At 49.5% G+C, this 139,332-nt stretch overlaps 7 protein-coding genes across 7 annotated transcripts in view; 6 read left to right on the top strand and 1 right to left on the bottom strand.

Annotated features, from left to right (window-relative positions):
• Positions 1-231, bottom strand: part of KRT18 (keratin 18) — a 4,019-nt gene extending 3,788 nt beyond the window's left edge. Inside the window, exon 1 of the mRNA XM_019724498.3 lies at positions 1-231. This exon is cut by the window's left edge and continues 508 nt beyond it. The gene's annotated coding sequence lies outside the window, so the exon portion shown is untranslated.
• Positions 232-26,302: 26,071 nt separating this feature from the next.
• Positions 26,303-33,068, top strand: KRT8 (keratin 8). The gene is made up of 9 exons (XM_019724499.3): positions 26,303-26,757; positions 28,792-29,000; positions 29,640-29,700; positions 30,160-30,255; positions 30,825-30,989; positions 31,297-31,422; positions 32,002-32,222; positions 32,349-32,407; positions 32,651-33,068. Exons 1-9 carry the CDS (start codon positions 26,413-26,415, stop codon positions 32,851-32,853), a joined length of 1,485 nt encoding a protein of 494 aa, XP_019580058.1. The 5' UTR covers positions 26,303-26,412; the 3' UTR covers positions 32,854-33,068.
• A 30,976-nt stretch (positions 33,069-64,044) lies between these two features.
• KRT78 (keratin 78) lies at positions 64,045-72,049 on the top strand. Its single transcript, XM_019724372.3, has 9 exons — positions 64,045-64,866; positions 65,273-65,487; positions 66,511-66,571; positions 67,030-67,125; positions 68,038-68,202; positions 68,560-68,685; positions 71,013-71,233; positions 71,508-71,542; positions 71,629-72,049. The coding sequence occupies exons 1-9, from the start codon at positions 64,501-64,503 to the stop codon at positions 71,880-71,882; spliced, it is 1,539 nt and encodes a 512-aa protein (XP_019579931.3). The 5' UTR covers positions 64,045-64,500; the 3' UTR covers positions 71,883-72,049.
• A 4,932-nt stretch (positions 72,050-76,981) lies between these two features.
• Positions 76,982-89,365, top strand: KRT79 (keratin 79). Its single transcript, XM_019724374.3, has 9 exons — positions 76,982-77,492; positions 79,431-79,651; positions 80,773-80,833; positions 80,936-81,031; positions 86,301-86,465; positions 86,683-86,808; positions 87,469-87,689; positions 88,362-88,396; positions 88,668-89,365. The coding sequence occupies exons 1-9, from the start codon at positions 77,016-77,018 to the stop codon at positions 88,865-88,867; spliced, it is 1,602 nt and encodes a 533-aa protein (XP_019579933.3). The 5' UTR covers positions 76,982-77,015; the 3' UTR covers positions 88,868-89,365.
• Positions 89,366-95,074: 5,709 nt separating this feature from the next.
• On the top strand, positions 95,075-102,011 carry KRT4 (keratin 4). The gene is made up of 9 exons (XM_019724375.3): positions 95,075-95,638; positions 97,502-97,716; positions 98,653-98,713; positions 99,072-99,167; positions 99,733-99,897; positions 100,174-100,299; positions 100,728-100,948; positions 101,205-101,239; positions 101,349-102,011. The coding sequence occupies exons 1-9, from the start codon at positions 95,150-95,152 to the stop codon at positions 101,534-101,536; spliced, it is 1,596 nt and encodes a 531-aa protein (XP_019579934.3). The 5' UTR covers positions 95,075-95,149; the 3' UTR covers positions 101,537-102,011.
• Positions 102,012-113,864: 11,853 nt separating this feature from the next.
• Positions 113,865-119,778, top strand: KRT3 (keratin 3). Its single transcript, XM_019724376.3, has 9 exons — positions 113,865-114,491; positions 115,544-115,764; positions 116,317-116,377; positions 116,742-116,837; positions 117,132-117,296; positions 117,731-117,856; positions 118,179-118,399; positions 118,756-118,790; positions 119,263-119,778. The coding sequence occupies exons 1-9, from the start codon at positions 113,865-113,867 to the stop codon at positions 119,526-119,528; spliced, it is 1,818 nt and encodes a 605-aa protein (XP_019579935.3). The 3' UTR covers positions 119,529-119,778.
• Positions 119,779-133,632: 13,854 nt separating this feature from the next.
• Positions 133,633-139,332, top strand: part of LOC109443663 (keratin, type II cytoskeletal 3-like) — a 7,329-nt gene continuing 1,629 nt past the window's right edge. The window contains exons 1-6 of the mRNA XM_088797672.1: positions 133,633-134,241; positions 135,318-135,538; positions 136,890-136,950; positions 137,616-137,711; positions 138,313-138,459; positions 138,569-138,694. Coding sequence (XP_088653798.1) covers positions 133,633-134,241; positions 135,318-135,538; positions 136,890-136,950; positions 137,616-137,711; positions 138,313-138,459; positions 138,569-138,694 — 1,260 coding nt within the window. The remainder of the gene's footprint in view (positions 134,242-135,317; positions 135,539-136,889; positions 136,951-137,615; positions 137,712-138,312; positions 138,460-138,568; positions 138,695-139,332) is intronic.

The following is a 139,332-nucleotide window of genomic DNA, read 5'->3' as shown; positions in this document are numbered from 1 at the left end:
GGGGGTGGGTGGGGACCGGCCGGGGCAGGCTCCACCCCCATCCCGGAGTCGCTACGCAAGCTTGGGCCACAGGTGGACTGTTGACGGGACACCACGCCCTCGGTTCCAGACCCTTCCCCATCTTCCCCCGCCCCTCGACCTCCCCCCGCCCCTCGACCTCCTCCCCCCTAGAAAGGGGGTGACGAACCAGGAGGGACAAGGGCGGCAAGTGTTGTGGGCCCTGGTGGGTGTGCTGTCAGGGCAGGAAATGACGTTTTTATATCTTTCCCCAGGTAGGGGAGGTGCTAGCCAGTTGAGAATTTGGGGGCCTTGGGGGATGAGGAGTGGGTTTGTGAGTGAGTCTGGGTAGCTGTCTTCGGCCTGCTGCCCACGTTCCCACCTGTAGAAGGGATCTTGGTGGAGGGGGGATCCTGAAGCCCCAGAAGTCCCCAGGAAGAAAATGTGGGCTGGAGAAGAGGAAGAGACTCAATCCTGAGCCTCAAATCTGCTGGTTTAGGTACTCGACCCCACTACACCTGGTTCCCAAACATGCCCACCTGCTCATGTTCAGTAACACACCTGCCGGTCATGTAGATGTGTGTGTCTGTCAAACACATTCACTCACCAAGTGTGTTCAGACTCCTGAAGACACACTCACTCCCCGAACCCCCTCAGCTCACTCCCATAGAGGCCTGGCCTCAGTGGCATGAATACTTTGTGATTTGAAGAGGGGACCCATCCTCACCTCTACACACGCGTGAATCAGCCTTGCCTACACCCTTGGGTAAACAAATATTACCTGGAACTCACAGTTCCACAAATAGTTTTTGGGCACCTACTGTGTGTCAGGCTCTGTTCTAGTTGCTGGGAGAACAGCAGTGAGTTACAGAGACCAAACTCCCTCATGGAGATTGTAATGTGTCCCACATGGTATGGGGCCTAAGAGGACAGACACACACACACCTAGAAAACAGTCTAGCTGAGACTCAGCCCTGGTGGCCAGCCCCCCTTACTAGGACTTTTCTGCAGGCTCCTTCCTTCTCTTGCTTCTCCTCAAAAGGCTCTCTAAATCCCAAGCCTGTCTCCAGGGGTCTGTCTCCTCCAGGGAGCACAGGTCAGGATATGGGTGAAAAGGATGGCGGTAGGGAAGTTGCCACTGCTCCCTGCACCCCTGAAGCTGAATGAACTGGCGGAATCCCGAGGTACTGGGTCTTCAAGTCTGTCACCACCAGCAGCTAGTTTTTCCAGCAGGGCCTGGCATTACATACTTGTCTATGCTCTTTGCTCTGCAGTGGACCTATCGATTTTTATCGAGCTGCCAGCTAAAGTGAAGAGGTGGGAACAGGCAGGAGAGAAGGCCTGGGAAGGGAAGGGAAGGGGGCCAGGGAGTAGCCAGGCCAGTGGACGAGCCAGGAGGGAAGCACATCTCAGATATGGGGGGCTTGGTTCTGGATTGTCCCAGGCCTGCTACCTTTTAGTAGAGAAAACCCCATTGTACTCAATAGGAGCTGGCCAGGGGCAGGTCAGGGTGGGAATTGGCCAGGGGAGGGTCAGGCCCTGCTAAAGACCAAAAGGCAAATGGGATGCAAAATAGCCTACAAATGAATACCCGCCTATTTTGCATGAAAGGTTTCTGGGAAATTAGAGGTGCCAGCCAGTCAAAGGGGTTTCTCCTGGCTGTCACCTTCACAGTCCTCCCCTGGGTTCCAAAATCGTCAGGTTGTGCAAAATTACACAATAAGTTATATAGGTTAAACATGCGATGAAACTTTGCTATTTTGGTTAGGCTTGCAGTCAGCCAGTTTGGGTACTTGCTAACTGTGTGACCTTGGGGAAGTCACTTAACTAACTCTGAACTTCAATTTCTTTACTTCTAAAGGAGGAATAATAAAGCCTGTCCAGTCTATCTCCTTGGGTGGGATGTAAATATTAATTATCACTCACTCATTTACTAAACAAATACGAATTACCTATCGCAAAAGAAGTCTCCAAGAGGGCAGAGTTGGGAGGTCAACTTAATTGCAAAGATGGCTCAATGATGTAAGGTCTCTCTCTGTCACTCAAGACCCCTGTGGGACTTTGAGTTCCCCCGGGGATCAAGCCTAGAGTCCAGGATTCTCATCCAAGTTCTTTCCCAGATCCTTTTCTGATCCCTCTCCCACTCCAACTGGTCAAGACCTTTTCGAGTCTGTGGAGGTACAGTGCAGGGGCAGGAGGGGAGAGCTGCCAGTTGAGCCTTATCTCCCATAGCTGATGTCAGTGGCCACATTCCTGACCTCTTGCAGCATCGGGGCAAATACCAACCTCAGGTTTCTAGCACCAGTCTGCCCTTTTCCACCACTTCCAGATTCCTCTGTGGTTCAGGGCCTTTTCACTCTGTCTGAGAGCCTCTGGGACAGCTGGGGAGGGGGTGTGAGGAAGGAGTTTTGGTCCCCAGATTCTCAGCCCTGTGGTACTCAGATGGGGGATGGGGTGGAAGGTAGGGTGGAAGGGAAAGGGGTGATTGGGAAGCTGGTCTTGGGAGAAGGTGGAGCAGGAGGGGCCCTGGTGAGAAGTTCCCGAAACAAAGGACTTAGCGTAAAGAGACCCAGTAGAGGGGAGTCCTGAAGGAGGGGAAATGTTTCCCTACACCCACCCTGCCCCACATTCCGGTGTCCTGCTGAGGGAGAGCAGGGGAATCTGAGAGGCAGGTTTAACTCCTGGGTAAACTCAGAGATGACCCCGATAAGGGCGGGTCAGCTCATTCCTCTCCCCTCCCCACATTCTCCCTGGGAGGGCTGAAGCCAAAGGCCCTGGTGAGATTAGGGGATTAGGCAGGATCCTGAAGGTTTTGCTTTTATCATTTGGGCTGGAAATTTCTTGCTCAACCCTGAGGAGGGAGAATAGTTTAGAATAGCAACTGAAGCCTGGGCATATGGGCGGGTAGGGGAGGGTCTAGAGCCCAAAAAGGCAGGGGCTGATTCCCAGCCACTGTTCCACAGGTGCGAGTGTGTGTTGGAGAGAGTGACAGGTCCCTGTGTTGGGAAAGGTTGGAGGCAGCCAAGTGGGTGACAGGATGGCCTTGGAGGCTCCCCCCAGCTCCCTTCATTGGAGGGCCCAGCACATGCCAATGGGCCTCCCAAAAGGGGACCCCAAGGGCTATTGGAATTGATTTAAACAATGAATGAAAAACGTTTGCTGGGAGAGGCTGGGGGACCAGCAAGTGTGATTAGGTGGGCTGTGGAGGCAGGTGGAGTGATGCGGGTTGCGGCTGGGTTGGGTGCAGGACCCAGTCTGACTCTCTCAAGACTTGGGGAATTCCTCTGCAGGTGTTCCTGCCACATTTGTTGGCCCTGGCTCAGCCTGTCCAGTGTGGAGTGGCGCAGGGGTTCCAAGAGTTTGGGCCAGGCCCTTTCCCCAAGGGCTGGGATAGTCAAAGAATGCTCAGGATTGCTTTTATTTTGTTGCTTCAGTTGGGTTTGCACTCAAGGGGTCATTCCCCTGGGATAAAGGAAGGAAAGGTCAGCGCTGAGGAGCACGTGGCTGCTCTCACTGCTGAAGCTCAGATAGGATTCCCTGGAATCTGGCTCTTCAATGAGCTCCTTCTACTTACTGCTGCCCCCCATGCCCCCCGGCAAAGCCAGCTCTCACTCACCAGGCACCAGAGGCTGCCTCTCCTAATCTTATGACCTCTTCCCCTTCTGACTCTGATCCTCCTGGTCTCCCCTCAGGTACAACCCCAATACCTCAATGCCATCCCCCAGCCTATTAATCTCTTTCCAGTTTACAGAGTGGGTGGGGTACAGGGATGAGCATGGCATTTGGTGTCATGAGACCTGGGTTCGAGGTCCCATTGCTGGCTGGGTGATCTTGGGCAAATTTACTCGCCTTGGTCTCCTCGGCTCTAGAATAGGATAATAGTTATACCTACTCTGAGAGTTTTCATGAAGATCAAATGAGACAGTCCGTTTAGAAGAGCTTTGACAAGTGAGAAGCCAGTTGACTTCCTCTCTTGTCTGGTTCACCCCCACGTACTCCTTTTCTTCCCAGCCCCATTACTTTGCCCTCACTACCCTCTAGCCTTCTGTTCCTGCTCATTACTCTTTGTCTCCTTTCAATCTTGGCACAGGGTAGGGGCAGCTAAAACTGAGTCTATGGGAAAGGGGGTGAAATGGAAAAGTAGAGTGGCTGAGAACCTATCTCAAAATCATCCTACCCATGACCATGTCTCTATCAGTCTGTCTCCCTTTGGCTTTGGACCTGGCAAATCTACTAGCAGTGTCTGTGGGAGATATCCTGTGAGCAGCCACAAGGAGAGGCATGGGGTAGGGGATGCAGCTCGCGGGCAGAGTCCAGCCCGTAGGGCCTTTGCACAAACTGGAAAAAGGCGGCCTCCTTCTTGGCTCCTTCGCCTGGTGCCCTTGTGCACTGACTAACCTGCACAGACAGATGTGGTGGCCCTGCCTGGAACTGCCCATCTAGAGGATTTGGGGGAAACCTGAGGTGGATGCGATGGCCTAAGGACAAGAATCAGACAAAAGAAGTGGGCAGAGTCTGCATAGAGGTGCCCAAGGAAGAAACAGGGAAACAATAGAAGAAAGAGGAGGAGGCCCAGGCTCCCAGGGAGAGACCAGGAGAGAGTGGGATCATGAGGAGAAGGAGTGGCCAGCAGGGGCAGTCCACTGGGCTGATACACAGAGAGATCACCGAGGCTGAGGACACAGAGAACGTTCCAGGACAGTGATGAACACCAATGCCGGTCGTGGCAGCAAAGGAGTGAGTGGGTGGGCAAAGTGGAGGCAGAGCGTAGCCTTTTCTTTCAAGAAGTTTGTCAGGAAAGGGAAGGAAAAAATAGAACGATATCTTGTTGTAAGGAGCAAGGTGGATGGAAGGTTTCCTTAGGACGGTACAGTTAGCAAGGCTGGTCAACAACTAGACAAGCAATAAAAATAGAGTGTGGTTGGTGTTATGCCAGGGCAAGTCCAGGGAACAATGGGGGGACATTGCAGCAACCACTAACCCAGCCTAAGATCCTGGGGGAAGTGACACTTAAGCTGAAACCTGAAAGATGATAGTGCTAGTAGGTGGCAGACCTGAGATTTGACATATATATGCTCCTGCCTGTCTACCAATGGGAAGAGCCTGCGGCACACATGCTGAGATACACGGTCTACCCACGAACCACGAAAGAATATACACATGATTTTGAAGTCCCAGCAGAAGTTACACAGCATGGCTCAATGATGAGACCCTCCACGAAAGAAACCATCTGTGTTCTGGGGCGTCTCTCACTGAGAGATGAGAGGGCGGGAGTGCTGGAAACTCAGAAGCAAAGGAATCCAGGCTTAAAACATTGCTGAAAAGACAGCTTCTTGGGGGTGCATTGAGTAAGGAAACAAAGGCAACCAGAAGACCTCAGTAAAGGAAGAGTCCAAGATGGGGAATTGACACGATGGATGACAGACAGCAGCTGTATAAAGAGCATGCGATGTGGCATGTCAGAGAGGGGATTATCAGAGTTTGGGGTGAGAGCAGAGTTTGGGGTGTCATTTGTGGCTGAAGCTGCTGAAAATCATGGAGTTAAGCATTCAAGGAGAAGGAAAAACGAGACAAGAGCATAGATTTTGGAGTCAGACAGATCTGCGTTTGTACCCTAGCTCTGCTGTTTGCCTGCTGAGTGACCTTGGCCAAGTCAGGTGCCCAAGTTAGTGAACTTTCCTGAATTGCAGTTTCCTTATCTGTTGTTCCAGGAATTAAATGTGCATGATAGGGCCTGGAGCATAGCATGTGATTTTCAAAGGTGCTCCCCTGTCCCTTTCGGGAAGAATCATCAGCATGGAAGTTCAAGCCTCTGGTTCAGTTCCACAGTAAGCTGAAAATTCAAAGTTAAATAAAAAATGATAATCACATAGATGATTATTAGAGGGTACAGGTAATTGGGCAAACAAAATAAAGTGCATAGGTGCTATGAAAAGCACTAAAGTACTATTAAAGGACGGAATGATTCGTTCATTCACTATTTGTAAGGCATCTACCATACGCCAGACGTGTTCTAGGGTCAGGAGACACATCAAAGAAAAACCAGATAAAGTGGCTTGCTCTCATGGAGTTTGCATTCTAGGTGTTAAAGGATTGGGGTCATGGAGACCCTCACGGAGGAGGAAATATTTGGGCAGAGCCTCAAAAAATGAATGACAATTTGCTAGTGAGATAAGGCGTCCAAGGAGAAGTCTTTCCAGATAGAACAACAGCAGTGTGACCTGTTACAGCATCCAACAGAGTCCCCTCTGAGTTTCAGACCTGTATCTCCTGCTGGTCACAAGACATTATCCCCAATGGGAGGATTCAAAGAAATCACAAACTTATCAGATCCGTGGCTGAACGTATGATCTTCTACATCTGTTCTTTCCCCCCTGCTTTTTAAAAATTCAGATTTTATAGTAAAATTTGCATACAGTAACATTCACCCTTTTTAGGTATACAGTTCAATAGGTTTTGACAATGGATACATTAAAGAACTGCTACCACAAATCAATATCTAGAACATTTTAATCACCTCAAAAGTCCCATTGTGTTCCTTTATGGTCAATCTCCCTCACCCACCCCCAGCTCTGGTAACCATTGATCTGTCCCTATAGTTTTTCCTTTTTCAGAATGTCATGTAAACTGAATCATACGATATGCAGCCTTTTGCCTTTGGTTTCTTTCACTTAGCGTAATGCTTTTGTGATTCATCCATGTTATTGAATGTATCAGTGGTTTGTTTCTTCTTGTTGCTGTAAAGTATTCCATTGCATGGAAGTACCACAATTTGTTTATCCATTTATTAGTACATGGATATTTGAGTTGTTTCCAGTTTTTAGTTACTATGGATGAAGCTGTTATAAACATTTGTGTACAGGTCTTTATGTGGATACATGTTTTCATTTCTCTTGGATAAAATACCCAGGAAAGGGATGCTGGGTTATATAGGTGTATATTTAACTTATTTAACTTTATAAGAAACCACCAAACTGTTTTCTAAAGTAACTGTACCACTTTGCATTCCCACCCTTAATGTATGTGGTTGTCTTTCCATTCTCTTAATAGAGTCTTTTGAAGAAAGGTTATTAATTCTGAAGGAGTCCAATTAATCAAGTTTTTGTTTAGTGGATCATGCTTTGGTGCTGAATTTAATAAATCTTTGTCTATCTTAAAGTCACAAAGATTTTTTTCTATTTTCTTCTAGAAGTGTTGTGGTTTTAAGTTTTATATTTTGGCTTATGATTCATTTCAGTTAATGTGTTTGGCAAATGTATTCTCCCCATCTGTGGCTTATCTTCATATTTTCTTAACAATGTCATTAAAAGAGGTGAAGTTTTAATTTTGATAAAATTCCATTATCGGGCGGCCAGTTTGCTCAGTGGTTAGAGCGCAGCGCTCATAACAGTAAAGTTGCTGGTTTGATTCTCACATTGGCCAGTGAGAAACAATGGCTTGAGCTTGGAGCTGAGCCACTGGTGGGTGGCCGGTTTTCTCAGTGGTTAGAGCGCAGTGCTTATAACACCAAGGTCACTGGTTAGATTCCCACAAGGGCCAGTGAGCTGCGCCCTCCACAACTAGATTGAGAACGACTTGACTTGGAGCTGAGCTGCACCCCACCACAACTAGATTGAAAAAACAACTTGACATGGAGCTGTTGGGTCCTGGAAAAACATACTGTCTCCCAATTAAAAAAAAAAAGTACCCCCCCAAAAAAAAAATTCCATTATCAATTTTTTTCTTTTAAGTCTTGTGTTTTTTGTGTTTAATCTAAGAAATCTTTACATAACCCAGGATTACTAAGAGTTTTTTTCTTGTGTTTTCTTCTAGAAGATGTATAGTTTTAGGTTTTACATTTTGAGTTGATTCTTGTCTATCATGTAAAGTATGGGCTGAGGTTAATTTTTTTTTTTTCACGAGGATGTCCAAATGTTGCAGCACTATTTATTGAAAAGACTATTTTTTTTCTCCAATGATCTACCTTGCCACCACTGTGTCAGTCTATTTCTGGACTCTGTTTTGTTCTATTAATGTACGTCTACCCTTATGCTGATACCTCACTGTCTTGATTACTGTAGCTTTATGAGACCAGATAGTGTGAGTACAACTTTTTTATTTTTCAAGATTGTTTTGGATATTTTAGGCCCTTTGCTTTTTTATATAAATTTTTAGAATCAGGGGCGGCCCGGTGGCTCAGGCGGTTAGAGCTCCATGCTTCTGGCTCCAAAGGCTGCCGGTTTGATTCCCACATGGGCCAGTGGGCTCTCAACCACAGGTTGCTGGTTCAACTCCTCGACTCCCGCAAGGGATGGTGGGCTGCACCCCCTGCAACTAAGATTGAACCCTTCACCTTGAGGTGAGCTGCCCCTGAGCTCCCAGATGGCTCAGTTGGTTGGAGTGCGTCCTGTCGGCCACAAGGTTGCCGGTTCGACTCCCGCAAGGGATGGTGGGCTGTGCCCCCTGCAACTAGAAAACAGCAACTGGACCTGGAGCTGAGCTGCGCCCTCCACAACTAAGATTGAAAGGACAACAACTTGACTTGGAAAAAAGGCCTGGAAGTACACATTGTTCCCGAATAAAGTCCTGTTTCCCTTCCCCAATAAAATCTTAAAAAAATAATAAAAAATAAAAAAATAAATAAATTTTTAGAATCAGACTTTCAATTTCTAAGGAAAAACTTGCTGGGATTTTAATTGAGACTTCATTCAATTTGTAGTTCAATTCAGAGAGAGAATTAGCATCTTAACAACATTGAGTATTTCAATCCATAGCTTGTTAAATCTCTTTATTCACATAGATCTTCTTTAATTTCTCTCATTAATGTTTTGTGGTTTTCAGCACACCAATCTTGCACATATTTTGTTTAATTGGAAGGTATGTTTTAAATCTGATTGTAAATGATATTGTGTATTCGATTTCAATTTCTGATTCTTCATTGCTAGTATATAGAAATATAATTGATTTTTGTATATTGATAATTGTCTTGCAACCTTGCTAAACCCTCTTATTAGTTATAGTAGCTGTTTTGTAGATTCTTTGGGATTTTGTACATAGAATATCATTTTATTTGTGAATAATGACAGCTTTATTTCTTCTTTTCTAATCTGTATGCATTTTATTTCATTTTGTTGACTTATTGCACTGGCTAACACCACCAGTACAATATTGAACAGAAGTGGTGATAGCAAGTATCTTTGCTTTGTTCATGATCTTGTGGGGAAAGCATTCATTATTTCACTATTAAAAATGATGTTAGCCATAGGTTTTTTTTGTAGATGTTCTTCATCAAGTTGAAGAAATTCCCTTCTGTTTATAGTTTGCTGTGGGTTCTTAATCATGAATGGATGTTGAATTTTGTCAAATGGCTTTTCTGCATCAGTTGAAACGAACGATGAGTGACCGGCGGCCGCCGTGAGCTGCTGGGAGCGGCCGACCAATGACCGGAGACCGACTGCCTCAGCTGGGAGGAGCACAAGGCTCATAATACCAGCATGGGCCAGGGAGCTGTGTCCTACACAACTAGACTGAGAAACAACGGCTTGAACTGGAGTGTCGGGGGGAGGAGAAGAAAGAGGGGGGAAAAAGAAATGAACGTGATTTTTCTTTTTAGTCTATTAGTAAAATAAATTACATTGATTAATTTCAGATATTGAACCAACCTTGTATTCCTGGGAGAAAACCTATTTGATTATGATGTATTGTTCTTGTTTATTGCTAGATTTGATTTGTTAATGTTTTGGTAGGATTTTGCATTAATATTCATGGAGGATATTGGTCTATAGTTTTCTTGTGTTGTTTTTGTCTTGCATTGGTATCAGGGTAATGCTGACCTTATAAAATGAGCTAGGAAATGTTCCTTCCTCTTCTATTTTCTGGAAGAATTTATGTAGAATTGATATTATTTATTCCTTAAGTGTTTGGTAGAATTCACCAACAAAACAATCTGGGTCTAGAATTTTGTTTGTTGAAAGGTTTTTAACTAAGGACTCAATTTCTTTATCAGATATAGAACTATTTAGACTATCTAATTATTTTTGTATGAGCTCTGGTAACTTGTATGTTTTAAAGAATTTGTCCATTTAATCTAAGTTGTCTAACTTATAGGCAGCAAGTTGTTCATAATATTCCCTTATTATCCTTTTAATATCTAATATCTAATATGTGTATCTCTATCTCTATCTCTATCTATCTATCATCTATAAAATACATAGTCTTTCTAGAAACAGGGAGTGGTCAGTGGTGTCCATTGCAATATTCAGGAAGGTCAGATACTCAAAAAAAAGACCACCAAATTTGGCTGTTAGTTGATCATTGGTGGATTTAATCATTTCTGTGGATGGTAGCTGGGGTAAGGTAGGTAGGAAGAAGTGAGAAATGAATATGGCTTCTTCTTTTGGGAAGCTTGGCTGTGGAGGCAGAAGAGAGTCAGGGGTTAAGGATGATTTCCTTCCCTCCTTCCCTTCCCTTCCCTTCTTTTCTTTTCTTTCTCCTTCCTTCCCTTCCTTCCTTCCTTCCTTCCTTCCTTCCTTCCTTCCTTCCTTCCTTCCTTCCTTCCTCTCTCTCTCTCTCTCTCTCTCTCTCTCTCTCTCTCTCTCTCTCTTTCTTTCTTTCTTTCTTGGCAGAAGGGACTTGTACATGGATATAGGTAGAGGGCAAAAATCCATCCTGAAATGAGGGTGGGAGTAGCAGGACCAGAGAGAGAAGCTATTTGATGGAGCAAGGTTCTGAGGGGTAAAGTTTACAGAGCGGATGCAAGGCCTGCCCCTGAGCACAAGGAGTGCCACCTCCACCTCCAAGAAGGAAGTAAGGGTGGGAATGGATATAGATAACAGATGAGGGAGGCGTTGTTAAAGATGGTGGTGGCAGCCATGGGGGCCCCTTCGGGCACCAAGAGTTTATGATTCTAGTGACACCAGCTGAGGAGACTCCCTTTCCTGCTCTGAAGACTTCACTGTCTTTTCCTTAGCCTGGGACACCCTGCTCCTATGTTCTGCCTTGTCCTCCTCCAGGAAGCCTTCCCTGACTGACACCCTCACACTGGCTCTTTCTAGCAGCTGGCTCAGTTCCTCATTCCTTTTTTGCCCCAGGACAGAGGCCAAGAGCTCCCCCTGGTTCAATGTCTGTCGGTGTGTCTCTGGTCTCTGGAGAGAAAGCTCACAGAAGGGAGTGGGTTGGGGATGGAAATATATGTGTAGTAAAATGGATGGCTTCTTTCTCAGGACTGCCCCTCTAGCTCTCAGGATGGGCTCTGCCCACAAGGTGGTGCTTGGTCAGAGAAGGCCTGATTGGCATGGGCTGGGCAACCAGCCCAGTTAGCAGGCTGACAGCAGGGCCCTCACTCTGGCCTGGGACCTTTGCTCCCTGCCCTGATGGCCCTGGCCTCCGTTGCCATGGTTGCCCCTTAGTTTGGTATAAACAGAGCTTTTCCTCCTCCTCCTCCTCCTGGCCAGCTTACTGACACCCAAGTGTCTCCTCAGGCATGGGCTGGAATTTCAAGTGTCCAGGTGCCTCCCCCCGACCGCCCCCGCCCCAGGGGAGGCACAGGGATGATGCTGAGTCATCCTTGAATTTAGGACCCTTTCCACCCACTCACTGTTCTCTGAGTCATCCTTGAATTTAGGACCCTTTCCACCCCCTCACTGTTCTCTGGGTGACTTTACTGTTCCCTCTTGTCCCACCGATGTCCTGCTGGAATCGGGGAGGGAAGGATCAGAGAGCTCGGATTCACGGGGTCTATCCATTGGGGTGGTGAGGTGTAGAGAGGAGCCTTCCTGTCCTGGGTTACCTTCTTTGGGCTTGTCTCTGGTCAGTGGATGCCTTCCTGAGGCTATCCAATCCCTGGTATCAGTGAGAACAATCACAGCTTCTTTTCTCCTTTGTCATCTGGATTCTTGAGGCCCAAGGTGAAGGAGAAGAATAGATAAGAAAAAAGGGATGTGGGGGAGAAGAAGTAGGGATCAGAAGGCGGAAGAGGACTCAACTGGATAACATAGAATCGTAGAACCATTCATTCATTCATTCTGTGAATCAAACACCTTCCTGTCCTGGGTGCTGAGAGAAACAGAAACATGTGTAAGACATGACCCTGCTTTTGAGGGAGGTGACTTGGTGCCGGTGGAAGGTCCCTTGACTTGGTATCTGGGGACTCTGGTTTGAGTCCAACTACTGCTTGCTGGACAAGTTACTTCTCTCAGCCGTGGGTTCCTCATCTGTAAGTAAGGATAATGACACTGAATTCTCAAGGTCATTGTGAGGATCAAGAGAGACAAATGTGGTAGACTGACTCATTAATCGATGTTCAGTGCATGTAATATGCCCAAGGATCAGGTTTACAATCAGGGAGGGGTGCTCAGCCAAATGTAACCCAGCCCAGGTGTGTCACAAAGACCCATTTTGGGGTCTCTGTGGGTGCGGCCACTTCCAGCAGTGCGAGGGAGGTGGCTGTGTGGGGAGGTGCCTGCGTGTGATTTCCATTCAGTAAATGTTTGCAGAATGAATGGGGTGAGCTGGAGCCAGGGCCTGCAGGAGGGGTAAGGTTTCAGCAGCAGGTGCAGGTGACAGGGAGGTGCTGTGGGAAGGAAGGGCACAGCCCTGGGGCTAGGGCAGGGAGGCAGCTAGTGCCAGGTGGGAAGGTTCAGTTCTTCTGCCAGATGAGTTTGACCTTTATTCTGATGTCAGCGGGAAGCTCTGAGCTGGGGAGTGACAGGATCAAAGTGGTGTCTATAGAAGATCAGTCTGGCTGGGCACCAGGAGAAGACATCTCGGAGCAAAGCAAGTGGGGGACACAGAGAGACACAAGGACAGTGGGGCAGAGGGAGAGTGTGGACGTGTCTAGAAGCCTCAGAGCAGGCAATGATGTCATCTCCCCCTCTACTTTGCAAAGGGGCTGTTCACACCAGCACGCCTCCAGGGGCCTTGTCTCACCAGCCTGCAAGAAGCGGAAAAGGAACATGGAAGGGAGGTGGAGAATTTCTCAGGGACACAGAGAGCAAGGGAACATTGTCTCCTTTCTCCTCCTCTCTCTATGGGACCGAGGGCCTAGCTCAGAGTAATGGGGTGGGAGGGAGAAAGGAAGACAGGATTGGAGCTAAGGACTGAGTCCCTGGGTTTTCTGGGTCCTGCTCCTGTTTTCTAAGAGATAGGGTGAGTCAACTGTGGTTTTTAAAGCTAGAGAAGTAGTTAATGGTGGCAGAGAGAGTGAGAACACATTAGGCCCCAGGAAGAGCTGTGCATAACCCTAGAGCCCAGTGACAGAGGGTGTTACCCATCTCTGGGACTTATCTTTCCCAGGAGATAAATTTCTGGTCTGGGACTGACTGGTAAGAAGCTGAGACCTTTAGCCTTTGTTGGCACCGGTCAGCCTGACCCATCTCTTTTCCCCCTTTGCTCCTTCTCATTTCCGGATGGACCACACACCCTGGAGTGACTCAGGTATGCTGCCTAGGCCCACAAACCCCACCCCCGACCCCCAGCCTTGACTCAGCCTGAAATGCTGGGAATGCAGAAATAGTTATCTTAGCTCTCTAGAGGTGGGGAGATAAGGTTTATGGCCCTGGACTGGTCATTCTCTGTGAGGTGGTCTGTTGTGTACACATACCTTCAATTGCATTCCTCCCAGGCCAGATCCTACCTTACTCACTCTTCCAGGAATCGCAGACTATCTGAGAGCACCATTTTCAGAAACCTGCTCGGCAACTCCTCCCGTGAAGGTTGTCTCCTAACCATTCGGACCTTGCCCTGCTCCTGCCCCACTGAGGCCTGTTGCTCACACTCTCCTCTGTTTCTTGGCTTCTGGGCAGGACTGACTGGGTCTAGGTCTGAGTGAGAAAACCCCCAGCACAGCTCCCTTTTCATCCTCTTCTTCCTCAATCACTCATTTCCACTCTTTCTCCTCCTCTGATAAGTCAGTCCTTCCTTCGGTCTATCATCTTGCTCCTTTTCAATGCTTAGCAAAGGAGAAGATGCTGTTACATTTATTGTCTGTTTCTGCAGTTGGACGGACTAAGGCAGACTCCAGAGTGCAGTCGAGCGTGTGTTTCATCACAGGAGCCCTTAAACTGGGCTGGGGAAGAAAGATAGCCGGAAGGCTAAATTCTTGGAGAGGAGTTTGTAGTTTTCTCCCGTCACAGTAGGAATCCTATACCTGGGCTTTACAGGGGGAAATGAAAATCTTACAAACATAATCATCACATAATGTATTTTACATATGAGAGAACAAGAGCTGAGAACCCAAATCAAGTATGATTTCAAATTTGGTGTGTTCCCTACTACATTGTTACCAGTTTGGGAAATCAAAGTTCAAAAAACCAAATTGAGTTAACTGTAATTAATAATCAAACACAATCTCAAGGAATTTTAGGACTAAATGCCACTGCTTCTTCACTATACAGATGAGTCAACTGTAGCTTAGAGACGGTAAGAGACTTGTCCAGTGTCTCACAGCAAGTAAGACACTGAACTGGGACTAGAACACAGGTTATTTGATTCCCAAATTTATGTTTTCCTGCTATTTCATGTGGTTCCAAGAATTGTTTAAAACAATTCTCACAATGCAAATTAATTTTAATTTCACTTCCTTTCATCACAGGTCCTAGAGCACTTTGGAGGCAGTAGAGGAATTTACAGAAGTGAAAGGAGATGAGAGTGTGCCAGCTCACAGAAAGAGTAGGAAGGGTGGAGAGCCGGGAGGTCAGCTACTGAGCCAGCCAGCACTCAGCTGTCCTGGGAATCCGAGGCCCCCCCACATCAGTGGGGCAACTCCTGCTGGTCTTCTGGAAGGCATCTTCGGTTTTGGAGGTGTTGACTGATCAGAGTCAAAGCTTTCATGCTGGCCTGGAGAGTCTGCGTTTCTCTCTCCGGCATCTCTCACCCTGTTTCTGGCTAGATCCAGGGGCCTGGGAAACCTAAGGAGCTAGAAGAACTGGGTTGAATTCTGATCCTGGCACTTACGTACTATGTGACATTAGGAAATGTATTGAAAGTTTCTGAGCTTTATATCCTAATCTGTAAATGAGGCTATTTGTACTTTCTTTATAGGCTTAATTGTGAGGATTAAATGGGGTTATAAAAAGTCTATGGTATGGGAACTGCCTGTCATATGGTACTATCTTGGAGGAATAAGGATAGAGGGAGGTAGGGGGAGGCTGGTTGGCTCAATGGTTAGAGCACAGTGCTCACAGCACCAACGTCGCTTGTTCGATTCCCACATGGGACAGTGAGCTGCGCCCTCCACAACTAGATTGAAAAAACAACAACGACTTGACTTGCAGCTGATGGGTCCTGGAAAAACACACTGTTCCCCAATATTCCCCAATAAAAATTAAAAAACAAAACAAAAAAGATTAAAAAACAAAGGATAGCGGGAGGTGTAAGGAGCGGGGTGAGGCATAGCTTTGAAGGCAGACAGGATCAAGTTCTGCCTCTTCCATTTGCTGTTAAAGCACAAGCTGTTCTTAACCTTAAAGCTTTTTCCTCACCTCTAAGATAGAGATAATGTTTTATCTCCATCATAGTTTCTGTCATAGTTTCTGAAAGGATTAATAGTTGTCATTACAACCTTAAGGGAACTCCGAGGCCATTAGGGGTGCCTGGACACATGCCTAACCCTGGGAGACCAGGTCAGAGCTGGGGATGCCCTATCAGCGTCCAGGCTGGAAGCTTGAAGTTGAGAAGCCTGGGACGGCTTCCTGAAGAACGTGTTTGGAATAGAGCCAGGCTGGAGGGAAAGAGAGAGAGGAGGAGGGTGCCTGGTCTGGTGAACTGCATACGTGAAGAAAGAGTTTGTGTAGCGCTGGCAACCAAGCAGGGTCAGGCCATGGGTGGGGAGGGCCAGTTGGGGGTGGAGGGTTAATGTGGCTGGAGCTGGGAGCCATGGGAACCATGGGCCCATGGGTCTAGGAGGAGGACTGGGGTATTTGACTTCTACAGCTAGACACTTCTGAGCCAGTGTTGGTCTGGGAGGGAAACGGCCCTCTCCCTGGTAGGCTTTTCCCTCTGCCTCCTATGGTCTGGAGGCTTCTACTGCTGCTCAAGCTTCTCTTAGTTTCCTGAGATGAAGACCTGGGAAACCTGGGGAGACAAGGAAGGAGAAGGGTTGGCACGGCCTCGGGGAATAGATGGCTTCATCCTGGAATTCTGTTGGCAGCGTATAAACACACACTGAACTGTGTTGCCATGGGAGCTTGCCTGACACTCCCCTAAGGCTAAACTGGCCTGGGCTGGCTCAAGCCCAGCCCATTCCCACCTTCCAGGTGAGCAGACTTGCCATAAGAACTATGTCCTAAAAAAAATAAAAAAAGATAAAAGAACTATGTCCTGCTTTGGGGTTATCCTAGCCCTTAGAGACCAGGGAATCTGGAGGGAGGTTGGTAATTGGGTGGCAGGGCTTTCCTTGACCTGAGCTGCTCTCTCTCTCTCTTCCTCTCCCTCTCATTTTCTCTGTTATACACACACACACACACACACACACGCCCAGGGTGAGTCAGTCGTTTGTAAATTCATTTCTCATATATTGGTGGAGTGGAGTGCTTTCTAATGCTGTAGATATGGTAGTTAACAAGACGGTCAAGGTCCTTGCCTTCATGGAGCTTTCCTTTTGGTGGGGAGAGGTCCCCTAAGTCTGTCTGAATCACTAAGGTCAGAGAAGTAATTCAGATGTTCGACAAATACTAATTGAATGAATGTTAATTATATATATTTTGGATTGCAAAATAAAATAAGAAAACCATTTTTGGATCATTTCTTCTGCGTTATCCTATTTACTGCCTCCCTTGATGAAGATAACTGGACACTGACTATAAGAGAGCATTACTGGACGAGCATGATCAGACTTCAGACTTCCCCCAGACTTGAGGTCAAGGCTTGACGGACTTTTAGTTTCTTCATCTGTAAAACGGGGGTAATGTTACCTTCCTCAGGGATTATTTTAGGATTACAAATAGTATATGTAAGAGATCTGACACTTTGACACAGTAGGAACCCAATAAGTGAGAGACGTCATCATTATCACCATCATTTCCTCCTCCTCCACCACCACCACCACCACCACCACCACCACCACCACCACGGTCATCAGGGAAAGGAACCTTGGGCTGAAAGTTGAGGAAGAGAAGGGGGTGTCAGTAGGGCTTAGTTTGCATGGCTAGCTCCCTAGGAATTGGATTTGCAAGCTTCTGTTTTGCATGGTGGCAGATTTTTGCATGTTATCCTTTATTACTATCCTATAGAATCCTCCTTAGAGTCCCAATTGCCACCTCCCTCTAATTACCCCCAATCTTTCTGAGCCAGTGCTCTCTCCCACCTGGGCACCTGCAGAGGATACAAAGATGCATGAGACACTGTCCCATCCTGCAAGGGGATCACCAGGACTTAATTTCCCACAAAGCAAATGTGTCAAAGAGGGTGCAAACACAAGTACAACAGGGGCTGGCCTTGAAGATGGTAGAGGGATGGGGGAAGCTGAAAAGGGGGGAGGTTTTAGGAAAGGCAGGGGGAGAGGCAGGAACGGGTTGTGAGATTCGAGCTAACATTGACTGAAAACCTACAAGTCAGGTACTATCTCCTTATCTAACGTTTATATCGGTCCTCGTAGGTAGTTACTATCTGCATTTTCAGCTGAGGGAGATGAACCTCAGATAGATTAAGTAATTTGCCCAGTTAGGAAGTGGCTCCAAAATTCCTTTGACTGCATTCTGCGGTAGCCCCTTGTCTAGTCTGTTGCCCTCAATTTTTGCCCCTACCATCTAACCTACAGATCTCAGTTACTTAATCTTCCTAAAACACTGCTTTCACCATGTCACTCTCCTGTCCCACACTTTCCTTGGCCCCTGGGTCCTACGTAATAAACTCTGTCTAGCCTTAGGCTTCTCATTCCTGTTTATTGACTCACTGCATTTCCAGATCTTTCCAACCATATCGTACTTTTTTTTTCAAAGCTCAACTTGATCAAGATTGGACCCATTTTAAACAGCTCTTCCCTTTTTTTCTGAAGTCTTAAAGCATGTCTGAATCACTCGTTTATCTGGAATCCATATTTAATTGATACAGAAGGTGGACTTTGGTTAGGCGGTATTTACATTTGTACAAGGGCTCAGTGTGTACACCGATCTCTTTATACTCCTGCAGCCCTCGAGATTTCCACATCTTCCTTTGTGTACATTCAGGTCAGTGTAGGTAGTGAACATCTGTTGCATTTATCTGTCCAACACCTCTTCCTCCTCTTTTGATAAATCACCTCTTTTTGCCCTCTTCTATAACATTTGGGTGGGGCTGACCACCCCTCTCTAGGGCCCAGGCACATGATTCCGTATGGTCAAAATTATAGTACTGCTAATCCTCTGGCCACAGTGATTGGCTCCGGAATGAGCACGTGACCTAAATCAGCCCAGTGAGAGTCCGCCTCAGAGCTGGCGGGAAGGATTGGGAAAGAGGCACTTGCTGTAACCTGGAGACTGTCTGTCCAAGAAGGCAGCTAACACAGGAAAACAGAGTCAGGAAAAGTGGAGAAAGATGGTCCTGATGCCATCACTGAGCCCCTCATCTGGCTATGTCAAAAGCCCAAGGGACCCTGGGACTTCCCAACTGTGTGAGCAAAGAAGTGATCTTTTACGCTTCAGCCTGTTTCAGTTGGGTCTCAGTCACTTGCAATCAAGAGTCCCAAGAAATAATGTGTATCTGTGTGTGTGGGTTTGAATGTTATGCGTGTGTGTGCAGGGATGCATGTGTGATCTTCATTGAAGAGTGGCGTGTACATGGCTGTGATGGGTGGGCAGGGTGAGGGGTGGCATGTACTCATGTGAGGGGCATGTAAGGGGTTATTTGTTTGGCAGAGGACTTGACTCCTGTGTGTCCTGCGGGCAGGGCCTAAGCTTTGTATTTATATTGATCACAAAACACCTGCTTGTCATCATTAACTTTTATCCTTCAAAGAAAACCCTCACTGTTTTCTGATTGAAATAACATTTCTTAGAATACTTGAGTGCTGTGAAGAATCATAAAACTTTCATTGCTGTTTTATGAGAGTCAGAGGCTGTTTGGACTAATCGCTAATATCAGAGGAGGAAACTGAGACTCAGACAGGTGTGACTTGTTGGGGTCCAGCCAAATTTCAGCCAGATTGGGTCATTACTTCCTTCTACTCCAGCAGGTAAAAGAGGTGGGCAGAACTGGCCTTGGGGCAGCTCACTTTTGAAATGAACCCACCCCCTCAGTTCTGCCTCTCCATGGGCGGTGGTTAATTTTATGGTAGGTGATTAATTTCAGGCTAGGTATTTATGGCTGGGGGTTTATGGCTTCCAGCTCTGATAGGTGCTCTTGATTCCTGAGCCTTCTCTCCAAGGTGGGCTAGGCGTTATCTGTTTGTATCCCATACCTTCTTGTTCCTTTCTCAGCTCCTCACGTCACCAAAACAGCCTGGTCTCCCCAAGCCAGAGCTTCCCAGCCAAGTTGACTGATTGCTTTGGCTGTGCCAAGAGTGGCCTATAACTGTGGCCAATATATTGGGCCCATCAGTCCTCTGAGTGTCTGAGAGAGGCCTGGGGCAGCCATAGCCTCTGGCCTGGCCACATTTGATCCCAAGAAGACCTTTTCATTTATCCCAGCCTGCCGTACACAAACGATCATTTCATGTAGGCCACGACCCATGACAGTGGAAAAGGTTGGGAATGTCCTAAGCAGTGGCCATATCCTCAGGTGAGGTGGGAAGAGGTATGGAGACCAGGAAGACACCTCTCAGAGAACTATGCCTTGCCCATGGCTTTTCACAACCGCTCTCCCTTATGTTGTTTGACTTCCTCTTCTGTACCACGCATGGAAGAGTCACTGCTCCTGTGTATCAGGAAAACAAGAAAGGGGCCCTTTTCGTCACCCAGGGGCTGAGGTGGGCATCTGGACGAGTGTGTGAGAGTGGGCCCTAACCTGCGGCTCCTTGGCAAGCATAGGGTATCAAGGCATTCAAAGGTTCTTGGCCAATCCCATACATTAGAGGTTTTTAAGGGGGTGCCTGGCGGATGTTTGTCAGACCACAAAGGGCTTCTCTTCATAAGCAGAGGCCTAAATTTCTCTGAGGAACTGTGGCTGAGGGGAGGGGGCTGAAAAATGGAGACTCAGAAGTTTTCATCCCAAACAAGACCAACCTCAGGAAATGCCAGGGAGCCCACCTCAGCTTTCCTCACCATACTCCCAGTTCTCACGCCTCCTTGAGGGATCCTTCGAGCCAATGCTGACCCTCTGCTCCGCTGCCCATCGAAGTGTGCTGTTCTCAGTTCCCTTCTCCCAGGCTCTGCCACTGCTAATGCCAGTTTGCTGATCTGAGGACAGTCTTTGGGCTGGCAAACCACTGTACCACTTTTCCTGCTCCCCGTCCTCGTGCTGGAACTATGATATAGTTAGGAGTACGGAGGAAGCGCCAGCTGCTGTGTGACCGTGGGCATGGTACTTGACCTCATCTGATCAAATTGGTGATCAAGGCACCTGCTTTCCAGGGTTCTTATGAAGACGAAATGAATTAATATTTGTAAGGCATTTTTGTACCATGTAAGTATAATTATTACAATATCAGAATAGGTGGCATCCTGTGTCGGTCTCCTCCAACATACACTGATGGGCCATGGAGGACTCGGCTCCCTCAGAGCCTTCCCAGCCTGTGCCCAGTCCACAGTCAGCCACCCGTATGCTGAATTAATGACTAAGGACTCCTAATGGCCAGTTTTCAACTGGGACCTTGAAGATACACCTTGCCTGGGCCAAAGGACGTTCCTACTTGTACCTAATTGGTAGGAAAGGAACCGAAGAGCTATCGCCTCAAACTTTTCAAGCTACTGTCTGATAAGCAAATGGGTAGATGAGCGAATGAATAAAAACAGGAGGAAATAAAGGCCTTGGGCCCATGCCCCCGCTTCTACCTTGGTCCTCAGGTTGCCCAGCAGGAAATTCAGAACAATAGACCTCTGGACAACAGCTCCATTGCCAAGCAGCCTAGGCTCGGAGCTGCAGGGTGTGGGTGGGGGTGGCTGCAGGGGCTGCAGCTGATCCCTAAGTCCTTCCCATCCCTTCCTTCCTCCTGCTCTCCTGTCTGGTTACCTGAACACACCTTTAGGAAAGTGTTTTTCCTGCAGTGGAGCTGGGATGGGGTGGGCTGGGCTGTGTGACGCCTTCCTGAGGGCTCCTCCAGGGACCCATCATCCCCTGGGAAGCCTTCTCTGGTGATGCCCTGCCTTCCCCTGCCCTCCTCCACACTGCTGTCATCGCGGTTAGGAGTGGGACCTGGTTGGGTCCCCTCTCAGTCTCTGTCCCTGTACGTGGCCAGTGCGGTGGCGTACCAGGCTCTAGGGACTGGCTACTCCGTTTTCCTCCCTGAGGGACAGATATACGGTCCTTTCTAAGTGGGTATTCTGCAGTGCTCTGGGCTTGGGGACAGGAGAGTGTGTTCTTGGAGGTCTTGGTGGTATAACCAGTGCTAAAGCCTGGTGCTCAACCCCAGCTGCACGGAGGAAGCTTTAAAAAAAAAAATGCAGGTGAGTGTGGCCCTGGTAATTCTGATGTGTGTACTTCAGACAGAACCAGAGTCAAGGGGAAGGACTCCAACGGCTGAGACATAGCTGGATCCTTCCACCTGGCCTGACTGCCCTTCAGCGGATGGCCTCTTCCAGTTTGGTATCAGTGGAGATAAGGGCATGACGATGTGAAGGGAGGAGCGAGGCCTCATCATCTCCAGGCTGTTGGGCTTGTAGGGGTTCAGAACGAGTCTCCCCAGAACATGCCACCCTGGCATACAGATTCTTTTGAGCTGACCATAATTAAAGCCCAACAAATTCAAGAAGAGCTTTTTAACCTCCCCCTCACCTGCCCAAAGGAATTCAGACAGAAAAACCTGTTCCAGGAAGGGAGCATCGTCTTAAATAATATGAACTGGATGTGGCAGACAGGGAGGAAGCTAGCAGTCTGTTTGTTAGACAGTCATGGGTTCCATTGTTTCTGGGTGGCCTAGCAAACATTTGTTTACTGAGATTGCGCTTTCTCTTCTCCCTGTGAATTGCCCATTTCCCCTTTGAAGTCCCAGACCCCTATCTCCCTCTCCCCAGTCCAGAATAGCATGTATACCTCATTTTGCCCTACTGTCTCTGGAATTTCCATACTTACGTGAATTTCCCATGTGCAAGTATTAACACTTGATTTTTTCTCCCCCGTTAACCTGCCTTATGTCATTTTAATTATTCCACCAGCCAGAAGAACCAAGAGGGGAAGGGGGGAGTTTCCCCTCCCCCACAGGCGTAAGTCTCCTTTCCTCTGCAATAAGGCTTACCTTGCCATTCTTCTCACCATACTTGTTCTAAGTAACTTCTAATCGCATCTCTATCAAAATTCAAATTTCTATTCTGAGAACATTTGTGGATGCCTGATCTTCTATGTGTACAGTTCTGTGCCGGTGGGATGTGGCTCAGAGGCCCTCAGAGTAGGGAGGATTTGGACGTCATAGTTCAAACTGCTCCCTGACCTAGGAATCCTGCTACAGTGAACCCAGGGGACAGCTGGTGAGGCGCCTCGGTCTCAAGACTCCTAGGGACAGGAGCTTGCTGCCGGGCTAGGCCATCCCTTTTCATTCCGCTGGCTTTAATCATCAGAGCCACGGTTAATTATGAAGAAAAACAGTCACCACTTACTGAGTATTGACTATGAACAATTTTGACCTTGAGGCATACAGCACAAAAATCAACAATCAAATCAATTTTATTATTCATGATGTGGCTTACTGATGGGTGTTCCCACCATCTGTGGCTTCCTACTTAAACTAGTTGTTCTTGCGGGTTGCTGGGAGCTAAACTCAGTTATTACTATACCAACGATAAGATTTTAAATTGCCCATCTTTTAAAGTGATTCCAGTGCTTTGGGGACACACTCTGGTTATTAACCTGGAGACAGGGAACTTCTTAACTACAGAATCTAAGCAAAATCTCCCCTTCTATCCTCTGATGTCTATGCTGGTTTACAAAGGCCCCACTTTGTATACGTGTCTAATTTATGCTTTTGTGGTATCCCTTTTTTTTTTTTGGTAAAAACTTTATTGAGCTATAATTCACATATCATACAATTGAACTATTTAATGTGCACAACACAATGTATTTAGTGTTTTCACAGACTTGTGCAATCATCACCACAATCAAATTTAGAACACTTTCATCACCTCCAAAGAAACACTCTATTCTTTAGCCATCACCTCCATTCCTACCAGCCTGGGCAGACAAGAATCTCTTTTCTGTCTCTACGGATTTGCTTATTCTGGACATTTCGTATAAATGGAATTAAGCAATACGTGGCCTTCTGTGACTGGCTTGCTTCCCTTTGCTTAATGTTTTCAAGGTTCTTCCATGTAATAGCATGTATCAGTACTTCATTCCTTTTTATTGTGAGTAATACACTGTTGTATGGATATGTCACATTTTGTTTATTCATTCATCAAATGGTGGACATTTGGGTTATTTCTGTTTTGGCTATTATGAATAGTGCTGCTGTGAATATGGTCTCTTCGTGTCATCAGTCCTGAGCACTGAGAAGAACTTGTTCAGACCATCTTTTCTAATGATTGCAAGTGATGTAATGATAACAGCTCCTCTGCCCACCCACTTCTGCCCCCAGCCTTGACACAGCTGCCCAGGGCTCAGGTTCTCCTGCGTCATTCTGCACCATTGCCATCGAGTGTGGGAGATGGCTGAGCGTCTCCTCCTTCTCCGCTCTGTTCTCCAGGAAAGGCAGTTTGGGGCAGTGTCTTCTGGGTGAGGGAGTCACCAAAAACACTTTTCCTTTTGTTAGGCAGGCAGCAGCAGTATGCAGACAACACTGGCCAGAGACAGCCTTACAAGGAGTTAGTTGTACCTGCAAGCTGCCCCAGTCCAGTTTTCTCTTCCCTCACTGCTTGGTCCTAGTTCTGGGGCCTTTCCCCTCTGCCTCCACCCGAACCTCAGGCAGGGATGTTGGAGAGGGCAGCGCTGGCCTCTTCTCTTGCACAGAGGCTGGGCTTGGGACACAGGGGAGGGGTTGGCTGGGGTCTCTGGGCAATAAGAAGCTGACAGATGAGATGCAGACACTCTGGTCCTGGGTTGTTCTGGGCTGCCTCAGCAAACAGGGGCTCCCCTTGAGTGAGACCTGGGCCAGCCATACAGCCTGACAACCATAGGGTCCCTTGTAGCCCCCTTTGTTCTCACTTTAAACACAAGGCACTCCTGGAATCAGGGAACCAGGTGGGCGGTGGCTGAACGGCTCAGATGTCTGGGGGGCCCTGGGTTGCTGTTTTGTGCTCAGGACTTCAGGTACTGCCCCTCCTCTCCGAATCTGCCCAGGTCCACCCAACAACAGTGTGGGGGAGGGGAAGAAGGGGGGAGCTGGTTGTCCTCTCTCACCATGGCTGCCATACCAGTCTGACCGGCCCCTCCCTCTCTCCTTCCGCCTTCTCTGTCCCAGGTTTGGCACCAGGCCCATACCCCGCCCTTTGGTGTCTAGAAGGAGAAGTCTCTCTGCCCTTCCAGGTGTGGGTGTTTGTTGGGGAGGGGGTGGCATGCATTCAAATCACTCTTTGGAAAATTAAGCATTGTTTAAAGGGGCTGGGAGAGGGCCTGATGTAAACAGGTACTAACTGGATTTCCCCTTGCCTGGTTTAACACATCAGGAGGCCAGAGCCTTGGGGAGGGTGAGGAAGAGAAAGAAAAGAGGGGAGGGAGAAAGGGATGTGATTATTGTGACCCCTCTGGGAATCTCTGGATTTGTCTTTTTGGATGGGACTTCAAAGTGTGTCTTTGTCTTGGGTGTGTGTGTGTGGTGTGTGTGTGTGTGTGTGTGTGTGTGTGTGTGTTAGTCTGAGGGGCGCTTGTCTCTTTGTCTGCCTTTTTGGATTTATGTCTGTCCCCCAAGGAGAGGGCTTTTGGGTCTCTCTGTCCCTCTGTCGGGGTCTATGTCCACTTCCTTCGGTGGGCCCTGGTGCCTCTCTTGGAGAAGGACGGGGAGGAATCTGTATAACTGTGTTCCTGGTAGGTGGGAAGTGGGCAGTTGTAGTCACCCCCTTCCCTAGGTTTGGGGCTGTGGGCTGCCTTTTCCTCTCCCCCAGGGGATCTGGGTGTTGGTCTCTCTAGTCAGAGCCATCCAGTCCCCATTTCATGCCTGGCAGGATCTTTCAGAGAATCCACCCTCATCATCAGGTGACTGCAGCTGGAATCCCTGCCTCGGGGACCCAAACCTCTTGCTTTCTACCCACAACTTGCTCCACCCAGCCCCACCTAGGCCTGGGGTGTCTTGTTTAGTTCCCCATTTGCCAACCAGCAGGTGTGTGCTGTGCCCCAACCTGCTCTCCTGACTCATTTTGATAATGGGTTCAGGGAGACAGGTGCAGGGACTGTGCCTCCACCTCCTCGGGCCAGTTGGGGGCCTGGGAAGAGAGGGAGGGCCCAGATGGCTGCAGACTGATTCACTATCAGTACCCCTCCCCCCTGCTCCCTCCCACCCCACCCCATCCCACCTCTTTTCCCAATTTACCCATTGGGAGCTTTGGGAACGACTCTCCCAAGGAGCAGTGAGAACAGTGAACGCCCCAACTCTCCTGAGTCTCCCCTACTCCTCCACCTCTTTAGCTCTTGTTCTTCATCCTCTGTGCCCTTCAGCAAGGCCTACAATATTCCTGGGAATCCTGAGATCTTGCGAGGAGAGAGGGCACTGGGTTGTAGTCATGAAAAGTGGTGTGTTGGATCTCACTTTATCTTGTACCTAACAGACTTAGAGGGAAGACAGACTCTGTGTGCATGTGTGTTGTCATTCATTCGTTCCACAAATATTTACCCAGCCCCTCTTGACACGGAACCAGGCGCTGAGGGTACAACAGTAACTGAGGAGAGACTAGGCAAATGGTTGACTTCAGGTTCAAATTTAGAACCCAGGTTTCCTGTCCTCCAGCTTGGGCAGACCTTCATAATCACTCAAAGTGGAGAAAAGAACATGGGGTGGTGTCCCCGCAGCTTAGAGGAGACCCGGATGCCAGGGATCTTTTCCTGCTGTGCTTCCCACAGGAGGGAAAGAGACAAGACCCAGGAGTCAGGATTGCGGTGGCTCTTTGTTAAGAGACCTTGGGCAAGGCCACTGGATTCCTGCCAGTTTCACATTCACAGGATTGCTCTTTCTTGGGCTTCTGGGGTGGTGCTCTAATGGGCTCCAGGGTGGGAGCAGCTCTCTGCTGCCCCCACCTGAGTCCGGCCTGTAGGTGGCAGGTACTGGGTTAGGCCCGGCCCCCTCAGGGCCTAGCCACTCAGGTACCAGGCCCACTCCCCTCCCCTTTGGGCTGGGCTCTCTTTTATAAAGGGCCATGCTGTCCCCCACTTAGAAGCAACTTTTTGGCTCCTTCTCGAGTCTGTCTGGTTCCGTCTCCTCGTCGCCTCGCTTCCACTCCAGCCTCCACCATGTCCACAATGTCCACAAGGGTGACCCAGAAGACCTACAAGGGGACCATCTCTGCCCCCCGGGCCTTCAGCAGCCGCTCGTACTCGAGTACACCCAGCTCCCGCATGAGCTCCTCGTCCTTTTTCCGGGCGGGCAGCGGCTACCGGTCTGGTCTGGGCATCATGAATCTGGCCGGAGGTTACGGCGGGGCTGGGAATATGGGGACCATCACAGCTGTCCAAGTGAACCAGAGCCTGTTGAACCCCCTGAAGTTGGAGGTGGACCCCAACATCCAGGCGGTGCGCAACCAGGAGAAGGAGCAGATCAAGACCCTCAACAACAAGTTTGCCTCCTTCATCGACAAGGTGAGCGGGCTCCCCCTGCGTGGCTGGCTGTGCCTGGGGCCCAACGAGGGTCCACACCCTTTCTCTTGGTCACCCCGTCCGTGGGCACGTCTCTAGCCCCCCACTGGCGTCCTGCTGGGCCCCACCCACCCTGGCAACACTCCTTTCCTACCTATGACTCACTCCTCCCATGCACTTTTGTTTTGGCTGAGGCAGGAATGGGGAGAGGGTCTGGGCGGCTTCTGACTTTAAATCTTGGGGCTTCCTACCCCCTTCACCCATCTCACCCGGACCCGAGTTCCAACTGTGGATAAAACTTTCAGCCTGGAAGAGTACAGCTGTGGGGTGGGAGGGGAGCCCGTCCTCCAGGTTCACCCTTCCCCGCTAGCACTGCCCCAGCAGCTTCTCGAAGGTGTCCCTGGGCTTTTTTTTTTTTTTTTTTTTTAATGGGGGTTTGATAGGATTCTGGGAGTTGGAAGTGGTGTCTTGATTCACACGGACAAATATTGATTGAAGCCTCCGGCGTCCCAAGGCCTGAGTGTGCGGGGCACCTATACACCTAGATGAGTCATACTTGGCCCCTGCCCTGGAGCCTGCGGTGGGCGGGGCTGGGGAGCGGCAGAGACCCGCCCCCACCGTGGGGTGAGGGGCTGAGATCTGCCGTCTGGGCGACGCACTGGTCTACTTGGGGAGCTCGTAGCGCCTGGGTTTGGGGGGATGGTTCTGTGTCCGGAAGGGGTGGAGTGGGCGTGGGGAGGACGCCAGGGGCTGGCTTCAGGAAAGCCCATCCAGGATTCAAAGCCTGCGGGCGCTGGACACCCCGCCCACTTTTCACGTCCTGTTAAACCTCAGAGTTTATGGCTTCAGATAACGTGTCTGTTGGCCTACGCCCCTCATCCCATTCGGCCCTTGTCCCCTCTGTCTCTTCCCTCCCCATCTCTGCCCCGACGTCCTGGCTCCAGTTTCCCGGCGAAGAAGCCAGGCAGCTTTTTGCAGCCTAGGGGGTTGTGCTCCCTTAGCGGGGGTGGACCAGGGTTCTCAGCCTGCTGGAAGATTGGGTCCCTCCCTGCTGACTGGCTCCTAGGAGGCATTGTGGGAACGAAAGGCGGGAAATCCTGGGGCAGATTAATGCCTTAGGGATTGGAGTCCCTTAGGAAGCCCGCACTCCACTGTTCTTTGGGAAGGGCTTCTTACTTAGTTCCTTGGCACCCTTGGCTCTTGGCACCCTTGTGTTTGCTTCTTGACTTCGTTCTGTTAGCTCTGGAGTCCTCCCCGTGAGTGGCAGTTAAACAGGCCCTGAGTCCGAATCCCTACTTCCGAGTGCCCTGCCCTTTCCTGTAATGGGCTTCCTTGCTGAATCTGATTTCCTCATCCATAAAATGGGCATAATAATTCCTAAGTCAGAAGTTTTGCCTATTCAAGCATGTAATGTAGGTAAAGAGCTTCCTTGGCCACGAGTGACTTCTGCACAGAGATGGGGTTCCTGAAAGGACTTGCCTGAGTTCCTCTAGGCCATTGCAGGGTTTGAGGAGCCCCATGCTCTGAGCGGGGAAGCAGCTCAAGGTTATGCAGCCCAGGTTAGCAGCAGTGTTTGGCTAAAACCTAGGTCTATGTTCTCCAGTCCCTAGGGCGCATTCAGACATATAAACTGTATGAGCTCCTCAAAGTCACTCCAAATAATGATGATAATAGTATTTGCTATGAACAATCTACATGTTCTTTTTCAGTCTTCTATAAAGTGTTGATCAACACTTGGCTCTTCTTACTGATCTGTAATATATAATCTAAATCAAGAAGACCTATTTGTTCTGCAAACACAGCTTCAACATGACTCTCCTGTCTCCTTCCAGTCATACACCCTTGCATCAGAAGGTGTCTGAATTAGACGGACATGGCTCCCCCCACTCACCGTGCTGTCTCTCTCAGGTCATAGCTAAACAGGTCCCTGGGTTCTGGACACCCGCTGTTTGGGGAGTGGAAAACACTGCTTGCTTCCCCGCAGACTCTGAGCCCTGGCCTGATGTGGACCTTTTTGCTCCCTTCTCCCTCATGCAGGTGCGGAGCTTGGAGCAGCAGAACAAGATTCTGGAGACCAAATGGAGCCTCCTGCAGCAGCAGAAGACGACCCGCAGCAACATGGACAACATGTTTGAGAGCTACATCAACAACCTTCGGCGGCAGCTGGACACATTGGGCCAGGAGAAACTGAGGCTGGAGTCGGAGTTTGGCAACATGCAGGGGCTGGTGGAAGACTTGAAGAATAAGTGAGCTGCCCTCCTCCCCACCACCACCTACCCAACTGAAGTCATCTCGTCCTGTCCCACCCCAAGGGACCAGAGGCCTAAGACCCCATGGCCCACTGTTTGTTGGGCAATGCAATTGTATTTAATCAGGGCGACCCTATGACCAGGTTTTCTCAGGACGGGGTCTAGTTTATGCCCATGGTCCTGACATAATTATTAGTAGCACCCATCCCCTTTCAATCTCAGAATTGTTCGGATTTGGACAACAAATTATACGTTAATGTTTATGTAGTAAACCTCAGATGGGAGAGATGGGTAACCAACAGGCCTCTTGTATACTTACAACCCTGGCCCCTTTTTCTTCTTTACTCTTGATTTCCAGCACAACCCAGAAAGTTGACTGAGGTTTCATGTCAGAACCTGTTGCTAACCCTCCTAATATCCCTACTATGTCAAATCCAATGTGTATTCATGGATTTAGAGAGATTTCCTGCGCCAGGCCTCCCCCCTGGCTGATGGGCAGAAGGACCAGGCAGCCTAGCCCTCTCATATCTTGCATTTCCATGAACTGAATTTTCTAGATATCCTTGCCCTCCCTCAAAAGTCTCAGGGCAACCTCCCCTTTGTCTTCACCCTTTGATTCTGTCTTTTCCTTTCCAGGTACGAGGATGAGATCAACAAGCGCACAGAGATGGAGAATGAATTTGTCCTCATCAAGAAGGTGAGGGAGTCCTCTACCCCCACCAGACACTGGAGGCAGGGGCTTAGAGACTCAGACTAAGAGGATTTCTGGGTTCTGTCCCTAAATGTTTCTAAGTAATCGGCCATCATTTGGGTGCCTCCTCGATATGCAGCATAGAAAGGTAGGCAAGGACAGAGAGGTAAGGAGGTGTGTTTGGACAGAACTCTGGACATCGATGTTGGGACATGGTTAAGAAAATGAAGCAGTAGATTGGAGGTCTGGCCATAGAGGAGGAGGAGTGCTGCAGGACGCTGAGTAAAGGTGTTTGGGCTGCGGATGCAGGTGCGATGGGGCAGAGGCCTGGCTGGTGGATCAGGCCATAAAGTGAGGCGGGCAAGGCAATAGTTAGAAGGTTCGATGTCCAGGCCATTGGGTACCTCTGGGTTGGGGTCCAGGGTGGGCACTCAGCTCAATCTCCCCCCCCCCCCCCCCCCCCAGGATGTGGATGAAGCTTACATGAACAAGGTAGAGCTGGAGTCCCGCCTGGAAGGGCTGACGGATGAGATCAACTTCTACAGGCAGTTGTACGCAGAGGTACGTTCTTGTTCCTTCAACCACATCAGAGGCTCCTCCTGGCCCCCATGTACCAACAGACAAGCCCACCCCTGAATAATTATAGCTACTGATGTTAACCCAACAGTCTTTCTGTATGTTCTGTCCCCCCGCATGAGAGAGGTTTGATGATCCCATTTCACAGAGGAGAACATGTGCTCAGAGAACTGAAATAGTCCAATGTCATCATACACAGAGTGGCAACTTGGGCCTGCTCTGTCCCAGTACTTTTGTTCTGAGTCTTTGGGCCATGTGTGGGCTCAGTATTGGTAGCTGAGAGCATGGAAGGGCCCTGCCCCTCTGGGTTTTCACCCAAAGTTAGGTTTGCTTTGATTCTGGCCTCATTTCATCTTTACGTCTCTCTAGGTTCCAGGTCTTTGACCCATCTTCCTACTTCAGGAACTTTGTCCTCTCCCTAGTCCTCATGCCCACCTGGTCTTCTGCGCTGTTGTCGCCCCCGCCCCCGGCTTGCCCCCTAAGGAAGGCCCTCTGCAAAAGGGGGCTCCTTGTGTGCAGGGATAAGGCCTCACCACCTCTCCCCTCCCCCATAGGAGATCCGTGAGCTGCAGGCCCAGATCTCCGACACGTCCGTGGTCCTGTCCATGGACAACAACCGCTCCCTGGACCTGGACGGCATCATCGCTGAGGTCAAGGCCCAGTACGAGGAGATCGCCAACCGCAGCCGGGCCGAGGCTGAGACCATGTACCAGATCAAGGTGAAGAGCAGGGTCACTAGGCTGGCCCTACCCTCCGGACAATTCTGTGGCCTAATTCATGAGCAGGGAGCAGGATTTCAAATGCCACTCTGCCTGCTATGAGCTGGGCCTGCTGGATGGGTGCCGGGGATATTAAGATATCCCTGTGCCTTAGGGTCTGTAAGAAGGCGTTGAATGTGTGGGGTGGGGGTTGGGCAGGAGGTGACCTAGGCTCTGGTGACCTGGCTGACAGGGCACTCTCTTGGATGGAGGGTACCTTGGGTTCCAGGGGTCCTTTCAAACCTCACTCCTCATCTCACCTTTGCAGTACGAAGAACTGCAGACGTTGGCTGGGAAGCACGGGGATGACCTGCGTCGCACGAAGACGGAGATTTCTGAGATGAACCGGAACATCAGCCGAATCCAGGCTGAGATCGAGGCCCTCAAAGGCCAGGTATGGGCTGGACTGGGGGTGGGAGAGGATCCTCAGACCTCCCAGTGAGAGAAGAGACTACAGGAAGGGGGAGGGGTCAGGGGATGGGGGTAGGAATCCTAGATAAGAGTTCAGGTGTTGGAAGGGCATTTGTAGTTCAGCTTCTCAGACTGCTCCTGGGAGGCTGAGGGGTGTGGAGGAAGCCCCTGGGGCCATGACAGGGGTCAAAGGGGACTTGGCAGGTAGGTGGGAGGCCGGATGGGTCCCCCAAGCCTGCTTTGTTTTATGTACTGCATATCAGAGTAAGATTGGTGCTTTAAGGAAGTCTAGAGTGCAGAGATCTAGTCCAGTTAGGGCAGGGATAATACCTTATAGTGTCCCAGGTGAGACGTTTATGTGGGGAAGTGCCTGGAAGCTGCTCACATTTTCCCATTCTGCTTCCAGAACTCACTGGTAGCATTTTCTTTGAGCTGGGTGGAGTTGGTTAGTCTAGGTCAGGGAGTGGGTCCCTAAAGGAGGAGGAAGGGAGGGTGGGTGCTGGGGCAGGAGGCAACCACACTCTGCTCTATTTGCTTACCTGTACCCCCCACCCCCCGACAGAGGGCTTCCCTGGAGGCTGCCATCACTGATGCTGAGCAGCGTGGGGAGCTGGCCCTCAAGGATGCTCAGGCCAAGGTCTCCGAGTTGGAGGCCGCTCTGAGAGCCGCCAAGCAGGACATGGCCCGGCAGCTGCGTGAGTACCAGGAGCTCATGAACGTCAAGCTGGCCCTGGACGTGGAGATCGCCACCTACAGGAAGCTGCTGGAGGGCGAGGAGAGCCGGTGAGTGTGGGGGGTCTTGGCCCTGGTGCTGTCTCCCTGGGACCTGGGGTGGGGAGGAGTGGGTCCTGTTGTCCTATGACAAGACCAGGAGTTGGTCCTGACATCTCATATGTCCTTCGGGTACAGGCTGGAGTCTGGGATGCAAAACATGAGTATCCATACCAAGATCAGCAGTGGCTTCTCAGGTGAGTGCCCCGGCTCTGGGGAGCAGGGCAGGAGGGCAGGACCTTTTTACATAACCCCTATCCATTTTCCTCTTGAACAGCTGAGGAAGCTGAGGCCCGATTAACTGTCTAGTCCAAGGTCACATAGCTAACATCAAAGCTCTGTCCCACCTTGGGAGTGTTGAGGGACTAGAGGGGGAAGAGGCATTGGAGCCTGATGGATGTAAGGCTCCTATGCTCATGTGGCTGCCTCTCCCTGACCAGGTGCGCTGAGCCCAGCCTATGGAAACGTCACAAGCCCTGGCTTCAACTATGGCGTAAACTTCCAGCCCAACTTCAGCTCTGGCAGGGACTCTGGCTACTCCAGCCGCTCCAGCACCAGCTCCTCCAGGACCGTGGTTGTGAAGAAGATCGAGACTCGAGACGGCAAGCTGGTGTCTGAGTCCTCTGATGTCCTGCCCAAGTAAAAGGCTAGGCTACCGGGGTCCTTCCTGGCCTCCGACCCTGTGGGAAAGGAGCTGAGCAAGGGGACTTTAGGCACGGGAGACACCCCAGTCCTCAGCCCACCCTTGGGGGAGGAGTCTACTGCTTGGGGGACCGCCTCTGCCCCACACCCCCAACTGAAAACCAAGTCAAGTGTTTTTTCCAAAATAAAATCTCAGCTGGCTGTATGCCAACCCTACTTGTGTGTGTGGCCCTTGTCCATGGAGTGGTCCCTGGAATCAGAAGCTGGTAGGGCCTGGAGGGGGGCGGGCACTGGGAGGAAAGTCTGGCCTCCCCTCCAGACGGTTCCCAGAGAGACTTCTTTGCTGAAAGCTGGTTGAGGCCTTCGTCATGTACGTGCTCTCACATATCCCATTTCATTTGATCTGCATAGCAAACCTGGGAAGTAGGCAGAGCAGGTTTCAGATGGTATTATCAGGAGAGAGTTTAGTTTCCCTTCCCAGGACCACAGGAGGTCGACATCAGGATACTTGCAGATAAGGAAAGTCAGACCCAGAGAGACCAAGGAGTTGGCCTAACTAGAAAGTGGCAGGTACAGGATTTGAACCAGGGCTGTCCAGTTCTCAAGGCTGTGCTCCTCTTCAGCCAGGCACATGGTGTTTCCTTGGTGGCCAGAGATGTCTCTTTACCATTTTCATTCCTTTGCAGCTGGGATCCTGGGAATCCTGGCTTTCCAAACATTTCTTCAGAGGCCCAGAGTCCATTCTTAACACCCACAATTTCTAGAAGCCGACATAGTGTAGGACTTGGCATTGATAAGTGGACTCTTATTGTTCTACTCGGTCACACCCACCCTGCATTGCTCCTCACCACTCCCTCTCTGCGCTTTTACATGCAGTGTTTGTATCATATTTATGGCTGAGTATACAAAGGGCATGTGCATTCGGTTTGCATGTCAAGGGTGTGCTTGTGTGTATGGGTGTGGGTTTTGTAAGTGTGTAAATGGGTTTGCCTGTCTTTGTTGAAACACAGTCGCCAAGGTGTAGGGCAGGCACAGGTTTTGGACACAGCTGGGTGGAGCAGTGTGTCTGTCCGTGGCACTTGGCTCCACTGCCAACACCAGAGTTGTAGGCATACACTCTGGCCCCTTAGCGCAGGACAAAGTGGACAGGCCCTTACTTAGCATGGCTGAGATGGGGTCATCTTCAGACTTCAGAAAACACTACGGGAGGATAAAGAAGCACATGCAGAGGGTGTAGCAGCAGGAACAGCCTGGTGCAAGACACACAGGTTCTGATCCTGCTGCGGGGCCTCCAGGCCTCTTGACTTGCGTTGGCCCTTGACTTCCCAGACCCTGGGTCCCTGCCTGGGAGCTCATCCCACCTGCCTCCTCAGCTGCCCACCTCAGTGGAGCTGCTTCCAGACTGAGTCCAGGCATTCTGTCTCCCCCACTCCCTCCCTCTCAGCCCCAGGGCCAGGCCAGGGTTCTGGACTGTGTCACGATAAAGGACTTCACTTTTTGATGATAAAATGAACAGCACCATTATCTAGAACTGTGGCTGTAACTATTTTGGCAGCTCGTGGCAAGAAATTCATTTTTATCACAATCTGCAAACACACACATACATGAAAAATTTCATAAAACAATGCCAACTTTCTGCCCACTGTTCGTGTGTGACTGGCCCTCTCACCAAGTCCCTGGAGCCAGGAGGGTAGTGTCAGAGCCCAGGCCGGGGGCAGCACCCAGTGAGAGGGTCCTCTTGCTCACCAAGGCCCCAAGTCAGTATTTTCAATTGTGCCCCATGTGAACCTCTCTGTTATCAGGCCCTGCCTAGGGTCCCACTGACAGTCTCACCGAGTTTCCACACCCAAGGTGTTTGCTCAGGGAAAGGCAGGAAAGCTCCAGGGAGAATTCCCTTTCCCTTCCTCCTTCCTTTCCAGGTTATTGTGTATCTATTATGTGATCAAGGACACTCAGGGTTCAGGAGACACTGTCCCCCATTTACCTTTCAGTATTTAAATAAATGTAAGAGTTGGATATCCAGTTCTCATTAAGAAGAGGACACTGAGGAAGGATGGAAACTGCCATTTCTTAAATACCTACTTGATGGCAAATCTTGCGCTACAGTACATTCCAACCCTCCAATGATCCTGGGAGGTAGATATTAAAATCCCCATTTTGTGTAACCTTGAGTAAGGTTACATTGTAAGTGATAGAAATGGTGTCCTGGCACTTGGGCCAGTGCCTTTTTTTGTTTTTTTTAAGGAGGGCACAGCTCACAGTGGCCCATGCAGGGATCGAACCAGCAACCTTGGTGTTATCAGCACCATGTTCTAACAAACTGAGCTAACTGGCTATCCCGGCCAGTGCTTTTTTGACAATACTAGATTTTTATCATACATACGTATGTCATACATAGCTCAAAAGTTTAAATCTTTTCTTGTTTTTGAGTAGGAAATAAATATTCCTTATTTATTAATTAAATATTCCTAGAATTATATAGTTCTAGAGTACAAAAGGGACTTTTTCCTCACCAGCCACCCAGTTTCTCTCCAAGAGAGACTAATATTATCTGTTTCTTGTAATTCATTTCAAGCACAATTTATATAATTCCTTAAACACATACATGTATACCGTGTTTCCCCGAAAATAAGACCTAACTGGAAAATAAGCCCTAGCATGATTTTTCAGGATGACGTCCTCTGAACATAAGCCCTAATACGTCTTTTGGAGCAAAAATTAATATAAGGCCCGGTCTTACTTTTGGGGAAACATGGTACATATCTTTCACAAAGGATATTATATATGTGATGTTATATGTTTTGCTTTGACATTTATTCAACACCTGTTCCTTCCATATCATTATGTATGTTGCTGCCTCACCCTTTTTCACAGCTGTGTAATATTCCACTTAAGGATCTATCACAATTTAACCAGTCCTCAATTTGTGGGTCTTTTCAACCTTCTGCTATGACAACAATGTTGCAGTTAACCTTGGATACATGTCCTATGACACACAATGAGGATATCTGAATAATTCCTGGAATTGTTGACTCAAAGTGTATGTACATTTAGATTTTTGACAGACATTGAAAAAAAAAGCTTGCCTTCTCATGGGACTGAATTTTAGCTTTCTAAGAAAGCCACATGTGTGGAAGTCCCATGCTTGACCATTCCAGATGAACCAGGTGTTATTCCCCACCTCTCTCCCCTCCAGGAATAAAATGATGAGTCTTCCAAGCATTTGTGGGCCATACTTCATGTATTGTCTGTCATGCAGGATGGCATGCGGGGTCTCTGCTCCCACTCCCCACACAAGAACGCAGGATATGGTGAGGCCAAAAAGGAACACCCACGGAGCCATAGGTAGGGGAGTCACACCACTATATTCCCGCTGGTGGCATCCACCTCTCGCAATCTGCGCTTGCTAGCTCAGCCGCCATCTTCTTGCTAGCCCCCATTTTGCTGCTAGCGTAGCCACGGCAGTTATATTAGTGGCCAATGGCTCACTGGTTACAGCTGACGGCCAACTAGCCACAGCTGACGGCCATCCAATCACAGTTGATGGCCATTTACTAGCTGAGCCAGCACCTTTCTATGTGAGGCCTAGAGCCTGGAAACTGCTTTCTGGGGCTCTGTCCCCACATTGTCATTCCAAGGTTTTGCCCTACCCAAGATGATCTGGGTGAAAATGGTCCCTGATCACTGCAGCAGGGGGATTGTAAAGAGGGCGAAGGTTAAGTAAAGGCCAAACAAAAAAGAGTGTGAGGGGGTGGCAATGAAGCAGCACTGCTGGGAGCAGTACCCTGTGAGGAAGGGGAGCGAGTGACAGGGAGCAGCGTGGCTGAGAGGTCCCTGGGCAGCCACTGTGCTCCCTCTTTGCCTATCTTGGTGGGTATTAGTTACTTTGTCTCGTCAGCATCTCTTCTGCTGCCTGGAAACAGAAACTGCCCCCACGCTCCCACGCCCTCCACGGCTCCCTTCTTTTCGGGAACTTTCCTTCTTAGCCCTAACCCCGTGTTTCTGGTGGGCTTGCCAGTCACAGCACCTCTCTTCCAGGCCCCCAGAGGTGGTGGGAGCCAGCCTCGGCCAATCACAGGCCCTTTGTCCTTTTCTTTCTGTGGTATAGTAATAAAATGCAGTCAGTGCTTGATGGATTTCTACTTAGGTTTACACCTGTGAACATAACATAGACCATTTCTTGCATCTCAGAAGAGTTGCTTGGACCCCTTGTATATTTGTATTTAAAAATACAAATCAGATTCGGTTACTCTCCTACTTAAAACCCAGGATAAACCCCCAGTCCTGACTTGGCCCATGGCCTGGGCCTGCTCGGCTTCTGCCCACCTCTCAGGCCTCCTCCTGGCCACTGTCTCCTGTGCGCTCTCTGACTCATTGGTTCTGGCTTTTCAGTGCTTAGTTCATGTCATGTTTCCTTCTGCTCAGGGCCACTGCACATGCTGTTCTCTCAGCTTGAAACATGATACCTTTTCTGTGCACACGTAGGAGTTTGCTAGTCATGCAGCTCAAAGGCAGCTTCCCCAGCGAAGTCTTCCAGACACCACAGGCTGGGAGGTGGTGGGTATTTCCATAATAAGTTCTCAAAGTAGCCCGTGTTTTCTCTTCGTAGATTATAGTCATTTGTTCATCTGCAGTAGGGTTTTATTAATGTCAGCCTTACCTGACAGACTGTAAGCTCCATGGGGGCAGGGACCACACCACATCTGCCTGGTTCTTCACTGATTCTTCAGTAGACAGCAGAGCGTTGGGCACATAGCAGGTGGTCAATAAACATTTATTAAATAAAAGAATGAATGAGCCATTTCCATATTGATAGTCATCTATTTATTTTTAATTTGTTTTCTGTCATTTTAATCCTTGTAAGATTTTTCCTTTTGGGGAAGATAGATCAATTTGCTCAGGCCTAGTCTAGAAACAGCTGCTGTATTGGTCTTTCAAAAGGTTTCCCTGCAAAGTGGCTTTAGCCACACGTCAGCAACAGGGGGGAGGAAGGACTGGATATTTGGCACAGGGCAGTGAGAGGACTCAGTGGTGATTTAGTACGACAGTGACTACAGGTGGTTCCCCCTTTTCATCAGTAATTAGAACCCCACTTTTTAGTTGGGCACATGACTACCTGAAATAAAGACTACATTTTTCATTTGTCTACATTTTTTTTTTTGACCATCTTTGCAGTTAGCTGTGGCCATGTGACAAAGGGTTAGGAGCCGAAGTGGAGGCTGCAACTTTAGAGAAGTGTCCTTAAAGGGGAGAGAACATGAGCTGCTCACCTCCTTTCTGCTGGCAGGGGGTATGCATAACAGCTGCAGCTCAGCAGCTATCTTGGACCAGGAGGTGACCTGGGCAATGGAAACCACCCTTGGCGGAGCAAAGGAGAGATGGTGTTGTGCAGACCCCTGTGGGGTCTCTGCTCCCGCTCCCCACATAAGAACGCAGGACACGGTGTGGCCAAAAGGAACACCCACGGAGCCATAAGTAGGGGAGTCATACTAGTATATTCTCGCTGGCGGCACTATACTCTCACTGGAGGCTAGATCCACACTGTCCGCAACCAGCCATCCTAACTGCAATCCGCGCTTGCCAGCCCAGCCACCATCTTCTTGCTAGCCCCCATTTTTTCTCTCTTTCTGCTAGCCTAGCCACAGCAGTTATATTAGTGGCCAATGGCTCACTGGTTACAGCTGACGGCCAACTAGCCACAGCTGATGGCCATGCAATCACAGTTGATGGCCATTTACTACCTGAGCCAGCACCTGTCTATGTGAGGCCGAGAGCCTGGAAACTGCTTTCTGGGGCTCTGTCCCCACAGATGGGACCTGGGTCCATGCCATCATTGGATGTCATACTAGCCTTGGACAGATTACAGTTGAGCCTTAAACAATACAGGTTTGAACTGCGCAGGTCCTCTTATACACGGATTTTTTCAATAAATGTACAGTTGGCCCTCCATATCCCCATGGATTCAACCAACCTCAGATCAAAAACAGTATATTTGATGCACGGTTGGGAGTCCACAGATGCGGAGGTCAACTGTTTGCATTGTTCTATGTCATTTTATGTAAAGGACTTGAGCATCTGTGGATTTTGGTATCTGTGGGGGGCCCTGGAATCCATCATCAATCACCCTGGGATACCAAGGGATGACTTACGTTTCTGGGGAGTCAAAACTTATACATGGATTTTCGACTGTGTGAGGTTCAGCACCCCTACATGCTGTTCAGGGGTCAACTGTATGTCCATATGTCTGGAAATTGAGAGAAGAATAAGGTTCTATCTGGACTGAGCTACCGTTAGTTTGGGTTTTGTTGTTACTCCCAGCTGAAGCCAAGCCTGATACAGTGAGCATATCAGTCTGACTCAGCTGCCAGAGGAGCCTGGAGGATGAGAAAGCGCTGACTGGGGTAAGCAAATTGGCTTCCAGCCCCGCCCTGCATGAGTCCTTGATTTGTTCTGAGATGTCTGGGAGATCCCTCCCCTCTCTGGGCCTCAGTTCCCTCTTCTTGAACAAAGATGGGTTGGACTCCATGCTTGCTAAGATATCTCCTTGCCATTTTATCTTCTGGATATTTTCGTGACTCATGAAGGCCCAGAATGCCTATCTGAGGAATTTGTACTTGATCTCAGAATCAGTCACTGGAGTTTTTTTTTTTTTTCTGGTGGAGGGCAAGGAAGTGAATGGATGGGGGCAGTGCTTTAGGAAGATGAATCTGCCATCTCCTGACAGAGACACATGACTAAAATGGGAAGAGTGCTGGGGGAGGGTCAGAAGGCCTGGGAGGACACTGGCTCTGCCACTCACGGGGTCTGTGAGCTTGCATAGTGCCATGGGGACAATTAACACCGTCCCAGGGTGGTTGTGAGGATGGACCAGAGTAATATATGCTAATGTGCTCTGTGAACTATGAATGCAGACCCTTGTTCTTGCCCTGAGGAGCCCTTTCAGGATAAGTTTGTCTCCATCTCCCATTCAGTGTCTCTCACCCACCCCAGTGCACCACACACTCTCCCCAAAGGCCAGGGAGCCTTAAGAAGCATCAAAGGCTGGAAAGAAGGCAGAGTGGCCTGAAGGCAGCTGCCTGCTCCCTGCCCACCTCCCCACCGCCTCCCCACCTCTGTTATTTTTTCTTCCTTACTTCTGTACTGGGCTTCGTAGGTTTCCAAATGCTTACGAAGGCTTCACCTAGTTTGATTCTCACATGTTCACTGTGAAGAAGGTTCAGTTCTCATTTTATAGGTGAGGGGTGAAGTCCTGGGAAAGGAAATCATTTGCTCAGGGTTGCCTGGCTATTTGGTGACAGAGCTTGGATCAGAACAAGGGGCTCTAAACCTGGAGCTTGTCCCAGAGTATTTTACCTGCCCAGACCCTTTAATTTAGGGGAAAAATGTGGGGTTAGAAGGAAGGACCAACGAGTGGACCATCCTAGTAGGTGGGCACCCTGAGGGGTGGGGGAAGAGGAAGGCAGTGCTTCATCATCTGAGGCCCATGGCTCACTTTACCTAGGCTTCAAGCGCCCCCTGGAGGGCATTGCAGGGAGTGCCCAGCCAACTGCCATTTCCATTGCACCCTGCTCCTGACTTCTGGATGTTTCCTCCTGATGTAACCTTTCCTTCCAGCTGCAGGTTTACCTTCAGGGCTTATAGGAACAATGAGAATATAGGCAACTGGGAGGTTTATTTTTGTTTTTTTTGTTTTTGTTTAGGAGGTTAAAATTAAAATGCCCATAGGGGCCAGACAGCTAAGGTAAGGGAGGAAGTGGGTCTGGGGTAAGAAACTGGATAGACACACATGAAACTGTTTGCACATGAAAAATGTGGGAATATCCCTTCTGTCCACAAGAATTATGCTTTCCACTGTCTTTTTTGAAACTTTCCAGTCTTTCCTTCTCCCACTGAAGATTGAAAGATGGACACAGGGATGGTTTAATTTTCTTTTTATCTCTATCATAAGTTGGCCCAAGTATAGACATGGCATCTGACACTCGACTTCATTGTTACGACAATAAAAGGGAATGGCGGGGATGATGGCAAACTAGAATGACTTATAATACCTGGGCCAAAGACACCCTGCTATGGGTTCTTGGTTTAGCAGGCCCTGCTCTGTGACCTTCTGACTGAACCCTGCATCCCGGTGAGGAGTCTGAGGGGTCAAAGGATTGTGCCCACCCAGACAGAGCCCATGTTTCCCCATCCCTGTCAAGATGGCCCTGAGCTCACTTTCCTCAACTCCTTGGGCTCTTTCCCAGGGCACTGCCTCCTGCACACAGTAGATCTGACTGTGGCTGAGGGATAGCTGACTTGGGGTGAGGAAGTGTCTAGAGCTGTCCAATTAGGTAGCTGCTAGCCACACGTGGCTGCTGAGGAGTTGACATGTAGCTAGTCAGCATTGAGATGTACTGTAAATATAAAATACACGTCAGATCTTGAAGACAGTATGAGAAAAAAATGAACATAAAATATTAATTTTCAAAATTGATTACATGTTGAAATAATATTTTGGATATATTGGGTTAAAGAAATATACTGAACAGTTAATTCCACCTATTTCTTTTCACTTTATGAATGTGACTATTAGAAAATAAAAAAATCCATACATGGCTTGCATTTGTAGCTCACATGATATATTTTGCCTGGGCTGGTACGGATGCCCTAGAGAGCTGTTGGGGTGTCCATGGGCTGGCGAGTGAAGCCCCTCCAAGTGTGGGACGTGGGACGAGGTGTGGGAGGGAGCTGGGTCAGAAGAGCAGGGGGCTGTGGGCCTCCTTTTGCACCCTTTCCCTGCTCCCCAAATGTTGGGGCCAGGACTGGGTCAGCCTCTTTACTGTAGCCATGCGGGGACGTGGTCCCAGAGGGCCCAGAACTTTCAACAGAAATTGGAAATCTGAATTTTACATAAAATCTTCTGATTTTTAAATGTAGGCAGCTAGTTCAAATGTTTAGAAAACACACTGTCCTGGCCAAGACCACACAGGCCACAGAATACATATCTTTGGGCTCTGGTTCATGTAGGGTGATGGAGGTCAGATAGACAAGGCTTGACTTGGTTCCCACAACAGAGGAGCTCAAGCCAGTACAGGAGGGACTGAGGGGAAGCAGACAAAAGGGGCTGCAAACCTTCCACCACCAGCTCCTGCCTCCATTAGCTAGACTTTGGGAGTCCAGTATAGGAATTCGGGGAAAGTGCAGTGGTGGGGCCCCGAGGGACACAGAAAGCCCTGGATTTTCATCTTTCCCTGTTGCCTGATGCTCAGCTTGTCTGGACCTGGGTTACAGTGCCAGCGAAGGAGGTAGGATTTGAGCAAAGAGGAGGTACAGCAAGTGTCCACTGGGGCGCAGCAGAGGAGCAGGGAAAGAGCCGCTCCACATGCTCCTTAGAGTAATAGAGCGGGCCGCCTCCTGCATCGTTTTCCAGGAGCCAGACCTGGGGGGCCACTGGTTTGCAGGCCACCACAAGCCCACCGGGTGCTTTTGTGCAAATCAGAAGAAGCTCCTATCCTTCTGGGGGATACAGCCTTAGGCCAGGGTGTGGCGTGGTGAGTGGAGCTTGGGGTGGGTTTCAGTCCCCGTCCACCAATGCCGTACACACCAGCAACGAGGAGTCACTGCTGTGGTGCGGGGCTGAGGGCGCTGAGGAGTGGAGTGGGGCAGCCCTGTTCCTGCAGGTGTGTGTCCTCCACTAGATTGCCCTGGAGGTTTGAGTTCCAGGTAAGAGGCTGCAGGTGCTCCACTAGAGGGCACCACATTGCCAGGTGTCGGTTGCTGGCTCCTGCCTTTTTCGCAGGTGGCAGGCTCCAGGCTCCATCAGCTGAGCCCACTGAAGCCAGGGTGGGAGGGCAATGCTGACAAAGGGCTGGCAGGTGAAGCTGGGGAGAGGTGGGCAGGACCCAGGAGGATGTGCACAGCAGGCATGGGAGAGAAGGTTCCTGGCTCTGGAGGAGCGGACACAGCTGGCACTGTGTCAGCAGCACAGAGGCCAGGGAACCTGCTGTTTCGGAGGCTCAGAGAGGGAAGGCAGTGAGCGTCTGGGTAGAGCCGGGGTGAAAACCTGGGTGTCCTTGCTCCCAGTCAGTGCCCTGCCTCCATAGCACTCTTTTGGGTTGATTCAGGTCACGTCACACCCGACCCAAACCCCTTCCTTGGGGATTCAGAGGCCCTGAACTTGGCACTCAAGGCCTGCCTGACCTGACTGAAGACACAACCCCTCCCACCTCCTTGTAGCTCCCCGCTTCCACTCTAACAGCTGAACTCCTTGTTGGTTCCTAGGGGAAGCCACAGACCCTTACACCTCTGAGGCTTTGTGTGTGCTTTCCCCCTGCCTGCAACGCGCCTCTCCTGTGTGGCCCACCTGGGAGTCCTCCCCCACACCTCCACGTGGGGGGGGGCGGGGCGGGGCTGGACTCCACCCTGCCTCCCCTCTACTCCTCCACTTGGGCCTTTTCACTGTGCTGCTAGTCTCCCAGCAGACGCTGAGCTCAGTGAGGTCAAGTCTGCCTGGGATGCTTTCTGTATCCCTGTGCCTGTCACAGAGCTGGCGATCGTAAATTTCTATTGTTTAAATGAAAGCAAGGCCCGACTACATCTACCCCCGCCACCCAGCTGCAGCCTCACCATCACAGAGGGGAGACAGGCGTGTGCGTGTATATGAGTGCACGTTTGTGTGCCCATGTATGTGTGGTAAGCGCACACGCAGAGGGCCTCAGGCAGCAGAGACAAAGAATAATCCACCTGGGAGATTGTACGTGCACAAGCACAGACAGGCACAGGCAGGCTCGCACAGACTGTTCATAGCAACCCGCAAAGACACAGAGCTCTGTAAGCACTGGGGGATTTACTTATAAAAAATATTTTCCTTGAAGCATAACACACATACAGAGAAGTACTCATGTCATAAGTGTACAACTTGACAAATTTTCACAAACGGAACACGTCATGCCACCAGCACCCAGACCAAGAAAAAGCAGGGCCAACCCCTGAAGACCACAGTGGGTGCTTTTAAATGCCTGTCGCTTGACTCTCAAGCTGGGAGAGGGAGGGAGAGAGGGGCATGGGGTGGAGAGAGTGGAGAGAGGCTGGGGGTATTCACACCTCTGCCTGTCTCCCCCCAGGTCTAGGCCTCCCCAGTCTTGCTGTAGGACTCCACTGCTTTTTAACCCCAGGCCCTAGCCTCGATGCCTGTCACCATTTTGTAATTGTCCTTCCTCCTCCAGCACCCAGGCTACCCGGCCCTTGCAAGGCCCGCTTCCTTGGGCAGCAGGCCCAGGGCTAATCCTCTTCCCCAGTCCACCTCAGGTGCCGTGGGGTCCCTACAGTCCTGTGCTCACTTCAGCCGTTGGCCAATGTTGCTTGTCTTCCCCATGGCCGGGGAGCCGATCTGTGAGAGGGCATGGCTTCTGGGGTGCCATCTCCCAGCCCTCTGCCCCAGCCAAGCTTATCATAGCTCCAGAATACGGACAGAGCAGGGATACAATGAAGCCCACACCAGTTTCCTGGAACTGCAAACACCAGGTGGGTTTCAGAGACCTGCCCCTGAGAACCAGCACTGGCATGGCTGTGGGACAGGTATAAATGCCTAGGATACTGTGTGAGTCTGTGTGGGAGTGGATGCCTGAGGGGTCGTGTGTGCAGTGCTGCATGTTGTGGGACTGTGAGAAGGAGTGCTGGTCTGTGTGTGTGTGTGTTTGAAAGCCCATGTGCATGGACAGATGTCTGTGGGTTAGGAGACAACGTGGACGGAATTGTAGCTCTGGGTGTATTTACTCACTACAGTCAAGAAGTTACCTGTTACTATGGGGACTCCATAGTGGTAAGGAGTGGTCAATCTGAAGAAGGGACCAGCGGGTGGATGGGCTGTCCCTTGCCCGTGGGGTCTTGCCAGCAGGCCCCTCCTCCTGGACCCCAGCTCTGGGGATCAGGCACCATGCCCACTGCCTGCAGAAATGGGCTAGGTGGAGCCGAGGCTGGGTCCCAGATGCTGAGGTGGCAGGCCTAGGAGGAGTGGGTGGTGCCAGCAACATGCGGGAACGGCAGCCAGCAGCACAGGGCACCATGCCCTTTGCTGAGCTGGCAGCTGGCAGCTGGCAGCTGGGAGCAGGCAGGGCCCCACCCAAGCAGGTCAGGGCAGGTAGGGCAGGGCCTGTCTCAGGCCAGGGAGGGGATAGAGCTGATAGGGCAAGCCTGGGCCTTGTTTTGCCAAGAGGGAAGGCTGGGGGCAGTGGTCTTTGCTGGGGAGGATTTCTTTGGGATAGGGGAGGTGTGTCTGTACACACTTACTCTCATTATTGTATGTTCATTTAATTTGCATATGCATTTGTATTCCTCTTTTGTTGTGTGCATGTATCCTTGGGTCTGTGTGAGGCCCAAGGTGATTTTGTGTGTGGGACTGGCACCGGGCATGTTTCTGTGAGGGTCTTGCACGAATGTGTTTGTGGGAAGGCTGTGTGCCCAGATGACTGCTGTGTGTGTGCCCTTGCTGGAAAGGCCTGTGTGGCTTCTGTATGTCATGTTTGTGGAAGACATCTATGTGAGTCAGTGAAAGCTTTTTCCAAGGCCTTGTGTGTGTATGTGTGTATATGTGTATACCTCTGTGTGTCTGTGAGTAGTTCAGATCTTGGGCCCAGAGAGCAGAGTGGAAATGGTTGGTAGTGGCCTGTTCAGGGTGAGTGGGTGTGGGGAGGGAAGGGGTTTGGGCTTCCTGGGTTGGGGCTTGGTCAGGCCCTGGGACCAATTTCTTCCTGCAACAATTTCACACGTTCTTCCCACTCCCCATCATCCCTTTTTGGTGGTTTTGACAGTATGTGTGTAATGACCCACAAACCATTGTAAGTCTGTGTGTAACCACTGCACTGATGCCTTATATATGTACTTGTAGCAATCCTAAAAAACATGTGTGCAGCATGTGAATCATGCATGTGTGTGACACACACTCCTGTGTGCGCGTCTGTGTGCAACGACCCCTATAAACTGGGTATGTATATTTGTGGGTGGTGGCCCCACAATCACTGCGCATGTGTGTGTTTGTCCTACGAAGTGTGTGTGTCCAGTTGACAGTGTCCCTTCCCAGCCCTCTCACCACTGGGGCCCTGGCACCTATGTCCTATTGTCTTCTCCAAAGCCCACATGTGCTGACACTCAGCATCTTTCTGCTCCCCTCCTTGGTCCCCACCCACTCCTTCTCACAGCCATTAGGGACCCTCCCTGGGATGGGAGGCCCTGGGCAAAGCTGAGAACTAGGCCTCCCTGTGGAGTCGGTGGTTTCCCCAAGTTTGCATTAGTGTAATGGGGCCAGGTAGGAGTTCAGGGAGCAGTCACAGTCAGTGGAAAGAGCGTATCTTCCAGACAGACCTGGGTTCAAATCCAGGCTCTCACATACTGCACCTGTGTCACCCCTCCATGCCTTAGTGTCTCTTGAAGTTGCCCTGAGAAGCAATAGATGAGATGGACATGAAGCCCCTAACACGTGGCTCGGTGTGCAGTGGCCTCGGACAAATGTGGGTCCTTTCCTAAGGGATCACCTTGAGATCACTGTGAGATCTTGCAGGAAAGGTCCAGAAGGGTTGGAGGGGGCACCTTGAGTCTGACTACAGGGGAGCATCTGGTCTCTGACATTCAGGGGCCCTCAGTGTGGTAGGCAGAGCCAGAGCTGAGAACTCCCCAAATGTAGCCCCTGACAGGCTTGCCTGGGCCTCCTGAAGCCCTAGCTTTGTACCCATCTTAGACAGAGGCATAGAGGTGTCTAGGGTGTGTTTTCAAGGGATGGAGGTGGGGTACAGAGATGATCTTGAAGTGGTGGACACCCCAAATGGACCAACATGAAGACTCCAAAAACCCAGAGTCCATCAGCTGGACCCACAAAGATCCAGGAGAGGGAGACATAGAGACACCCCACTGAAGGATAGGTACACAGCTTCTCATTTCAGAGGGACAGAAGTCTCCCCCACCCCAAGGACAGATGCCAAACTGACCCCCCTCTACAGAGGGCTCAATTCTCTCAGAGGGATGCACACATTCTCCACTGTTGTCCCTCATCCCTGGGGAGGACGGAACAGGGCGGCAGACAGGCAGGGCCCCCCACCCCGTTGCTGAGTCAGGCTGTCTCGGCTTAGCGGGGCGGGCCTTGGGTGGAAGCAGCTGGGCACTTGTCCAGCTACAGGGTGGGGTGAAGGGTGAGTCACTGAGCTGGGCCCAGAGGAACCGCCCTGGGCTCCGGCAGCCGTGGGAGCGTAAGAGGCCCAGCGAATCAGCAGCTGCCACCCGGCCTACCGTTCAGGCTCCGCCCCCGCCGCGGGCCGTTGGCCTCCCAGTTCCCAGGGCCCCTCGCACAGCCGGAGAGACCCTTGGGTCCAGCACCCAGCACCCAGCACCCAATCAAATCCCATGGTTGGTGCCTCCGAAGGGAGGCTGTAGGAGACTAGGAGACGGGGCACGGGGCTCTCAGGGGTGAGAGCTCCCAGCCAAGGAGTCAATCTCCTCTCCCAGGGTCCACCTCCCTGCCCTCCCACCTGCTGGTTGGGAGGGGTGGCCCTGCCGGGGACAGGGGGGATTGCCTCTTTCTTGCTGCCCTCTGCTCTTCCCAAGTTGTCTCTCCTCAGCCCCACCTCCAAGAGACCAGACTGCCCTTGTTTCCCAGACTAAAGGAGTGTGCTGGCTTCCCACCGGCATTTCCTGTGATTGGATGGCAAACGTTCTCTGTCCAGAGTCAGACGCACCACAGGCTCTGTTTTGTGCTTCAGAAAATACAGTCACTATTCTCAGGAGGGTAATGGTTCCTAAGGCTCTGGTGACTCCAGCTACTGAGCCTGGCCTGGCCAGGGGCTGGGCCTTGGCAAAAACACACAGGCAGATAAGCACAGATTCACCTGAGCAGGTAGAGACTGTGCAGACACACAGACACAGACAAGCAAGCAGATGTTATGCCCAAATTCTCATGTCTATGAGAAGACACATACACACAGACATTTTTAGCATGAGAGGCAAGTGCCCCAGCTCTGTCCCTTACTAGTTGTCTGATTTGGTGTGGATTATCGACTCTCTGTTTATTTAAAATAGGGATAGCTGCAACACCTTCCTTATGGGGTTGTTGTGAGGATTAAAGGCAATAACAGCTGGAAAGTGGCTGTAATAACTCAATAAATGGTCACTACGATGATCGCCCAGACCTACGTGGATATATCCACACAAACACACTCATGAACACACACCAATGCACACAGACACCCACCAACCCTCAGACATCAATACATATGCAAGGAGCAGGTGTGTTTGCATATAGATACATAGACACAAACAGCATCCCCAAGGAAAACAGCAACCCCCACGACTACCACAAAAGCAAGTTTTACTGCCCAGGGTGTGATGGGAACAGCTGGCCCAGCTGGGCGGGGGGTGGAGGCCTCCGCGTCGGGCGGTGCCCGCTCTGCTCTGGCTCCCACTCAGCCCCAGGGAGAGGACGCTTTCATTCTTTCAACACGCCCCTCTCTGTTCCCCGAGAGCAGTCACCCCATCCTTTCTCCACCCTCTCCTAACAAGCTGAGCCCCAGAAGATTTGGGGCGCATGTAGTTGGTGGGGGGGACATGATGGCCTAGCTTTTTGGATAGGGCTTGGGGGTCAGCAGTGGTGGCCCATCCCCACCACTTCTCTGGGCTGGTGGATTCTGAAGGGTAGGAGTTGTGGGGATTTGGCTGCTGGGCCCTGGAAGCAGCCAGAGAGGGGCCACCTGCACCTGGGGATACCCCTCTGGGCTTGGACAGGTTTCAGGTAGCTTCCGTTTTATCTTATTTTTACTGTGGTAAGAACACCTAATATGAGATCTACCCTCTTAACACATTTTGTGTCCAGTATAATATGGCTAACTGGAGTGTTGTGAAGAAGCTCTCTAGAACTCCCTGGCAGAGCCGAGCTACCCTCTCCTGGGCCTTGTGCTCCCCAACCCCAGTTCTTTCCTGACCCCCACCCCTACCTAGAACTGGAGACATTTGAAAATGGTTCTCTCGTCTCAGAGAAAGCTCTGTGAGTGAGAGTCTTTTCCTGTGAAGCCATGGCCACACCACCAGCCTGGTCTTCCAGGCTTTCCTCTTCCAGCACTCTCCCATTGCCCTGGATTCCCTGCCCCCATTAACACATTAGGATACTGGATAATCCTAGTTCCAGAGGCCGTCAGAGCTAGAAGGGAACCCCATGGTTACCGAGTCAAGACCTGAGAGGGAGGCCCCATGTATGAGGCCACACAGTGATTCTGTAGAAGCAGCAGTGGGATGGAGCTTGGGGCTCCTACCTCATCCAGAAAAACCCTGAGTCTCAGTGCTTCCATCTACCCTTCTGCCATGTCCATTTTCACAGTGAGCAGGTCTGTGCTCCTCCCATGGCCCTGTGGTCCCAAGAGCTGTGGATGAAGCAAGGAGGAAACTCAGGCCCTGTCCTCTGGAACTCCAGCCTGAATGGGGGAGAACGGGGTCAGATCCAGAGAACAGAGAGACACATGCAACAGATGGGACCTGCATACACCAGACCAGAAGGACCTCACAGACTGGTTATTTTACCAGGCAGTTGCCGGGAGGAAGGTTTCGGGGGAGCCGAGGGACATGGACAAGTCCAAGTCTGAACCATGGGCCTGGGGGTCTTGAGGGAAGATGAAAGAGGCTTGCTCTGTTCCTTTCACGGAGTAAACTTGCTGCTTCTCACTCTGGGGACTAGATTCTAGCCATGAAGGACCAGGTGACTCTTTGCTTTGAATATTGGGTACAACTGGAATGGCCAGAGGGAGGCCTGAACGTCTTGCCCTGGCTTGGACCTGGGTGTAATATCCTATAGTGTAACCTCCAGGGCTGGGACACTGGACACTTTTAGCGACTGGTCTCCCCCGGGGGAGCCAGCAGCAAAGGGATGGTTCCACCAATGCCTTGCCGACCTCCACTCTCTTGCTCCAGAAAAAGTGAATCCAAGCTTCCCAGAGAACATCTTACCCTGCCAACAGGTCCTCAGAGGACTGGGAAAACTTCTCAGATGTCCGGGCTTTCAACAGACCCCTTCCTTCCCAGCTCTCAGATTTCCTGCCCCCTTCTGCCCCCAGGGTCTGGATGAGCCAGAAGGGTTGGGCTCCCAATTGGCAAGACCCAATTTTGCTGGCTGAGAGTTTTTCAGGGTGTTAATTAAAAGGAGCCACCCAGAGAAGATGACTTCACTTGTTCACACACACACCCTTCTGCCCTGCCCTCTCCTCTGCCCCCATTCACACGCCCAGCCAAAGCAGGGGCGGCGGGTGGAGGCAGCCCAACGGGAAAGCTTGAGTTGTGAGCATCTGTAGATGTCAACAAGCAAACTGCAGGCTCAGAGCATTTTTGACATTTTTTTCCTCCTAGTTAGATGTTGCCATCCCCTGTTGTTCCCCTCGCAGCTGAACTAGACCAGCAGAATTAACGGATGGGAAGGGAGCTAGGTGTCTCCCAGGGGCCCCCACATACCCCACTACTGTGGGGAAATCCTCCCCTGGTTTGACCTCAGTCCAGCCAGTTGTAGCCTATGGGGCGAGGCCCCAGCTGCAGAGACCTGAGTGGGCCCACTTTCACTACAGGCTGTGTGTGTTTCTTCTCATTTCTTCACAATTCTTTCTGTACCCTAAATGCTTCCAAAATTAAAACCTCGACTCCTTCTGTTGCACGGCTGCAGGTTGGTGTGAAGCTGGAGGTGGGCACTGGTGCAGAACTGGTGATCTCTGGAGGGCTGTTGCTGACAGCCCAGAGTTCCCAAATATTGCTGCATTGGTGTTCGCTACAACCCACATCACTCCCCAGGTCTTGGCTAATTGGGGGAGGGATGAGGGTTTCTGGATTGTCAGAATCTGGTGGGGGGCTGCTCCAAGGCTCCACTGTGCTGGGAGCAGCAAAAGGCGTCGGAGGCAAAGGGGCTGGGCATCTGTGCCCCACGTGGAGCGGGGAGGAGCCAGCGTTTGCCTGTCCTTCTCTGTCTCTATTCTGAGAACGTCCTGCAGGGGTCGCCCTAAGCCAGGCTTCCGGCCCGCGGCTGCAGTACTGTCCTCTACAGACGCCGCCGGTCTCATCTCAGACCCTCTGCCCCAAGCCGGGCTCGCTTCTTCCTCCGGGGTCCTCCAGCCCTCAGGAATCTAGGAAAGGCCACTAGGAAGGGACAGAGACAACGGGGGGCCCCAGAGGCTCTGAAGTTGACAGGAGTGACGTGTGGAGTCCAGACAGAGCACAGGCAAATGAATGCAAACGAACCTGGCTTGCCTGCCCTGGCCAGAGTGGGAGGGTGTTTGGGCCCAGGCCCCTCTTCCCGTGGTCCTGGGATGCCAAGACACCTTGTCTTTCTGTTTTCTACCCATCTGTGGGTATTAGGATCCCATCTTTGCTGCTCTCTCCCTCTGAGTAACTAACTGCCAGGCATGTGCTAAATACTTTAGATACTGAACTTAATTGTCCCAGTAACCCACTGGCAGGGAAAGTCATTCTCGTTTACATACGGCTCCCACGGGGTTGCGTTAATGTTTCCCAGTCGCTCCCTTTTTCCCTCACAAATCACCAGGTATCAGATGGGCTTGAACAGTATGTGACAGGGTCCCCCAGTCTCCCCTCCCCGCCCCGCCCCCCTGCCCCCCTCGCCCCCCATACCCCCCTCCGAAGAGTCCTCCTGAGAGGTCCCTGAGATGGGCCGAGGTCGGTGGTTTGGCACAAAAGGACGCCTGGGGGTCAAGCGTGCGGGAGGATTCTAGCGAAGTCATCTTGAGCGTGCGTTTGCCTCTTCGGAGCAGGCTCCCCCTGCCTGACTTGGGTCTCCTAGACCCAGTCCCACGGCTCATTTACTCTGTCCACTCCTCAGTAGTTTCAGTGGTCTGACTTCAGTGTGGCACTAGCCCACACGGGGGCTAGGGGTGGTGCCAGGTGAGGTTTGCCCTGCCCCTTCCAGCCTCAGCAAAGAACTCCTCCTCTCCCAGGGCACCCCTATTCCTCCCCCCTACATCCTCATTCGTTCACCCTGCCCTGCTAGCTCTCCCCCCTACCACTCCCTCCCTGGCTCCAGCTCATCTCCTTTCTCCCGAATCTTCAGCTGGGCGCTCCCTTCTCCATGCCTGTGCCTGGCCCTGGGCACTCTTGGCTGGTCACTCTTGTGTCCCACTAAGTTCCTTTTTCTGGAAAGCCCAGGGGCTCGAGTGCTCCTCCCTCGTGCTGGGAATGAGGCCCAGAGTTTGAAGGTGTTCACCTACCCACCACCTGGGCTTCTTTGGGGTCTGAGACGCCTGGACCCCAGCAGGGACTATAAGGCACATAGCGTAGGCCTTCTTGGGGGTAGTGATGGCACAGGGGACAGGTATTTGTGGGGGAAGTGGTTCATCTCCCTGGCCTCACTTTCTACCATCTCTGCTCTCTACTCTCTGCCCCACTGCATGCAACCATGTACCTGCTTCCCCTGGCCAGGTGTCACAGAGGCCTAGGTCCCCTTCGTCATCAATTTCAATCCCTTCCTCTCAACAATCTCTCCCCCTGGCTTTCTGAGACCCCTCGATGCTCCCCTCTGGAAATCTTTGACAACCTCCCCATCTCATGATCCCCCTAGTTGATTCCTCTGATCTGAGCATGCCTCTGTCTTTCTTTGGATTCCCCACCCCCACGGTGGAAGGGGAAGAACAGCGGTATCTATTCGAGCTGAGAACAGACAGGCAGATGCAGGCACAGACCTGAGAAAGGATCCAGGTTTTACAGCTAAATTTGGGTTCAACTCCTGGCTCTGCCACCACTGATTGTGTGATCTAAGACAAGTTATTTAACCTTACTGAGCCTTGGTTTTCCCATCTATAAATGGGTCAATTAGAAGTACAATATGTAAAGCACCTGGCATGCAGTAGTTGTTCGTTAAGTGATAATTATTCTCACTACATATAATAGTACTAACTATTGAGACAACTTCTTGGAAGGGAGAACCCCTAAATGAAAGGAAGGACCCTTCTTGATGTCCGACCCCTGCTTCCAAGTGGCCCTTCTTGCTTTGACACCCTCCCCACCCAGTCCTCTATCGTGATTTTACCTTTTTAGAAAATGCAGGGTGAGGTGGAGTGCATGACTCCTGGGAGGAGGGTTGGTTGTGGGCTCTGAAGCTGGTCCCCCCATCCCATTCACACACAAACTACCTTCACAGCCCCAGTTTCCCTCTGGCAGGGAGTTGCCACTTCCTCCAGGATGGGCCAGCCTGGGCAGGTAGGCAAAGTGCTCTCAAAGCTTGCAGAGGGACGTAAGCTTTCTGTCAACGGCTGGGAGCTGCCCTGGGAGCTCTCCGAGGGGCTGGGGGGAGCAGGGAGAGGGCGCGGGCCTGAGCAGGGCATCAGGTGGGACTTGGGGGATGAGGAGTGGGTGTATTCCGTGGTTGGGGTGCAGGATGGGGATGGCTGGAGTTGGTTTCCTTTCCCCAGTTTCTATCAGTGGGGTAGGTTTAAGGCTGGGCTCTGTTGAGCTAGCAGCTTTTCTCCAGGAAACTCAAAAGCTTTGAAAAGAGAAAAACATCAAGGCTGTTCCACATCAAATCAGGGGCACTGTCCTCTCAGCGTGGGGAATTTTTGTCTCGGACAGAGCCCCTTTTCTAAGAGATGTGTTCTGGGGGTGGGGCTGGGGAATGTGCACATTCACACACAACCTTCATACACACGTGTACCCTTACGCATTCAAAACACTCACATCCCTATACGTCTCTCCCCCATACCCCCCCCTTACACACTGATGTACACAGGTGTCTTCCCTGACACACAGTCAGAGAAGCTATACATTCACATTCTCACCCTGTACTACACAACTAGTTTACACATTCACACACAAACTATACTTTTACGGCACCTACACTTTTACTTGTACGCACACACATAAGGTCCTACATGACCATCTGATCATTCTACGTTGCACATTCACCCTCATCCCCTCATATTCATTTACAAGCTCCCTCCAATACACTTCCCACAAGTATTCACACACATGTTCATGTACGACATGTCCCTACTCCCTGTCTCTTTTGCCCCAGAAGGTGAGAAGGTCCAATTATCCTCAGATGATAATTAGAGCAAAATGAGTCCCAGAAAAGTCAGCCTTTATAGTAGGCCAGGCCTGGTTGGTGCGTGGGGCGGCTCAGGAGATAATAATAATAAAGGCTAATAGTTTGTGGATACCACACCATTCTGAACTCTCTAAGTGTATCATATTGTTTGACATTCACAGCAATGCTATGAAATAGGAATTATTATCACCTTATTACAGTCAGGAATGTGGAGGCACAGAGAGGTTAAGTCACTTGCTGGAGGTCACACAGCTAGTCAGCATCTAGTGGAGACAGCATCTGAGCCTGGGCAGTCTGACCCATGTTTTTAACCACCAGCCTGATCCTCAGCCTTACTCTTGTGCTCTTCCCAAAGCACCTCCAGGATCTCAGGAATTAGCTTCCAGGGTGTCAATGTACTGTGGATTTCCCAGGTTGGCCCAGGGCCAGCCGACATGCTCCCGAAACGCCCAGAAATCACTAGTGCTTTAGGTTTCCATGTGTGGGCTTTATACCCCCATCAGGCACCAGGGAGGTGGTGGCAAAGAAGGGATTTCAGGAAGACTATGATCGGCCTCGGCTTCTGTTCCATGTATTGCTGCAATGCTAGCTCCTGCCAGGTGGCTCCCAGGCCCTGCTCCAGTTGCGAGAGCCCGGGTCACCTGCAGGCGGAGTCAAGAGTGGGAGAAGCCAGGCTTCTGCTCCTGCCAGGAAGGGAATGCCCGGAATGCGTCTGTGCCCTGGAGAATCCGGGAAAGATGTCTGGGACCAGGACAGGGTTAGACTGCACTGTCCCGCGATCCTACAGTGTGTGCATACTGCGTGTGTGTGTGTGTGTGTGTGTGTGTGTGTGTGTGTGTGTGCCTGCGTTCAGATGGGGCTTCCAGAGTTCATGTCTCCTCCAGGAAAGAACTCAGACAGTGGATTTGGCAAAAGGCCCTGAGAATCCATGCAAGACAATACTCTGAACCAGTCACAATAATCTAAGGGTATGTTTAATGACACAGACAGGGAAAAGCTGGCTATAAGTCTATATGTGTAATATGATCCCACTCCCGGGAAATACATATTTATATGAGTAAATGGTGCTTACACTACTGTACAACATAGTGCTATACTAGACATATAAATATGCAGTCGTCCCTCAGTATCTGCGGGGAATTGGTTACCAAAATCTGCGGATGCTCAAGCCCCTTATATAAAATGGAGTAGTATTTTAAATCATCCTCCCATATACTTTAAATCTTCTCTAGATTACTTATAATACCTAATACAATGTACATGCTATGTAAATAGTTGTCATAGTGTATTGTTTAGAGAATAATGAACAGAAAAAGAAGTCTTCATGTCCAGTACCGACACAACCATCGTAGGCCTAACTAACTACGTAGTATGTGTCACCAACAATGTAACCTTGAATCTGCGGATGTGGAGCCCGCACATGTGGAGGGCTGACGACACATATCATATGCATACACATACGATGACATGCCAACTCCATAAGGGCATGGATTTTTATTTGTTTTGTTTACTGCTGTATCCCTAGAGCTAGAACAATACTTGGCACAGAGAATGTGTCCAATAAATATGGACACTTTGAATGAATAATGAACGAGTTTTACATAAGGAAAAGTCTGGAAGATTATACATCAAAATGTTAATAGTGCCTACTTGTAGGTGGTTGAATTTTGGAAGAGTTTTATTGTTTCTCATTTTATTTTTTGATCTGTTGTTTTAATTTTTTCCACAATGAATTTGTATTATTTGGATAAAGAAATGGAAGTGTGACAAACCTTCGGATGTCCGTCTTCCTCCATGTCTTTAAAACCACAGCCTAGCCTTTAAGAAGCTAGGTAGTGGGTGGTTTTCTCCCCCCTCCACGCCCCGCTCAGCGTCTTCCTGCTAGTTCTCCCCTCTCTGCCCCCTCCCCGCCCACAAGTTTCTGCTGGCAAAGCTCCCTGGGCTTTCATGCCAACCTAGTAGGCAAAGTCTTCAGAACAATGGACGGGCTGACTCAGGAGCCAGGAGAGAGCCCTGGGCAGCACAGGCACCCTCCCCACCTGCCAGGTCAGGCTGGCAAGCAGGTGTCTCTGGGGTCAAGAGGAACTAGGCTGATGTTACAGCAGGAAGGAGTGAGGTTTGACCCAAGAGCTTCCTGAGCGCAATAAGTATCCGGAGCAGGTCAGGGAGGTCATAGGGCCAGTCTCCTTTTGTGGAGGGCAGCTGGGGCAGGTGTACTCCATTCTTACCTGGAGGGAAGTACGCATTGTATCTGAAGCACCCAGCACAGTGCTTGGCGCTGAGAAGTGTCTAGTAAATGTTATGGGTAGATGACAGCATTCATGTACTTTCTGGGATGGCGGGGTTGGGTGGCTGGGGGTTTGGGTCCTTCTCTGTGGGTCTCTATCCTAGTCTCATGGCTCTCTGTAGTGCAGGGTAAAATGAGTCCTGGCTTAGTGGGTTCTAGCCCCATTCCTTGCCGTGTGCCCTGCACAGGATACTTTCTTTCTCTGTGCCTCAGTTTCTTGTGTGCTATTTTTGCTGTTGGGTTGAGCTCTAGCTGTGTATTATTCTGGACTTTGTTTTTTCTACATTTTTATTGGGGAATATTGGAGAACAGTGTGTTTTTCCAGGACCCATCAGCTCCAAGTCCAGTCGCCATTTTCAATCTAGTTGCAGGGGGGCACAGCCCACCATCCAGATGGGAATTGGACCATCAACCTTGCGGTTAAGAGCTTGCCCTCGAACCAGCTGAGCCATCCGGCCACCCCACTGGCAGCTCAGTGGCAGCTTGTTGTCTTCAATCTAGTTGTGGAGGGTGCAGCTCACTGCCCCACATGGGAATCAAACTGGCAACCCTGTTGTTCAGAACTCGTGCTCTAACCAACTGAGCCATCCGGCCACCCCTATTGTGGTCGTCTTGACTAGCATCTACATTGACACATGGTCTGACCTGGTCCATGTGGCCACAACACACACAGCTGGCCCCCAGCAGCCCACAGTCAGTCTTCCTGAACTGTTTGTACTCAGCCTGCTGCAGTCTGCTCTCCCCGGCCCAGCTGACCTTCCCCTCCCTGGATTCAACTGTGATTCCCATCCTTGTCACTGTCATGACTCAGTGATTATGGGGAGGAGGGGGCCATGGTTCTTCCTTTTGGGGAGTGGGTGGGCTGCCGGCAGAGCCTGCATCAGTGGGTTTAGGGATTAAATGACATATTAGGAGAATTGCCTAACTCTCAGCAATAGATTGTGAGAGATCCTCACTCTCTGTTTTCCCTCTGTTCAACCCGGCTGTCATTGCTCTGTCTTCTGGAAATGCTTCCCATCCCCCTGTCCTGACATAATGCTGCTCCTAATTCTCGTCTTAGTATTATCTTGGGTTTATGTGTGTTCGGGTGTGGGACCACCTCGTCTGTCAGAGTTTCTCACATTGTCTGAAACTTTTTTGGACAATGATCCCTAGTAAGAAATTCACTTTATATCACAGTTCTGTACACACTTACACAGACACGCACACACATATGGAACACAATTTCATGGTACAATATTACCCTTTCTGCCTGTGATACACTGAAACACTCTGATATTGGTCAAGATTCATTAATTAAATTGACTTCGCAACGTACCACTGGGCTGTAACTTGCAGTTTTGAAAATACTGTTCTCTCAGACTGAGTAACCCCACCCCTCATGCCCAGGGTGCAGCTCTTCAGATGGGCCGTGGGAGGGACGCTGGTGAGAGGGGCTGAGAGGCAGGGGGCAGGGCCAGGTCATCCTCTCCCCCATTACCCAGTGCAGGAGTTCCTTCTGGGGCCTTGAATTTACTTTCCTAGGGTTATAGGAATCCTGGGAACTTTGGTCTAGAATTTGACCCATGGGCTTTTAACCCTCTGGGGTGTTAGGAGGCTGTCCTTAGTAACATGCCTCATAAATATTTGGCAAACCAGGAGCAGTTGCTAGCAGCAGGGCACCAAACTGGCTGAACCTGATTGGGTCAGAGTGGCAGTGGCTGTGTGCTGAGCCTTGGATGGGCAAGTCTAGACTCTCAACTCAGCTTTTCTGGTCTGAACACTTCCCCCTTCCCTCTCAGCTCAGCCCGCTTCCCTCTTCCAGGCTCTATCAGTTTGCTCCCAGATGTGTGGTCCTGGCTCCCCGTGTCTGGGACAGTCTCCCCTCCTCAGGGAGGCCTCCCCCTCTGCCCCAGCCCCCACACCAAGCCCCTCGTGAGTTGTAGCCAGTGGGTGCAGACTCAAGGGTGCTAACTGTGTTCACCTCTTCCCAGCTGTGCAGTCAGTGACATCACTAGTCAATGACAGCCCCTACGGTCGTGACATCATGCTGGTCGCTTGAAATCAGCCGTGGTGAGAGTGTTTGCACACCAGAAAATGGCAAACACTACAAAACAGAGACATGCTCTCCCAACCCTGTGGAGAGCCTGCACACCCTGTACAGCCCGGAAGCCCAGCGAGGGCCCTCCCTGGGCTCTCTCCCAGCACCCAGCCAGGGGAAGCTTCCGGGTCTCTGTTGAAGAAGGAAACATATACATATACATATTGCATGAAGGAATCTTGGAGGATGCTCTCACAGGACTAGTTAGAAATCTAGTTTCTCACCCTGACTTTCTATCCAGCTTTTTATCTTCGAGGTCTTGGGCGATTGCTTTTATTTCTGTGTCTTTAGAGTGAACAACAGTAGTACCCACTTTTCAGACTGAGGTGAAGATTCAAGATCTGCAAAGACCTGGCTTAGTGATGGCACTCAGAGCATCCTTGGTGTTTTGAAAGTTTAGAAGAGCTTTGTAAGACACTATCATGTTATCCATGTTAATGAGTTATTATAGCCATGTGTCACGTAGCGATATTTCAGTGAAAAATGGACCACATATATGAAGTGGTCCCATGAGATAATGGAGCTGAAAAAATCCCAAAACCTAGTGATGTTGTAGCTGTCGTAATGTTGTAGAGCAATGCGATCCCATTTAAAAAATAAATGTAGCGCAGCCTAAGTGTAGTGTCCTAAAGGCTGCAGAGTGGACAGTCACGTCTCAGGCCTGCACTCACTCCCCACTCACTCTCTGACTCACCCAGAGAAACTTCCAGTCCTGCAGGCTCCATTTATGGTAAGTGCCCTATACAGGTGTGCCATTTTTAATCTTTTACATGGTATTTTGACTGTATCTTTACTATGTTTAGACATACAAATACTAACCATTGTGTTACAGTTGCCTACAGTATTCAGTACAGTAATGTACTGTGCAGGCTTGTAGCCCAGGAGCAATAGGCCGTGTGCAGTAGACGATACCTAGGCATGTGTAAGCCACTCACTTTATGGTGTTCACACAATGACAAAATTGCCTCACGAAGTATTTCTCAGAATGGATCCCAGTCATTAAGTGACATGTGACTTAACGAAGTTAACGAATTCCAAAGTTAGAGTTTGGTGTTGTCCCTCTTTTCCACCCTCAACCTGGAACTTGGAGACATACATTTAAATTCTGAATTTCCAGGCAAAATTTTGCGAACTTCTCTTTTCCAAGGCCTTTGTCTTGGGAATGTGGTCCCTGTGGGTTTTGGGTGTCTCATTACCTGGGCATGGGGGGGCTGTGGAGGCAGCAGCTTGGCTCACCTGTGGGCATCCCTGTCCTGTTGCAATAAGTTCATTCGCTGGATGGTGCTACCACACTCCACTGCCAGTGCAGTGAGGACGGCAGGGGCTACCTGCTCCCAGACCAGCCGGCAGGGAAGTGCCAGGCAGAGAACGATGGAGTGAGTGTGCTTTCCTGGCTTGGGGCAGAGTGAGGGGCTGTCTCTTTAATGTCCTCCCTTCTCTATCCTGCCCCCACAGGCCAAGAGAGGTATAATTACTAGGCGGATAAAAATTGGCTACCTCTAAAGGGTGCTGCTCTATTCTCCCCCTCACTGGCTTCCGGGCAGTTTCTAGCCTTCCAGTTTTGGTCCCTCAAACAGAGTCAGGTTGACCTGTGTTTCCTAGAGGGTGCTGTGTAAGCCATGGGCACATGGACAAATATTTTATATTTTAATACTTAGGTTTTATTTGAATATGAATTAGAAAAATTAGAATTAGCTCACAAAAGCTATGTTTTCAATGATATCATTGCTGAGGGTCAGGATAAGAAAAAGTGAATTGATTTAAATTGGATTTAACGAAAAATATTAAGTTACATAATAGTTCTTATGGAATGACGATATGGCATGATGGTGAAGGTTGAATGTAAATGACTGATATTTGGAATATTCTGGGTTAGAATTTGTCATGTATTTCTAAGCTGCAAAGGCTGAACTGAGGGAAGGTTCCATGGTTCCTAGATCAGGAGAAGTCATGGGCTGTCTGTGGTCAGGGAGGGGAGGCTGGGTAAAGGCAGACAGTGCACAGACACACACACACACACACACACACCCGCACACACTGAGACCATGTTTCTTAAATGTATGTAGTCCCAACCTTGGGTGGGTGGGTGGGGAGTGATTAATGCTTTGGAGAACAAATTAAGAGTCACAAGGATCTCCAGAGGATGAAAGATGGACGAAAGTCAACAAGATGAATTCTTGAGTGGGAATTCATTCATTTAAGAAATATTTATTGAGTACCTACCGTATGTATGCCAGGCACCACTCTAAGTGCAGAGGATACAGAAATGAGGAAAGAGACAAAATATCATCCTCATGGAGCTCACACTCCAGTGCAGGGCGACTGACAAATGAAATAAGTAAAACACATGATGTGTTAGAAAGTGATAGGTGTTAAGCGGAAAGAAAATAAGCAGGGAAGGGGATGGGAAGTGTCAGAGGAGAGACTACCTCAGTGTCGCAATTTTGGTTTAGGGCAGCCAGGGGAGGTGACTTTTAGCTACAAGGGTATTCTGGGAGGAGCATTCCTGGAAGAGGGAACAGCAAGTGCAAAGGCCCTGAGGCAGGGGTGTTCCTGGTATGTTTAAGAATAAATTAGGGCATAAACTAGGTTGGAACTTTTTCATGTCCTATACTTTTCTTTTCTTATCATAATTGCAATTAAATACTTATCTAATGACCTTGTCAGTGTCTGTTTCTCTACTAGACTCTAAGCTTTCTTGGTGCAGGGGCTGGGCCTTGGTCCTTGCCAAATTCCTCTCAGAACAGGCCCTGGCATGTAGCAAGTACAAAATCTATTTTGTTGAAGTAAATGAATAAGTGTGATAAATGGCTTTGGGTCAAATAATCCACTTCACAAGCAGAACAGGCTTGAGAGCAATCAGACACAAGGAGGCTGGGGATTGTAGCTGTGGCCGGGGTGGGGAGGGAATTTAGAAGGGGTGGGTTCTGTGAGAGAAGGGGCCGCTGGGGAGCCACAAGGAGCTGAACTGGCCAGCGGCTTTCCCTGAAGGAGGGACCAGGTGGGTAGGGGCTGCAGAGCATGAGGTGTGGGTGAGAATGGTTAACCTGGAGCAGAATGTAACCCAATAGATATAACCCATTAGAAGCTTTGCATTGCTGGTTTAATATTAAGTGCAGGGTTTGGGCCATTTGCACCTTTGCTGCTGCATGAATTGGGATCTCTTTGTGGTGCTTTGGTGTGCATCAACAAATCACTCAGCCTGGGAGGGGCAAGCATTCAAATCTCCAAACCATTTTGTTGTTCTCTCCATCACTGCGCGCGCCACATGGTCTGACAATTAAGTTCACGAACTTTGTTGCACTGATATTGCTAACCCTTTTTGATATCAGAGGGATTATTCATTATGAATTTGCACCAACTGGACAAACAGTTAACCAAGTTTACTATTTGGAAATGCTGAAAAGGCTGTGTGAAAAAGTTAGACGACCTGAACTTTTCGCCAACAATTCATGGCTCTTGCATCACGACAATGCACCAGCTCACACAGCACTGTCTGTGAGGGAGTTTTTAGCCAGTAAACAAATAACTGTATTGGAACACCCTCCCTACTCACCTGATCTGACCCCCAATGACTTCTTTCTTTACCTGAAGATAAAGGAAAGACATTTTGATGACTTTCCTGACATCAAGGGTAATACGACGACAGTTTGATGGCAGTTCCAGAAAAAGAGTTCCAAAATTGCTCTGAAGGGTGGACTAGGTGCTGGCATCACTGCATAGCTTCCCAAGGGGAGTACTTCGAAGGTGACCATAGTGATATTCAGCAGTGAGGTATGCAGAACTTTTCTACGATGAGTTCGCGAACTTAATCGTCAGAACTTGTGTGTGTGTGTGTGTGTGTGTGTGTGTGTGTGTGTGTGCGCGTGCGTGTGTATTTTTAATAGGAGAAAACATATATTACAGCAGCATTTGAGAGCCTGGGGATTTAAGAAGATTCCTGTAATGTATAAGAATTCATCTTTTAAAACTTAAAAAAGTGCTTATTGATGCCCAGTGCATGCCACACCCTGAGCTGGATAGAGTGGTGAACAAAAGAGACGTTGTGGAGTTCTGGTCTAAGGTTTAGTGGGCTGCTCCCTGGGGCAGTGGTCTGAGCTGGCTGGGGGTCCTGGGTCCAGTCTGATCAGCTGTGTGGGTGGTCTTGAGCAAATCACTCAGACCACAGAGCAATGGGGCAAAGCAGGCTTAGAGGTCATCTGCTGCAATTTCTTGTTACTCAAGCGTACACACTCTCTGCCCCCTGTCTTACACCCTGTGGGGCCTCAGCGTCCTTAAGTGTGAAATAGAGGGCACTGGACCTTGAAGCTTGCTCGGGCTCTGTAATATTTGATAATATTACAAATATGGGGAAGTTCCAGGAAGGTGAATTTGGCCCTATCCCAAGTGTGACCTCTGTCCTCTACCTTTAATACTGCGGCAGGGGTAGGAAAGGTCGAGTTCTGTCTATGGAGATCTTTCTTAAGTGTATTCCTGGGACCCAGAAAGAAGGCACCGGGCCCTCCTTGCCTCTGCAAAGTGGTGCCAGGATTCAGCCTATTTTCCAGATTCTCTTTCTAGACTGCCTTCTTCTCTTTGCTGTACCTGAATCTCTTGCTTGGGTCTTTTGTCTCCTCTTCTTCATCTGGCACCTGAGTCCCTTAAGCTCCTTCTTGGTTCTCCCCATGGAAGGCCTGGCATTTTTTTTTTTTTTTAAGGTGGAATTGACTGTGTATTACTAAAGCTGTATTAATGTTTCTAATGGAGGAATAATTCTTTTTTTTTTATTAGTTTCAGGTGTACAAAACAATGTACTAGTTAGACATTTACACCCCTCTTATTCTAGGGTCATCTGTCATTCAGTTTCATTTAGGGGAAGGAAGAAGGGGCTTCTAATCCTCTGGAGGGCGGGGAGACGCACTCCCACTGACTGGCGGGGGGCGGGGAGGAGGTGGAGTACCTATGGGATGATTTGCACTGCTAGGACTGACTTCCTCATAGCATGTGTCTTGCGTGTTTATTACGCTGAGTCTCTGTCCTTGCTTTGAGTTGCATTATCAAAGACCCCAGTATTCTAGCTTCAGGGCACACAACGCTCTAGGTAAGTGTGGCAGGGAGGCAGGGAAAAATAGCTCTCCCACCACGTAAAGAAGACATTTTAGAAGTTTCTAAAAATCAGAGCTGCCTAACGCTGCGTGCCAGCATGAAGGAGCCTCAGTGGGGGGGCTGGATGTCTCCTTCCAGGGGTCGTGCACCAGGTGGGAGGCTCACTCACTCACTACTAGATGCATCCTGGGTTCTTCCACTGAGCAGACTCTCAGGGCAAAGACAGACTCTATCCCGTGGGGAATCCTAACGCTCCTGTTTCCGATTCCAATCCCCCAAGGGATTATGTTTCTCAGTACACATTTTATTTCAGAGCCTAGGTGCCTCTGATTTGTAACCTGAGAATGGAGTGCTTAACTCGGGTGGATAGGCCTGGTACTGGGTGTTTGTGGAAGGGACACAGGCTGGGCTCAGAAATGCTCCATTGGCCATGATCCTGGATGGAATGGCCTGGTTTGAGTGGGGTGGTGCCTCATGGATGATTGCTGGGTTGGGCAAGAGGAGGGACTTGGACACCCTGTTTTTCTGTTTCATTTCCAAATCCTGGAGTGTCTTTCAGCTGACAATGACAGCAACACCTTATTAACCTCCTGGCTTCTCTTAGAGCTGCAAAGTGCCTTCTTCTCCAACTCTTATAGGTAGATTCTTCCTTGAGAAGCTTCACTCTCCTTTGTCCAGTATCTCCAGGGCACTCAGATACTCCATCTGAACCCCCTCCATCCTCTTTTCCCCTTGACCATTCCTCCTTTCTCCCCCATCTCCGTCTTCAGGAAGTCTTCTTTGAATGATACTCAGTGACGTTGCTCAGGGCCGTTGCTTTCTATCCCCAGCACTGAAACTCAGGCCTCTGGCTGCTTCCTTGTCTTGGGGACATGCCCAGCTGTCCCACAGCCTGCGAGCTCTGAGGTCAGGGTCTGGGTCTCCTTCTTCCTTGGGCTCTGCACGTGCGCTCACCTATTCTCCAGGTGTGTCAGAATAGGTCATCTGGAGCCAGTGACAGACAGACACAGTCAGGCCGATAGCATCCTGCTCTCCGAGACCCAGCCCAGGCACGGGAGGGGATAAAAGTCTCGTGCTGGTGCCTCGGGGCAGGAACTCACACAGCTTGACTCTCCTCTGTCTGTTTGCAGCTGTGTGACTGTGGGTCTCTGCCATGTCTCTCTCCCCTTGCAGGCCCCAGAGGGGTTTCAGTGCTCGCTCAGCCTGTTCTGCTCGCTCCAGGGGCCGAAGCAGGGGCAGCTTCAGCAGCAGGAGCCTCAGTGCCTTTGGGGGTTGCCGAGGAAGCTCTCATGGAAGGGCCTGGGGGTCAGCGGGAAGGCCAGGGATGCAGTTTGGGGAGAGGAGTGGTGGGCCTGGGCTTTTCCTGTGCCCTCCGGGGGGCATCCAGAAAGTGACCATCAACCAGGATCTGCTGACCCCACTGAAGATTGAGATGGACCCCCAGTTCCAGGTGGTGAGGACTCAGGAGACCCAACAGATCAGAACCCTCAACAACCAGTTTGCTTCCTTCATTGATAAGGTGAGGGTCAATTTAGCTAAGCCCCTGCCTGTCTCAGTGCCTCCTTTGGAGGAACGATTCTCAGAGGACTTGACAATGGGGAAGTCTGGCCTATCACTTTTCTAATGACTTCTGCTGCAAGGAAGTCCCTCTGTGGTCTAACTGGAGTCTCTCTGGTTAGGCTGAGACCCTTTTGTTCCATGGTTGGGTCTCAGCAGCAGAAAACATCCAGCCAGCAGTGGGAAGACCTTCCCCATTAGTCTTTCCGACCATTTTGATGTGATCTGGGTCTCATGAAAGGGCAGGAGCCTGCTCTTTTGCAGGCTGGGAAAGGTGGGCTGATTGGAGGGTCCCTGAGTCTTCACTTTCCAGAGGCTGTGCCCAGGAAGTCCCACAGAAGCCTCAGGGGTCCTCTGCTTGTCTGCAGGTACGGTTCTTAGAGCAGCAGAACAAGGTCCTGGAGACCAAGTGGCACTTCCTGCAGCAGCTGGGGGTGAGTGACAGCCCCCAGGGCCTTGAGGCTTCCTTTGAGGTCTACCTGGCCCAGCTCAGGAAGCAGCTCGAGGAGCTGCAGAGACAACGCTGGGCTCTGGACGCAGAGCTGAAGTCTTGCCGGGACCAGGAGGAGGAGTACAAGACCAAGTAGGCAGACCACAGTTCCCTGTGGGCCCTGGGGGGGCTGCGGGAGGGCTGGATCAGGGCTGTCGCTGAGGGTCTCCCCCACACACGCCTGGGCACCCCTCAGTCTCTCTGCATCCCATTTCCTCTGACTCTCAGGCTGCTCTGGCTGCCCCTGAAGCCCAGGTTGGGAGAGCCTTAGTTCCAACAGGCCCCAGCTCCCAGGCCCATGTTTCTGGTCAGCCCTGGGAGAGGCTTATTTAAACAATGCTGGTGGGTTTTTTCTTGAGAAATTCCTGTTGAACAGGCTGTGGACTAAAGTGACTCAGCTGTTCTCTGGTCTCAGGGGTGGAAGGGAATCCGTTTTGTGGGACCATCCCCAGGCCCGTGGCATGATTCACAGCTGGGCTGTGGTTCTGAACTCCCCACCTAGGTCACTTGGTGGTGAGGCGAGAGCCCTGGACTAACAGGAGGCTTGGGTTCAGCGACTGTGAGCAAAGGGTAGCTGTGTGGCCTTGGGCGTTTTACCTCACTCAGCCTCAGTTTCTATATCTGAAAACTGGGACGATGTCACCTGCCCTTCTTACCTTCCAGGGCTGTTGGGAGGATGGGATGTGAGGTAAAGCAGGTCCTGGAAGGAGCCCAGGATTGGGGCCAGGAGACCTGGGTTTTAGGTCTGCTTAGCTACCTAATCATCTATGACTCGGGCAAGTTGTATAAAATCTAGTTGTATAAAATCTGTGATAAAATCCAGACTGCCTGCTTCAGGTGATGACTGTGTGTAGTAAGTGAGAAAGGGTGTTTGAATGTGCCTTAGAAACATGAAGTGAAGTGGCCTTAGTAAGGGGACATGGGCTGAAAGGGTAGAGACGGACATAACTAGGGTGTGACAAAATCATTCTGATAAACAGACACAGATGGGTTTTGTGTCCTGCTTTGGAGCATCTAAAGGCAAGAGTGGCCTCTTCAGGGAGGTCGTGCTTGGGGAAGGGGCAGGGGTTCTCATCGTGGCACCTCAGGCAGTGTCCATCTGTACTTACTCTGCAGGTATGAACAGGAAGGCCACAAGCGCGCCACTGTTGAGAATGACTTTGTAGTCCTCAAAAAGGTGAGGGTGAGGGTCAGCTGCTTCACTTGGATCCTGAGTACCCACAGTGCACAGCCCAGTTTTGGGCTGGGAGGGCAGGGGTGGGACGTCCTAGTGCAGTATATGCTCTCATGCTGCCTGCAGGGGTTCCACGGGGAAATGGGACATCTATCTAGACCCAGGGACCCCCAACTGAAGGATCATGTAATGAGTTTTGTATGTGACTGCAGGAAAGGGTGGAGAGGGAGTGGAAGAAGCAGAACTGGTTGGGGTTAATCAGGGAAGGCTTCCTGAAGGCGGTGTCAGTCAGTGTCAGGCAAAAGAGAGAATAGGGCAGGGCAGGGCTGGAGGGGGAAGGAGCAGGGCCCCAGAGATGGCTGAGGGTGGGTGTTGGTCAGTATGTGAACAGTACTCCTGAGCCAGAGTAGGGTCCACAGAGAGGAAGTCAGGGATACATTGTTTTGCCTCCTTGTCCCCAGGATGTGGATGAGGTTTTCCTGAGCAAGATGGAGTTGGACGGCAAGCTGGAGGCTCTGAGAGAGTACATCTGCTTCTTGAGGCGTCTGTATGAAGAAGTGAGAATCTGTCAAGGGCAGAAATGGTGGTCTCCAAGGGCAGGTGGGAGTGAGGGGAGGTGAAAGGGTGGGCAGGTTCCCTGTGGCTACAGTGAGAGTGGCCAGGAGGGAAGTCTGGTTAGGGTGACTTATATCCCAATCACCCAGACATTTGACAAACAATTACTGAGAACATACTATATGGATTGCTAGGCACGGAGCATATATCAGTGAATAACCCCACAAAAGTCACGAAGCTTGCTTTCTATTGGGAGACTGATACTGGAGGATAGACCTAATAAATAAGTAATTTATATAGTATGTTAGAAGGTGATACATGTTACAGAAAAAAGGAAAATTAGAACAGGAAAAGGAAGATTTTGAATGTCGGGGGTAGGGCAGGTGGGTAGTAAGGCAGGTGGTAATTTCAAATAGGGTGGTCAGGGTGGCCTTATTTAGAAGATAAAATTTGAGGAAAGACTCGAAGGAGGTGAGGAAGTCAGCCACACAGGTGGAAATCAGGCATTCCAGGCAGAGGGAGCGGCCCACAGCTAGAGTGTGCTGGTATCTGAGGAAATGCAAGGAGGCCGTGTGGCTGAAGCAGCCAGAGCGAGAGGGAGGGGAGGGTGAGAAGAGGTCCGAGGAGTGATGGGGACGAGGTGATTTCTGGCCTTGCAGGACATTTTCCTTTCATGTCCAAGCTACAAGAGCCCTTGTAGACCACCTCCAAGGAGGTAGTCTTGGAGACAGCCTTCATTCTAGATGAGGAGACAGCTCCACAGAAGGCAGTGTGTGCTCCACACCACCCAGCACGAATGAGGCTGCCCCCTGATGGAGTGTGGGCAGAAAATCAGCATCCTGTCTACCTGCCCGGGACTCCAAGGGAAAAGGGAGTTGGGGGGCGAGTGGACACTGAGTCAGTCTTCCCTGCAGGAACTGGGCCAGCTCCAGACCCAGGCCAGCGACATGTCCGTGGTGCTCTCCATGGACAACAACCGTTGCCTGGATTTCAGTGACATCATTGCCGAGGTCCGCGCCCGGTACGAGGAGATTGCCCAGACCAGTAAAGCCGAGGCCCAGACGCTGTACCAGACCAAGGTACTCAGGCTAGGGAGCAGCACCACGCTGGAAAAGGTGGGGTCTCCATGCCCACGCCCCAGGGTGGTCATCCACCTCAGTCTCATCGAGCAGTTCTGATAACCTTCCTGAAGCTCCAGGGCTGGGTGGGCATGATCATTTCCGCTCTCCAGGAAGGAGGCAACTCAGGGAAACCATGGGAAACAAGCCTGGACTTCTGCAAGCACATCCCCCCATGTCCTCGTTTCAGTGTTCATAACCCAAGTTCCAAATGAGGATGTGAGGAGGCAAAGAATGGGGAACATGGGGTTTCTCATGGTCTTGGTGTCAAAAGTGAAGGTCTTTTCAACTAATGGTGCCACCTCTGTCCCCCCTCAGTACCAGGAGCTTCAGGCGTCTGCCCAGCTTCATGGGGACAGCATGAAGGAAACCAAAGTCCAGATTTCTCAGCTGCAACAGGTGATCCAGAGGCTGCAGAGTCAGACGGAGAACCTCAAGAAGCAGGTGAGGGTCCCAGAGCTCTCCAAGCCCTGCCTCTTACTGCCTGTGTCACCACTGGGTTCGTGTGAAACCTCGATAACTGGCTGGAGCTCTGGATAATTTGAGGTGGAGAGAACCTCAAGCCCCATTGAAGAGGTCTTTAGCCTTCCTCCTGTGAATTCTAGCTGCATTGGCTCTGCACCCAACAATTCCAGGCGGCACTGCTCATGCTGCATTCCGTGTCCGGGTTACATCTTGCTCTAGGCTCCTTGGGGAGAAGGTTAATTCTTCTCTTTTCTGATCTCTTACTTTTACTCTTCAAGCCCAGTAGGGATTCTAAGGCCATGCACTGAATTTCCTGGTCCCCTGTTGGGGAGGGTGAGAACCAGGCCCTCAGGGAGCAGGGGACATGAGCAGAGCTCTCCTTAGGAGGTGAGGCTGTTGGGACCTGGCCTGGGAAGGAGCAGGAGAGCCGGAGGGAGAGGCTGGCAAGGGCGAGGAGGTAGTTTCCTGCTCCTTCTGGAGACCTCATTTCTAGATGTGAAGGATTTCAGATTCTGAAGTTTTCAAGCGTCTTTGCACTCACTTTCCCCAAATCTGCAGAATTGGTTTTGAGACCAGCAGAGCGTTGAGAGCTGAGACCACAGACTCAGGAGGTTTCCTTAAGCACATCAGCTTGACTCCCAAGTCACACGTGGCCCATCCACTCCCAGCGGGGCCCTCCTGGGAACGTTCTTGGAGCACAACTCATCCAAAGCCCACTCAGTCTTCAACCATCCTTACCTGCTCTTCTTTGGTGTGTGATGGCAGGACCCAAGATCTTATTATTCAATTTGCTGCCACAGTGTTTTGCCCGTAGATTTGGAATCCTTGCTTTGGAATTCCCTGGAGTAGTCTGTTAAGATGCAGATTCCTGGGCCTCCTGCCAGACTAAGGAAATCAGCGTTTCCAAAGGTGGAGCCCAGAAACCTATTTGCTAAACTAAGTTCACGCAGGTGATGTGAATCTGTGGTCTCACAGCCCAGCTGCTAGCACTTAGGAGCGGTACTCTGTCCCCACAATAGCTCTTCTCACAAACACTTCCTGTGGGAACCCCTCTTGGGGATACAGCCCCTTTACTCCTACTCTTCATACACAAGCCCGATGAATGGGGCCCCTCAGGGCCAGGTCCCATGCAGAGCCTGCAGGCTACAGTTAGAGTGGTGGACAGGACAGCAGTTGTCCTGGGTTAGGGTCGCAGCTCTGCCACTCACCACCTTCCTGAGCCTCAGTTTCTTCATCTGTAGCATGGAGATGACACCCGCAGGGTGCTTGTGTGGGAAAAGAATCACGAGAGCCTTTAGGAAATGCCTCTTTCCTGAACCAAATGTGAGGGTCAATCAGCTGGACGGCTGGTTAGGCAGGGGTCTTGTCCTTCTTCTACTTGTTTTCTGTGGAATTGGTGAGGTAAGAGAGAGTATATTTTTCAAACCAAAAATTGGGGCACACGGTTTGATAAACTCTGTCAACAAGGCAAAATATTTGAAGTGGGACTGTTCTACAAAAATCAAGGACTGTGATGGCCCTCAAGATGAGTCGTGTAGATAATGACCCGAACAGGACAGGAAGTACCCTGAGAGATGCTTTAAGTACCCTGGAGAGAGTCAGATAAAGTGCTGAGGGTTGGGGGTGGGAAGAAATAGGGGACATCCCTGGAGGAGGTGGCAAAGGGGGGATTAGTTTCCTGTGGCTGCTGTAACAATGTACCACAAACTTGGTGGCTCAAAACAACAGATATTTATTCTCTCAATTCTGGAGGCTGGAAGTCTGAAATCAGGCATCAGCAGGGCCACAGTCCCTCTGAAAGAGCTAGTGGAGAATCCTCCTTTACCTCTTCCTAGTCTCGGGTGGCTCCAGCAATTCCTTGGCATTCCTTGTTTCATCACTTTATCACTCCAATCTGCCTCCGTCTTCATGTGGTGTCTTCTCTCTGTGTCTGTCTTTGTGTTGTTTCATTTTTTCTAGGGACACCAGTCATTGGATTTAGGGCTTACCCTAAATACAATATGATATCATCTTGAGATCCTTAACTAATTACATCTGCAAAACCCTATTTCCAAAAAGGAGTACATTCAAAGTTCTAGGTGGACATGACATTTTTGGGGTCACTAGTCAACCCATTATGGGAGCTAAGGAACAGAAGAGACAATACTTTCCCTTAGAATGGGAGTAGCTGGGAGATGGCCAAGGATAATTTTGAGCTCATGAGATTAGGATCCATCCTAGCCTTCAAGTTATATCCACAGTGGGTGGCTTGGGAGGCTGTGTTGTGCTTATAGCCACTTTCTCCCTCATTTCTACATCTCTCCCAGAATGCCAACCTGGAGGCCGCCATCACTGATGCTGAGCAACGTGGGGAGCTGGCTCTCAAGGATGCTCAGACCAAGCTGGCCAAGCTGGAGGCCGCTCTGAGAGCCGCCAAGGAGAACATGGCCCGGATGCTGCGCGAGTACCAGGAGCTCCTGAGCACAAAGCTGGCCCTGGACGTGGAGATCGCCACCTACCGCAGGCTGCTGGAGGGCGAGGAGTACAGGTGGGGCTGGTCAGAGGGACCTGGGAATATGTGCCTGAGGTGGTGGATGGAATGCCAACACAGAGCTTTCCTTGCTGAGGGGGATTCTGAGAGATTACCTGACACCCTAAGCCACCGAGGGCAATCCATTCTGCTGGGAGTGGTTCTAAATTGGGGACCGTGGGTTTTATCTGCAGAGAGGGTAGGTGAGCTGCTCCAAGAGGCTTTAAACACCTGGGGATGCATTCTTTGCAGCCCATCTTAACAGTTCCTTCTCTTGTCCTTTCTTCCCCAGGATGTCTGGGGAATGCACCAGCCAGGTCACTATCTGTGAGTATCAGGGGACTTTTGAGGGGTCCCCATGGGGAGCCAAGGACTGTGCTGTGACGCTGGTGTATTTGTGTATTTTTTGGCAGCCATGGGGGAAGGCAGCATCGCTGTGTCTGGAGGAGCTGGAGATAGCCTGGTGGGCACTTGTGGATTCGGAGGCGGCAGGTTTGGGTCCAGCTGTTCCAGTGTCGTGACTGGAGGCTCCAACGTCATCCTGGGCTCTGGGCAGTGCCCTGTTATGGGCTCCTGCTCTGTGTCTGGTGGCGGGTCCAGCTCCAGCTGCCACACCATCCTGAAGAAGACAGTCGAGTCAAGTCTCAAGACGTCCATCACATACTGAGTACCATGGCAGCCACTTACTCACTCCCCTGCCTTCCTGAGCTTTCTCAGCCCTGCCCCTACCTCCCTCACCCCCACCCCAGCGTGGCCAGCTCTGTGTTCACTGCCTACCACCCAAGTCAACCCACAGGGGATGCTGTAAAAGTCAATAAAGTCACATCTGCCTGCTGTTCTGAGTGTCTGCCCAGTTTGGCCTTGCCCTGCACACTGGTTTGTCTAATTTGTCTGCCACCTTCCCCAAACCAAGGTGCACAGTGCCCTATCCTCCAGCCAGCCAGCCTCGTCCTCTTCTATTTCCATAGCCTTCAGCCTGAGCTGGGAAAACTCTGGGTGGGGCTTGGCCAGACTGCATTTCTATCCCAGGTATTCTCCTCTGTGGGGAGGGGAGAGGTCTGAGGCCCACTGACCAGAGCCTGGAGGCTAGAATGAGGGGCGCCCACCCCTATCCCATTCACCTGCTTCTGGGCCTCCATTTCTCTAGCTCTCCTGTGAAATGAAGCAGCAGCCAACACTCCCTGGGGATGAGTCCTTATTCTTCTCTTCCCCTCGCCCACTCCCTCCCTCCCACAAATAGTATTGAGCACAAACCACACCTGAGGCACTTTTCTAGGCCAGAGGCCAGTTTCCCGTGGTTAGGGTTGAGAGATGGGGATTTGTGGTGAGACCTTTTTGTGACGTGTCCCTTCTTCTAGTCCCCCTACTGATGACGCCCTGGCTCTACCTCTATCCAGAGTGGCAAGCCTGAGTCACCTCCCTCAAGAGTCACCTCACTCCCACCTCTTATCTCTGAGCGTTAACCTGGCCCTTCTTCTGGACAGGATGCCTTGGGTAGGTTAACAATTCAGCACTGATGCTGAGCAACAGCTTTAAATACGTGTTCCAAGGGCGTTTTGAGAAGAGATTGAAGGGTAGGGACAAAGGTTTCCTGTGGCAATGTGCTGCGTCTCTGCCACTCCTTCCAGCAATTCAACTCAGCCCCCAGGTTTGCACACCTTACTTGGCGAAACAGAAGCTGTGCTGCTGCCCAGCCCACTCTCCACAGAAGGCGATCTGTGGAATATCTATTGTTGTTTGGGTTATATCCTATGGGCATCTCACTCCTCACCCTAATAAGCCGATCAGGGGCTTCCTTCCAGGCCTCCACTGTGTTCCCTGGGGTGCATTCCATTTCCTCCATCTCCACTGATGTTTTAGCATCTCTTGTAGCTTGTTCCCTGGTTAATTCCCCAGAATAGGCTCATTCCTAACCCAGGACCTATTCCTGACCCTTCGTCCCTGCTCCTCCTTTCCCCCAAGTCTGTCCCAGATTTCCCTCCTCCTGGAAACCGTCCCTAATTGCCTGTGTCTGAACCCACCAGACTCTTTCTGTCTCTGGTATAGCCTGGCTGCACCTGTTGCTGTCCTGGACTCTGTTTCTATCTGTTCTGGTCTGGGACCTAGCTTCTCTTTCAGCCTGGAACCTCTGAGCAGGTTCTTTTTCTGCACCTAGGACAGGGAATCAGCTCGGTTGGTGCTGGGGGCTCTGATGCAGACTTGGGACTGGAACTATGCCCCATTCCCCTTACCCCTGGCTCTATCCCACCCATGGGCTTGTCTGAACACGAGACTGGAAGCTTCTCCCCCTTCCCTCTCCTGCAGGAAGCCAGGAGAGTGGGCACCAGGTGCTAGGAAGGCAGGGAGGGTCTTCCCCACCCCACCGTAGCTGCTGCACTGGCTGCTGCACTGCTCCTCCTGTCTCCCCCTCTACCTGGGTCAAGTCTAGACTCCAGGGCCTGGGCTGCAGGAGGTCACATCATTCCGCCCCTGCTTGAGGGGGAGGTCAACCCTTTACTTAGATCCATGGGTCTCTCCATCAAAAGTATCCATGAAAGAGGCTTTTCAGCCCTCTTTATGGGAGACATGAGTGGGTGGGCACAGGGCTTTGGAGCTAGAATTCTTGGGCTTGAATCCCAGCTCTGCCATGTACTAGTGGTGTGACTTGGACCAAGTTACTTAACCTCTCTGTGCTTCAGTTTCCTCATCTGTGAAAAGACATTAATAATAATACCCATCTCACAGGGCCATGTGGGCATGATACCATTCAGGATCCCAGAAGGAAACAGTCACCCAAGATGGTTCAGTGCAATGGACTTTAATGAAAGACTTACTTACAGAGGCATGGGAATGGTTAAGGGAACAAACACAAGGTGCAGAGGCCGGAGGCTGGCAGCACTGGGAAGCCACTGCCACCCCAGAGCACTGGGGCTGACCATCTAGTTTGTCCAGGCCCAGGGGATTTCTGGAATGTAGGACTTTCAGTGTTACATTCTGGTACAATCAGGATGAGGTGGTTAGCCTGTGTAGAGCTGGAGAGACCGGAGGAAGAAGCGGAGGGACTAGATGATAGAGTTGGGGGCTGTAGAGGGGGGTCACCTGGAAGGAGGATGCCCCTAGTGCAGAAGCAGGGAGGGAGCAGGAAGAAATATCCACCCTCCTTCACTTTGGGATCTCTTGCTGGGGTCTCCTCTTGGCCAACCCATCTGGAAGCCAGAGAACAAGGGAGCAGCCTACCAAGGTCAAGGAGGTTGGGGAATGGATCTGGGCTGGGAAGGAGGCAAACAAAGCACACCCAGTGCAGAGACTAAGGGCGTTATTGCATGGATAGTGCATAGGTTCCTGTCTGCCCTATAGTAAGTGCTCAATTAATTGCTGATATAATAACCATGACTATTACATTAGAAAGTCCTATCTCTGTATGGGGGCCTCTCAAGGGCAGCCAATGTGTTTTCTTCACCCTTGTATCTTTTATATTGTCTTGCCTCATCCCTCACTCCATGGCCCTCTTATCCTGCTGCAGAGAGGAACCCTGGGCAGGTGACAGTCTCCAGAGATGGAGGCCCTTGAACCCAGCTGCAGTGGAAGGAGGAAACTGCTCCTCCTTGGGCTGCAGAAAGGTCTGAGCTTGAGTGTCCTGTATGAAAGTCAAGTGGAGAGTCAGGGCAGGAGGAGGCACCGTGACTCCCACGCTGTCTGGGCTGGGACTGGTGAGATGTGCTGCCTGGGTAGGAGGCAGACTCTCTCCCGGAAGTAACTGTGAGAGTGGGTCCTGGGTTGCCTGCTGTCTGTCACCAGCTCCCAACACAAAGCCTGGCACAGAGCACCAGTAAATATGTGGAGATGTCAGTGTCTGGGGAGGGGTGGAATGTGTGTTTGCAGCCCACTCTACACCCACTACCCCCGCGGCTCCTGACTCAGAGGGCTGACATCACTCCTTTCCCCAGGGAGGGGGCCCCACTCACAACTGTCTGTCCCTCCCACACCCCCGCTGGGGAGAGATAAGGGAGGCTGAGAAAGTGATCACAGCCTCTGGGGCAGGAGACAAAGGTTAGTGGGAAGTGACAACTCAGTCCTGCAATTACAGGCCAGTGCTTCTTGAAAGGAATTCCCTGACGGGCCCTGCTTATAGACAGAGGCAAGGAGGCCCAGAGAGGTTGAGAGTTGTTGGAGGACACACAGCTCAGTGGGGATTCATCCGTCCTCCCGAAATGCGGGGTATCCTAGCTCTAAGTAGGGAGGAAAATCCTCTCTTGGGCATGAAAGGACCAATTCTGTGAGTGCCCCTCACCCTTAGCCTTATGGGAGCTACTTCAACTTCTTGAAACTGGGAGCCACTGACAGCTCCCTAGTGGTCCTAGAAAAGAATCCCACAGCCTCCTCTGGGCCTGGAGTGGGTCCACTCTCCATATGCCTTCCTTGGGCTGTGTGTATGGCCCCATGTCTTGTCCTTTGGGATCCTGGGGACACAAGACAGTGCGAGTCCAGCTTTAGCCCTGGCAGCTGTGTGAGGAACACAGCCCATGCTGTCTCCACTTCTTCCCTCAGGCAAGTCTCTCTCCTCTCTCCCCGCTCTGCCCCCCTTTTTTGGCTGAAAGCTGAAGTGGATGAGGAGAGACAATCTCTAAAGTCACCTCAACACTCCTTTGTCCTAACAGTTGACCAACATTTGCCATCTCCAAGTCTTCTCTTGGGGCTGTGTTTGGTCCCAGTAGTCTGAAGTGGGTGGGGTGTGGAGGGGACAGTGTGAAGTGATTTGAGGAGACCCCTGGCTCCTTCTGAAGCCAGCAATGGGGCTCCATGTGGGATGGGAAGACAGGAATGTTGGGGGTGCTCCATGGACCTATTGGGGCTTTTGTTGAATACACACTTCCTGGATCTATACCTATGTCCAACAAGGATGGGGTGTCCTCCACCCACCTCCAGCTCCCTCCAAAGTGACTGGACATTTCTGGGGAAGCTCTGCCATGAGGCAGAAGGTCAGGGATCTCAGACAATGGTCGAGGCCCCGTGTCTCTCTTTAGCCCCCAGAAGAGTGTGCTTTGCCCTCCTCACCTCCCTGGCTTCTGGATACTGCCTGAAGAGCCCAAGCCTTTCTATTTCCTCATCAAGTGCCCAGACTCCATGGTTGGACAGGAACCTTCTTTCTGTCCTTGCATCCACATTGCCCAGCACAGAATCTCCACTCAACAGACAGTCTGCTAGTGTATGACAAAAGAACAGCTTGCTCCCACCCCCACTCTGTCACCTGTGCCCCCCGCCTGCCAGGGGCCAGTAAGGCCGTGGGCTGGGAGGTGGGACTGGAGCAGGCCTGGGCACTCTCTCCACAGCCCATTGCCCAATGCTTTCTCCCTTACCACCTGCACAGCCGGGCCCTGAGGCCTTGGCTTCTAACAGGGGCCTGGGATAAAGCGCATAGAACAGAGCCCCATTGATGGTGGCCATGAGGGCTGGGTGGGAGGAGACCAAACCAGCCACGGGTAGTGGAGGTGGCCGTGGGAGCCGTATCATCTTGTTGCAAGACAGGAGAGCCCCAGGGGGTAGAAGGTGGCATCCCGCCCCACACAGTCTCAGCTCAGCTCCAGCTCTGGAGCGCAGGTGATAACTGGGAGCAGCCCCTCCCTCCTGCTGTGGTAGAGGGATTCCCCACCCCTCAACCCACAGGGCCTCTCCCTCTCCTCCTGGGGCGATGGGGCAGGAGTGCCTATGGCACCGAAGACCCAGCCCAGCTGGGAAAAGATAAAACGCCCATCAGTTGCCGGGAAGCTCACTGTGCTTCCTCCCAGCTCTCTCAGCCTGTGCTCCGGCCCCTCTGACAGCCATGAGGTCCTCTGTATCCCGGCGGATGTACTCTACCAAAGGGGGCTTCAGCTCCAACTCTGCCAGTGGAGGGGGTGGGTCCAGAGCCCACACCAGCTTCAGCTCAGTGACGATGTCCCGTAGCAGTGGCAGTGGTGGAGGGACCCGCAGTGGTCTCAGCACTGGCGGCTTTGGCAGCCGGAGCCTCTATAACTTGGGGGGCAGTAAGAGCATCTCGGTCAGTGTGGCTGGAGGGGCCTCCTCAGGGCGGGCCCTAGGAGGCTTCGGCCATGGCAGTGGGGCCTACATGGGCCTGGGGGCTGGAAGGCAGACATTCGGGCCCGCCTGTCCTCCTGGCGGTATCCAGGAGGTCACCATCAATCAGAGCCTGCTGACCCCCCTCAATGTGGAGATCGACCCGGAGATCCAGCGGGTACGCACCCAGGAGCGGGAGCAGATCAAGACCCTCAACAACAAGTTCGCCTCCTTCATCGACAAGGTGAGCTGAGGTAGAAGGAGGCAGAGAGTGCGCCTGGAGCAGAAGCAGGGTCTGTGAGAGAGAGAGGCCGGGTGGAGGCTGTTACAGCCCATGTGCACTCAGGTAGGGGTTGGTGGGATGACTTTTGGAGTGCCTCTGGTCTGAGCCTCGGATGCCCGGGTGTGGACGGCTGGAGACAGCCTCTGGGTCTTTACTGTAATTGTTCAGGTGAATCTCGAGTCTACTCACGAGGCCTGTGTGTCAAACCCCCCCTGAGCATGCTGCAGCCCTTCCTGTGGCCATCACTGGTATCATTACACAGCAGCGTTAGCTTACCATTGCACAGTGGCTTGTACTCATTGCTCCTCTTAGTGGGGTGGCGCTTATTGCCTGTTGAGATTTGACAGCTGGGTAACTGGCTCAAGTGTCAAACAAGTTACCCAAGGAGCCCATCCTTTCCCTATTTTCTCAGTTTTGGTGGAGGCCTAAGGGCAAAGATGTGATCAGGACACAATTGGGGGGCGGTATAGTCTTAAGGGAAATCCCCTTTTTGCTTCTCCTATTCCTTCTCGCTGTTCTGGCCAAGAAATCCAGTTTGGAGTGAACACTGAGGAGAGTGGTCACCATGTCACCATGACCTGGGGAGTGGGGTTTGATGTGTCCCCGGCATCCAGGCTGACTGGGGTGGCTCTTGTACTGTTCTCTGGCATTTCCAAGTCCATTTTGCGGGCGTTGTCTACCTGCACCCTGAGACCCCAGGTAGTGGGACCACGATGGGGAAAACCTGCTGGACGACTATGTCTTGATTCAGTGACTTGTGGGCTCCTAGAAGACACTCATGTCCCCTTTCTCGTGTGATACCCACAATAGGTTAGGAATCACAACAAGTATTATTCTGCCCGTTTTTAAGAAGAAAAATCTGAGGTTTAGAGAGGTCATGTGATTTGCCCAGGTTCATGCCGGTACTCGGGGCAGAGGTGAGCCTGGATCCAGGGTCATGAGTCTCGTGGTCCTCGGCACTAAGAGGGCTCATTACTACTCACGGCGGAACACCTGCTGCATGGTGTTCCTAGACCACGTGACTGGGCCTGCGGTGCTGTGGGGGTGGGACCTGGAGACACTGGATGGCAGAGGGTGAAGCAAGCCCGTCCTCCCACTCTCCTCACCTCTTCCCCTAGTGACTTTTGGTTCTTCTGCGGGACCGTCCCAGAGGTTAAATAAGTAAAAAATCTCTCTCAGGCTCTATGAATCCTGGGCTGGTTGTTGGGGGTCTGAAAGGTTGTCTGTGTTTGGTGTCTGGGAACCCTGGCTAGGCAGAAAAAAATCAGACTTACAGAAAAGTTGCAAGAATGGTACAACCTACTCCTGTATACACTTTCACCCAGATTCACCAATTTTAAATATTTTGTTACATTTGTTTTCTTTCTGTCTTTGTTTGTATGCATATAATATCTATCTATCATCTATCTATCCATCTATCTATCTATCTATCTACCTATCTATATACATATAATCATAAATATATATACAAATATATACAACAGAGTTGAATATATATTATACACACAGACACAGACAGACAGACAGACACACACACACATCTGCATTTTGAACAGTTGATGTTGATGCAGAATTGGGTTCAGAAACATCGATCTAGTCCAATTACCCAGGACAAGTGAGAAAGGGAACCCCAGAGAGAAGTGGCTTGACTGTCACTAATGAATAAATGACTGAGCTGGGGCTTTCATATCTATTAGCTCTCTAGAGTTCTTGTCATCACACTGGTCTATCTTTTCTAGCAAAGATTGTTCCCACAGGAACTCCCCCTCAGCAGCTGTAGGGCCTATGCTGCCCCTGTGATGTCCTGGTCACGGACAGATGGGGGCGCTGGGCCCCATTCTCGGTCTCTCTTGGGGCCAGGGGATGGTCCAGCCCACCCCCCTTCTTGCTCTGGCTCAGGTGCGTTTCTTGGAGCAGCAGAATAAGGTGTTGGAGACTAAGTGGGCACTGCTGCAAGAGCAGGGCCAGAGCTCGGGCGTCACCAGGAACAACCTGGAGCCCCTGTTTGAGGCCTACTTGGGCAGCCTGCGCAGGCAGCTGGACGGCCTCCAGGGCGAGCGGGGGAAGCTGGACTTGGAGCTGAGGAACGTGCAGGAGCTGGTCGAGGACTTCAAGAACAAGTGAGGAGGGCTGGACAGGCGGGGGCCCTATGGGCGTGGGGAGGGGACATTGTGGGCAGTCTCCCCAGAGAGGGCCAGCCCATTCCCAGTGTCCTGGGATCTGTCTGGGGGATGCACAGTCAGATCTGCTTCCCTCGGTGCTCAGGCACTGGACCCATTTCCTCCTGGAGAACTGTCACACTTGTCTGTGCATTGCTGCTCATAATTTTGAAAACTCTTTATTACAAGGTGGGAAGACTAGTGTAATGAACTTATATGGTCTCATTACCCAGCTTTAATAATGATCAACACAGCTAGTCTTGTTTATTTTGTACCCCTACTCACTTCCCCCCCTCCCTGATTGTCCCGAAGCAAATCCCAGCCATCATGTCACCTAATTGACAAAAATTTTATTGGATATGTTCATATAGTTCATTTACATAACTTGACTTAGTAAACATAAACACAATGCCATAATCATACCAAAAATTTTTAAAACAGTAATTCCTCAATATCATCAAATATCCAGTCAATTTTAAGTTTCCAATTGTCCCATTAAAGTCATAAATTAAAAAACATACAGTTTGTTTGAATCAACATCTAAATATACTTCACGTTATGGTTGATTGATATATATATATATATATATGTACAGATATATATATATATACATACACATATATATTTATTTATTTATAATTTGAAGGTGTAATTTTTCTTAATTTTTACAACTTGACACAGGCAATTTCTAAACCTTAAAGCCTCAGCCAAAGCAGTTGGAGAGAAATTAGTTGTTTCAAATGCCATCCACTTGCTGAAAGTGGAGCAAAGGTTAACCACTGTTGACACATCTCCACTTGTTCCTATAAAGCCACCGAAGGGCTCTGATTCAAAGAGATGGCTGCTCTTGACTGCCACAGTATTGCACAAATTCTGTGCCCATTTCCTTAAAAGGGGCGAGGAAGGATGTTTAAAGACTGTACCCCAAATTTCTTCGTTGGTTGGCTGCATTACAGAACTGCTCCCCAAAGTTGTTCTTAGCCAATATGGGACCCACCAGGGCTTCCTTAAAGCCAAAAGGGTCCAATGCCTTAAAAGGCAGAGCTTGGCTGAGCCTAGCCTGAGTTTTCCATGTGTAACAGGTATGAGGATGAAATCAACAAGCGCACTGCCGCCGAGAATGAGTTCGTGGTGATCAAGAAGGTGAGCAGGATGGCAGGGTGGGGGCAGGTGGTTCTTTGGCTACTGTGGGGCTGGGCTGACTGGGGGCCGAGTCATCTGCCCTGCTCTATCCCTCGCCCCCAGGATGTGGATGCTGCGTACATGGGCCGAATGGACCTGCATGGCAAAGTGGGCACCTTGACCGAGGAGCTCGACTTCCTGAATCATCTCTATGAAATGGTGAGATGGCCAATGGACAGGAATCATCACATACAGCACTGGGGATCCCCCTGGGAGGTCTGATCTGAATTCCCAGGCCATTTCATGGAGAGAAGAGAGAACCTGGACCTTTAATGAACACCAGCTTCCGTATATTAAGTGTTTCAGATGGACCAGGCACTGGGTTAAGCTTTTTACGTTATTCTCTCAATGATGCTATAACATTATAGAAGTGCTATTATTGTCTCCATTTCATAGTCAGGGACACTGAGGCTCAGAGTAACTTGTCCACAGTCACAGAGCTAGTTAGAGGCAGTGCTGCAGTTGAAATCTGGTCTTGGACTTTAAAGCCTGACTCTTGCTACTGTGTGATACTGTGTTCCCCTTCTTGTCCGGTTTGTAATGGAGCAAGGGATGAAGGAGCAGAGATGGGCAGACTGAGATGGGGGTTGGGATTCCAGGTTAGAGCCAGGGGTGAGGTGTAAAGAGTGGGCAGATCAAAGAATCCAGGAGGGGTCCCAGGAAACAAGGGAGCTTTGAAAGCTTGGGTGAGAGGGTTGCACTTAGCATGAGTTGATTCTAGAATCATAGACTCTTAGAATAGGAAGGGACCTCAGGGCAAGCCTTCCACTCAACTTAAAGCCTTTTCTCTAATACCCGTGATGGGGATCATGTAACCTCTACTTGAATACTTCTATTTTTTTGGGGGGCAGGCATTTCCATTGTTGAAAAACTTTATTAGAAAGCTGACTTGAATCTTTTCCCCACGGCTTCTGCTCTTGATTGGCCCTGATTCTGTCTTCTGGGTTGCATGTATTCTACTATCTTCCATGTGACATATGTTTTTCATATGACAACACTTTACAGGTCATGATGATTAGGGGATTGAAATCTGTGGCATGTGAGACGTTCAGGAAACAGGGTTCTGAGTCCAGAATTCAGAAAACAGAAGGGTGGGGAGGGAGGTTACCGATACAAACTTCCATTCATGCAGCCTAATATTACACTAGTTTATGTGTTATTTTTAGAAACCATTTCACCATGTTTGTTCCTTAACAACTCCCCTCTGCCCCCCGAATTGTTTTCACATGAATGCTTTCAAGTGAGATAGGCTGTCCTCCAACTTCCTGTATTTAGGAAGTTGAATTTTTGAAACTGAATGCAAGAGCTAACGATTCTCCTTTTTTCCCCCCTGTGAAATGTCATTGAAATTTCATCCCATCATTGGACGTCATTGTGGGCACTTTGAAATTGGATTCTCCTATCCAATATTGGAGATACCCAATTGGATAATTGGATATATTAGTGATGCATCAGCTTAAGGTTATCTTCAGGGTTAAACTGGTCAACTGCGGGTCTAGTTGTTTGATAATACGTCAGTAAATCATTGAGAAACACATTAAGGCAGACAGCGTGAGAACAGAGTCCTAGTCCAAGAACTAGGTTTTTAGTAGTGGCTTCCCACCAGGCTCACCTCACCCCACTCAGCAATTTGTGGTTGAAAGTGGCTCAGCTACTTTAACATCCAGTTAACTATGCCATCACCCAACCCACATTTTTCTGTCTTATTTTAAAGAATGCCAGAAAAAAAAAATCATTTCAAAGAGAGAGAAAAAAATGTGCCTTTGAAAGAAAGGCTTGGTCATACAATGTCCATCACAGTCCTTTAGCAGCTTAGTGATACAACCTCAAAAACATCCGTTTGGTTTGACTTTTTCTTAGGGTAGTTCCTGCTGGCTCTAACCCTCTCATACACATTTTATAATTCATACTGGAGGTTCATAGGAGATTGACATCAAGTTTAACTTGGAGAAATCAAAATTTTGCCCCTTTGGAAATGAGGACACGTGCTACGTCTAGGGTTCTGGGTTCTGGAACCTCTCCTACTCTCCATATTTCTCAAGGATTCATCGTCTTGGCAACCAGGGGCATTCATCGTCTTGGCAATCCCCATGGCCTTCTAGGATATGCTCTTCTGCCTGGACCGCTAAGATCCCCAACAAGACCAAGGCTTCTTATGCTCTGTGTGTCTGTCTTGGGTTTCCATTTCTTCTCAAGCATCCTGCCCTTCCAGTTTGATGACTGTTCCCCTTGATCAAAAGAACAAATGACATGGCAGATGAGTTGTTGACTTTGCCTGGGTCTTCGGTAGGGTTAGCCAAATGCTGCCTCCCTTGTTGTTTTTGCCTAGAGCTTATCTAACAGCCCCGTCCGCGGGCTTTAGCGTTTCCCTGGCTCATGCTTGGCTGCGTTGCTCTCCTTCCAACATTTCTACACGACCTGTCAGGATGGAGCTTGTTGGGGAGTGTTCAGTGCCATCATGCTGATGTCTTAGGTGCCTAACCAGTTTCTCCATTACTGGGATCATTGATAGTCATTTATTGTTTGAGGCTCCCTCATTTCCTCTTTCATTTATCTCTTTTCGGTCAATGGTTCCCACACCCCTCTTCTCTGAATGTGTAGGAAGTGGCTTTCTTACTCTCTAAGGCACATGTCTGGCATACTCAGCATTCCTTTCCTTTGCTTTTCTTTTCCTATTTAATACACAGTTACTGAGTACCTTCCACAAGACAACAAAAGGACCAAGTCCCTGCCTTTGGGGGGCTTGCAGTTTCCTTCTGGGTTACCATGGGATGACAGCCATCACAGTGACAGGGAGCATGGAGCAGGCTGTGGATGACCTTTTCTGGGGAGCTGGGGGAGCTTCAGGGGAGATGGCATTTGAGTTGGATTTTGAAGGAAGGGTGAGGAGGAGGAAGAGTTTCCAACCGGGCCCCGGCCTGTGCAGTGACACAGCGGCACCAGAGAGAACAGTGTGTTTGAGGAGCAGCAGGTGTGTTGGGCATTGAGCGTGTGGGAGAATTAGGTGAAGAGGTGGAGAGAGAAGGTGAGCTAGGGACCAAGCCAGGGCCACTTCCTGTCAAAGTTCCTCACCACCTATCTTCACCTCCTTGGGGGCTAAGAACAAAGGCCAGAACAGTCATTCCCTTTCTGCCTCATGGGCAAATTAACTATGATTGCCAATGTGGTATTTGGTAATCGATTTCACGGTCTGGTTTTGGTCAAGCCAGATCTTAAGGAAACCTGGAGGGCCCACCACCAATTCCAGGCATGTTTACAGGGCAGGAAAGGAGCCTCATGGCCTCCCTCTGGATTGGGGGCGGCAGGGTGGGGGGAGTGTCCCTGCAGAATCCAGCCCTGTGCCAGTGCCATCACTTCGGCCTCTCTGGCTCTTTTTCTCTTGCCCAGATGCTCTCCACCACTCTTCCCTTCATGGTCCCCAGTGTCTGAGGAGACACAGGCCTTTTCATCCACAGAGCTCTTCTCTCTCCACTTGAATTGGCTCTGTTTCTTTGGAAACCCTGACTTCTGTCCCCTGGTTCTAGCAAAACCACCGTCATCCACTCATGGTAGTGTTCGGTAGATAGTTTTTGTCTCCTTGTCTTCAAAATTCCAAGTTGATTTTCCTCAGGAACTCAGTCTGGCTTGGGACTGCAGAGGGTTGCTGAGCTGGGGAGGGTGAAGGGGTGATCCTGTAAGATGACGCTGGCAGTGTTGTCATGGTGGGAGGAAAACAACTGTGACAAAGGGACGTCGTCTGTAGCAAACGTGCCTCGTGGGCACCTTGACTGACCTTCAGAAAAGTCTGAGCAAGTAATGCATTTTACTGAGAACTCACTATGGCCCATGTGTGGGTCTGAAAACACACACAAACCACGTGAGGAAGGTGTTACATCATGTCCATTTTACAGATGAGGGGACTGAGGAATCCTGAGGCTTAGTGATGACCCTAGTCATACAGCTAGTGAATGTCAGCCTGGGAACTTGAACTTAATTTTGTCTGTCTCTAGAGCTCATATCTTTTCACTAAACCACAAATATTTCAGTGAATGGATTTCTGTCCCCATCTCCGCAACCTATTCCACCTCTTAAAATGCTTGAAACTTATATAATTTTACTAACCAATGTCAGCCTAATAAATTTAATAATCTACTATGCCACCACGGATATCAGTTTTGAATTTGGTAGTTCTCTCTTTCTTTATTTCTGTCTTATCTCTACTTTAGTCTATGTAATCTCAGGTGTCAGACTCCCCAGGTTTGAGACTGGGCTCCCCACTTATTAGTTTGTGATTTGGGGCAAGCTGCTCTTCGTGCTATTAGAAAAGGATGGGTAATGAATTAGTGCCTGTCAATTGTCTAACACAGGGCCTGACTACAGGAAATGCTCACTAAATGAGAGCTGTTGTTGTTATTACCTGTCTCTATCTGTTATAATCCTATTGGCTGTAGTGAAGGGCCAGTGTGTGAGAAAAACCGGACACAAGGCCAGAATATGTTGGAAGACGCTGGCTTTTAGAGAGAAAATTGTCTCCTCTTTGGAAGCCACTCAGGAGCACTGAGTGGATGAGCAATTTGGTTGGAGCTGGGATTTGGAGCAGGGAGGACCATGGGAGAGACAGAGGCATAGTCCAACGCGGAGCCAACATGGTCATGACCTAGTGACTCAAAGCCAGAAACCAAACCTGCCTTTCATGGCATCTTTAAATGCCTGTTTACGTGTGAAAGCTGATGGACCGTGTGTGTGTGTGTGTGTGTGTGTGTGTGTGTGTGTGTGTGTGTGAAAATCACCTTGGTCTATAAATGGCAGTGCCTTCTAGAGGAAACCCCTTGGGCTTTGTTGCTCAACTGATTGGTTCCAGTTTGGACCCCACCAAGACTGGATGACCTTGGATCTAGTGATTTTGGATGCGTCACTTCTCTTCTCCAAGCCTCTTTCCTCACCTCCCTACCGTCAGGACCACTGTGAATGGTGGTGCAAGTTGTTAACTGGCTGAGTGGAGAGTGAGGTTCGAATCAGGCCCATGCCCAGCTTCCCAGGCCCTGGTACAGGTTGCCTCTGCCCAGAGGGGAGCCTTTCCCCAGTTTGCACAAAAGCACCCTGTGGGCCAGCTGTGGCTTTGCCTGCTTCACACAGAGTGTTTTGAAAATTAAAGTAGCAGGTGAATGTGCTGGCTCAGGGCCTGGCACGAGCTTGAGTGCTGTAAGCACACATCCCATTCCCCCTTTTTGAATCTCTTGGAAGCCTGCAAATCCACAAAAAGAAATGCCGTCTATAAAAATGGGAGCCCATTTCACAGCCTGAGAGACTGTGGCCTTTCTTGCAGGTGTAGCTTCCTTCTAGGGTGGAGCCTGGGGAAGAGCACAGGCCTCCCGATGCCACCTGTATCCCTGTCCTCCATCCTTTGATGGCCTCTCAGGCCTGATGGTAGCTAATTCTGTTTCTGCAGGAGCTGAGCAATGTGCAGACCCATGTGTCTGACACCAATGTGGTCCTGTCCATGGACAACAACCGCTGCCTGGACCTCGACAGTATCATCGCTGAGGTCAAGGCCCAGTACGAAGAGATCGCCCAGAGGAGCAAGGCCGAGGCTGAGACCCTGTACCACAGCAAGGTGAGAAGAATGGCTGGCTCAGGTATGTGAGCTGGGACTGGACACAGATCTTTCCCTATGAGAGGCCCGGGCCACTGGGCTCCTTGTCTGCCCAGGGCCAGACACCCCCCCTACATTGGGGCCTCCAGCTGTGAGGATGGGGTTGGGGGCAAGTGGTTACCCATGTAAGCCTGGAACAACCTGATAACTCGCTCACTGCCACTTCTTTGGTGTCCAGTATGAGGAGCTGCAGGTGACGGCTGGGAAGCACGGGGACAACCTGCGGGACACCAAGAACGAGATTGCTGAGCTCACCCGCACTGTGCAGAGGCTGCAGGGTGAGGTGGATGCAGTGAAGAAGCAGGTGAGCCACTGGCTGGGGGCCTGAGCGACCAGCTCAGGTGTTGGTGCAGGTGAGGGGCCTTCTTATGGCCATTCTAAGGGGTGAGCTCTGCTCTTCTGGTGGGTGGGACACACTCCAATATGGACCATCAAGATCAACACACTCCTGTTACAAGAGACGAAACTGAGGCCCAGAGAAAGGAAGGGACTTGTCCGAGGTCACACAGCATGTTAGTGGTAGAGCAGGTGGGACACTCTCCTTCAAGGAGATCGATCCCATCTCCAGGAGGTCAGAGCAGAGGCTAGGGGTTCCAGGGTCCAGGTCATAGCTGCTGACTTCATCTAGGGTATGGCTGAAAGTGTGGGCTCCTCCTCAGATCAGAGTGAAGCATTTTGTTAATGGTGAGGCTGTATTATTTATTTTACCTCTTTTCAGGCACTAGGCTGAGCTGCTACAGGAGGGACTAAGATTATATTAGACTTCAGTAAGGACTTTCCACTGGTGCTACATGATCCTGCTCGTGTAATAACATCTCTTTCAAATGAATATTTCTGATTTCCTTCTTTCCCAGTTGGTTACGGTGGGGGCAGGTGGGGAGGATGGTGATGTCTGGCTTAAGGGCAGAGAGAAGGATACGTCAACCTTGGAGGGTGTACCCAATACCTCTCATTCCCTGGGCAGTGCCAGCAGCTGCAGACTGCCATTGCGGATGCAGAGCAACGCGGGGAGCTGGCATTAAAGGATGCTCAGAAGAAGCTTATGGACTTGGACGCAGCCCTGCACCAGGCCAAGGAGGACCTGGCCCGCCTGCTGCGTGACTACCAGGCCCTCATGAACGTCAAGCTGGCCCTGGACGTGGAGATCGCCACGTACAGGAAGCTGCTGGAGAGCGAGGAGAGCAGGTAGTGGCCCCTCTTGCCCTGATTCCAAGGGCTTCCCAGCCGTGCCCTGTGGGGGAGCCTGCGTAGTTGGCTGTGGTACCTGAAGCAGGAGGATAAGGGAGGAACCAAGGAGCGGGGCTCTTAACTGATCACCTGAGGGAGACTCTCCCACTTGTGTTTACTGCCTCTGCTGTGCGTCTCCTTGAATGGCACAACCATCGATCATCCTTATGGGGCTTGGCAGGCCAACAGGAGTGAGGCTTCTTCCAATACTAGATTCCACCACTAGTGGAAGCTTTGAAAAAAAATTTATCATCTCCATCCTTGAGGAAGGCATGAGGTGTAGAGAAAGTCAGCCAGAAACTGGGTCGCTCTATTTTGGCATGGGTTTTGTTTCTCATGCATCAGAGCAGGGGTCTGTCCGTGGCCTGCAGGGGAGGGATGGGAGGGTGGGGGAGGGCGGGCTGCCACAGCCTGCTGCAGCTAGGCTTCCTCTGTGGCACTGGCTTTGAGGCCCAGTGTGGCCACATGCACAGTTTCCTCATGTCTCTTCGTCTTGTCATGCGGGCCCTGGTTCTCGGGAGTTGACCAACGGAATTGATCCACTGTAAAGGCAGAGAGAGGGAGGGAGAGGGCTTTTGCTCAGGCTCTTGGGACCACCAACCCTTCTCCTGGCCTTTCTGTTTTTCCCAGGATGTCTGGAGAATGTCCCAGTGCTGTCAGCATTTGTGAGTATCTTGCTACCCAGCCCCAGGGCCGGCCCCAGTCCTCTGCTCAGTCCACTTAGTGAATCCTTGGCCCAAAGCACACATTCCCTCCATTTCAGCCCCCTGGCGATAGGTTCAAGGGGTCCCCAGAGAAGGAGCTTCCTGCCCTAGGCTCTCCATCCATTCCCATGGCTCCACTGCCTGATTTTTTCCCACCCCTCACTGATTACCGGAGCCCCTGGCCCTCTTCCAGCATCGTTGCCCTGCCTCACCCAGACCCTTTGCCTTGCAGCTGTGACCGGCAACTCTACCACTATGAGCGGAGGTGGCGCGGCCGGCTTCGGGGGTGGCATCTCCCTGGGTGGGAGTGGGGGTACCAGCAAGGGTGGTTTCAGCACCAACGTGGGCTACAGCACTGTCAAGGGAGGGCCTGTTGGCACCTCCATCCTGCGAAAGACCACCACAGTCAAGACATCCAGCCGGAGGTATTAGCTGCCGAGCCTTGCAAGCAGGGGCCCCTGCAGTCTTTTCCCTGCCCCACTCACCCGCCTCGGCTGCCCTCCCCACCCACCTCCTTAGGAGCAGGAACGGCCCCGGGACCACAGATCCAGTGTATTTGCATGCCGGATTCTTGGCATGTGACCTGCATTTTGGGAAGGGCTCAACTCTACTCAGATTTCTCCCTGGTTCTATGATGGGATGGGAGGTTAAGGCCAACAGCTTGAGTGATGTGTTTGGGTGACTTAGGGATGACCTTTGACCACTGAGAGGAGACTGGATTTTCCAGGCCATCTCAGCTTCCCTCACCTCCTCTGCTCATCTGATCCGAGCTCAGGGCAGGCTGGGAGAGGAGGGGAAGTCAGGAGTGGTCCCTAAATGCCCTTCAACCTCTCCTGTTTCCCACTAGACTCACCCTTTCCCTGAATCTACCCACATCCCCCTCCGCTGTCTGTGCCTGTGATGTGTCTCAATAAATGGCATCTGTAGCTAGATGTGTGTGGCTCCAGTCTGTGCTGCATGGGGAACTGAAATTATTAACTGATGAACTCCCTGGAGGTTGAGGCAGCAATAACCACATGCTCACTATGCCTCAATCGTCGTGCTGAAAGCACATTAGCTCAATACCATCACCACTTTAGGTTTGGCCCTTTTTTCCTTGCAGAGCTCATAGAAGGCTGGAGGGAATACATAAGTTGCTCAAGTCAGGACCCCGCTACTGAGCAGTTGCCAATCACCCAGCCTATGCCCTGATGCTATTGAGCCCTCCACTGACTCTGTGGGGCAGGCAGCACACTATTCAGTGGCGAGATCTTGGGCTTCATGCAGAACTGGGCAGACTTGGGTTTAAGTCCCCCCTCTGCCACTTACTAGCAGTGTGACCTTGGGCAAGTTACTTAACCTCTCTGAGCTCCAGGTTCCTCCTTTGTATTAGGTTGGTGCAAAAATAATTGTGGTTTAAAAGGTTAAAAATAATTGCAAAATCTGCAATTACTTTTGCACCAACCTAATAAAAGCAGGGTGTGATGAGAACACGTGTAAAACATCTGGCTTATGAGCGCCTTGACGAGAATTGCTTCCCTTTGCTTTCCTCTCCCTGGATTCTGGTTTCCTAGTTCATCATCTTGGAATCAGATGATTTCTCTCTTAGCCCTCTCAGCCAGTCATCAATAAATATTCACATTTGTCTGAATACATAATCTTCTCAAGTGCACATGGAATATTTTCTAGGCTAGATCGTATGTTAGGCCCATATGTTAGGCCACAAAACAAGCCTTAGCAAATTTAAGAAGATTTAAATCATACCCTATATCTCTGTTGACCACAATAGTATGAAATTGGAAGTCAGTCATAGGAAAACTGGAAAATTGATGAATACATGGAAATTAAACAACATTCTCTTGAACAACCAATGCATCAGAGAAAAAAATTAAAAGGAAAGTCAAAAAGTTTCTTGAGACAAATAAAAATGGAAACACATACACACTAAAACATATGGGATGCAGCAAAAGCAATTCTCAGAGGGAAATTTATAGTTATAAATGCATACATCAAAAAAAAAAGTAAGATCTTAAACAACTTAACTTTACATCTCAAGGAACTAGAAAAAGAAGAGAAAACTAAGCCCAAATTTAGCAAAAGGAAGGAAATAATGACGATTAGAGCAGAAATAAATTAAATAGAGAACATGACAACAATGGAAAAGATTACCAAAACTAAGACTTAGTTCTTTGAAAAGATACACAAAATTGACAATCTTTAGCTAGACTAACCAAGAAAAAAGAGAGAGGACCCAAATCAACAAAATTATAAACAAAAAGAGGAGACATTACAACTGACACCACAGAATTACAAAGGATCGTAAGAGGGTACTATGAACATCTATATGGCAACAAACTGGGCAACCTGGAAGAAATGGGTAAATTCCCAGAAACATACAACTTACCAAGACTGAATTGGGAAAAAACAGGGAATCTGAACAGATTTATTACATGTTGGGTAACCCCTGCTTGCACATGCCCAGGGTGGGCAACCAGGAGAGGCTGCTCTCTACCCCTAGGAAGGGGGGATCCTGTGCCCAGACCCTCCTCGCCCCCCCCCCCCCTCTGATTCTAAGGAGACTTCACCCTGTCACTGCCCTCACTGACCCCTCCCTGAAATGCTGACAGGTTCTTTTTTTAGAGTCTCTGATCCTCAAGTTGGCTCTGGCTCCCCATACAGTGACTCAGGCCCCGTGGGGCTGCGAGGCTGGTGACTGTGATGGAACCGGGTGAGGGTGCTTTCCCACACCACACATCAGGTTTGGGGCTGAGAGAGAAAGACCTTGGGATCCCCGTAATCCCAGGGCTGAATGTGAGGCTTGACTCCCTCATCCAGAAAACCCTGAGCAAACACACCCGCCTGGCCCTGCTCCACACCCCTGTCAGCTGCTTATTCTTCTTGACAAGGTCTGGAACAGTTGCCAGGTGAGGAAGGGTCACGGAGGAAAATAGTGGAAGCTGTGGGGCTGGGGCCGGGACCAGCTTTTAGCAGCTGATGCCAGGTAGAGCTATCTTGTCCAATCCCCTGCCTTTGGCCCAGGTAGACAGGAGGTATCGTTCTCATTTTCAGGATAGAAACTCTTCTCTTTGCCTCTCTCACTAGAGGATAAAAGCTTTCTTGTATAAGAAGCTCTTCCTTATGTCTACCTTTGTTTCTCATGCTACAGTTTGAGGATTCTGTGAGCTTCTGGCAACTCTGACTTAATAATAAGGCCACAGAATATGGCTCTCAACTAGAACTTTCCTCTGGTTTGGTTTGGGTTTATTACCGGATTTTTAATTAAGTTAATTTGGATTTAGTTAACTGGAGGACACAGAACTGGCCCCTTGGGAACAGTGTCATACCTTATTGGGTACTTGTAAGGTCAGGGCCACTTAAACCAAACAAGCGATCATGTGACAAGAGCAAGGACGGAAGGAGCAGAGACGTCTGCAGAAAATATCCAAGACCCCATTGCTGCTCTGGTGGACCATAAGCTGCAGGTCTTTATAAGTTGTCATATAATTTTTTTTTTCTTCAGTTTCTGTGTGGTGCAGAGTCACTGATATCAAGCATTGTGGTATAGAGGTTAAGGTCACAGGCTTTGACATCAGACAGGACCGGCCTCTCATCTCTTCCACTTCCTAGCTGTGTGATCTAAGGCAAGTTACATAACCTCTCTGAGCCTCAATGTCTGCAACTCTAAACCGAGCATAGCAACACCTCTTTTGCAGGGTTGTTGTGAAGAATGGAACTATTATAAGAAAAGCACCCAGTGTCCAGCACATAACGACAGCTCTAAATGAGAATTTCTTCTCCCTGTAAAGCACTGTGGCTTTCTCCTCATCTTACTTTTTGTCTCAGGGATGGTATATATCTCAATTTAGAGTGACCTTCACAAGAAGTACCTCAATTTTGGCTCCATGGTTTGGGTGCTCCACAAGCACAAAATAAGATTGAATGTATTATTATATATTATTTCTCCCTGAATCCCTTCCAGCCCCACTTGCATTTTGTTTTGGGCATTGGACACAATCGGGTGCACCTTTGGGTACAACACACCACATCACTTTCCCTTAGTATGGAGCGCCACAGCCACAATCTACAAGACACAAGGGACACGTCATGAGCCACCTTGGGGCTTCAGCTCTGTGGCTGCAATCCCTCTTTGTAGCCCGTAAAAGTCCTCATCAACCCTCCAGGGTCCGCTGGGAGAATGGAACTGTGAGTGGGAGGTTTAGAGAGCCAGGTGAGGTAGCCAAAGGCCTGAACTCCTGGGCCCTCACTCAGGCTACGACCTTCCTTCTGCGTCTCGGGGCAGGAAACCAGACGTTCCCCTCATTTCCCCAAGGGGTTAACTCCAGGTCTCCTCTGCGTCTGCAGCTACAGCCCCACAGACCTGGAGTAGCCCCCCTTCCTTCCCTGCCAGGGCCCGTCCCTGGGGTCAGGGAGGAAAAATGTAGACGTTAGGGTGCCAGGGTTCTCAGGGCCCCTTCAACCTGATCAGTCGGTTCACTCAGGCTCGGTCAGGCGTCCAGTTCTGGTTTGGCCTCTGCACAGATTCGTCACACTGACTTCATATGAGGCAGGATGGTACAGATGAGAGGCCAGGGACTGCAAAGCCGTTGGGATCAGACTAATGCAGGTTCAAGTCCCAGCTCCACCACATGCCGCTGTGTGACCCTGGGGCTCCTTTACCCTCCTGAGCTTCCAGGTCTTCATTTGCAGGCAGGGCGAATGACACTGACTGCGCAGGACTTGAGAAGATTAAATGATCACATGCATATAAAGCATCCTGCACTGTGCCTGGCAAAAAGTGGGCACTCGCGAAATACTCACTGAAAGGATGATTGAATGCTCTACCCTATCCCTTATCGGAGATGGCCCAGGCTCTAGAATGCTCTCTTACTACAGATGGACAGACCATCACCTGGGCTTTCTCTCAGGGACCTCGGACGGAGCCTGAGGGCCTCCTGTTTTCCCAGCCACAGCTCTTCCACCCACTCTCCATTGATGCAGAGTCCACCCGGGCAGGGCAGGGAGATCTCAGCAAAGGCCGAGGTGGATGAGACAGAGGGTGGGGTGCAGATCAGAGGTAGAGACAAGGGGAGGGTAGGGAGAGGGGATGAGGGTAGAGGTGGGTAGAGGAGGAGCTGGCAGAGGAGAGAGAGCTCCTGGCCTCTTCAGCCTTCCCTGCAACCCCGTCCCCAAGCCTGGGTTCACCGACCACCCTCTTCTTACCCCACAGGCACTGTCCTCTCTCTTTGCATGGAAGGAGCTGTACATTTTTACCATGGCCAGCTTTTATTCGGTCAGGGTCAGCTCAGGCCTGTGGGAATTATCCAGGCCCTGGTCACTTCCCAGATTTGGACTAGCAGTCTCATGGGGGATTAAAAAGAGGAGACAAGTGCAGACTCAATGTCTCCTCATGAGTGGCAATGGCAAAGCCTGGGCAGAAAAAGAATACTTACTGACCTACTAAGTGTCTGGCTTAGGTACATCGTCTCATTACCTTTGAGGCAGGTCCCATTTTATGGATGCGAGGATGGGTTGAATGTGTTCAGAGGGGTTAGTTGACCTGCCCAAGACTGCACAGTTAGTGGCAACAGGTGGGATTTGAACACAGATCTGTTGCACTCAGTGGGGAAGAATTTAAGGCAGGGTTTAAAACTAGGATTTTGTATTTGAAAACATTGTTCTGAGAAGGGGCTCGTAGGTTTACCATTCTGCCAAAGGAGTCTCCAACACCAAAAAATTACAGAGTCCTACCCTTCCCCTATTATGGGAAAACAGAACAGACTCTGTCTTGGTGGAGGCAAGCAAGCAACTGGGCAGCGAACAGAGAAGCAGGGCACACACAGTGAGGACCTAGCATGAAACACTGATCTAGAATCCTCCAAACAGAGACCTGAACAGAGGCCAAGGGAGAGCACGAGGCTGGAGGGCTTGAGTTACCTCTATTTAGTCCCTTGCTCCATGCCTGGCACATAGTAGGTTCTCAATAACTGTGTGTCAAGTCGAGGTGAGTCTTGATCCAGGTTCAGAAGGCTATAAGGCTGTATATCAGGATTTCCTCTTTTGTGTGTGTATGGGGCCAAGAGCACATGGAGGAAAAATAATGACAGTAGTAACAAATATATGTGCAGCTTCTGACAGTTTACAAAGCACTTCACTAACTGTAATTTCCCTGCATCTTGAGAGGAGGTAAAGGTAAATATTTGTATTATTTCCAATTTGTGGGTGAAGCCACTGAGAGTGACTCGCTTCAGGTTTGCAGATCTGGTAAGGGTAGGCTGTGCACTGGAACCCAGGCCCTCCGCTTCTAAACTCTGTGTAGTGAGAGAACAGATGATGGGTCATCTTGTCCGGAGCAGGGAGGTTGCAGGGAGGCTGGTGAGAAGGAAGCACAGTGGGTGGGGGGCCCAGAGGGCTTGGCCAGGCAGGGCCTCTGATGCACAAGGCCCTGAGGCACCGGTGCAGGTTCTCCTGGAGGGGAGTGTTGGGATCCAGTAACCTGTGCCCTCCGAATGACTTCTTGTAGGTGTGTTTAGTGACATGCTCAGCAGGTGCGGGAAGGATGGGCTGGTGCCAAAGGCCAAGCCCAGAGATGTTTCAGATTTTTCCCTTTATGCCCCTGTAACCAAGCCCTGCTGCTCCAGCACATATAAGAGACCCAGGGTAGGGCTGCAGCATTCATCGGCCTGGTCCCTCTTGCTTCTGTCTGACAACTCTGAGCTTGCTCTCCTCTCTCCAGCCATGATTTCCAGGCAGCACTATGCCCGAGGAGGGTCCCAGGGCTTTAGCAGTGGCTCAGCTATCGTAGGTGGGGTCAAGAAGGTTGCTTTTAGCTCGGCCTCCGTGTCTGGGGGTGCAGGCCGCTGCTCTTCTGGGGGCTTTGGCAGCAGGAGCCTCTACAACCTCGGAGGGAACAAGAGCATCTCCATGAGCATGGCCGGATGCCGTCCAGGTGCTGGCTTCGGGGCTGCTGGAGGTTTCGGCGCTGGCAGCTTTGGTGCTGGTTTCGGCGCTGGCAGCTTTGGCGGTGGATTTGGGGGCACCTTCAGTGGACGGGGTGGTTCTGGCTTCCCTGTCTGCCCTGCTGGGGGGATTCAGGAGGTCACTATCAACCAGAGCCTGCTGACTCCACTCCATGTGGAGATTGATCCCGAGATCCAGAAGGTCCGGACTGAGGAGCGCGAGCAGATCAAGACCCTCAATAACAAGTTTGCCTCTTTCATCGACAAGGTGAGCCGTCCCCCTTGGCCAGACCAGGTGGTAGAAGCCAGGGCTGCTGCGTCCCGGCGTCTCAGACCTGAGCCTGCCATGGAACTACTCTGGGCCTCCCACTGAACTACTCTGGGCCTCCGCTTTCCAGCTGTGAAAGGGCAGTCACTATTCCGAGTGTCTTTTGTCCCATGACTAGTGGGAAGATAGGCTGTCATCAAAACAGTTTAATATTTAAAGTTTTCTACATTTGGTCAAGGGTGCCCTGGTTCTCTGTGCATTGAAGTCTTAGTTCTCTTAGATGTATGGGGGAAGAATGAACAATCTTGGGGTAGACTGAGTGGGAATATTTGCTCTTCTTGTTAGTTTGACTAGACCCATGGGAGCTTAAAGAGGCTTTATTGTGACTCTAGGATACATAGGTATAAAAGCAAGACCAAGGGTTTGGTGATTCCTTGTCTCATGTCACATTTCGGGTTCAAACTGTGATTAGTCACCCTTCCCTAGAGGTGCTGCATGATATTTGGCAAATAACTCAACTTTTCTGAGTTCAGATCAACCCAGTTAAAAAGTGGGTTTATTGTTGCCCTGCTTTTTCTCAGATTTTGGTTTTGGAAATAACACAGTCAATAATTTAATAATTAATCATTAATTGTTGTTAATATAATAATTTTAATCATTGGCACTTCTGTTGCTGGAGCGGAAGAAAACCAGGCTGGTTTCCCAAATGAAAAAGGGACTGGCTCTAATGGCAGTATCTGGGTCTGTTTGAAGACATGAGAGGATGGGTCTCTCCTTCTCTTTTTGTAGTCCAACTTCCTTTACGATGCAAGGTTAGAGCTTCAGGTCCTCAAGCTCAATTACAGCCCCTAATGATGGATGGCAGCAAGCAAATCAGCCTCAGGGAGCCGAGTCATCCAATGATTAACGACTGAATGGATACGTGTAGCACATTTGGTCAAGGGCGCCCTGGTTCTCCGTGCATTGAAGTCTTAGTTCTCTTAGATGTATGGGGCAAGAATGAACAATCTTGGGGTAGACTGAGTGGGAATATTTGCTCTTCTTGTTAGTTTGACTAGACCCATGGGAGCTTAAAGAGGCTTTATTGTGGCTCTAGGACATATGGATACAAAAGCAAGACCAAAGGTTTTGTGGTTTCTTGTCTCATCTTATCTTTCGAGTTCAAACTGTGATCAGTCAGCCTTACCTGCTTTCATTTTGATTCTGAGGCACATAAATTGGAATTATCATGCTAAGCTGCTACCTTGATTCATCTGGCTAGGTCCTTTCATAGAGAGAAGGAAAGTTCTGGGATGTCCTCTTACAGAATGGAGTCTAGCTGAGACTCAGAATTTGTCTGGGGAATTGATCTTAATTAACTATATTCAGTTGTGCACAGGTTCACAGGGACACCCCAGGTCCATTTATAAGTAAGTATATTTAAAAAATCTGCAGTGAGTATATCATTCCTTTGCTGTGGACCAGGATCGCTTTGAGTGGAAGCCCTCATACTGTGGTTGTGTCCTCTAATTTTGTTTTACTTTATTCTTTCATAGAAGTTCAGTGTTCTTGTCAGCAATTCCTTCCAGAGCCTCTGGATCTCTGTAGGGGAAGTTGTTCTTGCTGTACAGTCAGGCCTTGCTGCTCTGGCTGTGCTCTGTTCTCCATGACCCACATGGCTCATTTGCTGCTATGGGCTCAAAAGTGGGGCCATCATATTGTCCCCAGTGAATGATTCCTGGAGTTGTGACATAGTTGTCCTACTCGAATGGCTCTTGGGCCACCTGGTTGGCTTGGATTGGTGGGGTTCATGATGGCCTTGTCTGGCCCTCCTGCCAAAGTTTCAGGCCCTCATCAATTGGCCTGTACCTTTTTAAAACACAGGTGCGGTTCTTAGAGCAACAGAATAAGGTCCTGGAGACCAAGTGGAACCTCCTCCAGCAACAGACAACCACCACGACCAGCAAAAACCTAGAGCCTTTCTTTGAAGCCTACCTCAGTGCCCTGAGGAAACAGTTAGATTCCTTGTTCAATGACAAAGGACGCCTGCAGTCTGAGTTGAAGACCATGCAGGACAGTGTGGAGGACTTCAAGACCAAGTATGTGGGGAGGAAAGAGGGGATGCTATCCTGCATATCTGCCCTGCCATGTCCCAGGCTTCCTGGGCTCCTCTCCAGTAATTTAGAATTCCAGGCTCTGAAGATATCCCAAAGGGGTCAGGAAGGTTCTTTAGTCTGTTCCCCTGCATCTCCATGGTCACATTTTAATGGGGTGATGTCTAGTGATCTTCGTTGCCCCAAACATAAAATGAATAATTCATTCAGAGAGCTGGGTTTGTCATATACAAACAAGACTAGAAACCAAACAGATGAAACGTACTACAGCATGTTCAGAATACAGGTTGTAGAGACAGATGGACCTGTTTGAATACTGATTCTTCCACTTACTAGCTGTGTAACCTTGAGTAAGCTGCTTAACCTCTCTAAACCTCAGGTTTCCTTATAATTTAAAATGGGGGTAATAGTCCTACCTTATTGGTTGAGAATGAATTGAAATGAAATGAGGTAGAGAAAGTATGTAGCATAGCGCTGGACGTATAATGAACATTCAATCCATAGTAGCTTTTCCTATGCTCTTTATGGGGGGGGGGAGTCGAGAAGATACCAACCCTCTCTCAATTCACTCTCACGTGAAACAAAGAGAATTTAATCCACCAAATAGCCCAAAGGACAGTCTTTCTGTGGAAATAAAACCAACCAGATCATTGCTGGTTCTTCTCTTCACATTTTATCTCTTGAAAACAGTCTTTTTAAAGTTTGGTTTTCACTTCTCTTAATAAACCAGAGTCTAGACTGTACCTCAAAAATGGTCATTATTCAATAAACGTAGGTTGAATGAGTATCTGTATGAACATGAGCAAATGTAGCCGATTAGCTGGATATTTCCAAATAGATGTAAGACAGCTGCAGCACAGAGCTGAGAAACACGAATTCACTGTGGGTCTTTTGTCTTTTCCTTCCTGTCCCCACCCCCAGGTATGAAGATGAGATCAACAAACGCACAGCTGCTGAGAATGACTTTGTGGTGCTCAAGAAGGTAAGAGCTGAAGGAGAGTGAGGGCACCTTCCTTCCGGAGTGGTCTTTGGCTGGAATCGTGGAATTGGTCCATCTCGGCCTCATTTCCACCCCAGTGCGTAGGTACTATCCAGACCTAACAAACCAGGTCCTAAGGAATTAAGGCTGGGTAAAAAGTCCATTTGGGTAAATTCCATGTCTTCAGGTGGCTTTAGGGGCAGAATTTGTCAAATGATTAGTCCCTCACCACCTTACCTGGTGCTGAGAAGCATTTCCTAAACTGCTGAGAATACTTTTGTGTGTCACTTAAGATCGGCTGCCTCCTATTGTAATTCTTATACCTTGTCTCTTCTCCTTGTCCTCCCCCCCCCCCCCCCAGGATGTGGATGCTGCCTATATGAGCAAGGTGGAGTTAGAAGCCAAGGTGGACGCCCTTAATGATGAGATCAACTTCCTGAGGGTCCTCTATGCTGCGGTGAGGACTCCATTCCCTGCTCGTCCTCCCCCCCCCGCCCCCGCACCCCATTCATGGAAGGGAATCCTCCACAAGGCTGCTGGTTGGAGTTCACAGTTCTTTGAAGGACTCCAGCTTCTTTACTTCAGGGGGGCTCTTAGCAAGGTTATGGATAGAAAGAGTTGAAGTAAGAGGTTCTCAAAACCGGATGCTACCTTAGAAGAGGTGATTAGACCTAAAGATTGCACGGGATAGAACTTATTGCCATTTGCGATTTCTCTAGTGACATGGACCCATTCCATTTCCTTCCACCCAATGGACTAGGCTCTCACTACCATGGAGTGGCTTAGGGTTCTCAGGGAGCAGTAAAGACGACAAGCGTTGCTTTTCTGTCTTGAGACATCACCAACCACTTGATGTCTACTGAGAAATTTGCCCCTCCTCTTCCTTCCTACACATTGGAAACACTAACTCTGCTTCTGTCGGAGTCTGTGGCATGGCCATTTCCATGATGAAAGCATATTTCTGGTGTCAGAGATGAGAAAAGACACTGCAGGAGGCCTGATGTGAGACATTTCTCCCACAGGAGCTGGCTCAGATGCAAACCCACGTCTCAGACACGTCCGTGGTCCTGTCCATGGACAACAACCGCTGCCTGGACCTCGACAGCATTATCGCCGAGGTCCGGGCCCAGTACGAGGAGATCGCCCTGAAGAGCAAGGCCGAGGCCGAGGCCCTGTACCAGACCAAGGTGGGTGCTGGGGATCTCTCAGGTGTTGGGAGTAGCTTCTGGGGCTCTGCTTTTTATGTCTATGAGCAGGCAATCATCAACTCGCGCCCAAGAGAAGTCAGCAATAAATTGATTCTGCCAGGCATCATTGATCCTGGTCTGATTGGATATTATTTGACATTGTGCCCCTGTGGCTATTATCCCTGCCACCTGTGGCTATTCTTGCCAAGTTGCCTTGAGAATAGACCCTACTCAAACACTCCTGACTCCTCCTTCCCTGTGTCTCCTGGGTCTTAGTTCCAGCAACTTCAGACCTCAGCTGACCAGTATGGTGACAATCTGAAGAGCACCAAGACTGAGATTGCAGAGCTCAACAGAATGATCCAGAGGCTGCGGGCAGAGATCGAGAACGTCAAGAAGCAGGTGGGTGTCCCCTCCTTCCAGCTGCACTACAGGGCCAAGGGCCAAAGACAGATGTCTCCATAGTAGACAAGCAGAGAAAGCATCAAGCCAGAAGATCCTGAGCTTGTCTGTAAGGGGATTTGCAGCTCTTTAAGTCATACCCTGATCTTTTCAGCAATATCCTACTTAATATGACATGCCACCTGAGTAAAAAAGGGTTTTTGGCTCTTTTTCATTGGATTTTGCTCATCGGCATCTAATCAGCCTGCTAGGGGCATTGGTGGGCTCTGGCTGGAAAGGATGAAATGCATAAAAATCAGGAAAAGTGGGGAAGAGAGACAGAATGCTGACAGCTAAACCCAAGCAAAGCTGCTACATGAGAGGGGACAGATGTAGAGGTCTTGACAGCAGGACGCTGATGACGGCTCGTCTCATACCCTTGTCCACAGTGCCAGACTCTGCAGGCCTCTGTGGCTGACGCTGAGCAGCGTGGGGAGCTGGCCCTGAAAGACGCCTTCAGCAAGCGTGCAGAGCTGGAGGCCGCCCTGAAGAAGGCCAAGGAGGAGCTGGCCCGGATGCTGCGCGAGTACCAGGAGCTCATGAGCGTGAAGCTGGCCCTGGATGTGGAGATCGCCACCTACCGCAAGCTGCTGGAGGGCGAGGAGTGCCGGTGAGAGGGGGAAGGCAGGGCGGGAAGAAGAGGAATGGAGAGGTGGGCGCCATGGCAGGTCCAGGCCATCTCTGCAGGACCACTTGCCTCAGTGTGTGCTGGTGCCTTACAAACCAGGACAGTGTTAAAGAACACGTTCACATCCAGGCCTTATGTTTGGCTGCTTAAAGATGAGAAAGGTGCTTGATACCTGCTTATGGAATGCAGTGTGGCTCCGGGCTCTGCTGTGGCTCACTGCTCTTTCTCTCCCCCACAGAATGTCTGGAGAATGCCAGAATGCTGTGAGCATCTGTAAGTACCTTCTGACCCTGCCGTGGCCATTCGTTCACCCTGGTTTGAGCTGTGACTCCTGGTTGCCAGCGCTGTTGGAATAACCGTGTCCTTTGTGTTTCTCCCACAGCTGTGGTTGGTGGTGCTGTCAGCGCAGGAGGCATTGGTGGAGGACTAGGAAGTTGCTCTGGGTTTGGCCTTGGCAGTGGCTTTGGCTCTGGCTCCGGAAGTGGCTATGGATTTGGTGGTGGTGTCTTTGGAAGTTCCAGCAGCAAGACCGTCTCTACCAGCAACCTGATCAAGAGATCCAACCGATAGAGGAGATGAGGTCCCTGCAGCCCCCTGAGGCCAGCTGGGCCCAGCTTGGGTGTCTCTGTGCTTCCTTCACCTTTGCCTCCTTTTTGGGTCTCGTCTCACCAGTGTCACCTCACTGCCAGGGAGTGGACTCTGCCCTCTTGGAGTTTTGTAGCTTCTTCTCAATTTGGGCTTGGTGACCCACCTGGAATGGGAGGGGTACCGGCTGACTCTATACCTTCCCATGGACTGAGGACAACGCAACCAGGAGCTCCAGCTCCAGAATCATCAGTGTCACATATGTCCCCTCCCAGCCCAATGCTGTCTCCTACCAGATCCCAGATATCCTTCTGCATCAGGACCGACTCCTTCTCCATCACTTGGCAGCAACTGGCCCTGCAAGGTCAGGACAAGAACCACTCAGTCCCATCCAATTCTTCTCCTTCCCTCTATCCATCTTTGGGTGAATCTTTAATAAAATGCTTTTGTCATTCATTCACTCAGAGCAATTGTTCTTGTTCCCTGGGGAGAAGTCTCCTGGATTCAGGTGAAAGTGGGGGGCCTGAGGGATCTATCTGTACAGATAAAGGTCATCAGCTAATTTCTCAGGAGTCTCCTTCTAAGTTACCCGGATTATTGAGGGGGAGGTGCAGTGTGTGGAGCCTGAAGGCAACCAACAGTTATATAAAGACCGTCCCCTATAGGCAATCAGGGAGGAGCCGGCTCAGTGCTAAGCTTGTAGTGAACCTGGAGGGCAGGGGTACAAGTCTGGAGGTGTGGGGTGCAGGACGTGTATGAGGCGAGGCAGTCAGGGATCTCTACTGAATATTGGACAAGGGGTTATAGAGCTTATGGAGTGTCTATACTCAGCATCCGGCAAGGCCCTTTAGTTATGAAACTCCATTCTCTGGGCTAAATCTCACTGGACCAGCAAGGCTTTCAGAAACTTGTTTCAAGAATGAGTAAGGTCACAATTGTTGGAAGGAAGAGTGAAAGCCTGTCATCTTTACAGAGCTCTTGTGCTGTACTCACTTCCCGGGCTCTTCCAGTGGCTATGGCTGGGGGAGTGGCGGGAGTTCCTGGGTGGTGAGAGAGTGGGGGAGGCGAGGCAGGTCTTCTGGAACAGTAGAGGTGAAGCTGCCTGATTGGGGTGAGCCGTGGAAATTCTGGTTGGTGAAATGCAGAACAGGGGTGAGGACTGTTAGCAGTGGGGGTCTGGGTATAGCCTTTGTGGTCACTCTTTTTCTATACTGGACCAATTCCAAGACACCTGAAGTAGCATAATCTTCCCTTCTGCAGAGAAAGACTGCATAGCTCTCCACGTGCAGTCTGACCTAAATCCCTCTTACTGCTGATGCAGAATACACCAATTCTCTTGGTCACCCAGTTGGTGCTTTGCACCCTTGACATTCATTCATACTCCAATCCCTCCAGTGCAGTGCCCATGGGGACCTGATTGTGTGCAGACAGAAGGCACACAGTTTGCCCGAGGCCAGTCCCTGCTCACCGGGCCTTCATGCAGACCCAGAGGCAGGCTCAGGGCAGCAGAGGTGGAGCAGCAAAGGGTTAATCTCGGGGCCTTGAGCTCCCTGGGCTGGGGCCTTTTGCCAGAAACAGCCACTCCCTGGGCAGGACTCCCCAGTCCTTCACAAGCCCCGCCCTAATCTCCCCATTGTCTTGGGGCTCACGTCTTGTGTCAGAGCAGGAAGTCTTTGACTTCTTCCCATCACTACACCCCTCTCCTGGAAAAATGCTGGACTGGCTCTTTTCTGAGTTTCTGGGGTGTCTAGGAGGAGTCAAAGGTTGGATGAAGGGAAGGGGCTTTTCAAGTTCACCTACCAGGAAGTTGCAAGTTGTGATGGGCCCACTGAGAAAGCAGGGGTGGTGGTGGTAGAGGTTGTTGGGCAGGTTAAGGAATTTCTCATGACCTCTGAGCAAGCAAAGTGTCAGCCTGAGTGGCTCTGCTAGGTCTCCAGGGCCTCTTCAGTTGCATTTTTACACAAGAAGTCAGGTTGTAGAGTATATATGTGCATATGTATCTTAGAATAAACATGTTTGCATTTGTAGGCAAGTGGTTACGTGTGTTTGTTTTTTTATTTATATAAGAAGACTTCTGTTTTGCAAAAAAGAAAAACAAATTTCATGTTTCCCTCTAGTTTCCAGAACAGTTGAGGGGAGTAAATCGTGACCATGAGCCAGAGGTTTGAAGCTGGCTGGCTAATCAAAGAAAATTATTTGGGGAGAAAATCCACTTCTGAGATAACTGGTACCACCCTTCTCTCAGATCTTTTGGACTGGATTCTGGCCAGGGCTTTGTGTTCAGGGGAACATTGGAGACACAGGTTGCATTTCCTGCCCCTTGGGTGGCCCCACACTCTTCCTCCCATTCTGAAATGCTTTACCTTGAGCTATACTGAAATGGCATCTCACATCATAATGGCCCAGTTGTGAACTGTCAAATCGTTAACTGAATTTAGTTGGTTTTTCTGCCCTGATCTCAGCCCTCCAAGCTCTTGACTTCTAGCCCTGGCTGCAGTCTCATTCTTGGTTTGGTTCAGGCTCCTGACTCTTAAGTAATGACCACATTTGCACAGGCTCCTTTCCCTTTACCCAGACCCTCGGCTCTGGGTTCAACATTCTCAGTTTCAGAAAATTCTTGCCACCACTTCTGAAGTCTCCCTTCCTTGTTGCTGGTAAAACCAGAAGGGCATAGCAAGAGGAGTTTATCAGTGGTGTCCCACTGTGGGGTTTTGGTTTAGCTTACTGCTGGCACCCAGGCTTTGGATTCTAACACCAGAGGACCTCAGACGAAGGCATGCCCAGTACCATATCTTGGGTGGATGGTCAAGGTTCAGGGAGATAGCTAGCGCTACCTGAGGAAATAACGGAGGGAGCTGTGGCCCCTTGTGACCCGTCCGGACATGGTACTAGTGGGCTAACCCAGGGCAAAGGAAAGGGAAGGCTGAGGGAAGAAGCCATTTTAGCCGCTGCTCCATCCTTTCGCTGTGTTGAAGGTAAGGGACTGAACAATTAGCCATCTCTGTATCCCATGGGGACAAAACTCAGAGTGTAGGGCTGTGGCCGTGAAGGGGCTTGGTGGTGCTGGAAGCCCCAGGACTCTTGCTGGCCAGGGTTTCCTGGTTGACTTGAGTCAAGGTAAAATTGTTCTGTGTCTGCAGTTTTTTAAATTGAAGTGTTGTGGATTTGATCCTCAAGAATTCAAAGAAGAAGGTGAAGGAGAAGCTAGATGAAGTAGGAGGAGGTTTTCTGGATAAAGTTTTATTGCTATTTGCCAATCACCTATGTACCATCTGTCATTCATCTACCAACCCATCCATTCCTCAGCCTTTGAATTCTTGGGGCAGGAACCATGCTTTATTCATTTTGATTTTTTAGAGCCACTGTGCTCGACACATAGTAAACACTTAACAAATATTGGTTGAATGGATGAACAGATGTTTACTGAGTGCCTAGTCTGTTCCAGGCAACGTTCTGATAAATATTAGACTCTGCTTTCAAGGAGTTTTCAGTCTAGATGATAATGTTTAGATAAAAACATGCACATTACTTGGTAACCAGATAGATAAATGCTCTTGGGGGTTACAAACAAAGGCTATGGGAGTCCAGAGGAACGTGAAATTACTTCTAGTCTTGGGTGAGTGAGAGGGTTGGCAATCATAGGAGGCTTCATACAGAGGGTGGCATTTAAGTGGGGCCTTGAAGGATTTGTAGACCTGGGTGTTAGAGATGGGGGAAGTGATCTGACAGAGGGCAGGGTTCTAATCTCCCCTAAAAGGAAGTCCTTTCTTCCAGGAAGTCTCCCTGGAGTGATTCCACCCTACTGGCTCACCCAGTTGCTCTGTCACCCTTAGGTCTCTTCAGACCTCATTCTGCTCACACTCCATTCCATGTGGGGTCCTGAGGGGCTGCAGCATTTCCTTCATCAGACTGGGAGCTCCTCTGTCTGCAAATCCACTGTTTAAGTAAAAGCTTCAGCTTGATAAGCATCACGGCAGAGTCCTTGCCCTCGAGGAGATTACAGTTCAGTGTGAATATTTATGTAAGAGTATGGGGAGTGTTGGGAATACAGACACATTAAATACAGATTTTCCAGGCCGGCCCGGTGGCTCAGTTGGTTGGAGCGCGTCCTGTCAACCACAAGGTTGCTGGTTCGACTCCTGCAGGGGATGGTGGGCTGTGCCCCCCCACCCCCTAACTAACAAAGGCAACTGGACCTGGAGCTGAGCTGCGCCCTCCACAACTAAGACTGAAAGGGCAACAACTTGACTTGGAAAAAGTCCTAGAAGTACACAGTGTTCCCCAATAAAGTCCTGCTTAAAGAAAAAAAAATAAGATTTTTCCATACTTTTAGGAGAGTGTTAGAGCGATAAGTAGATGTAAACACTGAAGCTCTGGAAGACCAGGGAGAAGCATTTACTTTTGCCTAGGGATTCAAGGAAGGCTCCCTGGAGGAGGTGACACCTGAGGTAAATCTTAAAGCCTGAGAAGGAATGGACTTGGAGTTGAGGTGAAGGGTGCAGGGAAGAAGGGTACTCTAGGCAGAAGAGTACTGGAGTAAAGGCAGGGAAGTGTGGTGCAGCCCAGTATGTGTACGAGCCCAATGCAGCCTAGCATCTCTCAAGACTAAGGGAAGGGAGGGGAGGTTGGAGAGGTAGGTTGAGGCCAGGCTGTGGAGGAGCATGGCTTGGACCATTTGGTCCAATTTGTTTGGGGCTTGACTGGACAAGCTCAGAATGAGGCATGTGTGAGAGAACAAGCTTTGAAAGAGACGAAGAGGGGACTTTGGGCTACCTGTTTTCAGGGTGTGGCCTTTAGGTCCATGATGGGCTTTGGACTCAGGTGTTCCATTGGTACCTCACTCCCTTTCCACGGAGCCAGAGCCAGAGCCGTAATGCTAAGACTTGCAACTTTTCCACCTCCTTTTCCACTCTTGTGTACTATGAGGAAATGTCCCTAGGACTGAGAGGTTTGCTGTCATTCCTTTGTCTCCTGGCAGAATCGTCTCCCGGCAGAAGTGTCTCCCTCATTCCTTCAATATTTGTTGTGTATCTTCCATACGCTAGGGGCTGTGAATCACTATTTGTAAATCTCTTTAGATTACTCACATAGTATCTCACCGTCACCTTCTTTCCTACCATGATCACACCCTCTGCTTTATGTCCAGCTGGAATCCCTCAAATTTTCCAGTGGAGAGAGTGAGATCCATGCTTCTCAAATTATTGCACGAAACAATAAATTTAAATTTCCTCTTAATTTTTTCTTCTCCGGGTTAAATGGTCACTTAATTTTTTTTCTCTTCCCTTTTTATCTTTTGTTGCAAGCAACTTACTTACTAACTTCCTACATTTTGGGGGGACTCTCCCAGCAAGGACAAGACGTGATTTCTGCTCCTGAAACCTCCAGTTTGTGGAGGCACACGAGACAAGTAGGATTCAGCACAATTATGGGGGGAGCTCCTATCTGCAGAGGAATCTTTTTTTTTATAAAGTTTTTTAAATTAATTGGGGAATATTGGGGAACAGTGTGTTTCTCCAGGGCCCATCCGCTCCAAGTCGTTGTCCTTCAATCTAGTTATGGAGGGCACAGCTCAGCTCCAAGTCCAGTCGCCATTCTCAATCTTAGTTGCAGGGGGCGCAGCCCACCATCCCATGTGGGAATCGCACTGGCAAACTTGTTAAGAGCTCGTGCTCTAACCAACTGAGCCATCCGGCTGCCCCCAGAGGAATCTTATTATATAAATAAAAGTTTACTCAGGGTGAACCTTGCCTTCAGTTTTATTATCCTGCTTATTTTCTCTGAAACACTTTGTGGCCACTATTCTTCAGTTTATTTTTACAGCAGGAAGTGGTAGTGAGTTGTTTAAAACCGGAAGGCAAGTTTCCATCCCGGAAGGTAAGGAAGGTGGAGTGGTCTCAACACATTCCCCCTTGACCCCTGTGATCTATTCTCCACACAGCAGCCAGACTCAGCCTTTTAAAAGTCAGCTTGTATCTCACCTTTGCTGAAATCCTTCAAGAGCTTCACCTCTCAGAGTAAAAGCTGGCCTTATTCAGCATCTCAGGGCCTTGTATGATTCGCCTCCCAGCTACTTCGGACCTCATCTCTGATGCCTGTCCTCCCTCATTAGCTTCAGCTGTGCTGGCCCCATGCTGCCCCTCAGATACCCCTTACACTCCTGCCGCAGGGCCTTTGCACTTGTGGTTCCCTTTGCCTAGGACACCCTTTGCTCAGATGTCTACATGTCTTGCTCCTTCTCTTCATTCAGATATCTGCTCAGGTCCATTTAGACCACCCTCCATGAAATAGCACTCCTGTCATGTCTACCTCCCCTTCCTGCTGCACTTACTTCATAGCTTCTTTTACCACCTGGCGTAACATGTATTTATTTCTTTATTGTCTGTCCCGACTGGCACCAGAGTTCTAGGAGAGCAGGGACTTCATCTGCCTGGTCCACTTCTGCATTCCTTAAGCTTAGAACAGTGCTTGGTAAACAGTAAGTGCTCAACAAGTATTACTTGTTTGAGTAGAGAGGGTCAGGGCAGGCTGATGTTTTGCATCTGTGGACGAAGGACCTTAAGTCAAGAATATGATGAAGAAAATGGGTGCTTGGGTCATTTACTGATATAGATGTGAACAAAATCAACTCCATCTCTATGTCACAGGTTTCATTTCATTTTTAAGTTTCATGTTGTGACCTTTGATCAACCTCACTGTCTTTAGCAAGCATATCACAGCCTTCAAATGGATGATAATCTGTGTTCCTTAAAATGTAGCCATAAATATTTTTGTTAGTAATAGCTGGAATGGCCTCACCACCAAGATAAATATCAAACTGGAAATAGTATTCATTACAAGCAATCATCTATCAAAAGACCACCAGGAGGCATGGCTCTTGGTGCTACTGCATTCTTTGTTCCTCTACCTTGTCAAAAATTAGTATCCAAGTTACACTATATTAAAAAAGGTACTGTCATGGGGATCTGTTAACAGAGAATAATTTGCTCAGAACGGCCGGGTCGCCTTTTCTGTTCCCAATCTTCCCGATAGTAAATTACCCTATAATAAATTGTGTTATATTCTATGGAGTTGGTTGCTTCGTTTTTTGGTCTGAAGATGCATTCTCATTATGGAGGCCATTACACCTTTGCCCCACTGTCAGACGGGTAGTCACTGGAGCATTTAATTCAATGAGTTAACCTATGATTTTTCCAGAGCGACAGAAGAGGCCCTATTCTCATGCTAGGGAAGAAGCACACCCCAAAGTGACACAAAATGACAAACTCAAAATAATAGCTCATGTTTCCTGAGCACTAACTATATCTAGGTACCATCCTTAGTGTTTGCCATACATTATTTAATTCAAGTCTCACAACAGCTATGGAAGATTAATCTGCTATTATTTTCATTTCACAGATGTGGAAAGTTGCCCGAGATCACACAGGTAAGTAAGAGGCAGAGCCAGGATTCAAACCCAGGACCGCCTGACTTACATGGTCAAAGTCCATGTCTCGCCCCACAGGCAGGATTGCTAGAAGCCAACAGTGAAAGAAGGGGATAGGATCTTAGCCTGCATTGAAAAAGGCACCGTGTCCACATCACTGACAGTAAGAGTCCTCCTTGGCGATTCAGTGCACATTACACCACCTCTGAATATTACATCTCAATTAGGCACCACGGTTTTAAGAAGTACATTGACGGAAGGGAGTGACGAGACCTGGAAACCACGTGCACTGAACACCGGGAGAAGCAACTGGTTATATTGAACCTGGAGCACAGCTCCTGGAAATTCAACAGGATGTTCTAATATTGGAAGAGTTGCCAGACAGGAGCCAGGGAAGCGTGTGTGCATTGCTCTGGATGGCCAGACGAGAGCAAAGTCATTTTAGTTCAGGTCACATTCATTGAGGGCCTGCCAGCACCAGATGCTGATGGACGAAAAGGCGCGGAGGACTGGTGGTAACAGTGCTCGGAGGGGTACAGCCCAGCGGGGACTCTCAGAAGGGGGCAGTGAGCCCTGTGTAAAGGCCAGAGCTGTCCAGCAGTAGAAGAGGCTGGCTGGCAGGAGTTTGTGACCTGAGGCTGAAAGGTCCCAGTTAGGGTGGTGGTTGTGTTTCCAGCATCCGAATGTGCACAAATGTCTGTAGATTGAATAAACAGTAAATGTTTCAGGTATCTGTAGTACCATTTCCAAATATATGTGATTATAAGATGCAACTTTATTGAAAACTACTGCTAAATTTGTAGTAAAAATATACGTTCTCAAAGGATATTGTAAGTATTACTTCTGACATATGTGAAGGTCAATATAATCTTTTGGTGTTAAAAGGGGCCTTCAGATCCAGAGAGGGGTGGGTGCCATGATGATGATGGACAGAGAGGTGAGGCCTGACAACCTCAACTTCACTGGTCGCAGGAAGAGGGGTCTGGCTCCTACTGGAGCAGAAGGCATTAGAGCTAGATCATGAAGACCTTGCTCCGGTCAGGGTGGTGCCTTGCTGGCCTGGGCAAGCCGGGAGATTTGATGAATCGCTTTCCGTGGGGATCCCGAACAGAGAGGCTGCGGGAGGGCTGCTTCAAGGTAGAGGAGTGGACTGGATAGGCTCCTGGCTTCCAGCAGCCTCTGAAGCTCTGATGCGATACATTGCAACACAGTGAGTCACTCTTTTCTCCCTGGAGGAAAGGACTTAGGGTACTTAGTTAAGCTTCACATAATCCAGGTGTTGAAGATGAGTGTAAGCCAATTCCATTTTCTCAAAGTATTTATTGGGTTCCCCAAATCCAGAGGGCTGGGCATGACCATCAAGAATTTCAACTCACTGATTGCTTCCTCTCCTTCCATCATCCCCATCGCTCACGACTCTCCAATCAGAATTGACATCATAGTTCTGCTAATGTACTTCTAATCCCTGTGTTGCTTCTTGTTTCCTCGTGGGCAATGTCTTCCCCATCACCCTGGCTGCAGACTAAGACTAGATTAAGCTCCTCTTCCCACTCCTTCCACCACCTCGTGGGGAAGTCTCAGATCCAGGACTTGCTGATGACAAGGGTGGTTGTGGCTTTGCTTCTCAAAGATTCTTCTGGAAGTGAATTCCCTCTAAAGGAACGACAAGAATCAATGGGCTCTGGCAATGGCTGGTATCTGCCCTGGCGGGAGGGGGAGGGGCACTAAAGTACTTTGATTCGCTATGGGTTTAAGAATTCCTAGAGACTTATCAGCCTGGGTTTCGGGTCCCACAGCTGGTCACACAGCAGCCTCAGTCTGTCTGGCACAAAAGGCAGACCCTCCCTGCTGTTCTCACCCACTTCCCTAGCAACTTCTCTGACAATCCCTTGGTGCTCTAGCTGGGCCTATCTTATCACTGTATCAGTCAGGGCTCATACTTGCAAATATGAACATCTGTTCAGTTTAAAATAAACTGCAAATAATTTAGTAAAGGACATTGTTGCTCATGACATCTCTGGGGGCTCTGTAGCCTGGAACCATGCACAGCCACACCTGCGCTCCGCTTTGGTGAAAACATGGTGACCACAGCTGCTGTAGCCGTGATGCTTGGGGCAAAATCACAAAACTCCTCCTCTGTCCGTGGAGACCCAGATGTCCCCATCATTGTGCTCTCTGGAAAGATCAACTGCTCTCTCCGGGGCTTCTCCTTATGTTGGCCCCAAGTCTCACAAGGGTCTATTTCACTGGAAGATTGTAAGGCCTGGCTTCTACCTGCAAAAGATGCTGGGAATGTGTTTTCCGGATTTTAACCCAGGAAGATGGGGATTACAATGTGGGAAATGACCAAAACGGAAAGCATTCCAAGATGTTGTGTAGCCACAGATGACAGAAGTTCCCCATAGTCTCTCCACTTTCTAAATCCAACTGTGCTTTTTTTCAGTGCTGAGCGTGGGTTCCTGACCACCTGGGCTGAGCTGCCTTTCCTCTGTCTGGCCAAATCCTGCCCTCCTTAAAAGTTCTGGCTTATGTCTCTTCATGAAACCTTCCCATGTGATCTGACTTTTTTTTCTTGCTTTTCCAATGGTCCACGCTCTCATAGGAGTTGTAACACAGCACTTAGTTATACATCATCGTGTATTGTTTGTTTGTCTAGATGTTGAGCTCTTTGAAAACCATGCTGACCGAGAGAGTCCCTGCTCAATAAACACTCCTCATATTTGTTCACTGATTTCTCTTCATTGGGCTGGAAGCTGAGGCCTGCTTCCCCTCACACCAAGTCATGGAGTTGATATGATTTCTAGCTATCTAGCTCCAAGTTATGTTCACATCCCCTGTGGGGCCTCAGTGGATAATTTGCAAATGGAAGCATCATTTTACTGGCTGGATTCTTTTGACAGGTTTGAAAGTTGAAATTCTCCATGTGACTTGCCAACAAATATGGTTAAAAATAATAGTGAACATTGATTGAACACTTAGACTGTGCTAGGTACCTTTTAGGCATGACAATACCTCTATGAAAGAGGTACCGCTAGTAATTTAATTTTGTAGATGAGGAAACTGAGGCACAGAAAGTTTAAAGAACTTGCTCATGGACTTGCAGTGATAAAGCTGAGATTTAAAAACTGGGTCTATGTACACCCAAAATTAATATAATAATGTATGTCAATGACACCTCAATTAAAAAATTAATTAATTAAAAAACTTAGAGATGTTTGGCTCTAAAGTACATACTCTCAAATATTAAGAGAAAAAAAAATATGGCCTAAATTTTGTGGTACTTTTCCTGAAGCACTTGACAGAGTTCATTCATTCAGCTATGTTCCTGCAAGATGCCGAGGGCCAGAGATGATTGACCATCTTTAATGGTTAATGATGCTGATGCACAGAGAATTTAAACAGCCTTGGTCATGGTTAGTCATGGGGAGGGGCTGGTCCAGCTCTGGGTTTGGTTCATTCTTTAAACTTTGGTTCCTCTGAGGGAGTGAAGAAGAGGAGGTATCTGTGTGTGGCCACCCCCGTGGCCTTGGGCTAATTTCACGTGCCATTAAACCTTGGGCAATAGCTGTGGCAGATCAGGGCTATGCCAGACATGCTAGAGAGGGAATCCCACTACTGAGCAGGGGCAGCTTACGTGACCTCAAATGTCCAGTCAATTTTCAGTTGATTCTGTGATTGATTGATTCTTGATAGTGTGATTCTACAGCATTTTTTTTTCCCACTGGGGAGGAGGTGACACTGATTGTGAATGTACCCTTTCTTCAATCTGAACACCAAATTTGAAATGCCTGGATTCCTCCTGTTAAGAGGATCTCAGCTAACTTGGGCTAGTGCATGTAGTGGGATTTGAACTAGCTTTTATTTGGTTGCAATCCAGTATAAAAGCATAATCCATCCATCAGTTCATCCATCAGTCCATCCATCAGTTCATTCATTCATTCATTCAACTAACTAAAGCACTGTATTAAGAACCAAGGGATCCAGTACATTAATAAGTCCATTAGCTCCTGAAGAGTTTACGGCTGTGGCTTTATTCTGGGGAAGGCTCTAGGATGTTGCTTAGCCTGGGGGTAACAACTTTTCAAAACAAATGAACAAGGAAACAAATACACATTTTGCATTTGAATTTTGCTAATGTTTCATCAAAGTACATAAGTGTTAACTACGCTTTTTCTCAGAAGATAGTCATGAACTGTAATGCTGCTGCCTTGGGATAGAGGGGGAACCCAGGTGGCAGACCTATGATCGTTCTGGGCTTTGTTTCCAGGAAGGGAGGAAGAGAAGCCATTATTTCATCCTAAACCCAGCACAGAGCTAGGCACACAGTGGGCACTCAGTGACCATGTGCTCACAGTGTGGTGAACTGTATCACCCCCTCTATGGAGATATTTCCCCCGAGTCCTGGGCTGGGCTTCACTGTCGCTACGACCCAGAAAACCAGAATCTCCCCAACCCACCTTTTATTCCATCCTTTTCAGAGCTGAGCCCAGCTCCTGTAGGGACAGGAACAGCTGGCAAACAGATGGCCCCTGAATACCTGATGCAGATGAACGTGCCTCCTGGGTCCTGTCAGACAAAGCTAGGAGCTGGCCATGCCCAAGCACGGGACAAAGCCACGCACCTTCCCCTGCCCAGTAAGCCTGCCACCTTAGCACTTTTAACATTTCAGATTATTTTCAAGGTGTGTTTAGCAGCCTGGAACAAACTTATTGCCTTGGAGGCAAACCCAACCCATGACTATTTGGGATTAATTATCTCTCCTTCAACCTCCTAGATGTATATAAAGGGATTGATTCTGCACAGGTCTTCAGTTTCCTTTCCTCTTCCTCTGACTCTAGGTGTCCCTGCTTCATTCTCACACTTTTCTTTCACCAAGTCTTTCTTCTCACCATGAAGGGACAAGTCTGCAAGACATCAGGTGGCGGGAACCAGGGCTTCTCCGGCCGCTCCGCTCTGGTCTCTGGCAGCAGCAGGATGAGCTGTGTGGCCCGCTCTGGGGGAGCCGGCGGAGGGGCCTGTGGGCTCCGGGGTGGAGCAGGTGGCTTTGGCAGTCGCAGCCTGTACAGCCTGGGGGGCCACAAGAGCATCTCCACCAGCGTGGCGGGTGGCTATGGGGGAGGGCATAGTAGCTGTGGCAGTGGCTTTGCGGGTAGCTATGGAGGTGGCTTTGGTGGTGGCTTTGGTGGTGGCAGAGGAACGGGATGTGGCTTTGGAGGGACTGGTGGCTTTGGAGGAGTTGGTGGCTTTGGAAAAGTTGGTGGCTTTGGAGGGGCTGGTGGCTTTGGAGGGGCTGGTGGCTTTGGGGGACTTGGTGGTTTTGGGGGGCCTGGTGGCTTTGGCGGGCCTGGTGGCTTTGGCCCTGGAGGCTTCCCTGGGGGAATCCAGGAAGTGACTATCAACCAGAGCCTCCTGCAGCCCCTCAATGTGGAGATTGACCCTCAGATTGGGCAAGTCAAGGCCCAAGAGAAGGAGCAGATCAAGACCCTCAACAACAAGTTCGCCTCCTTCATTGACAAGGTGATGAAGCTCTGACTGGGCCCCCATTTATGGGCTGGGTACTTTGAGTTTGACATTTAGACACAGTGTTTAGGAACAGTCCTGGATGGGCCAGGCTGGAGGGGTGGGGTGGGGTTAGGCAGCGTTCTAGGGTCTGTGGAACTGTTCAGGGCCCCTGAGCTTGTCAACATGATCACGGGAGTAGGAAAGACAATGATCCCCTATTTGGACCCGAACATCCCCAAATCCTGCTTGTCTGACTGCGAAAGTCTTCTCCTCGTTGCCTTACCAGGCCTAGGCTGGCAGAGCTGGCAGCACACGGCAAGGGCCTTGACCATTGGTAGGGAAGGTCTGACTCAGCACTGGGAGCTTTTCAAACCTAAGCTGTCCCCTGAGGCTTTCCAGGGGGCCTGTTCCCTATCTGTCTCTGTGCCAGGCAAAGGAAGTAGATGCCCCAGAGAAGGCTTACAGAGGTTTACACGGAACCTTAGTCCCAAGGGGCAATGGAGAACATGGCAACCTTGTCTGCACCCCTAATCAACCTCAGCAGAAAGAGAGGGGTGGTCGGTTACCTCCAGACCAGGATAGTTCACACTGGCTGTCTCTCCCCTGTCGTGATGATTATGGCATTTCAACCAGTATCAGTTCCCAGTGACTCACATCCTTTGAAGGACTGGAGTGTTCAGAGAGCCTTAAATAGAAATGACGCTGCTAAGGTGTAAGCCCATTTTTGCAGCGTGTACTGTATTTTTGGGAGATATGATAGTCATGAAATCCCCAGGGACACCAAGGGGTCATCTTCTGCATCTAGGCAGGGGACCCTTCCGTTTCCCCCCACCCCCTATCTCTCCTTCTTCTGTAACTGTCTAAACCATGCTGCATCCTTCGTGGCCTGACTGAGGTGACTCTGACTGTGTCCTCTTCAGCTACAGGAGGAACCTCTCTTCATATCCCCTCTAGGCCTTTGTGCTGGGGGATGAGGAGATATAGACTCCCTGTCTTACCTGAGCCAAGGCCCCTCTGCTCCTCTGCAACAAGTGTGGCCTGATGTTGCTTTCCTCAATGCACTGCAGGTGCGGTTCCTGGAGCAACAGAACAAGGTCCTGGAGACCAAGTGGAACCTACTCCAACAGCAGGGCACCAATTCCAGCACAGGCACCAACAACCTTGAGCCCCTTTTTGAGAACTATATCAGCTCCCAGCGGAGCTACCTGGATACCATCCTGGGGGAGAGAGGCCGCCTGGACTCAGAGCTGAGGAGCATACAGGACCTGGTGGAGGACTTCAAGAATAAGTGAGTGACAGGGGCACGAGTGGGCAGGTGCCATGGGCCACCCTATCTCAGGGTCCCAGCCCTCACTGCATTCCTCCTGCTGGGCAGTGGTGTCACTATAGCCTATTTTCCTACCTTCATGGAGGACAGCTTGGTTCATTAGGTTCCTCCTCACCTTGCTTTTCCAAGGATAGTCTTTTACAAATGGAATTGTGGCAAGCAGGATGAGTTTAGCATTGAGGAAACACTTCTTCAGAAGCCAGGTTGGGGAAGATCCTGGTTCTAGGATCTGAAGGATGCTGGGAAAACTCAAGGTGTGTTGACCAACCATCCCAGTCTGCCTGGGACTGAAGGGTTTCCCAGGACATGGGACTTTCAGTTCTAAAACCAAGACCGTCTGCCTGGACAAATTGGAACGGCTGGCCCTCCTAATAGAGAGATTGTAAAAAGATGTGTTCGTCTGAGAGGGGTGGGAGAGGGCTGGAAGAAACGGACTTTCAGAGTTGCAGAGAACAGTGCTGTTTATAACTACCTCAAAAACCCAACTCTGCTATTTCTTTTTAACTCTTACAGATATGAGGATGAAATCAATAAGCGTACAGCTGCTGAGAATGAATTTGTGACCCTGAAGAAGGTAAGTGCTGTGTGTGAGGTTCCCGGGGCTGGTAGGCGCAGGTTTCTGGTTGGGTTGGGGAGAATCTCCTTACTCCACGGCCATGGAGCCACCAAGTTCAGGCACTTGGAGGGAAAACAGAAGTCAGGTACATCTTAGTCTGGAAAGGTCCCTAAATAAGTCAGTTCATTTGTTTTTAGGTTTTGAGTAGGATTGAACTTAAACCACCTCAATGAGACGCATATCATTCCTTCATGTGGAGACCAGCGTCGGACAAAGACCAATCCATCACTATCCCTGGTCCTCCTGACTCTTCCTTGCTGTAGTTACAGTTTGTTGTTTGTTCCTTGGGAGAATAAGGCCCTCATGGTTCTGTCTTTTTCAGGATGTGGATGCTGCCTACACAAATAAGGTGGAGCTGCAGGCCAAGGTGGATGCCTTAATGGACGAGATCAACTTCCTGACGACCCTCTATGATATGGTGGGGAAGCTGCCTACTAAGAGGGGGAGAGAGGGAGGGTGAGCCATTTTCAGATTTGAGGCTGGGGCATTTGGTATTAGGGCCTGGAAATACTGAGCCTAGAGATAAAGTCCCTTGTTTTGGTTCCACAGGATGGGCTGCAGACATGGGGTTCTCTGAGGGGCTGGGGGCAGGGTGGGGCAGATCATATTCAGAGCTGAGTCATGACTGGGACTGTTGACCAGGAGTCTCTCTGGGCCTGTGTGTGCTTGTTGTAGAGGACCTGAGAGTGAACAGACCCCTCTCTGTTGGCAGGAGCTGTCCCAGATGCAGAGTCACGTCAGTGACACATCCGTGGTCCTGTCCATGGACAACAACCGCTCCCTGGACCTGGAGAGCATCATTGCCGAGGTCAAGGCCCAGTATGAGGAGATTGCCCACAAGAGCAAGGCCGAGGCTGAGGCCCTTTACCAGACCAAGGTGGGAACTAGGCACCTTTCAAAGGATCCTCTGAGGGTCTCAGGGAGCTTGTGGCCTATAGGATGGCTGGTTGATGAGTCCCCAGTATCACTAAGTAGACCCCTCTTGGTTCTATTCTCTGAAGATATCCCTCTAATGGTTGTTTAGCTACAGAAAGTGCTGCTTCCTGGGGGGAGGTGGTTCCATTGTCCCCTGCCAGGCCACATGGGACTGACTCTAGTTTGCTCAGGGCCTGCAGGATGGGAGTCTCTTCTACCACAACAACACAAATGTTCTCTTCCCTGCTGCCTCAGAGGTGTCCCTGCTGAAACATAACTCAGTGTCATTTTCACAAATGCTTACGGAGCACCTCAAGTTGGGTGGGTGATGTTCGGGATAGAGAAGCAAGTCAGACAAAGCTGCATGCACACTCCACCTTCCCTTCTGTTCTCCAGTTGGGACAGCTGCAGACCACAGCTGGCAGGCATGGAGATGACCTGAAGAGCACCAAAAGCGAGATCATGGAGCTCAACAGGATGATCCAGAGGCTGCGGGCTGAGATCGAGAACGTCAAGAAGCAGGTGGGATGGCATTGGATGCTTATTCCTGGGCTGACCGGTGAGGGGTGGCGGCTAGGATCTCAGGACTCCGAGTCTGGAATGGACTTCTGGGGTTGTGTCAGGCTGCATTGGCCTCCAGGGCGTTCAAAGAGCAAGCCAGCTTAGATGGCTGGTAATCCACAGGAGAAATAGCTCCATGGATGAAGAGAAGATAGAAGTGCTAGTGAAGGGATGATATTGCCTGACTTTAAGAAGCGTGCTCTGGGATAATCTGTTCTGAGACTCAGAGAGCCTGGGACCCTCCTACGGGGCTCATCCCGTCTTCTACCTCCCCCTGCCCCAGAATGCCAACCTTCAGGCGGCCATCGCAGAAGCTGAGCAGCGTGGGGAGATGGCCCTCAATGATGCCAGTGCCAAGCTCCAGGAGCTGCAGGCCGCCCTGCAGAAGGCCAAGGATGACCTGGCCCGGCTGCTGCGTGACTACCAGGAGCTGATGAATGTCAAGCTGGCCCTGGACGTGGAGATCGCCACCTACAGGAAGCTGCTGGAGGGCGAGGAGTGCAGGTGGGCCTCGAAATCCACTCCCCATCTTCCCTCACCCATCACATGCTGTGGGCCAGAGAAGTGACCACGTAAATGGGGATGAAGGCCTGCAGTATAGAGAGAGGCCCCCACCTTCCATAGGCCTTGCAGAGACGCACTTGTCTTTACCAGCCCAATCTCTCCATAGTTAGTCAAAGGACATACGTAACCAGTGTGCACAGGGTCTCTTTGCTGTGGGCCACAGAAGGGTAGAAAAAGGGGGCTGATCTGTCAGGCTTCTCAATTCAGTTCTGGTTGCTATTCATCATCTTCATTCATGGACTTGTTGGAAATTTGCCTTGTGATGGAGCTTTTTTTCTTTTTTCTTCCTCATACAGGATGTCTGGAGAGTGCCAGAATGCTGTCAGCATCTGTAAGTAAACAAAGTAACCATAACAATGAGAATTGATTCTGAAATATCTGTAGTACTACAGGGCAGTAGCAATTGATTTAAAAAATATTTCTATGGAAGTTGGAGGTGGTGGAAGGGGCAGCAGATACACTTTTATCATTGCTCTGGGTTCGAGGTACTATTAATAGGTCTATACTACGCATGGTGACTATCCAATAGGGAGCCTATTCGTAGGAGGAGAAATTCTGATTAATCTCCAAGGGCGTCATCAAGCGTTGACCATATGTAGAAGGAAGCACTGGGCAAATCATGATGTCTTAACACTATAGGGCTGAACACCTTGTTACATTAGGATGTATCACAATGCTCCTCGGGGCAAAGCTGCGTTGATCGCCTCTCAATCATCTTGAGCCCAGCAAATCATTAATTACAGTACAGTGTGGTGGGCGCTGGGCACTGAGGGCTGGTTGCAGTAATGCCGTCTCCCTTGCAGCGGTGGTCAGCAGCAGGAACACGACCTCGGCCTCGGCAGGTGGTTACGGAGGCAGTTTCAGTGGTGGCTTCGGCCCTGCAGGCGGCAGCGGATTCAGTGGTGGCAGCGGATTCGGATTTGGAGGAGGCAGTGGCTGCGGAGGCGGCAGCGGCTTTGGCTCTGGCTCCGGGGCTCGCGGTGCGATCAGTGGCGGAGGCTTCAGCTCAGGCAGCAGCCTGGGCGGCAGCGTCAAGTTCTCCCAGTCCTCCCAGCGCTGTTCCAGATAGAGACGCGCATGGGCACCGCTGCTACCCCAGCACTGCCAGCCCCCACCCGCTCCTCCCCTCTGACCGACACCCACAACACCCTCAGCTCCATTCCCCACCCCGTCCCCCACTGGAGCCCCTCTTACAGGCTCGAAGACCGGGGCCTCTTGTTCCTCCATCCAGCTCTCCGGCCAAGCACAGCTCTGAGCATTTCGGGCTCTCTCGGGCTCCAGCCTGCGCTGTGATTGTCCAGGTGTGGCGTCAGCCCCCACCTTCTGCTGCCCGTGGGGTACCCTCCCTGGCTGGAATGGTCACCACAGTTCTGATGTGTGTAACACACAGGCTCCTGTAACTGATCCATTCTGTCACCAATAAAATGCATTGTTTCACATCAGGCCTCTGGGTCCTCCCTGGACAACTTTCTCCCCCTTGGATTGATTTCTCTCATCTTCTCCCACATGGGCTGAGTACCCTCAGAACAGCTGGAGTACAGTTCCTCTGAAACCAAGGAGGTTACTTCATACAGTCCGTTGCATGGGATCCAAATAGGCCTAAGATCTGGTTGTTCATTTGTTCTCTGAACACTACCGGGAGGGCCTGGGCACACTCCAGGAGGCCACGTGACCTTACAGTTCCAGGGGGGAGGCGGGACCATACAGACATTCATCTCCTCCTTGCCTTCTCTCATTTGGGGGAACCTAAGAGGGCCTTGAGTTGCTGAGGGACTTGGGAACAGAGGACTTCTTTCCTTGGTGCTGGTCCCCATCTGACAGCCTGAAAGCTTTACCCCCATTGAGGTGCATCTGGGTAAGTGTGAGCTGCTAGAACCCCAGGGCTGGAGGGATTTCCTGAGAGCTACCTACCTCAAAGTCTGACCCATGGGACCCCAGTCTGTTGGGGAGCTCTGCAAAAAAATGTTTCCATGTCCATTACATCTTCTCTCTTTGGAGCACATATTAGAAGTTCTGAGAAATCTTGTAGCAAAGGATACCTGTTAGCTATCTTGAACTCAGCATTTTCCACAGAGGTCCCCTTCCTGGTAAACAGCTATTAACACTCCTCAGAAAATGTCCTGTTCCTGAGCACTGTCTGCATGCACTTTTGGCCCCCAGGTATGTGCACCAGCCATGGAAGCTCCAGGCGTCTGCCATGTACCGGGAAGCACCGATGCAGTGTTAGCCAGCCAGGGGTGTGCTGTCTGGAAGGTCATGGCTGGAAGGGACTCAGATACAAGGAGTCCAAGAACTTCATTTGCAAACGAGAAGACAGGCTCCGATAGGTGGAGTGGCTTGCTTAGGGTGTAGAGCATCTGAGGGTGTGAGCCAGAGGTACCCCTAAGTATCTGGCTCCAGAGCTCCTTCCACGTCCCTACACTGTCTCTCAGGCTGTACTGCTGCCCTGCTGGCATGGCGGCTGCGTGGGGACCCACAGAACATATAGGTGATGGATAGAAATGTTTAGCCAGGTCAGGCCAGGGAAGCAGTACTCCCGTTTTAGGCCAAAGCTGAATTTATTTCTGACAAAGGGAATGACCATTAAATAAACAAAGAAAACCAGCAACAGGGGCTGGAAGAGATTTGTACAGAATTCCCATGTCCACGCTTGACAGAACAGTAGTGTCAGTTCCACTCTGACCTCCCCAGGAAGGCTCGATGAAGGAGGTGGAATTTAGTAGCTATCGCCTCATTTTGGGGCAGGAAGGTGCCTTTCTGGCTGGTATCCCTCTGTGGACAAAGAGAGCTAGGTGGGGAGACTCAAGGCCTGCCCCAGCTCAGAGGGTTGGCCCTATGGGAATGCGCCAGGCCAGTTTCGGGACCGCTGCTTCACCCTGGACAAAGTCATTATTAATGAATTCCTTCCTACAACCAGCGTTCATTACATGTTTACGCTCTGGCCCTGGGCTACATGTTGGAGATGCATCAGTGAGAAAAAACAAGATGTTGCCTCCTGCTCTCTTTTCGGTGAGGGGGTCTATCAACACCACAAAAGCAAACAAACAAAAGAACTTCAAGTTGTGATAAGTGTCGGAAGAAAAGAAACCGGGGGCTGAACTGGAAAAATGACAGGACTTGTTAATGGATTGGATGTGGGGGTAAAGGAGAGGGGAGATTCAACCAGGCTGCCTAGTTTCCCAGAAGGAGCAAGTGGGTGGCTGGTGATGCCATTTGCTGAGGTGAAAGGAGGGCTAGGAGGGAGGGGTGGGTTTGAGGAGGAACGCCAGGACCTTGCTTTAGGAAAGTTGGAGCTGCTCAAGAGACAGCCAAGTGGAGATACCCAACTACAGTTGGAGATGTGAGTGTGGATTCAGAAGGAAGGCCGCTCAGGGCTGGAGACTCACGTTTGGACGTCATCAGCCTAAGCATGGTTAAGGTGGTTCCGAAAGTTGTAGAACTGAGGAGTTCTCCCAGAGACAGGGAAGAGAAGAGGCCCCCGGCTGAGCTCCAAGGAAGCCCAGCAGCATTTACAGTTAGGAAGAGAGGAGAGTCAGCTGGGTTTTCCAGAATGCCTCCACTTAAGAGGTCAAGGGTTTCTAAATGGGCTCCAAGGGAAGTCCAGAACAGGCCATCTTCCTTAGGATACTGTCCACTGGTCTGAAGGCTCATGTTTGGACAGTGGCCTCTTGCCTTTGCTGCTCCTCTCTGTGCTCTAACCGATGCCCACTGGCCCAGTGATCCTGTGTGTGCTGTAGTGGCTGGGGGGAACCCATGTAGTTTCTTCAAGGAGAGAGTAGCCAGTGGTAGCCTGGCTCAGGAGGAATGGCACCATAGAGACGGGTATTTCTTGGAAGGGTTATCATGCCAGAGGAGTGGCCAGGCAAGTGAGTTTGGGGCCAGGACCTGAGACCCAAGGAGTTATTTCCATGCATGGCTGGGTATTCTCAGTTCAGCCTTGCGACCATTTCTAATCCAGGCTGAACTACCTCCAGGGGACTTTACCTGATTCTCTTCCTTTCACCTCAACATTTATGGAATTTCTTTGTATGTTGATTTTTCAAGTGCTCTTTAGTTGCTGGGCTTGGATTTGCTTTCTTGTACTTGATTAGACTTTTCATTATTTGAGTTGGGAGCCAGTTAGTGCTGTGTTGTCCATTCTTTTTTTATTTTTATTTTTATTGGGGAGGGGGAAGAGGACTTTATTGGGGAACAGTGTGTACTTCCAGGACTTTTTTTCGAAGTCAATTTGTTGTCCCTTCAATCTTAGTTGTGGAGGGTGCCGTTCAGCTTCAAGTTGTTGTCCTTTCAGTCTTAGTTGTGGAGGGTGCAGCTCAGCTCCAGGTCCAGTTGCTATTGCTAATTGCAGGGGGCGCAGACCACCATCCCTTGTGGGAGTCGAACCGGCAACCTTGTGGTTGAGAGGACGCGCTCCAACCAACTGAGCCATCCGGGAGCTCAGCAGCAGCTCAGCTCAAGGTGCCTGTTCAGTCTGCATTTCAGGGGGAGCTGCTCACTGTCCCTTGTGGGACTCGAAGAGTTGAACCAGCAACCTTGTGGTTGAGAGCCCACTGGCCCATGTGGGAATCGAACCGGCAGCCTTCGGAGTTAGGAGCACGGAGCTCCAACCGCCTGAGCCACCGGGCTGGCCCTGTGTTGTCTTTTCTTGTCTTATCCTCTAAGGCATGTTCTTACCCCCCCCCCCCCCAAAGCGCAAACTCACAGAGATTGTTGAATAATGCTGACTTTTATGCCGGGGCCCTAAATTGGGATTTGGGACACTGGTCACTGGTCAATCTTCAAGTACTACTTTTGCTCTCTCTGCTTTGTTCCACATTTCTCTTCCTTGGGTGTGGAATGGTACGTCCTCCTGTGATGATACAGAGGACCCAACTTCTCCCCCCACTCCTATCCCCACCCCCATTCATTCCTCTCTGCTTACTCCCCTCTTGAGCCCCCCACCCCAAACTGGACAGAAAGCTCAAAACAACACCTTCCTGTTCTAGAAGCGTGTCGACTCACTGGTTCACACATCCTTTGATGTTAGGGAGACCTAGATGTGTTTTAAGATTTCAGGTTATTTCCTTCTATGTCCTCTGGGATGTGGGCTACAGTGCAGGCCAGAGCAAGTATCAACAGTGATGGTGACACAACCACAAAAGACTCGGTTAAGGAAATCAGGGGACTGTTTCTCACAAGAATCTGCTTGTGGATAATCCAGACGTGACTGTTGATGATCAAAGTTTGTATATAAAGTTTTGGATAATTTGTAGGTACATCTCTGTGTGATGCTTCTGTGTTTTGCCTAGAGCTGGATGGGGTTTTTGTTAGCCAATCATCAGAAATTTCATCTTTTGGGATTTGGACTGCCCCTTCTCTCAGCTTTCTCAGCACGTTAGCCCAGCTACACGTTCTCTTTGCAGCCAAGGCCAGAAAGGTGGACACCTTGCAGCAGTCTTGGGATGACTGAGAAAAACTCACTTAAGTTCTGCAAACACTTCTTCATGTATTTCATGTGTACTTTATCTACATCCCTCACAAGCCCCTCTGGCATGCAAACTGTACAATGCACATCTCTTGTGCCTAAAATCAAGCAAACCACCACTGACGTTTCCAGCCTAGGCTGAAGACTGAAAGCTAGTTGATTCCCTGATGGAGGTATGGTGGGAGCAATCTGATACCTTTGGTGACATCACTAAATGGTGACCGCTTCATTAACTCCTGGAGAAGACTGGGGCAGGGAAGAATGGTTCTGGATGGTGATAAAACTGTGATTCTCAGTGGGGGCAACCCCATCACCTCCTCCCTTTGCCCCTGCCCTGGGAATATATGGCAATGTCGGGTGACATTTTTGGCTGTCACAACTGGAGGAATGATACTGGCATCTGGAGGGGAGAGGCTTGGTTGCTACTGAACATCCTACAATGCACAGGACAGGCCCCACTACCAAGAACTCTCCAGCCTCAAGTGTCAATAAGCTGCTGTTGAGAAACCCTATGCCCGTTCACCCGTCTCCTTAGGAAAAGATCCTTCATTGTGATATTGGTTATAGCTGAGCTGAATAGAGACCATTCTGCATTTGAGGGAAATACACATTTTTAGAAGTTTATTTTAAAATGGAAATGCAGTTTTATTCTGGGCAAAGACATAGGAAACAAGCCAAGTAAACAGTGTGGCCTTATGTGGGTACTTTCAAGACCTGTGCCAATGGTCTGTGAGGTGCTTGTAAGTCTGGTATGAACCGGCTGCTTGATGCCTCTGTGCCTTTGATAATTTGCCCCCCTGGCCAGGGATATTCATTCTACCTTCAATTACTTGACTAGCCTTGACTTCTCATCGAAGATCACGGATGCACTGCCTCCTGAAAGTTTTCCTAGATCTCCCACATGGCCCTGGATGCCTGTTGGCCTTCTGTCACTCTCTGTTTGCCCCTTTGTATCGCTCACTATACTGTGTGTATGGGCATATATATGATTAAAAAGATTTACTGATTTTACATTTTGATATATATATATTTTTCTTTTTCCCCCCCATTCTTTGAAAAAATATTTTTATTAAAATATAGCTAACACAATATTATATTAGTTTCAGGGGTACACCATAGTTATTCAACATTTATGTATCTAAAGAAGTGGTCACCATGATAAGTCCAGCAACCATCTGACACTGTACCACACGATCACAATATTATTGACTGTATTCCTTATGCTTTACTTTTATATCCCCAGGACTATTTTGTAACTACCAATTTGTACTTCTTAATCCCGTCCCGTTTTTCACCTACCCTCCCCAAACCCCTCTCATCTGGCAACCGTCAAAATGTTCTCTGTATCTATGAGTTTGTTTCTGTTTTGTTTGTCCATTTTGTTCTTTAGATTCCACATATAAGCGAAATCACACTGTATCTTTCTCTTTCTTTCTTTCTTTCTTTCTTTCTTTCTTTCTTTCTTTCTTTCTTTCTTTCTTTCTTTCTTCTTTCTTTCTTTTCTTTCTTTTTTAAATTAAAGTTTATTGGGGTGACAATTGTTAGTAAAGTTACATAGATTTCAGGTGTACAATTCTGTATTACACCATCTATAAATCCCACTGTGTGTTCATCACCCAGAGTCAGTTCTCCTTCCATCACCACATATTTGATCCCCCTTACCTTCATCTCCCACCCCCCACCCTCCACCCCCCTTACCCTCTGGTAACCACTAAACTATTGTTTGTGTCTATGAGTTTTTGTTTCTCATTTGTTTGTCTTGTTCTTTTGTTGTTTTTGGTTTATATACCACATATCAGTGAAATCATATGGTTCTCTGCTTTTTCTGTCTGACTTATTTCGCTTAGCATTATACTCTCAAGATCCAGCCATGTTGTCATAAATGTTTCTATATCATCTTTTCTTACCACGGAATAGTATTCCATTGTGTATCTATACCACAACTTCTTTATCCATTCATCTATCGAAGGACATTTTGGTTGTTTCCATGTCTTGGCCACTGTAAACAAAGCTGCAATGAACATTGGAGCACATATGTCTTTATGAATAAATGTTCTCAGATTTTTTGGGTAGATACCCAGGAGAGGGATGCTGGGTCTTATGGTAATTCTATTCGTAATTTTTTGAGGAACCTCCACACTGCCTTCCATAACGGCTGCACCAGTCTGCATTCCCACCAACAGTGTATGAGGGTTCCTTTTTCTCCACAGCCTCTCCAAAACTTGTTACTATTTGTCTTGTTGATGATAGCCATTCTGACTGGGGTGAGGTGATATCTCATTGGTGGTTTTAATTTGCATTTTGCATCTGCCTTTCTATGTCTGACATACTCCACTGAGCACAATACCCTCCAGATCCATGCATGCCACTGCAGATGGCAGGAACCCATTCCCTTCCGTGGCCTAGCAATATTCCATTGTGTATATGTACCACCTCGTCTTTATCCATTCTTCCATCAACAGACACCCAGGCTACCTCCACATCTTGGCCATTGTAAACAATGCTGCAATGAACATATGGATGCACACGTCTCCTTGAAGTACTATTTTAAGTTTCCTCGAATAAATACCCAGAAGTGGGATTACTGGGCCCTTCTTTGTCTCTTGCCGTTGTTTCAAAATCTATTTTGTCTGGCATAAGTATTGCTACCCCAGCTCTTTTTTTTCAGTTCCATTTTCATGAAATATCTTTTCCCATCCCTTTTCTTTCAGTTTGTGTGTGTCTTTCAATTTGAAGTGAGTCTCTTGTAGGCAGCATATATATGGGTCTTGTTTTCTTATCTATTCGCTCACCCTATCTTTTGATTGGAGCATTTGATCCTTAAAGTAATTGTTGATAGAGATATAGTTATTGCCATTTTATTGTTCATATTTAAAAACAATTTTTTTTCATCTTAAGGAAGTCCCTCTAACATTCTTTGTAATAGTGGTTTAGTGATGATGAACTCCTTTAGCTTTTTCTTGTGTGGGAAGCTCTTAATCTGACCTTCGATTCTAAATGATAGCTTTGCTGTGTAGAGTAATCTTGGTTATAGGTCCTTGCTTTTCATCATTCTGAATATTTTCTACCACTCCCTCTGGCCTGCAACGTTTCTGTTGAGAAATCAGCTGATAGTCTTACCATAGTACACTGTGTTTCCCCGAAAATAAGGCCTCGCTGTACCATCAGCTCTAATGCATTTTTGGAGCAAAAATTAATGTAAGACCTGGTCTTATTTTAATATAATATAAGACTGGGTCTTTATAATATAATATAATGTAATGTAATGTAATGTAATATAACATAATATAATATAAACAGGTCCCATATTAATTTTTGCTCCCAAGACGCATTAGAGCTGATGGTCTGGTTAGGTCTCATTTTTGGGGAAACACGGTATTAAAATGACCAGTTTCAGAGTCTGTTCTCCACACTAGAATAGAAGTTACTTGAGGGGATGGATGTGCCTTCCTCATCTTTGTGCCTCTCAATGCCCAGCATAATGCCTGGCACATAGTAGGCACTGTGAATATCACTGAGCTAATGAGGTGCTTGCAAATGATAGGGGAGACTCTTAAATGTAATTGCTGTCCTCACATATTTAACAAAAACAATACCATTAAACGACTAACTTTTTTTGGTTCTTACTGGTGCAAGTCATACATTGGGCATTTTATACATGTCATCTCATTTAATCCCCACAACTACCATAGGAGTCAGATAGTAATTATCCTCTTTTTCCAGACGAGGAAACTGGGGCTTAGAGGCCGGGTAACATGCCTGGCATCAGCAGTGGAAGTGGCAGATCTGGGCCTCAAATCCAAGGCCTACATTCGTAACCACTGTGCTATGCTGTTGAACGGGGTTGGCTGACTTCTCAGCTTCCTGGATGCCCTCTCTTGTACCAGTTCTGGAACATGGTGCTAACAACTCTCTGGCGTCTTGAGGAACCGGAAACTAAACTTGAAGTTCGTATATTAGCAGGAGAGGTTTCTCCAGCTGAGGCCCTGTGAGCATGGGTGGGCCTACTGTCAACTCTGGAGAGTTCTGATCTCCAGCAGAGAAGTCAGAGAGATTTATTGGGAGAAATACCTTGATAATGATGGGTATTTCTCTTTGATGCCAAAGAGGAATCCTGAGGTTTAAAACTATTTTCATTATCACAAGTTGATGCTTCAAAGTATATCAGTCCATCACATTCTATGGGTGGGCTTTTTAAATGTCCAAGCGGACTCTTCACTCTGGATGCTGTACTTTGACTTGCTGAAGCCCACATGGATCAAAAACGATCCATGAATTTACGACAGGCTTTGGAGTTGGATAGTCTGATTAAAAATCCCAGCTCAGCCAGCTAATTGACTTGGGGCAAGTTAATTAACCTTGCTAAGCTTGTGTCCTGATCTAGAAAATGAGAATGAAAATTCTGACCTTGTACAGCTTTTATGACAATTAGAAATAATACTTGTAAACAGCCTAATTCAGTGCCTGGTATATGGCAGGCACTCAATCAATGTTAGCCATTTTTATATATTTTTTCACAGATGGGTAAAGGAGTAAAGATTTGAAAGAGGACATACTAAATAAATCATAGTCCCCACAATTCTGGGAAGTATACAGAAGCTCAATAAATATTTGTCGATTGATGGATTGCATTACTGATGAACCCTGGAGTGGGAGACTGGCTTGGCCAGGCATCAAAGAATGGCTTTTATGTAACTCACAATTCAGATGCTGTGATTCCTTGCAACTTTATGCAAAAATCAGACTTCAATGCTGCATTGACCCTAAACTGACCTCCTCTTTAAACACCTCCCTCCTCTGCAGCCTCCAAACTGACAACTTCTAGGAGGGCTTCGTACATCAACATCCTCATCACATGGGCTCATCACATGCTGAGCACCTTCGTACATCAACGTCCTCATCACATGCTGAGCACCTTCCCTGTGTAAGGGCTTTCTAACACTACCTCCTATGGTCCTCACTGCAACCCAATGAGGAGGCTATACTAACCCCAATTTACAGACCGAAACACTGAGGCTCAAGTGTAAAACAACTTGCTTAACTCCAAGACCTCCATGTTTTCCACTCCTCCAAGCTGCAAGGAATGAGAGGGAGGAGATGCTGTCATTTGAGTTCCAGAAAATCCAGCATCCCAGTGAAAAGGGATGAGATCCCTTTCCCATGGTGCTTCCTGAGGGAAGATCCACAGCTTTTGGGAAGAGCCAGCAAGACCCAGAGCTGGTGAGAAGTATACACTGACAGGAGAATTCATCCTCAGGGCACTTCTCCATTTTCCAGCATCCCACAGCGCTTCTCCTGGTTTCTTCAACCCACATGCCTTAGTATGCTCTCAGCTTCCTCTGTCTCACTTGGAGCAAGTGGTTTCTCTCCGGGGATGAGGCAAGTCTCCTTGACCTTATGCCTTAACCCCCTGACTGCCCTATTTGCACATTCTTCTCATTTTGGATGCGTAGTTGGATTAGTGTTTCTCCAAGTACATTCAATAACATGTTAACAGGGCTTAAGAGAGAAAGGTTTTGTTGTTAGGTTTGTTTGAGAAACTCTATTAAGTAAAAGTAAATGTTTCTTTTTTACAGGACTTCTCAGAGCTTGTAATATGCAAATGAGATTTATTAATACCCCAAGAGAAAGCTTAGAATTTTTATTTCCAAAATTCATTTGACCACAGAACCTTTTAATCAAATCTATCTTCGGGATAGAATTCTGCCCTACACAAGCCCTGGGAGAGAATCTAGAACCAGATAAGGATTTATGGGTGAGTTGAAGAGTATTTTAATCAAGTCTGGAGAAAAGACCAGAATTAGAATAAACTGTGTTCGCTAACATCTAAGCCTTAGTAACTAAAGGATTTAAGTATACTTAGATGTTTCTTTCTTTTTTTTTAAACTTTTACTTATTTTAAGTGTGTTTTTCCAGGACCCATCAGCTCCAAGTCAAGTAGTTGTTTTCAATCTAGTTGTGGAGGGCGCAGCTCACAGTGGCCCATGTGGGGATCGAACCAGTAACTTTGGTGTTAGGAACACAGAGCTCTAACCAACTGAGCTAACCAGCTGCCCCAGATGTTTATTTCTTTACCAAGCTTTGGAGCAAAGGGAGCTAGCTCTATATGGTAATATATCTTTACTGTACATTTGTTAAGTAAAGTTATTTCAGTAGTGATGTTTTTATTTTAACATGGTGAAAAGGAGAAAACAATGGGAATTCTGAGTACAGGGGTAGCATATCCCAAGTGACTGTTCATCTTTTATTTTTTGGAGAGCAAATTAATGATGATCTTGAAAACCAGCTCTGTGCATCCACACGTATGAAGGGACATGAAACTATCACCCCTTCATCCTCAGCTCCTGGTGCGGAACGATGTCTGCTCATTTTGACCTACAGGTAATGACCACTGTCTCATGATTCCTCCGCTCACAATGTATTACAGGCTGCTCTTAAGCATTCTCAGTGCAGTGAATAACAGAACAATTTCGTTAGAGGGAATAAGTGCTCGGTGACAGTGTCCCCTGTTTTATAGGCGAGGAAATAAGGATCCATGGTGCTCAGCCACTTGGCAATTTTCACACAGAAAGTTCTGGCAGGAGAGTGACTAGAACGCAGACTGTTGGCAGCAGGCAGCTCATGTAGACGCCACTGCTCTGAAAGATCCTGCAGTGAATAGCAAAAATATTGCCGAGGATGCTAACTCTGGATATTTCTAGCAGCTTCAGTCAATTGCTGAGAAAACAACCCCAACCTGCTAAATCGGGTGATGCTTTGGCAGACTTGGGAGACGTGGATTAGCAGAACCCAACCCTAACCCGTGCTTTTGTGAGCTGCCCATCGCTTCTCTCCGTTCCTATTTTCCAGTGTATGCCAGGATGGTAGAGATGAGCCACGCTTAGGAGGCTACCACTGCTGCCTCAGCCCTGGAGCCAAGGGCGGGGAAGGCAGCAGTGACACTGATGTCTGCTCTTGTTTGCTTTGGGCTCTCACCTGGGGCTTCAGGTGAGCCTGGCTCAGCTTTCTTCCCAGGGAGGGCATTTGATCTTTTGCTCTTAAAGGAATTTCAAAGAATATGAACAAAGACCTCACCAAGAGGGATTGGCATTCAATTGAAGGGTGGAGTAAATGTCTCCAAGAAGAACGCAACACCGAATCAATCCCCTTCATGGATTGTCTGGATGGGTAATGTGGATAATGTTAATTTAAACATCCGAACATTTGTAGCTGGACACTATTTGATTATCAAAACAATCCTGCAAGTGGGATAGAATCCTCATTTTGCAAATAAGGAAAGGGAGGCACAAAGAAGTCAGGTACTATGTCCAAGGTCACTACATAGTGAGAGGTAGACGAGGATTTGAACCCAGGTCTTCTGAAGTGCATGATGACAGGTTTACTGTTAGGCCACAGTGACCTTACTCTTGTATGGCATTTTGTAATTTTCAAGGGACTTTCACTTACATTATATCCTGTGAGGCTCACCACAAACCAATGAGGTCAGAAGGGGTTTGACAGATCAGAACACACACTTATGTGTTAAATCACAGCCCAAGGTCACCCAACCCAAATTCATTCTAGCAAAAGTCTTGCTCTCTATGCTCTCAGCTTGGTTTTCTTACTCTCCACTCACACTCAGCTTCCTTTCCCTAGCATTTTTGTTGTTGTTATTGTTTGTCAGGGGTGTGAAGTTGTTTTGAGAACAGCCAAGTCCAAACATAAGTTATTCCCTTTCCCCATGTCTCCAAATAGAGTACTAGCCATAGCTAAACGTGCAATGCTTACTATGTGTCAAGCACCGTGTGAACACTTCATATTTATTTAACTTGTTTAATGCTCACAACAACCCATGGAGTACCTGCTATCATTACCCCCATTTTATAGTTGAGGAAACCAAGACACACAAAAATTAAATAACTTGTCTAAGGTCAAAGCTAGTGAGTGGTAGAGCTGGGATTCTGACCAGGCAGACCAACGACAGAGCAGAGAACTGAGAATTAGCTGTAGAACGCTTACAATTCCCTTCATGGATTGTCCGAGGATGCTAACTCAGACTACAATTTCTTGACTTGAGGTTCTTCAGGGTCTTTAAGACCAACCCTCTGCCCCAGACTGCCTTGTCTGGAAACCATCCAAGAAAGACAGAGTGCTCACTGTTAACTTGACAGGAATTCTGGAGATATACCCACCACCTATTTCTGGGGCAGTCTAAAATCACTCTCCCCTACTCCTGTCATACTTTGCGAAGTCCTGTATGTAGATAACAACCTGAGAATTTGCTCTTGCCATGTGTGGTGTGGTTGAATGTGGAAATGGGTTGACATGGGGATGGAGGGCTATTAAACTGTCAGAAGTTAGAGCAGTAAAGCATTTATGTACCCACTACACCACGATGGGACCCCCACTCCCTGGCCCAGATTGGAACACCCATAGTCTAAACTAGGGCTTCCCAAACTTCCCTGGTCATAAGGATTACCTGGAGGGCTTGTTAAAAATATAGACACTCAAGCCCTTCCTCTGAAGGTTTTCATTCCGTAAGAGTGGGGTGGGACTTGGGTCTAGATATTTATACTTTGAAACACTGGTCATCAGTTAGTTGACACATGTTTGTGTTGTGCTTACCCTATGCAAGAATTGGAGATTCAGAATGAGGAGGACTCAATGCCTTCCTTCAATAAGCTCAGGGACTAGCGGGATACTGACCAATAAACGGGTAAGTACACATTAAGTCAGGGCCATGGTGGGAAAAGTACAGGGTATGGTGGGAAAACTGGGAGGGGCATCTAATTCAGACCAGGTGGTAAAGGGGATAGGAGATCCTAAGGCCACCAGATCTGACACAGCACACACTCTCATCCTAAGATGAATGGGGTCTTTCAGCTGACTCTATTAGCCACCTGGAGGGGCCATTTTGTCCTCTCTTGCTTCAGGATCCAGAAATCATGGACTGTTGGTCTAGGACAGCGGTGGAGGGGCTTAGTTCTCCCTGCCCACATCCTTTCCTTCTTCCTAAGCCTCATACTTGTTTGCTTCATGTATGACCCTCACTTTTCCCACAGGTCTTTTTCTCTCTCATTTTGTTTCCCATGAGCAACATTTCTCAGCTCAAATGGCAGGCTGCCTTAAATGGATGCCTTTGGCTGAGGTGGTGCCAGGGTGCACCCTGCGGGGTCAGTGTTCCTCTCATCCCTCTCCCCCTCCCCCAAGTCCTCCTCTGGGTAGTTCCCTGAAGAGGTAGGCACAGAGGACATGTCACTGGGCCATAGCACTCAGGCACTGCAGGAGGGGACCCAGCCTACCTGGCAGAAGTTGTCTGGTCCTCACCTCTGTGTCATGGAGCTTAGTGGCTCCTAATCCCCTGGTGTCAAAACCCAATCACCCTGCTGGAATTGGTGTTGTTTGACTTTCCTAAGACCCTTGAGGAAATGAAGGGAGGAGGAGAGCTACAGTCTTTTGTTAACTAAGGCAAGTTTGGGTGATTAAGCTGAGAACGCAAAATCATTTTGGTCCAGAGGATTATTTTTGAGGTGTGTTGGGAACTTAGAAATAACTTATTGCCTGGGAGGCAAACCAAACCCAAGTTGACTCTCAGCTAATTGCAGGCGTCTCCTGCTAAGCTGAACTCCTTGGTATATAAAGGCCATCCACTCCTGTTGTCCCATCCTCTGTCTTTATCCCTCTCAGCTCTTGCTTAGTGATTGCTAGCTCACCTCCAAGCTCTCTCACCATGAAGGGACAAGTCTGCAAGACATCAGGTGGCGGGAACCAGGGCTTCTCCGGCCGCTCCGCTCTGGTCTCTGGCAGCAGCAGGATGAGCTGTGTGGCCCGCTCTGGGGGAGCCGGCGGAGGGGCCTGTGGGCTCCAGGGTGGAGCAGGTGGCTTTGGCAGTCGCAGCCTGTACAGCCTGGGGGGCTGCAAGAGCATCTCCACCAGTGTGGCAGGTGGCTATGGGGGAGGGCGTAGTAGCTGTGGCAGTGGCTTTGCAGGTAGCTATGGAGGTGGCTTTGGTGGTGGCTTTGGTGGTGGCAGAGGAACGGGATGTGGCTTTGGAGGGACTGGTGGCTTTGGAGGAGTTGGTGGCTTTGGAAAAGTTGGTGGCTTTGGAGGGGCTGGTGGCTTTGGAGGGGCTGGTGGCTTTGGAGGGGCTGGTGGCTTTGGGGGGCCTGGTGGCTTTGGCCCTGGAGGTTTCCCTGGGGGAATCCAGGAAGTGACTGTCAACCAGAGTCTCCTGCAGCCCCTCAATGTGGAGATTGACCCTCAGATTGGGCAAGTCAAGGCCCAGGAGAAGGAACAGATCAAGACCCTCAACAACAAGTTCGCCTCCTTCATCGACAAGGTGAGGGCAAAGCCCAGAGGGGTCGTGGAGGGTGCAGGCCACCCAGGGGGTTGGTATAGAATGATGCCAGTGGGATCTGCCAGGCCTAGAGGTGGGGTCTGGCTTCTTGTCCTGGTTCTGTCTTGGCCCCTATAGGACAGTGAGCATGTTTCTCTTGCTCTTTGGGCCCAGCTATGAAATGGGGTAAGGATTCTGGCTGCTGATTTCCTTCTGGGGATAGGATCAGGGAAAATGAGGTGAGGGTCCAAACATGCTCTTAGCTCTTTTTAAGAATAGAGTATTAGCCATGAAACTATCACAGCTAAGCAAAGCAATTGCTTGATAATCTAAACTAGCTGGTAATCAAACTTGCACTAGTAGAAAACATGTGCCTCTCAGGGATGAATGTTGGCAAGTGGCTTACCTCCCGAGTGGTGCTGTGCTCAGCTGCTATTAGATAGAGTGGTCCATGCTAGGACAGGGGAGGGTGAGCTGCGTCTGCGGGATGAACTTGGGATTGAAAGTTAAGCCTAGGTCAGCTGTAAATCGAGTAATTGAAAGGGGAAATGACTAAGGAAAATCTGAAACAACTTCGAAAAAATTGTACCTCGTTGACCGTTTTCATTGCCTGTTTGGAGGTGAACAAGTTTTCAGTGATAAATAACTATTTATACTACCTTCTTTTAGTTGTATTCCGAAGGATCCCAATAGACTAGGGCAGTGCTTGGTTTGACTCTTAGCTTTGACACTTACAGTCGTAGCCACTCTGGGCAACTTAATTAAGCTATTCGAACGTCAGTTTTCTTATCTACAAAATGGGGATAATAACACCCCCTTTATTGGTGGTTGTGAGGATTACATGAGATATAATATGTGAAAACCGATATAGAGTAAGCACTTAACGTATTCTAGCTCTCCCTTTTCTAAATTCTCATCCTCCCCAAATTCCAAAAAGCAAACAAACAAAACAACAACAAACCTAGAGGTTATTGCAGTTTGAAAAACTGGGCTCATGTTCCATATTTCTACCCTTTGGGATGGCTGGCCCCCCTGCCCAGCTCAAGAGGCTGATCCCTTTTCTTCCTCCCTTGATGCAGGTGCGGTTCCTGGAGCAGCAGAACAAGGTCCTAGAAACCAAATGGGATCTGCTGCAGCAGCAGACCTCAGGCCCCGGCTCGGGCCCCAACAACCTGGAGCCTTTCTTTGAATCCTACATCAGCTTCCTGCGCAGGCAGCTGGATTTGGCTCTGGGGGAGAGGGGGAGCCTGGAAGGAGAGCTGAAGAACATGCAGGGCCTGGTGGAAGACTTCAAAAAGAAGTAAGGGCCCCAACCGGGGGTCTCTCCTTCTGGGGGACTAGCAGGGAGGCGTGGCCCCAATTTGGGATTTTAACTGTTCCTGACTACACCTTCAATCAATACTCTTGGATAGATTTATTGAGGGAAGCATGACCGAACAGAATGGGGTGAGACGGTGGGGACTGAGAATCCTAGGGGCTGATTATGACACATTTTTCAGCCCTCCTACGCCAGCCCAGGTGGACGAGACAGCCTCCCAGAGTTTGAAGTCCCTGAGGATGCAGAGTCCTCCACACTTTACTATACATAGGAATCCCCCTGGATGTTTGTCAAAAATGCACATTTCTGTGCTCCAGTCCTACACACTCTGAATCAGTGTGCGTGGGGCAGGTCCTCGGAGTCTGAGCGCCTCACAGCTCCCAGGGATTCTGGGCAGATGGTCCAGGCCTCACCTTGTAAAGCAGTCTGTCAGTGTGTCCAGTCCAATTCTATGTCTCTGCAACTTCAGTCAGCCTTCTGCTGCATGTGTGGGGCTGTAGTGGACACCCCTGAGGTCTGTAAGAGGTAAACAGGGCCTCTCAAGGTGGGAAGGGAGCTCCAGGCATTCTCAGGGGTGAGGACCCACAGGAGTGGGTACACCCACGCTGAGTAGGCCCCATTCCAATTCAACTACATAAACCTGGTGGCCACCCATCTGTGACAGGCTCCAGTGGCAACTCTGGAATCCAGCGGCAACTCATATTCCTATTGCCTGGAAACTTCTTTTCTCCCAGAATTGTTCCAGTCTTTAATCTTCATGAAATTCAAACTTGTGGTGGGAGATTTTAGTCCTTAACAGGCACGAAGCTCATCACCATGATGCATTCAGAAGACCTGAGTTCATTCTTATCCCAATTTCCTGTAAGAAGCAACTCTAATTAATGAAAAGAGAAACAGAAACTCTCTCTGAGCAAATACCTCACATGCGCACCTTTGTGACATCTGTCTGAGCCGGGCAAGCGGTCCAAGGGGTCAGGCTCCCTGAAGTCTACCCTGCCTGTCACTGGGACTTAGAGGGAGGAGGGCGAGGCCGTGGCCTGAGCTCTGAACATCCTCTAGGGAGAACTGGCTATATATTTTGGGGGTGGCAGTGCAAAATGAAAATGCAGGGCCCTTGTTAAAAAAAATCATTAAAAATTTCAAGATGGCATCAGCAGAGCATTAAACTGAGTGTGAGGACTTTCTGAGCCCAGAGCCTTGTGTAACTGCTCAGGCCACACACCCGCAAAGCTGGTCCTGACTCTGAGTGAGGAGATTCTACATGAGTGCTTGAGATCTTCTTCTTCTTCTTCTGAAATGTCACTGTTAAATTTTGTGCCTCTTTCTTTCCCAGGTATGAAGATGAGATCAACAAACGCACTGCGGCAGAGAATGAGTTTGTGGGACTTAAAAAGGTAAGTGAGCAGGGCGGGCAGGTCAAGTCTTCTTTTCCGGACACTGCCACCATGGAGAGAGAGCAGAGCCAGCTCTGGTGCACAGTGACCCTATCCTGGGTTATGGGGCTCACATGTATCTTTGCATTTTTGGAAATGAGGTGTTTGATGAAGGAAGCTGCTCGAAGACATCTTACAATGTGACTGATGAGCTAATTAGTAATGTCAACTAATACGTGATAGCATTAATCACGGTTTTCAGCCTACAAATGTGTCTGGATATTGTTAGCAACAACAAGCCACAAATACTTGTAGCTTGTTTAAACCAGTTATCATAAAGATGAAGTAGTTAGAGTACCTTTATTTCTATTCAGGAGGTTGGGTTTTTGGTACAAGATAACCAAAGCCACATATTAGATAAATGTGCTTTTCCTACCCTTACTCCATGCCTGACTAATATGGTTTATTAGTGGTTACGGCATTGGGATTTAATTGGTCAAAGCAATTAAAAGGAAGAAAAACACTTTTTCTTTCTTTGAAAAGGGAAGGTGAGAAGTCACAATTAGGAGGAGGGATGGGTGAGGGCCAGAGAGGAGAAATGAAGACTTAGGAAAGAGGTATTGGTGGCAGGAGCGCAGAGGGTCCTTCTTTTGGGTTTCTGACCGCCCTCTCCCCCGACCCCCCAGGACGTGGACGCGGTCTACATGAACAAGGTGGAGCTGCAGGCCAAGGCGGACGGCCTGACAGATGAACTCAACTTCCTGAGGACCCTCTATGAGATGGTGATTCTTTGGTTTACCAAGCTCCGGAGCTTTCCTGTCTGCATCTCCCCAAATATGCTTCTCAAGTGTAACTTGAGGGGACAGTCAAGTGGCAGAACACTCACAAAAGCAGTGACAGGGCTCAGAACTGAGCTCTGCACCACCCAGGGAATGCTAACTTAACTCCCCCAGCCTGTATAGACCTGGCCCATAGGGCCAGCGTCCCTTTCTGTCCTCTCTGTTCCCCCATTTTGTTCTACACCTTCCCTCTGGCTCTTATACTATAGAATCACAGCTAGCTCCTTCAGAGTCCTCTTCCCTGCTACAGTCCCATGGAAACCCACACAGCATGCTCAGTGGCTGATACTTTCAGCCTGACACCTGGTTACATTTGTGTATTTCTTTTTCCTGTAGCTCTGTTGTCTAGCATCCTTTAGGCTATAGCCAGGCCTGAAATGTAAACTTATTTTTCTAACTGTCCTATTTCTGGCCCCATAGTAGGGGTATTTATGCTGATAGAAGATTCTTGGACTTCTTTATTCCCAACATTCCCTGGGGCCAGGGGATACTGAAGATGACCATCTATGTCTGCTCCCACCCCCAGGAGATGTCCCAGATGCAGAGTCACGTCAGTGACACGTCCGTGGTCCTGTCCATGGACAACAATCGCTGCCTGGACCTGGACAGTATCATCGCCGAGGTCAAGGCCCAGTACGAGGAGATCGCCCAGAGGAGCAAGGCTGAGGCTGAAACCCTGTACCAGACCAAGGTGGGAGCCCTCTCCTCATCCCCACACTCTAGTTTTAGGTCCTGCTGACCTTCCTCAAGAACGCTCCCTCACTTTGCAAAGCTATGTTGATTGGTCTCTCCTCCGTCAGCTTGGGGAACTGCAGACCACCGCTGGCAGGCATGGAGATGACCTGAAGAGCACCAAGAGCGAGATCATGGAGCTCAACAGGATGATCCAGAGGCTGCGGGCTGAGATCGAGAACGTCAAGAAGCAGGTGGGTCTGGGCTTAGTGAAGAGATCCTGGAGGTCTTCTGGGCCCTGGAGGGAAAGAGAGGCAACGTGTGTACCTCTGCCATGTGGCTTCTCTGTTTTTTTTTCACGGTATCATATGAGGGACAGCACAGTCCCTGGGACACTCCAATATCCCAGGCATTCCTCCTGGAGGCTGGGCTCCTTGAAGTCTCCCTAAGGAGAGATGGTTGCCCATTCTGGTTTCCTCAGCAAATCTTATCCCTGTAGAGGTGGCCTTAAACAGTCAGCTCTCAGTAGGATCTGCTTTCACTGAACTATTTGTCACATATTTCACATAACCTTGATGGCTAATTTGTATCATTAGAATGAAATACTTAAGAAAGGAAGTTTTTAAACAATCTTACAAAAAAGAACCATTTACCAGATCCCTACTACCTTTCCCAGAAAATTAGTGTTCCTTTTCTTGATGAGACACATGAGTTAATTTCAATGGACCAAAAATGAATGAACCACTTGCAAACTAACTTCTGTTTTCTGAGCATGCTCCACTGGATTTCTAAGGAAAGAAAGGGAGGGATGCTGGATGGGGAAGAGACCTCACAGGAAAGACCAGTTGTTTGTTTCCTGGTTACTATGCTAACCGGTCTCCTACCTACCTCC

This window comes from Rhinolophus sinicus, chromosome 1, assembly GCF_057876585.1.
Source record: "Rhinolophus sinicus isolate RSI-liver-muscle chromosome 1, RSI-T2T, whole genome shotgun sequence".
Classification (NCBI taxonomy): Eukaryota; Metazoa; Chordata; class Mammalia; order Chiroptera; family Rhinolophidae; genus Rhinolophus; species Rhinolophus sinicus.
This window is presented reverse-complemented; position numbering and strand designations above follow the sequence as displayed.

Excerpts from the sequence above, each read along its gene's own strand:
- KRT4 (XM_019724375.3), top strand. The coding sequence starts at position 95,150 with ATGATTTCCAGGCAGCACTATGCCCGAGGAGGGTCCCAGGGCTTTAGC. Across the intron at positions 97,717-98,652 it reads GTGGAGGACTTCAAGACCAA|GTATGAAGATGAGATCAACA; the intron begins GTATGTGGGGAG and ends CCCCACCCCCAG. Across the intron at positions 99,168-99,732 it reads TGAGGGTCCTCTATGCTGCG|GAGCTGGCTCAGATGCAAAC; the intron begins GTGAGGACTCCA and ends TTTCTCCCACAG.
- KRT78 (XM_019724372.3), top strand. The coding sequence starts at position 64,501 with ATGTCTCTCTCCCCTTGCAGGCCCCAGAGGGGTTTCAGTGCTCGCTCA. Across the intron at positions 68,203-68,559 it reads AGACGCTGTACCAGACCAAG|TACCAGGAGCTTCAGGCGTC; the intron begins GTACTCAGGCTA and ends GTCCCCCCTCAG. Across the intron at positions 68,686-71,012 it reads CGGAGAACCTCAAGAAGCAG|AATGCCAACCTGGAGGCCGC; the intron begins GTGAGGGTCCCA and ends CATCTCTCCCAG.
- KRT8 (XM_019724499.3), top strand. The coding sequence starts at position 26,413 with ATGTCCACAATGTCCACAAGGGTGACCCAGAAGACCTACAAGGGGACC. Across the intron at positions 29,701-30,159 it reads AATTTGTCCTCATCAAGAAG|GATGTGGATGAAGCTTACAT; the intron begins GTGAGGGAGTCC and ends CCCCCCCCCCAG. Across the intron at positions 30,990-31,296 it reads AGACCATGTACCAGATCAAG|TACGAAGAACTGCAGACGTT; the intron begins GTGAAGAGCAGG and ends TCACCTTTGCAG.
- KRT79 (XM_019724374.3), top strand. The coding sequence starts at position 77,016 with ATGAGGTCCTCTGTATCCCGGCGGATGTACTCTACCAAAGGGGGCTTC. Across the intron at positions 79,652-80,772 it reads GTCGAGGACTTCAAGAACAA|GTATGAGGATGAAATCAACA; the intron begins GTGAGGAGGGCT and ends CATGTGTAACAG. Across the intron at positions 86,466-86,682 it reads AGACCCTGTACCACAGCAAG|TATGAGGAGCTGCAGGTGAC; the intron begins GTGAGAAGAATG and ends TTTGGTGTCCAG.
- KRT3 (XM_019724376.3), top strand. The coding sequence starts at position 113,865 with ATGAAGGGACAAGTCTGCAAGACATCAGGTGGCGGGAACCAGGGCTTC. Across the intron at positions 114,492-115,543 it reads TCGCCTCCTTCATTGACAAG|GTGCGGTTCCTGGAGCAACA; the intron begins GTGATGAAGCTC and ends AATGCACTGCAG. Across the intron at positions 118,791-119,262 it reads CCAGAATGCTGTCAGCATCT|CGGTGGTCAGCAGCAGGAAC; the intron begins GTAAGTAAACAA and ends TCTCCCTTGCAG.